Source organism: Carassius carassius, chromosome 48, assembly GCF_963082965.1.
Source record: "Carassius carassius chromosome 48, fCarCar2.1, whole genome shotgun sequence".
Classification (NCBI taxonomy): domain Eukaryota; kingdom Metazoa; phylum Chordata; class Actinopteri; order Cypriniformes; family Cyprinidae; genus Carassius; species Carassius carassius.
The window spans coordinates 11,465,741-11,609,919 of NC_081802.1; the positions used below are offsets into that span (position 1 = coordinate 11,465,741).

The following is a 144,179-nucleotide window of genomic DNA, read 5'->3' on the forward strand; positions in this document are numbered from 1 at the left end:
ATCTTGCATTTTGGGGCAATGCATGTTAATGTAGTTAATTTGCAATGTTTCATTTTCGCAATGGCTGCATTTATTTGACCAAAAATACAGAAAAACAGTAACACTGTAAAATATTATTACCATTTAAAATAATGGTTTTCTATTTGAATATATTTAAAAATATAATTTATTCCTGTGATGCAATGCTGTATTTTCAGCATCATTACTCCAGTCTTCAGTGTCACATGATCCTTCAGAAATCATTATAATATACTGATTTATTATCAGTACCAGAAACTGTTGTGCTGCTTAACATTTTTTTGGAACCTGTGATACTTTTTTGTACAAATTATTACAATATATAATTGACTAAGTAAAAAAAAGCGTTGTCCTCCTAACAGGTTAAATAACTTTATTAAAGATCTATTACTAAAGAAATACTCCAAATAATACATTTTTGTGTATTTTTTAAATAAAGTAAACAAGTGTTTCGAGATTAGAGTGCAAAAGATATCGCTTCATTCCCGTGGCCCCCTGTGTGGTGTGACGGATGAGAGGTTAAGACGCTCTCCTTACTTTTCCGACTCTACTTGTCACTTTCAGGACCCATTATGTGTGACAAACTGGAACATTTTGCTTGGCGCACTCATTGACTTTTATGCAATGCTGGCTATTTGCTTTCTTTATTCCCAGTCCGGATTGAATTTCACCTTCCCGGGGCCAAGACTCATGCGAGCGCAAAGTGTTTTGTATTAAGTGTTTAGTACTGAGTCATGACATTTTAACCATCCACTCCTCCTTGTTATCCACAGGTTCGAAACACAGTCAACAGAATCAAAGAAAGAAGAAAGGCCTTAAATTTCTCTGTAAGTTCTTGCATGTTTGCATGTTGTCTCGAGTACCGGAGGGCTCTACTCTTTAAATAGTGCAAATTTCATAACACAGAGTTTGTTTTGTGCATGTTTCGCCCCCAGACCTATTCCACACACCCACTCAGGCCACCTCAATCCAGCCATTGTCAACCAGCAGCCCTGGGTTACATGTTTCTAATCCTGTGGAAGCTTGTCCCCTTCACATTAAACTGTCAGGCCAGTATTTATACACGAGGCTGCTGTTGAGGGAGATCACTTAGCTTCACCAAAGCTGTTTAAAAGTAGTTAATAGACACCCACCCTTCAGTGAACCACCTCACCTCCAGCGACACTACGAGCAGTTCCTCTATGAATGGCCACATTAACTCTCGTCCAGGCTTGTCACAGTTTATGGCCTACGGCAGTTTGTCCCTATTGGCCCTTACTGCACCACCAGGTCTTTGAGAACAGAATGAGACAATTTCTAAAGGCGGATTGATTTTAGAATATGGCCCCCTCCCTCTTCCCTTTGACCCCCCTGACAGGCACGACACCGTTAAGACTGGGACTTGTAAAAAACGACTGTGGCCCCAAACACGAGTGCCAGGTAGCAGCTGATAAATCGTGCCGGGTCGTATTAGCAGTGGGACCCTTTAGCGCTCTCTGGGCAATTTTCCAATTTTCAAAGTCCACACGATGAGATTCGCTGGCCGCGTGTGGCGGAGGTTTTTTTTAGCTAATGCTGTTTTGCACCATAAATCTAGAGGTGATATACTGTATCTCGGCGAATAGCTTTGGTGCTGGATGAGGTCCAGAATGGGATAGGAAAATGTACACTTCTTTATTAGATTAGAGCACTGGTCAGGGAATGTACTGACTTCCAATATAGTAGTGATAACATACAGGATGTGCTGTAGATGGATGGGGTTTTACCTGAGGGAACCCTTGCGATTTTCCAACTCATCATAGAGTAAACTGATGTTTATTTTTGTACCTGTCTACCCACCATAGCAGCCACTTAGAATGCAACCGCCAAAAGCACCTTATCACTGGCCTAGCAACCTCTCAGAACATCCTAACAACCACCTAGCAACTCTGTGACCAGGCAACCGCCTGTCTATGTTGTTCTGTCTTTCTGCTTGTTTGTTGTTCTGTCTGTCTGTCTGCTTGTCTCTTGTTATGTCTGCTTGTTTGTTGTTCTGTCTGTCTGTCTGCTTGTCTCTTGTTATGTCTGCTTGTCTGTTGTCTGTCTGTCTCTGTCTGCTTGTCTCATTATGTCTGTTGTTATGACTGTTTTTCATTCTGTCTGTCTGCTTGTCTGTTGTTTCCATCAGTTTGTCATTCTGACTGTCTGTCTCTGTCTGTCTGCTTGTCTCTTGTTATGTCTGTTGTTCTGTCAGTTTGTCATTCTGTTTGTCTCTTTATCTTAATTAATCTCAGTGAATCTGTCTTTTGTTCTGTATGTCTTTTTGCTTATGTATCTATCAATGAGTCTGTCACAACAAATTTAATCTTCACTTTTTTCTCTGCTAAGTTCTTTTTTTATGCTAATGGTAAAGATATTACATTTGTGCTTTAAATCAGGGCTATAAATATGATCTATATATTTCCCCTAGACTGTTTAGTTAAATTAAATGATGGTGCAATGAGTCTAGTAATTATACAGATTTCTCAAGTAGTGTTAATTTTGTACGTTTAGTATTTGCAATTTTAGTGTTAGTCCTGTGTTAAAGTGTCCTTTTTAGTTTTTATCATAATTAGTCAACCTTTTCCTATTTAGTTTTAGTCAAGTTTAGTTGCCTAAAGGCTCAACATTTTAGCAATGAGATTATTATTAATTAAACATACCGTATTAATTTTGGCAGCCATTTTTTATTTAGTCTTAGGCTGCATCCGAAATCGCATACTGCGTACTGGGTACTACATTTGAATTTGAACGTAGCCTACTACTCGACCGTTAGAAAAGTACGTTCAATATAGTATGAATGTGGGTAGAATGAATGGAATTCGGACGTACTACATCCGCCATGTTGACATTGTCACGTGACATACGTCGTCACAACAGCGTGTAAATTTAAAGAGCCCAATCTACTGAGCAAACATCTGTGATGTTTTTCGTTATTCTTACCGCTTTCGTCTGTGTTTTTACGTCGTTTGAATTAACAATTCAAAGCAGGCGTCGGTCAGCTGTTCGCAGATCACGCCTTCGTTGACAGCTTGTAAATCCTTTACTAAATATAAATTTAGCTTTTAATTTTCTACCTCAGAATAACAGCAGCTACATCTGTGAACAGAATGACAGCCTGATTTTATGTAAGGATATAAATTAATTTATTGTAATAAATTAATACAAATATAATTACACAAAAGAAACAAAAGGAACATAAATTAATTAATAAACTTGAATGAATGCTTAGACAAATACACACACACACATATATACATAAATACACACAAATACATTATAGAAATATACACAGAAACACACACACATATACACACATCCCAATATATTCATAAATACATTCATAAACACATACATTATAGACAACACACACACACACACACACAGACATATATATATATATATATATATATATATATATATATATATATATATATATAGATATATATATAGATATAGATAAAGATACAATAGATATGATATATCAGCAAAAAATGTGTAACCTATTGAAATTTTATTCTAAAAAACAAAAACTACATATTTACAGACTGTGAACAGCATCATACAGACTGCTGTCACTGGCCTTTGACATCCAAGAGCTGCATAACATTGTGCACAGAATGAGCAGGTCTGTCATGGGGATTTTGAGGAGGCGTATTGCCTTCTCCACCACAGATGACCTGGAGGCAGTGGAAGCAGCTTTTCTTCTGGTAACTGGAACAATAGATGGCTGTCACATACAAACTGCACCAGCAGCAAGTGAAGCCCAGTGTTATTTCAACAGGAAGCAGTTTCATTGTGTTCAGCTGCAGGTCCCCACCAGGAGAAGTACCTTGATATCTTTGTTGAGTATCCTGGGTCTGTGTATGATGCCAGGGTGCTGAAGAACAGCTCTATTTACACTGGAGGCCTGTATCCACCTGCAGGAAAACACATCCTGGGAGATGGTGTGTGTCCTTGTTTGAGTGCACACATCTGCCTCATCACTCCATACAGAGAGTCTGAACAGAATCCTGCACAGGTTTGATTCAACACCAATGATGCTCGTGCACAGAACATTGTTGAGAGAGCCATCAGGATGATGAAGACAAGATGTGCTCCATCTTCTTCTTCTTCAAGGCCCTGGAAGTGAGTCCTGCCTTTGTGCAGATGTTGTTGCATGCTGTGCAGTGCTCCACAACGTCCGTCTTCTGAATGGAGACATTGTTGATGCAGAAGTTGTGGAGGATCATGACGATGATACACTGGAACCCCAAAACACAGAAGTCAGCACAGGAGAGCATGTGTGGGACAATCTGAGCACAGCTGTGTCACACCAGACGACTGTGTGCAGCTCTTCAAGAGCAGGATTACCTGTAGGACAGTTGAACAGGTTAAGACTCTGCAAATCAGTTCATGTTCTCATATTGCTATTGTTTCAGCTTCTGTAAGTTATGAAGGTAATTTTAAGACTGTCAAATCAAGATATACATATATTAGTTATTTAAGAAATATACATATAAATATATATACTATAAATCACATAAATATGTATAAATACACATGTAAATATTTAAATTTAAACGTGTGTATTTATATGTACACATAAATATATTACACTCATAACCGGGAATTCATGTTACAGTTATTTGAAAATCTAGCAACATATCACATAACATATCATACCAACATATTTACAACAAGTTAAATTTTACAATATGTATTACTTTATCCCTGGGGTAAATTTTAGATTTCCACTGTTTTTCACTCATTTTTGATACCCAGATGTAAAGTCCTCATCTTCTACACATACAGAAACTGACCTGAAGCTGCTGAAGTTTATTTTCCTGACATTATTATAAAAACGTCTTAAGAAATTCCCCTTTGCTGTTGCTTTAAACTCTATTACACTACTTTATGAAAATGTTAATGTGGTTTTGTCTGAAGCTTTGTGCTCTTATCCCTGTAGAAATGAAAAATAAATAAACAAATAAATAGAGAGAATAATTTTAAATGTGACCTGGTGTATTGGTATTTCTCTAAAGTGTGGCACCCATTCTCAAGACAACATTCTTCAGATGTTAAGATGTTTCTTGTTTAAAAACAACTGGAAACTGCTACAAAATCAGTGTGCATGCACACAAGTGCTTCAAAAGTTATTTGCTATTAAGCACTTTGCAACTGACAAAATAGCAACTGGAAATACCTGGAAATTAATATTGTAATAAAAAAAACAGCATAAATCAGTGATGATCCTAACATAAATACATGGAAAGAGTGCGTAGTTAAGATTAATTTTCATTTATATAACGTTACTTTCTGAATTATGCTTTACAAGTGTGTTCATCAGTCTCTGTAACATCAGAACAGGATTTACACATTACTGATGATTTATGATCAAACTGAGGCACTTATTAACAATAGTTTGCCATGTAAGTTATACAACAATTTTTTTATCAAAATATCAACACTAGTAAAATGTAAATTAACTTGTTTCAATTACTTAAATTTTGTAACTTTATATCATTAAATTACTTAACGAGCCTCGTCTGTAGAAAGCAGCCTTAACAAGCTGAGGCACAGCCTCTGATCGATAATGATTATTAAACATATTTTTAAACTCAATTTACAAAATAGTCTCATCAGCTTACAATGTGTAAAACTTTAACAAGTCAGTCGTTTTCTTGGATTATGTTAAACAAGTACACTTTAACCACAATGAACAGCGTTTATCCATAAGGTACTTACACTTCAAAACAGCGGCGTCACGATTTTCCGTTATTTTGAGTATGAGTATGAATATGAGTATGACGAGTCCTCTCCCGTGGCCTCATGGGATAGAGTAGTGTCCATCCTATGCATGCTACGGAATTTGGGCGGAAGTAGTAGGCCATCAGGGTACATCTCGCCTACTGTTTTTCGAATACTAAGAATTCGGACATACTACTTGCTACTTGCATTTCAGGTATTGCACTTTCACCAGTAAGCATAACACATAAATGGTGCATTTTACCTCATCTATTGTACTAATTTATTGTAGGTTTTTTATTATGTAAATTAATACCAAAGACTTGTGCAATCTCTCTGTCTACATTATGACAGAGCTAAAACAACAGCTAAAACAAACAAAAAATATTATAACAGTGAAATACCTAGTAATTCTAATTTGCAATAGCCTATTTCTCTATTAAAACAACAGAGGTTGAGTAAGTGCTTTTATTCAGTGATCACAATCACAAACAATATAGTTGAGATCTTTCATTTAGATCACTAAACTCCAGCTTGATTGTCTGTGTTTTCAGATCATTCGTGCCGGCAAAGAGGAGCGAGCGTGTGCACATAGTTGCCAGATTGCTTTAAATAAGCAAAACACAGTCAGAAAATGCATCAATGTATCAGCGAAGTTCTGATTCGGTGATTAGAACTCTTGATATCTGGCAACTGCACTCATGAAAGCTCACCTAGAAGAGGCGTATAGCGCAATCTCCTTTTTTTGACAAAAATTAAAAGATGATATTGGTATTTTTTTATTTTTTTTAGAATACATTTCAGTCTCGTTTTATTTCGTCAATAAAAATGCATGTTGATATAGTCATTGTTATCGTTTATTGACCATATCATTGTCTCCGCTTCGTCTCGTCTTAGTCATGTGGAAAAAAAGCTTGTCAACGAACATTTTTCACCATAGTCTTTGTTAACGACATTAACACTATTCTCAAGGATCTTTTGACTACTCCAGTCTGCATGAATGTAGTTACTGTAAATGGCAGATAATGAAAATACAACATGATATTAAAGCCCCATTTGGTATTAGCCATATTAGCCATCTCTCTCCTTCCGTCTATAGTTTCTGTACTTCCCGTTGCTTGTTTTATTCATGAGCCAGACCAGTGCTGCCAGGGCGCTTCATACCAACTGTCGCCTGACCCATGTGACCTCACACTTGTACATACTGTGGCAGATTGCTTGAGAAAAATAAAGCTGTCAGTTGCGCCGGCCAAATGAAAAACGAATGTACTGCGATACAAGCAGGGTCTGGATCCCTGACAGCCCTGAAATATAGATATAAATTGGAAGCAGATTAGTTTTTTGATCCTAATTCAAGTTTTGACAAGATATAGGGCTGAAGAGAGAGAGATGTATACTACATATATGTGCATTTCCTGTTGTGAAATGTGCACTCTTATGATTTTAAATGTTGATATAGTGCTAGGTCATGCATTTATTTCTTTCTGAGAAGAAATAAACGTTTTCAGAATGTGTGTCAAAGCCCATTATATGTCATTCTGTGATGTGAGGGTAAGGTTGTGGGTTTTTATGTCAGATCTAGTTTACATTCCTGCGAGACTTTTGTGGATATTTATTTTGTAGTACTTCCATACATGTCTGTGTACTTTCTGGTCATGTATCGTGTAATGCATGACTACTTAGCTCTCAACTATGATTTTTTGATATTTAACATTTGTTTTGTTGATTTTCCCTACATATTTTTCATGCAGTCTCTATACTGAGTGCTATTTAATGAATAATTTTGTACTGTTTGTTTTTATTTCAAATTTTCATTTAAATTCTAATGCTGATAATATACATTTTAATGGACAAAAATATATATATATTAGACAGGCAAGCAGACTGCAAAAAAAAAAATATATATATATATATCTTTAACTTTTCACTAATTTTAATGCAAATATTATTTATTCTAATAAACAAAAATATAGTAAATAGGAACCTTCAAATCGCTAGTGATTTCAGACTGTACCTTGCACTGTATAGACAGAAAAATGCATTTGTCTTTTTGTCAGAACTGTGCCAGTTCCAGGCCCTCCAGTTCAGTGGGCAGTTCTCGGCCGGGCAGCTCTCCAGTACCAGGTGGTTTGGACGGTCAAACAGTCACTACCAGCCACTCCAGCAGTTCACTGACCCACAGTGATAGCATCACCCAGAGTTTCGACAAAACAAGTGAGTCATTGGTTTATTTATTGATCAACCCCAAAAAACGAAGCATCTTTGTAAGAGTTGATTGGCCAGCTTAGACGATGTACATGTATATTTGGGTTTGTGCGTATATGTGTGTGTGTATTTTCAAATGCCAGTGTGTTTATATAAAGCAGAGCTTTAAAAATCTGTCCTAAATTATGGCGAGAGCAAAAGTAGTGATTGGCAAAGAGGGTGAACTCTAGGATGACAGGCCTGTTCTGGGATTGTAACATTCTCCAGATCCAGAAAAATGACGGGATCCGATCGCTTTTTTTGACCTCAGCATTTCAAGACCGAATTGTAGTAATCTCAAAGGGAATTCACGCAAGTGAGAGATTTTGCAAAGAGAGAAGGGAGCGAATAAAGTAAAAAGTCATTTTGTGAAAAATATATAAAATCGTATTGTTATTGCACATCTGCTTTGAGTACTTTATTCTAATTTATTCTAATTCCAATAATATATGTATATTGGCTCTGTGTATTTAATTGAATAATTAAAATAAAAGTATTTAAAATGAATTCATTTAAGAATGTATTATTTTTAAGTAAATATTTAATAATTAATATATAAGTATTTAGAATTAAATGAATATGTTAATGAATTTATACTCTAACTATATTGATACTCCTTATTAAATTAAATGAATAAAATTCAATTAATGTATACATTTTCATGCTCCATATTTGATGCTTCCTATTTATGTTAATACACCATATTTACTCCACCGATTGAATAATTAAAAGTAATTAATAAAAAATTAGATTTAATTTTTATTTTTTATTATTTTAATTTAATTTTGACACTCTATGATGTGTCCTTTTTCCCAGGCTTAGGTTTCCTCGCACAAAATCTGGATGAAACATGATTTAGCCAATCAGAAAGCAGAAATAATTCATATTGACTGGCAGCTGCTATTATCCAGCCCATTACTCAAGGGGAATTTGCTGTGAGAGGAATGAAATGGCAGTTTTAGTGGGCGTCACACGCAGACATATGCATATGCAGAAGGGGCCGTCCCGTGCATATGAGCAATGCAACTAATCATCTTGACGAGACTCGCCTGCACTCTCGTCGTAATCGGTTGCGATGTGGGCCATGATTAAATATTTGTTTTTAATGCAGAGCAATTTTTTAAACCAGTCAGCCAGCCACACAACAAAGTGCTAAGAAGATACGCATATGAGCCCAACTGTGAAAGACCTTGTGTCGTAACAAAGAGGGCTGAACTAAATGTCCTGATTGTATATAACCAATTGTGTCTCTTCCAGTCAAGGTTAAGTAGTGAGTGTGAGAAAAAGCATTTACATTCACTTTTAATCATTTCATGTCTTTTCATCCTTTGAGGCAATGGTTTGAATCTATCAATTACAACAACAAGAAAATTTTTTAAACATAATGGAAATGGGAAAGGACAAGTGCTTATCGAAAAGTGTGGAGTTTTGACTACATTTAAACTCTGAAATTGTTTTCCTCTTTCGGTACTCCGTCTCTTTTATTGTTACTTTATGCATCGTTAGTACATTCACCAATAAAGCTGAAGGTCAAGGGGAAAAGTGCTATCTTGTATGCTTGCTTTCTTCATTTTTCTCATCTTTTTCACCTTTTGAATAGGTGACCTCAAAGGAGATACAAGTCAATCAAAAGGCTGCACTTCTCTTGAAAAGGTTGACAAAAGCAGAAAGTTAATTTCCGCGCTCTTCTTTACTTCTAAAACATTCTGTAAGACATGCTGAAGTTGTGAGATATGAAGTGACAAAATTTGAGGTCAGCTAGTGGACAAATAGGGCAAGTGTTTCACTGAAACTTTTGAATGAATCAGATTAATAACTGATTAATCAGAAGATTTTTTTTTTTACTGAAATGAAGCATTAGGAATACACCTTTTTTCTTAAAGTGTGCTGTTCTTATGGTTGTGCCAGTAATTTGTCATTGAATTTCTACATTTTCAGTGTTGCCAACAAATTTGTGGTCTACTTTTTGTAACGATTCGTTTACGTTGGATGTCACAACAAATTATTGCATTTTAACCTCTATTGAAACAATCATTTTTATTGCATACCAACATGCAACGCAATGCATAATTCAAACAGTAACACATACTCATAAAGATTGACAACACCTGACTTTGAAAACTGAGTAGTCTGACATTTTATATAAGATGTTTGTTGTCCCAAACGATGACCGTGTCATTTGATTGAACAAGCTGAATACACAACTAGATATTCTTAGTATAAATACCCACATAAACAGATTACAGAAATCTGGTAGTGGTTAGATATCTGTTTACATTCCTCTCTCTGTGGAAATAAAAAATCGTTCCTTTCTCATTTCCCTCATTTTTAACTCTGTACCTCCGCAGATAAAGCTACTTATGATTGTTTGCAACTGATATGGTTTACTTTAAATCCGTCATATCTATCGAGCAGACATGAGAAAACAAATCTATTGCTAATTCAGCCCGGTGTGTGAGTGTCTTTGTGTATCTGTGTGTGTGTGTTGGGTGAAGGATGTCAACGATAACAAATTGTAAGGAAAAGTTGAATTTGTATTTGCTTAGGATCCTGGCTGCCTTATACATATGGCTCCAGGTTTCGTGATAATAGGATCTTTGATGGATGGCAGCCCTCCTGGGTCTCCCATTTTTAAAAAGATATTTATTTATTAATCTGTCTATTTATTCAGTCAAATCATCCCCAGCGGGGTCACTGTCACATAACCACCTGCATCAGTTTTTTCAGCTTTCCTCATACTTTCCTTTATAGTTCATATAAAAAGTCACTTATGCGCATCTCATTTGGCCGAGTGTCATCCTTCTGCCCGCAGGCTAATGGAGGGTAAGTTCTTCGTCTCATCTCAGAGCTCTTGTGGGCCGAGGCCTTCCTCCATCTCTCCACCCTTTTCTTAATTCTCGACACATGTCAGATGGACACATGCCCTGTAGGTCTTCTCATGTGTATGGAGATCTGACATCAATTCCCCCTTATTCATATCCAAGCAAAATGCTCCTGGACTTCTTAGGAGACATGTGTCTGTCTACTTATTTATGATTTTAAATTCAGATTTGTTCTACTCGTTCATTCAGGCTGTTCCCATACCCAGTTGCTCCAATTGAAAGACTAACAGCAATCAGTGCTGAGTACCACTGTAAGTTTAACCCTTCCTGGTTTAAAGGTTTGACAATTATTAACTGTTGAAAACATTTATTAGAAACGTAGAAAAGTAATCTAATGTAATCAGTTACATTTACATTAAACTTCTTATTACATTTCAAATAGGGTAACTTGTAATCTTTAACCTGTTACATTATCAAAGTAACCTTCCCAACACTTTTTTCAAAAAAGTAATAAGGAAAATAAAGGCAGTATCAGAGTCCAAGTCATATTTCATATGCAAAATAAGAAGTACAAATGTATATTTTTAAATATAACAGATTTTGTATTAATAAAAATTGGACCGTTATGATTGTTTTGCATTGTCACATTTGTGTGAAAATTACGGAACTATGGAAAATCTAATTCACAAGTGTGTATAAGTATCCATCAAACTGTGCTGTATTACAATTTTATATAATTCATATTTTATTATAAATTATACTTTATATTTTCAATATAAATTATATTTTATATTGAAAATACACCAATAAATAATATATGATCATTTTACCCACTATTTTATGTTATTATTAATACTTATTAGTGTCTCTATCAATAAATATAGTCATTTGTTTAGCAGCATGCTAACGACATATGCTTATTTGATTGTTATTCATGAGTATGCTGTGCACAAATAAACAATAAGTCTTGTTTAAAATTTGTTTGCTTATAATGCCAGTTTCTATTTTGGTTAGCATGGTGCCTTTGAAATTAACTGAATATGTAGACAGCTGACAGTGAGGCAGCTCATTGTACTGTCATACACCACCGAAATCTTCCGTCAAGTCCTTAAAGATAGCGATCTCCATTAGACGTCCAATCTGCCATCTCACGTAAACACCCGCCAGGTGTCACTTAATCCCACTTGAGACGCCAACTAGACAATATTCTTTAGGGGTGACCTCCGCAAACCCATTGTGTCATATCCCTGCCCTTCGGAGAGCTCCCCAACAAGAATCATGGAAGGGGGAGGGGGGGGGGGCGTTTTAAAGGTCGGTGAGGGGGTTGTAAAGGTAGTATGAGTTTGAGCATCAGGGTGGGGGAGACAGCGCTGGAAACCAATGGTGCATCAAGACACTTCTACCCCGCCACAGTGGACATAGATCAGGGCAGGGCTGCTGGCGGACCGGGTGAGGGTGACAGGGGAATAACATCCCTTTCTCCTCAATCGACAGGGCCCATAACTCCTGCCTCCCCAGGGATAGATTGAGAAAGGCAATAGCCAGGGGCTGTGAAGCAGAGATGCTTGGGAGAATTGAAAGTTAAAGAAGCAGGAGCGGAATGTGTTTTTTTTTTTTCTGCGCACTTGTGTCTGCTCTTGCAATCTTTTATCTTTTTTTTTTTACCACTCCTTACCACTGAGGGAAATCATTTTTCCCAGTTTTTCCAGAGCTAGTCAGAGGCTTCCACTATGTACTACAACATTATGTTTGTTACTCAATTTAAATGCATGCCCGAGGACACAAAGAAAGCATCTCCGTCGGGAAGTGTACTTTTGCGGCATCTCTTGTGTGTATGCCGGTATGTAGACCATGAAGTCTGGAGGGATAGTGCTGTGTCAGGGCTGAAGTAGAGGCTCTACAAGAGTGCCAGCCTCCCGCCCCGGTAGTGACAGATTTTATAGCCTGATCAATTTCCCAGTGGCTTATTGAATGGCTTTTAAATGGCTGTTTTATTTTCAATTATAACCTACTGTGTCTGTGCCACAATGGGCCAACATTTGTACTGCAGGATAATTTAAATTCCTACTTTAGGAAATTATGCATTTTATATCTTCTAAATTTACAATCCCCCACTAAGCTGTAGCGACAGTAAAAGGCAAAGTAACTGAATGGATTTTGCTTATGTCGTTAATGATTGCTTTGGTAAGTATTTGTTTGTGGCTAACTGGCACATCCATGCATTGACGAATGAGGTACATGAACCATCCACCTGTAAAGAGATTTATTTGCTTATTAAATTGAACTTGCTTTCAGATGCCATTATCAAGTTGATGGAAGTAATAGCAGATTGAAGTACCCCTGGTGAATGACCCAAAGTTAGACAGGTGCATCAAAGTCCCACGTCTTCCCTCCTTATCCCAAGCACGCGAAGCAACCTGAAGGTGAAAGAAGTGCTCACCGAAGCTCATTGGAAAGTAGAAATGACAGTAAATTTTTCAGCCTCCCTCTCCCTCGCTCCTCCATGAGATGGGAGATCGTGTTATAGTAGTCAGGATGAGAGGGGGTCAGGGCAGCAAGTCGGCGTGCGCCTGTTTATGATTGAGGAAAAGAGGAGTAAATTAATTCTGCTCTCGGCACTTTGTCAAGTGCCAGTAGCTTACCGTTGAGAGCCAGTCACCCATCACCATGTTACGACCTCAGAGGTCAGCAGCGGGCTATAAATCAGCGAGGAGAGAGGATGCAGTGATGCTCCAGAGCTGAAGAGAGCTGATGCGACTATTGCCTTCACCATAACCCCCCCCCACCCCACCGTATGAAACCTAGGAACCAAGGCCTGCATAAAAAGTATGCCCAGCCCTTCACTACGTGTTGCTGCTTCACGAAAAAACTCTGCGGTACCGAACATCTGGAATAAAGTCTTCTACACTTTTATCCCACCTTTACTTTTTTTGGATTTTTTATTGCGACGTGGGCTGCTTTACAAGTTCCCCTTATTCTACTCAAGTATTGATTTTTGTTCTATAATGAAGGATTCCGTAAGTGACAATGTTTTTGATTACCCACGACAAACCTCCTTAGAGTATTAATTAAAGCGGCAGCAGATGTGCAGGTGTGGGAAATCATTAGAAAGAGGCCTCAGTCTGTGTACATGTCTCTCTCCCAGCATGCAATGGCTCTGCATGGTAAATAGGATGCCTGTGAGGGAACACGCTCCTTACAAGTTCATCTTAAGAACAAGTACAAAAAAACACAAGCATGTACGCTACAAAAAAGACGTGACTGAATTTATGTGGACGGCTTCTTGGACGGTTTCTATTCATTTTTCGAGCTGAAACTCTAGATCAGTACACGTGAATGGTTCTGCTTTAACAAGGTTGTTAGAATTTCGACAGAGTGGCATTTCCAACGCCGTTTAACTGAACTATTCCAACACAAACAATGAACGAATGTCAATACGAAGGTTTCCTCCAATTCTTCACGTTAATTGATATATCATGAAATGATCAATTTCTTCTGCACCCATGTGCTAGCGTTTTTCGCAGGCGCACTGGGAGAGAGAGCTAGGAAAGGGGATCTGGTTGGTCAGCTCCTGCTTTCAATATTTGCTCCTATTAAACTGTGATTATCCTGCAGTGCCTGGCTTCTCTCAAACCTGGATAAAGAGAGAGCAGGCCAAGACAACACATTTTTTTTCCAGAGAGTAAAAACTTCCTGACAGCTCTGAAGGTTTACCAGGTCTTCTGGAAAGACTGAATACCTCATGTCAGCTCATTTTGGGCTACATATATTGACATTTGTAAAATCTGAAATCAGCTTGAGAAAGGGATAAGATTTTATTTTAACCCTTTAACTGTCACCCCGTTCCTTATACAGGACGCACACATTTACTTCACTATATTACAATTAAATCTAATCTTGACAAACTATATATCGTTGGAAAGGTCTAAGACTCCCAAATATATATTTTACCAATGTTTTTTGTAAAAAAAATTATGTAGGAAAAGTAATAGATTAATTTATGACAAGAGTGCACCCTCAAAAATCTACATTATAACAGGAGTTTTGACCTTTGTTTAAAAAAAGACTTCTTCGTTGCCTTTTTCTCTATCACATTTTAATTCAATTCAATTCAATTTAAGTTTATTTGTATAGCGCTTTTTACAATACAAATCGTTACAAAGCAACTTTACAGAAAATTATGTTTCTACAATATTTAGTAATAGCTTGTAAGTGGTGACTGTCAGTTTGTGCACGTATGACAGGATTTGTAAAAAATTTATAAAAGTCGTAGTCAGCCAGATGATGAACATTATTAATATAATTAATAATTAATAATTATTATATGATGCAGTCACACTTGTAGCAATATTTGTTAGTTCTGTTGTTGATTCAGGGTTAGCATCATCTGGGGTTCTCTGAGGGTCAGCATCATCTCTTCTCAGGCGTTCTGGATCCAGACTGGAGCTTGTGTAAATCCTAGTTACCACGGGATGTAAATCCCGTGGCAAAACATAGAAACAAATAGAGACATCATTAGCATAGCTGCTGATCCAACAAAGTAAAATTAATTAGTTTAACCCAAGCTAAAGAATAAGAATGCACATTTGATCAGATACAACTATACTCACAATTTAAGATATATAATTCAAATGCTTGGCGAAAGAGATGCGTTTTTAATCTAGATTTAAACAGAGAGAGTGTGTCTGAACCTCGAACATTATGGACTACCTGTAGCTTGTTTATTGAAGAAGCAGGACATCCACCTAGAAGTGCATTACAATAGTCCAGTCTAGAGGTCATGAATGCATGAACTAGCTTTTCTGCATCAGAAACAGACAACATGTTTCGTAGCTTGGCAATGTTTCTAAGATGGAAGAATGCAGTTTTTGTAACATGGGAAATATGATTTTCAAAAGACAAGTTGCTGTCTAATATAACACCCAGATTTTTGACTGTAGAAGAAGTAACAGTACATCCGTCTAGTTGCAGATTGTAATCTACAAGATTCTGTGTAGTGTTTTTTGGTCCAATAATTAATATCTTTGTCTTATCCGAATTTAATTGGAGAAAATTATTGGTCATCCAATCTTTTACATTTTTAACACACTCTGTTAGCTTAGATAATATAGAGGTTTCATCTGGTCTCGTTGAGATATATAGCTGAGTATCATCAGCATAACAGTGGAAGCTAATTCCGTATTTTCTAATAATATTACCAAGGGGCAACATGTATATTGAAAATAGAAGGGGACCTAGGACGGATCCTTGTGGCACTCCATATTTTACTGATGATAAATGAGATGACACCCCATTTAAGTAAACAAAATGGTAGCGATCGGACAGATACGATCTAAACCATCTTAGAGCCTGCCCTTGAATACCTGTATAGTTTTGTAATCGATCTATGAGTATGTCAATATCTATGGTGTCGAACGCAGCACTAAGATCAAGTAAAACTAGAAATGAGATGCAGCCTTGAACTGACGCAAGAAGCAAGTCATTTGTAATTTTAACAAGCGCAGTTTCTGCGCTATGGTGGGGCCTGAAACCTGACTGAAATTGTTCATACAGATCATTTTTGTGCAGGTGCTCAATTGAGAAGACACAACTTTTTCTAAAATTTTAGACATAAATGAAGATTTGAAATAGGCCTATAATTTGCCAGTTCACTAGGATCTAGTTTTGGTTTCTTAATAAGAGGCTTAATAACCACCAGCTTGAATGGTTTTGGTACGTGACCTAAAGATAACGATGAGTTAATAATATTGAGAAGTGGTTCTTCGGCTACAGGTAACAACTCTTTCAGTAATCTAATAAACATGTTGTTGGTTTAGATACATTGATAAGTTTATTTAGCTCTTCCTGTCCTATATTTGTAAAGCACTGCAGTTTATCTTTGGGTGCGATGGATGAAACTGAAGTGTTGTAGAATCTACATTCGCTATTGTATTTCTAATGTTATCTATTTTATCAGTGAAGAAATTCATAAAGTCATTACTATTTAACGTTGGTGGAATATTTGAATCAGGTGGCGTCTGGTAATTTGTTAATTTAGCCACTGTGCTAAATAAAAACCTTGGATTGTTTTGGTTATTTTCTATGAGTTTGTGGATATGCTCTGCCCTGGCAGTTTTTAGAGCCTGTCTATAGCTGGACATACTGTATTTCCATGCAATTCTAAAAACTTCCAAGTTAGTTTTTCTCCATTTGCGTTCAAGACTACGAGTTACTTTCTTGAGTATTACTGTTATACCATGGCACAGTACGTTTTACGTTTACGTTTTCTAACCTTTTTCAATTTGATGGGGGCAACAGCTTCTAATGTATTCGAGAAAATAGTGCCCATGTTGTCAGTCATTTCGTCTAATTCATGTGTATTTTTGGGTACAAATAGCAGTTGAGATAGATCAGGCAGGTTATTTGCGAATCTGTCTTTGGTAACTGGAACAATAGTTCTGCCCAGACGGTAACGCTGAGACATATAGTTAATATCAGTGATATGCAGCATGCACGATACAAGGAAATGGTCTGTAATATCATCACATTGAGGTACGATATCTATAGCAGTAAGATCGACATTTTGCTTGACTCCTAAAGAGTTTATTAGGTCAGTAAACGCAAGTCCTAATGCATCATTTGTATTATCAACATGAATATTAAAATCTCCCATGATTAGCGCCTTATCAACTGTAACCAGAAGGTCTGAGAGGAAATCTGCAAATTCTTTTAGGAATTCTGTATACGGCCCTGGTGGTCTATACACAGTAGCCAGAGCAAGAGATACATTAGATTTATTTTGCATGTCTGACAGTGTAACATTAAGCAGAAGTATTTCGAATGAGTTAAACCTGTATCCTGTTTTCTGGGTAACATTGAGAATATCACTATATATTTTAGAAATCTTTAGAAATTATATATCAACTGAAAACTTAAAATCTCAAAATTCATCCTTTAAAACCCATTTGTAAATCAGACATTATATTACCATGTAAATGGTACATCAAAATCATGTAACAAAATGTTTTCATTCATGAATTATAAAAATTTAAGTTTTAATCATGCACTATAAAGTCTATGTTCAAAAATGTGAGTGACATCTAAGGGGTAATTACATATTTCCCAATAGTTCCTTGTACTATAAGACTTCTGTTACATTCTTGATGTTAAAAAAGGATGATAGCGTAAAATTTAGGTGGGACAACTGTTACTGGGTGTGGTTTGGATCAAAGATGATACTGAAATGTTTTTAGACATTACTGAACGTATTGGGAGAAGGACATACACACTAGAAATTTTTAGCCCTGTCCAGTGTCTGTGCTTTTTATGTGGAAGGCCGTTTCCACCACTGAATTAAATGCATAAATAAATAAATGGGCTTTTACTCTAACATTTATGACTTTTTTCTCACAATTTTGAGGTTATAGCTCACAATTCTGACTTTGTTTCTCACATTTTGGTGAGGAATGGCAGAAACTGGCTTCCATAATTTCTGTACAGTTATGAGTGTTTAAATATCTTTGTGCTCTTTTAAACTAGAGCTGTGCTTATTTCTTTCATATTTCAGCTTCCTCACAAGCGCCGTCTGTTCTTGTTGTGTTTCCAGTGTTTTCTTAGGTGTTCGGTTTCTTTTTTTCAACTGTGAAACAATGGGCTGGGCCAGTGTTTTCAACTCGCGGACAAACTAATTAGTATATATTTGTATACTTTGGGCTTGAAATGCTGCATTAACAAATCAGCATCCAATATCCTTTTTAACTTTTTATTAAAAAAAACGTACTCGGTTACTAAACGTAACCTCGGTTCTCTCTAGAAGAGCGAACGAGTACTGCGTCTTAGCTAAGACGCTACGGGAAAAGTCTCTTTTCACGAAATACTGAAGCAAAAAATTATCCTTAATTTTGTATTTTTGTAAAGCGCATTTGCAGCAGTACACAGCCATAGGCGAGACGGCTCGTTCGCTCATTGGCTTGTTCTGCGGCAACTGCACAGCCTATCGAGCGCAGGCTGATGCAACACTGCTTCGCGCCATTCTTGCCACTTCCCGCCGAAACGGGTGTGGCCCAACCTATAAAAGGAGCTCGAAAAGGCTGACTCACCTGATTTATTTCATCGCCGAAGCGAACCAGAGTGAATCGTACGCACGGCAGAGAACGCAGTACTCGTTCGCTCTTCTAGAGAGAACCGAGGTTACGTTTAGTAACCGAGTACGTTCTCTTACGAGAGCTCTCTCGTACTGCATCTTAGCTAAGACGCTACGGGAACCCAATGTAAAACGCCGTGCGCGCAGGGATCACACACCAATAAACCTGAAGCAACGCCCAGGATTTACAGTGCACAGTCACCTGAGGGACTCACAGAGAGTCCAGGACAGTAAGGGGGGAAGCCCTCCGTCCCATATCTAGCAGCATCCGTAGATGCGGCAATATGGCATCACATAGCCGAGGCAAGGCCTGATCAATGTGGCAATGCTGGTCTTACACAATACTGCCCATATAACAGTCGGCAGCGCATAACGCTCACTAACTCAGAGTTCCCTTCAAGGCCCTGATTCGACTATACCGACAGCAGCCTTGCTTGCAAGGCTGGAACCTCCAGGTTATAGAACCTGATAAATGTAGACGGCGAGGCCCAACCTGCCGCCATACATATATCCTGCAAGGAGATCCCAGTAGACCACACCCACGACGAGGCGACGCCCCTTGTGGAGTGTGCTCTGACGCCCAGCGGGCACTGAAGGCCCCTGGAAGCGTAAGCTAACGCTATAGCGTCAACTATCCATCTGGATAGAGTCTGTCTCGAAACAGCCATTCCCTTAGAACGTCCACCGGACGAGACAAACAGCTGCTCAGTCTGTTGAAAGGCAGCAGAGCGAGACACATAAGCTCTTAAAACCCTGACAGGGCAAAGAAGACTCGAGTCTCCATCCTCTCCTGACACCGGCAGGGCAGACAGGGCAATAACCTGAGCCCGACACGGCGTGTTGAGGGATTTCGGCACATAACCGTGCCTAGGTTCGAGTATGACCTTTGAGTCATTAGGCCCAAACTCCAAGCACGACTGGCTCACCGAGAGCGCGTGCAGATCACCCACACGCTTCACTGAAGCGAGAGCCAACACGAATACTGTCTTGAACGACAGATGCTGAAGGCTAATTGATTGGATAGGCTCAAAAGGGGAACCCTTCATGGCCTCCAAAACCGCCGCGAGGTCCCACATAGGGACTGACGGAGGTCTGGGAGGATTCAGCCTCCTAGCTCCTATAAGGAAGCGGATGACCAAATCATTCCTTCCTATTGACTGACCGAGCGCTGTTTCAGAAAACGCTGCGATGACCGCCACATAAACTTTGAGCGTGGATGGGGCTCTGCCCTTATCCAACAGCTCCTGTAGGAAGGAGAGAACCTCCGTCACCTCACAACTAAGAGGTGAACATCCGCGTCGTTTTCGTGGGACGCGAAGAGGTCCACCTCCGCCCTGCCAAATCTCTCCCACAACAGCCGGACTGTTTGCGGGTGTAGAGACCATTCGCCCGTAGGAACATTGCCTCTGGACAGCCTGTCTGGACCCAGGCACATGCACTGCCCTCAGCGAACGCACGTTGCACTGAGCCCAAACCAGGAGGCGTTCCGCCAGCCTGTACAGGTTTCGGCGCCCGAGACCGCCCTGGCGATTTATGTAGGACACCAAGGACATGTTGTCCGAACGGACTAAGACGTGGTGGTCCTTGATTTGGGGACAAAAGCTCATCAGCGCGTTCTCCACTGCCAGCATTTCCAGACAGTTGATATGATGGAGCTTTTCCCGTTCTGACCACAGGCCAAAGGACGGTCTGCCCTCGAGCAGCGCTCCCCACCCGAAGTGGAGGCGTCCGTCGACACCATCTTCACATTCGGGGAAGTCCCCAGGCTTACACCTGATTGGTACCAGCCGTATGCTGTCCAGGGTTTCAGGGCTGTGACACAGCGCTGATTGACCTTGAGACGCAGTCGGTCAGACACCCATGCTCTGCGCGGCACCCGCGCCTTCAGCCAGAGCTGCAGGGGGCGCATGCGGAGCAGGCCCAGCTGCAGAACCGGAGATGCTGAGGCCATGAGGCCCAGCACCTTCTGACAGTGTTTGAGCGAAACGGTAGCGCCGCAGCGAAAAGAACTCGCTGCGCGCTGAATGCCCAACGCGCGCTGTGGTGACAGCCGCGACGTCATGGAACACGAGTTCAGAACTATACCCAAAAACAGAATCGTCTGACTGGGGTTCAGCGAACTCTTCGCCCAATTGACACTGAGACTGAGCTTCTCGAGGTGATCGAGTAAAACAGCCCTGTGCTCCACCAGCTCCACTCGTGATCGAGCCAGAATCAGCCAGTCGTCCAAATAATTCAGCACTCGCATGCCTCTGAGTCTAAGAGGAGCGAGCGCTGCATCCGTGCACCTCGTAAACATACGAGGAGCCCGGGCAAGCCGAACGGCAGGACTGTAAACTGGTATGCCTGGCCCCCGAAGGCGAATCTCAAATATCGCCTGTAACTTGACGCTATTTGTATTTGAAAATACGCGTCCTTCAGATCTATTGACATGAACCAGTCCCCTCTGCGAATCTGCGCGAGGAGCTTCCTGGTCGTAAGCATTCTGAAACTGCGTTTCATCAATGCCTTGTTCAGCTGTCTTAGATCCAGTATGGGCCTGAGACCCCCGTCTCTCTTGGGAACCAGAAAGTATCTGTTGAACAGCCCCCCCTCGCTTTGAGCTCGAGACACAGGCTCTACAGCCCCTTTGCTCAACAGTTTTGATATTTCGGCCCGAAGTATGTGTGCTACTTCTGCTTTGACCGTAGTTTCGACGCGCGCTAAAAAGCGCGGAGGACGTCGAAAAAAACTATAGCGAGTAGCCTCTCTTTATAATGCCTAGCACCCAATCCAAAACCCCTGAAAGCGCTGACCATGCATCTGCATGAATGGCTAAAGGCTGGATGCGAAGCACGCTCTGTTGACTGGGCAACGGCGGCACTTGGGTGCGCTGCACCATGGGCGTTACGCCTGTGGCATTTGAGGCGGGGAGCGCGCTGATCACAGCGGGCAGATCGCTCGTCCTCGACCCCATCCCGGTGCTTAACCGATTGGGGGAGGGCTGAGCGGGTCCCGTGGGACTCGTGATGTCTGCGAGTAACTGTGGGCTGCAAGCGTGCACATTTACCACTTTCGACTCGCTGTCTGCCTGAGCAGAGCGTACGTGCATGGGTTTCGTTTTTACAGAAACCACGCGCCGTGTGTGACATAGTGTATATGGGCACTGAGGAGTGGGCACGTTTACTATGTGGCGCGTGTGACCGATCTGAGCAGATCTTATGTGCGCGAGCCCTGTGTGCAGGGCTGTGCTTACATGTGGAGATGGGCACTGAGGAGTGGGAATCGGCACTACATTTATAGCACCATCAGCCGTGGGCGGACAAACGTGCACGGGTTTCGTTTTTACAGAAACCATATGACGCGTGTGACATAGTGATTGTGGGCACTGAGGAGTGGGCACGTTTACTATGTAGTGCGCGTGATCGACTTGGGTCGCTTTTATGGGCGCGGGCCCTGCGTGCAGGGCTGTGCTTACATGTGGAGATGGGCACTGAGGAGTGGGCATCGTCACTACATTTATAGCACCATCAGCCGTGGCCGGACGAACGTGCACGGGTTTCGTTTTTACAGAAACCACATGACACGTGTGACATAGTGATTGTGGGCACCGAGGAGTGGGCACGTTTACTATGTAGTGCGCGTGATCGACTCGAGTCGACATATCTACATAAGGGCGCGAGCCCTGTGTGAAGGGCTGTGCTTATATGTGGAGATGGGCACGTTTACTATGTAGTGCGCGTGATCGACTCGAGTCGACATAGTCTACATATGGGCGCGAGCCCTGTGTGAAGGGCTGTGCTTATATGTGGAGATGGGCACTGAGCAGTGGGCATCGTCACTACATTTATAGCACCATCGGCCGTGGCCGGGACACCAGAAATTACACCTTTTTCGGGAAATATCTGGGTAGCCGTGATAACAGTTTTTGTGTGCAGGCAAGCGGGCAACCGTACAGGCTTGCGCATTGCAAAAGACGCTGAAACAGTCACAATCCCTGTAACTGAAACAGCGGCTTGCTTAGGTGAGAGCCCGGCCACAGCAGAACTCGTACACCGGCACTTCGATGAAGCAGCCATCGTGTGTAGTGGAGATGCAGCGTCATGCAGCAGGCATAGATGGCTTTCCTAGGATGGCTTCGGGGCTCCCGGCCTCACCGTAATCCTCTGCCGCGGTCCCTGCGGTGCGGGGCGACGGCCGGTAGAGCGAGAACGGGAGTCTCGAGCTGCGTTGCTGAAGCTGTTGTGATAACGGCTTTTGTGTGCAGGCAAGCGGGCAACTGTGCAGGCTTGCGCGTTGCAGAAAACGCTGAGACAGTCACAATTCCTGGAACTGAAACAGCGGAGCGCTTGGGTGAGAGCTCGGCCACAGTGGAACTCGTACACCTGCGCTTCGATGCAGCAGCCACCGCGAGTAGTGCAGCCGCAGCGTCACACAGCAGGCTTTAGATGGCAACACCGCTTTTGCCGCCATCCAGCAGAGGGCGGACAAAGGTGCGTCGCTATCGCCTGTTCCACCGGCGGAAGTAACTGGTAGTTCCTGTTTTTAGCATCATCCAGTGTGGATCCACGAGTTCGCGCTGAATATGGAGCGTTCCAAGCCTTCGCCACCTCTTCGTGAAGCTCAGGAAGAAATGAGGCGGGCTTTGAGAAGTACGCTCATCCAAAAGGAAAATACCATCCAGCCGGGAACGAGAGGGGGGGCGCTGGTGCAGACCACTCGCGGCCGAGACCCGTCGCGGCCAACGTGAGCACTCGCCCCGGCTCCTTTTCGATGTCAGCTCGTCTGCTGGGCATCTGAGCAGAAGGCGCGAGATCCTCGGAGCTCGCCCAGCCCTCACTGCCCGAAGCTAGCAGAGAGCGCGTGTCCTCTTCCCCCAACGCGGCCCTGAGATCGACTTCCTCTGATGACGCGCCGGCAACAGCGGGCGCTGTCCACCGGGAAGCGATGCAGGGGGGGGGGGGGGGCGGTGAAGCAGGGCGAACCGGCGAGCTCGGTTGAGCTGAAGACGGTTCCGGAATCCGCTGGAAGCGACGCTTTTACGGCGCCTCAGCGCAGCGGAGAATGCAGGCTCAGAGAAAAAGGCCAGGCGAGTCCTCAGAGTCACCATGGCAACAGCTCGCAGTGAGGGCATCCGCCGTCAACGAGCGCGAGCGCTGCATGATCTTCACCCAGGCAGGAGACACAGATGACGTACCGGTCTCCTCCGCTGAGTGGGGCTCTGACGAGCCGCAGGAAGGCATCTTAAAAAAGACGCGAGCTCTTTTACGAGTGTGTGTCGCAGGGCGAACACACACACACATAAAGAACAGTTGGTATCAGATATCTGCCATAATGCCTGCCTGATCACAATGAATTGAACAGATGGTCCAGAACTAAATTCACCTCTGGGTTTTACACTCTATTTACCTTTAGCAGTTTACCTTAGCTGGTATTGTTTTATCAAGAATACTTTGAGATCCGGGCCAGTGTTGAAACCTTGGAGTTGCTGATGTAAGACTGACAATAAACCATGTGTCAAGAAAGTAACAGAACAATGGAAGATGGTGGAGTGTTTTAGAAACCTTTTTGGTAACAATCACTATTTTTACCATTGCCTTCATCAGAGCCTCTTTTTTGTAGAATTTTTACAGCCTATGTTGAATCACGTTTTTTTTGCTTTTTGGAGCTTAATGAAATGTATTATCTCACATCTGATTTGTCTCCTCAGAAAGGTACTTCATATCGCAGAACAGACTGAAGAACTGAACTGAAGCTTGTGTCGCTGAACACACACTGACACTTCCACAAACTCAGTTAAGAGACGCTTTGACACGTCAGAATGATGGACTCCTTGAATGCGCTGACCTCTCTCCTCCAGACGCCCCTTACACCCTCCCTCTCGCCTTTCAGCCCTTCATCCCTCCATTTCCACCCATGTAGATGAGACAGAGATATATGAAGATATTTCTGATGGGCAGCCATTTCATAGCAACACACCAAATGAGTTCTGGCTGCCCCGGCCCACCCTCCTTTGCAGAAGATTAATCCTGTCGCAGGACGCTCACCGACCATGACAGTCGTGTGAGTTGAGGAGGATATTATTTGGAGACAAAATTGGGTTTACTTGGCAAAATCTGAAACCTCCCTTTTATATATATATATATATATATATAGGGATGTAAGGATGTAGCCATGTATATATAACCATTTATTTATTTCTATTTTCAGTTTTATTTTTAATTTCAGTTTATAGTTTAGTCATTTTGTAAGGTGCTTTTGTCATTTCTATAAATTGTATTGTAACTTCACTGTGAAATCTTCAAAGGAGTTTGTGTTGTATTATTTTCATTAACTGTTTTTTATGGTTACTTGCAATCTATTGGATATTTTCTCTTCAACTTACTCTTTGAGAACTTCTTTTCAAAACTTCCTGTCAATGTCTTGCATTTTTTCCTCATCACACAGTAGCACAATTGTAAGTTCGCACATACAAAGAGATCTATTACTTCTTGGACTGTAAAGTGAAGTTGAGATCTCACACATCTGCTCCACTTACATAAATGAACTGTTCTTTGTATGTGGAAATCAATGATTTTTCATTGTGAGGGATAACATTCTGTAGTATATCTGACTTGTAACTTCAATGGTAAGTGCCAAGACTCTTGAATGGACTCTTGAATGGAACAGTAGCATTGACGTACAAAGCCCGGTATGCATTCAGGACATGCTGCTCACAGGCCTGATGTCTCGCTTAGACTCATTGCGTATTACGAAGTGTCCCCAGATTTATGGGCACATAGAGACCCCACCAATTGAGGACTGAGCCCTCTGGGATGGGAGGCAAAGATCCCTGCTGTACTATCATAGCATCTAAACACATGTTGTCCATAAATTTGAGGAATTTATGCCATAGTAGTGCTGTGTGTCTTTTTTCTAAGTGTGTTTGATAAAGGTTTTAGAATTATAGCTTGTACTATATATTGATGTGCATTCAAATATTAGCGTGCGCGATCGATTGCTTTTTTGTCTGGACAGTTGAATAAAAGAGTTGCATCCAGTTTGATAAGCATTTTGCAATATGGTGTTTACTTGTATCAGGTTGCAAATTTTAACCACAAATCTTTGTTTTTGCCACAGCCTTTATTTACTGATTAATTGTGACTTTGTCATGTGACTTCACAGGGCATCTGTCCCTCCCCTGTGTCCACGACAATCTAAATGAAGACCTGCGATGTCCTGACACTGGTGTCCACCTCTCTGGACAGGTAAGGCCTCACGCTACTTCTGCGCCCATCTATCAATAAGGATCCAAGGTTATTTGACATCTGAAAAGAAAATCAATTTGCTTCTTCTACAATGACACAAAATTTATGCCAAACCCTTTTCCCGAGCTCAGAAATGTGTATGAGTACCGATAGTTAATATATTGTATATATTGTAAAAAAGTAGTTTGTAGCACTATAGTGGGGTTTTTCGTTTTTTTAACAAATATTTTAAATGAAGTAATCTTTCTACAGTTTCTCCCTTAATAACTAATAGTTCAAAACTAAGTAACAAAAGAAAAACTTTTTAGTGAATTAATGAATCCTGCCACTTTTAATATCAATCAGTGACTCACTCATAACCAAATTATGAACAAATCTTTTAAGTGAATGAATTGTTCTGGAGTTTCTTTCTTTTTAAAATGTTCCAATTAAAAAAAAAAAAAAAAAAAAAAAAAAAAAAAAATATATATATATATATATATATATATATATATATATATATATATATATATTTATTATGTTTATTGAATGATTCAATGACTTACTCATGATGTACATATCAAAGTGCTGCAACTTGCAACAGAAAGAGTCAATGAATCAATGAACAAATCCGAATGAATCAGTAGAGTAGCTGATTTGAATAAAAATCCCCACCTCTACTACAGTTACTAACTTACAGTCCAAAACTACATCTATTTCAGGTTGACAGTTTTTTTTTGGTTATCAGCTTATATGAACTATAACATCACATTACAGTATATAAAACAAACAGTATTTTCTAGTTCAAAAGTAGCATTTTAATTACTTTTCAACATTGTATTCAATTATTGATGTGAAGTGTCTTAAAATCACTGGAATGGTAATAAAAATAAATAATTGATAATGATAAAGTATTGAGAATCATGTTCACTTAAAAACATGGTTCATAGAGAGGAAGCAGAGTGATCATCAAAGACAGCAGCCCTCTGGTGGCCACCAAAAAATGATGTCCCTGTCTGTTGTGTCAGACTGATAGCATTATCATCACACTTTAAACTTCTGATTGCATTTCATAAAATGACTTCCCTCTCATTATGTCATACTTAAGGTTTACAGATTTTGTGCTTGTTTGGGTGGTCTCTGTCTGATCTGAAGGGAAATGTGTTCTGATCATAGCTTTTTACTTTTTTGCTCACTGTAAACTGAAATCTAACACAAGAGTACACATAATTTAATTCACACTTGAGGCTTTACATAGAAATTTCCAGATTCCCCATGGTATGAATCAGTTTGAAGTGTACACAGTGCATGAGGCACCCCTTCACGCTCAAGGTCACAGGCCTTGGCGTGCACACACCGGTTCCTGCTTGAGAAGTGAGGAAAGGAGGGCGCAGCTTATTGATAATTGGCAGTTTGGTGTGAACTAGCATTGTGTCATAGTGTGACACGTCCCATGATGCAAGAGTCATGATCACTCTCAGCTGTGAAAAGGCAGTCTTTTCTTCGATCAGATCCTCTCCAGTGCTGAGATCTCCACATGTTGATTCCATCGGACTGTCAAAACCTCTTTGGTGTTTCAGCTCTCTAAGGCCTTTCTTCTTATTATTATTATTAGTTTTTCCAATCAGCTTTGCCAAACTGCCCACCTAAAGTAGCTTTATTGGGATGTTTTTTGTTGTTGTGCATGTGCATGTGTGTGTGTGTGTTTGCATATTTTTCTTTTCTTATGTATATATACATTAAATAATTTCTATATATATATATATATATATATTTTTTTTTTTTTTTTTTTTTTTAAGGGTTTTATGTGCTAATGTTGGGCTGGGTTACTCAAAAATTAGATAAATTATATTATTGTATTTTTATTAATATTAAATATTAGATAAATGTTTTAATTTATAGATCTATCATTTCTTTATTTATTTCCTTTTTTTTTTACTTATAGCTGCTTTTCTTTTCATGAGAGTATTTATTACTTTTTGAAAGTATTTGTCACAGCATTATTTGACCCAGAGGAGGACTAGCGGACAGGCAAGTATGCTCTTAAATGTAACGAGAGCTCTCTCGTCCTCAGTGCACTGTACCAGGTGGCCCATTCAGCAACCCCTGAACATGGACTACACCCCTTCTAGAACCTTTATGAACTTCCGCCAGTGTGTCAATCACTAAGTGAGTGGCAGGGCTTCCTGTTTTGGCCGGGTGAGGTTACACATCCTGGCAGGAGAACTGCTGTCAGCCACAGGACCTCGCGCTAGTTGTGTCTCCCACACACACACACACACACACACTTGTTCAGCCCCACAGGGATCTCCTGAACTTGCAGACTCTTGACACACCAGCAGAGGTGCTGCACTGATTCCTGTTTGACTTCACACCTGCACAATGCTGTCAGGACTTATTTCTCGGCCACACGAGAGGTCAATCACGCTTCAGTCAAAGTTAATTAAACATTTTTTGTGCCAAAAGGGAAAAGAAATGAAACCAAAAAGGCACGGAGACTGCAGAATGACAAAAATGTATGTCAGTAAACACCTGAATAACTGCTAGTCTCTAATAAATTTTTCAATTACATTTTTGTCCTCATTTATTATTTCTCCTTCACATATATTGTATTTATCTGGCAACTTTTTCCTTGTGGCATTTAAATCAGATGCCATACCTTAGATTTTGAAACCTTACATTTGGACGTTTTCCCAATTTTATTCATTGCATAATGGAGACTGGACAGGATAGGCTGAGGGAATGGGTTTATTAGGCAACTATAGTTTATAATATCATCAGATTGTTATAATATCTGAAGTGATAATGAAGTTTTGAAAGTTTTTTGGGTCAAGGTGCTCATTTTAAGTCTTTGCGATAGGGATGCCACTTTTGTGGGCAGAACAAGATTAAGTGACTAGATGCTCTTTTACAGACCTTATTCTCATTTACTGATCATTTTCACGCTGTGACAGATTGTGTGACTTTGTCTATCATTCAGAAATTTATTTCAAATAACAAAGTGTTCTAGAAAATTCAGTCCTAAATGTCCTGGAAATCCTTTGAAAAGATTTGAAAAACAGGTCAAATGATCAGCGTTGTGGTCATAGCCTAATATATGACTGATTTACTTCACAGCTTTGCTCTTAATCCATATAAATAATTTAAATTGCACTTGATTTCTTTCCTCTAAAGATCCGATTACTGCTGTTGCTGATGAGTGATAGTAGTTAACATCGACCAGCTCTGCTTTCTTGGGTATTTAGCTCTTTTTTTTTTTTTTTTACCAAATTTTCTTAATTTTTTATTTACATTTTTTAACTCTATTTTCCTTGAGCTATATTTTGTCATGTTTATTTCTTTTGTTTTGTTTTGTTAGTATTTGCATTAATTATATTTACATTTAAAGTATGTTGTAATTGTAAAATATGCATATTGATCCAATTTATATATAGATGGATTTATATTCATATTATGTTTATGGATCTGTTATTTTAGTTTTTAATATACATTTACATGTATTTATATACAGTATGTGTATGTGTATATTTATTTATTTTTCCAGTGCTAAATGTTTGTAAAACATACATAAAATGTATAACTATAATAAAATATAAAATAAAAAGGACAAACGCACCTAACAAAATGATTCAATTGTGAATTGAAATTCAAATGAAAACACTGAAAATAAAAATGTATATATAATTATTACATAAATAATTTTATTTAAAAATTATATTTTACAAAAAATATATATATATTTTAAATCACACATATTCAACTTTTCACAAGTTTTAGCACAGGAAAAAAGCTTTGAACTTGTTGGACCTTCAATCCCCCTGACAATACACCAAAATAAAGAGGCGTTTAGCTGAAAAACAATGAGACACATTTCAAACCTCAGAGTGCAGATGGACTCACCTCTCCCACACTCTTTGAGCGACCAGCCGTAAAGACCATTGTTTCACCTGAAACAATTCGTATTGAATCGTCGCCATGTTGTCTTTTTATTCTGGCCGTCCATTTGGGCCTGGGCATTAATATGCCATCACCACAGCTCACATCCTCGTTAGACACCGCAACCGATGAGGTTTCCTGTGGCTTGGGGGCATCGCCAGCAGGACACTTGCTCCTACCAATCTATCAGCGAAGAGAGGAAGAGCGGCGCAGAGCTGTTATGTCACTCTGGAACGGCCACCTGAGCTCCTGTGACTAACTCTACAGGAAGAAAGAAGCCAGACCGCAAAAATCGGCAGCTTTAGATCATGAAGGCCCATTGAGAGAGGCTACCGTACAGAAAGTGATTGTTGTGGAGACTGTTTTGCCTTTACAGCCACATCTGCTGTCTGTACTTAAAGGGACAGTTCTCCCAATAATGATGATCCAGGCATGTGTTTTTATGAATGGACGAGATAAATAGAAAAATGGAAATGGCCATCCTGGTGTCATCGGTATGGAGACATGATGTTAATTAATCATCACTTTGGCGATCTAAAGTCTGCTCATCTCCACATCTTTACCCTGGTGCTGAATGTGTGATGGACATTTCCCCTTGTGATGTGGGTGGATTGGAGAGTGACACCTACTTCCACCCCCTTTGGAGAGGAAGTTTCTATCAGAACACAACAGGAAAAGAAAAAGGAAAACAAGTTGACATCTTTTCACTGATGAAGTCACTTCCTACAGGCCCTGTATTGACCCTAACCAACCCACCTTCTATCCAGACAGAGCTTGAGAGCTGAAGCACATGCTATGAGGAACTTTTTACCAGGTAAACCTTTTAGATCTGAGGCAGATGTACACATTGCTCTGCGTGTATGATATATGCTGACTCTTGAATCAAACCCTCATAACATGCAACCTTACAATCCAAAGGTTTTGCATTCAAATGCTGGAAGGACTGACCAGAAAGCTGCTGACCTGCCTTGTTTTCATTGTGTCCCCTAGCAACATGGTACTTGCCCCATGGTCACTCAAGGAGGACCGTTCATTATGTAACAAAGATAGTTTTTTAATGTATGTTTTTAACAACATTAATCAGTGTATGTGTATTATTAATAATTTTATAGAGAGAAAGGATAAAAAAAAAAACGTCATTAACTGTAATAATATAAAATAATACATATTATTAATACTTTAAAACATAATTAGATTAATTAGTTATAATTATGTATGTGTAATCTCAATCCCTGGCTGTAATGATGCCAATTTTCTGTTTGAAATCAGGTTACTATAAAAAATAAAACCGTAAACCAAAAAACAATATCCACATTTTATCATTTTTGTCACAATTTAATTCATTGCAATTTTTTGCAATGTATTATTATTATTTTTATTAATTTTTTTAATTAACATTAATGATCAATTTCCAGACTGTTTATCTTGACTTTTCTAAGAATGTTTCATCTTTTTTCCTGGAATTCAGGATGCAAAGGTATTTTAATCCTGTCACTGCTAGTCACTCATACCAAATGGAGTTCACTCGAGGTCACAGCAGATGCTTAAAAATAAAAATTCAGCATTTGCAACAAATTTGTGACAAAAAGGACAATGCAGTTTGACTTGAATCTTGGCAAGCACTGTGTCAACAGCTCAGATGTTTCTCAATGATCAGTTCTGTCTGTTTGCGGAATGGATCTGTTAGCGCTGTGTGAAGTTCTTGCCAACACACAGCTGGGACAAAGAGAAGGGGGAAAAAATGCTTCCGTTCATGTTGAGAGTATTTTCCTGTTTACACTGAAATGCAGCAGTTTGAGGTAACGGGACTACGCTCTCATTTAGAACTAAAACATTTAACATCCCTCTCAGAAGTCCTACAGCCGTCTTGCTCAATAGAGGCAGACTAATGCTTAATTAAACAGCCGGCGCTCCCATTGAGTGCTACTGTTGTTAGTGGTGGGCTCGTGGTGGTCTCTGGGTGAAGTCATTAGAGGCGCGTGCCAGACCCTAGATGAGCGCTAGCACTGCTCTCTCCTGGCTTATTGAAGATGCTCCCCCACCACATTCATTCATTATTCATGAACACCAAATTTTAGTCTGACGTGTGTATCAAAGACGCCGTTTGGTTTCTGATCTCCCCATGTGTGTCCAGCGCGGGCCAAAAGAAATTCATAAAAATGTCTCTCATTTAAAAAAATATTACTTATTTGCACTCACTTCAATATATTTTTTAATAAGCAAAAAGAGGTTTAAAAAATGAATATTTAATGGCACAATATGCAGTAAATTGTTGCTTTTGATGTTTTGAATGAATTTTAGGGTTTCTATGCTTTATTAACTTTACTTTTATTGTTGTGGATTAATTTAAAAAAAAAACATTTTTTTTACTTGTTGGACCCCAGGAAGAATAGCCACTACTTTGGTCGTGGCTAATGGGGATCAAATATACTTGAGAAATAGCTTTATCTTTAGATGTGTACACATTTGAGTCATTTAAAAAATGGTTCATCTAGTCAGATTGATATACAGTATACTGTATATAAATAAGCTGAATCAATTTACACCAAATTAAATGTAAATGTGTACATTTAAATAGATATTTCTGTTCCCAAACCTAGCGATCTAACAAAACTGTAATGTTAATGTAACCTTGAGAGTTTGTTCACCCAAAAAAGAAAAAATACCCCCTCATTTACTCTCATGCCAACCTAGATGTACTGTATATTATTTTTTTTCCCTCAAACAAATTAAATCTGTTTTATCAAAAACATTGTCCTGGCTCTTCCCAGCTTTATAAAAAGTGCATCCATCCATCATAAAAAGTGGCAGGACATTTTTTAATGTAACTTCAGTTGTATTCATCTGAAAGAAGAAAGTCATATAGACCTAGGATGGCTTGACGGTGAGCAAATCATGAGTAAATCATGAATAATTTTCATTTTTGGGTGAAAAATCCCTTTAACTGAAACATTCGACATAATGTGCATACAAACAAATATTCTGTAACTTGCTTTTGTTTCTAATAGAGTTTTATATTATTGTGTAGCTAAACTATTCAACTTAATCTAATCTATCTATTCAGTTTTTTTTTTTTTTAGATATTTCTGCTCCGAAGCCTAGCCATTTGCCTATAGTTTGTTCTCTTCAAAGTTGTCATGCTTGAAAAAACGTGTCTTCAGAAATGACAGAAATTAAACATTCTCCATTGGCAGCAACTGTGCATGGCAACAAATAACACTCATCTGTGACTCATATCTGATTCCAATAGAATTTGGCGTTAGCATGTTACAATTACAATAACATGTTACATTACAATAACGCACATTACATAATCAGATTACTTTTTGATGTTATGAGAAAGGAAACACATTACAAGTAACATGCATTATGTAATCAGATTACTTTTTGATGTTATGAGTAAAGAAACGCATTAAAAGTAACATGCATTACGTAATCAGATTACTTTTTGATGTTATTAGTAAAAAAACGCATTACAATAACATGGATTATAAAATCAGATTACTTTTTGATCTAACAAGTAAAGTAATGCATTACAAGTGTCATACATTATGTAATCACATGACTTTTTTCGATGTCAATGAAAATTACATTCTAATAATACAAATACATTTATTTACAGTAGAAAAAGTCAATGCATATTAAGTTTTTAAGTTTTAAATTTCAAAAACAATATTCACATTATAATTATGAATTGTAGCTGAAATATTTCGCATGCATGCATTGCATGCATGACGTCCACTACAGTGGACATGTGATTAATCAGAGTTTTCTCTCAATCTAAAATCAAAACTTGGAAAATTTTACTGTGATATGACTCATTAGATATTGCTTTATGCTGCAATATTTTTTTTTACCTTCAAGAGTCTCCTAGGATAGAAGGAATGGGTGGATATTCTGGAGCAACTTGGCATGTCTGACTGACCCTTGGCCATCTCGGTTTGGAGGGGGAAAAATCGAAACACAAAGGCTTGCCACTTGGTTGCAATTTATAGGATGATGCACCAGGGTCCAATGAAGAGATTGATGTGCAACTTTGCCATAAAAACCCGTGCAAATTCAAGAAAATGCTTTTTTAATAGCTGTCCACTGTAGTGACCACTATGCGTGAAAGGGTTAAAGAAATATTTCTGTTCAAAAATCGAGCAATTTGCTTAGCATAGTCAGCTCTCTTCAACTCTCATGTTCAATGTCATATAACTTCAAAAGTTGAACAGAATAGCGCTAATCTGTCACACGCATTTAATTACAATATAGTTTGGCATTAGCATGTTACTAAGCTAAAGCCTTTCTAATCTGCATAAACTGAAATGTTGAAACAATTACTAGTTATTTAAAAAAAATTTACCTTTATTTTTTTTCTCTTCACCAGTCATCTTGGAGAAATGTTTCTTGCAACGCATTCTGGAATGGCAATATGCAATGTTGTAAATTTGGTTAAAACAAGGTACCTTGTGTATAATGCTTTAAAACTTGTTATAAAACAGGGATGTTCACAAAAAACGTGTTTTTTAACACTAAGTCCATAAGCTAAAATTGGTGAAAGTGTCACTTTTTTGACCGTTATGTTGTTTGTTTTTCATTAATTTGGTCCCTAACCAGTCTGTTTAGATGAATTTTAGTCAAGTCTGTCATGTCTTGTGTCCATCCAGGATCAATGACATCTGCCCCAGCTCTGTTACAGTCTTTCAATGAAAAACATGGATGAAAGAAAGTCGTATTAATTTGGAATGGCATGAAGATGAATAACCATTGATTTTTGGATGAACTACTGCTGTGAAAGCTGGAGCCATTGCCTTGCAATTAGCGTGCTTTCCCTGGTCGAATTAAGCCAATGCTCATGTGGGAAAATTGCTCATGTGGGAAAATTGAGTTCAAATCTGGCCCAAATCTACAAAAACCCCTGAAGAATAAGTAAACAGTTCTCAGGAGAGGTGTTTCACATCTGCACATGGTTTACGTGGTTGGTTTACACATCATACAATGTCAATCAGAATTCCTTCAACTCTCTGATGTTAAGCAGATACAGTGTCTCCTTTTGCGAACGCACACATGCTAACAGTGGCAGCAGGCACCGACAATCTTGCCACAGGACAGTGACAGCTTGACAGGCTTTGCCTGGTTCTCTCTGCAGGTGACACAAAGCAGCCCTCCTCTCTGATGCATACTGAAACAGATGCACAGCAGTGTTCCCCCCGGAGCTCCCTCCACGCTCTCTTTGATGGTCCTGGGCTCCGGCCCTCTGATGTGGCCCTCTTTCAGAGCGTGTCATGTTCTCTTGGCGCACACAGGCTGTCTGATATCAAGTAGCTGCTGCCAGGGAACCAGTGTTGTAGAGGAACTGAACGGTCTCCAAGGATCGACTGGCAGACTAAATAACTGCCGATTTACCATCAACTATCTGCTGTGTACGAACAGCTGTTTATCAGAAGGTGGCGAGGTGGACAGCCAAAGGTTCTTCAATGCTCTTTCTTCACCAAAATCCAGAAAAAAAACCAACAGAGACTAATCTGCTGCATTCGCTTTACTTCTGCTTCTTTTTTTTTACCTCTTGGCGAATGTCCTGAAATGGTCAAGCAGGTGCTGCTGGCTTTTTATAAAGAAGATACAAATGATAGAGATATTATTTGGTGCATTAGTGCATAGGAATGAAGAAAAAACTCTGCTATTGCAATTAATGTCTGGTTCATTACATGCTGATTCTACCCTGAAAATCACTCACAGAAAGTGTTCTTATGTACAAATAACATACAACATGCATTGTGTGTGAGTCAGTGTGTCGAACTTTCTGAAGAACAGCGTTCATTGTTTAACAACATCAGTTGTTGTGAATGCTCAACAGAATCATGTGATTTTAAGCAGAATTAATTATACGAAAAACAAAAATTGTGTTCATTTTCTATTCCCAAACGCTTCCCAATTTGTTTGCCAAGTCTGAGCAGCCTGTGGCCTGTGGAATGGATTCCAAAGCTGTAGTTTTGACGTGTGTATGTGCTTAGCAGTGGTTGCCTTATTGTGTTTGATTTGCTTGTGGCACATGAACCTTCCCAATCTCCTGCTGTTTCCTGAGCGATCCAACAGTGTTGCACAATTCATGGCTGCACAGCCTTGCCGGAGAGCAAGACCCATTCTGTCTGTGTGCAGTTTAACACCTGCAAATGTCCAGCTTTTTCCAGGCTGTTATCAATGATTTTATGCCCTTTGTGTAACAGTAAATGTATGCTATACAGCAGACAGTACATGTGGCATGGTTTTGTAGATGTAGTCGTTTCTACAAAGAGCATGTTTGATTTTGTTATGTTTCATGTTTGTCACATTTATACAACATTGGATGACATTTCCAAGCACATATATTGACAATTCTGACACTTCCCATTGTCAGACCACAAAAAAAACAAAAACACTTGAGCATTGAATCTTGAACCTCATTGGAGGATTCACAATCAGGAAGTGACCTTGGATACACCCTCCCCCATATATTAAAAGGGCTGAATCCAGAAAGTCCTTTGAAAGAATATATTTTTTCCTTTTGTGTTTTTGTGTGTCTTCGCTGACAACAGTATCCACATAAACCACCAATCCTAAATGCAATTCACAAATTACATGGCACATTTTTTGCCTTGATTTATTGTTATTTAATAATGGTATTAGTTTTTTAAAATAAGCAGATATTTGAACTTCTGAGGATTTGGGTTGGTTTGTGATACAGCGGCCAGATATCTGGTTGCAGTATATGCACCCGTTTGTTAGCGTGTCATTTATGAAGTATTATTCTTGGATCCATAGGTACGTCGTTAAGCATTTTAGACAACTCGGATTTCATTAACGATACTTCACTCTTAGTCTGACCTTCATTCCAACCAGTAGCACTTAACTGCACCTCTTATAAAATTATTATAGGTTGCAGATTTTGCAGTATTGCTGCAATAATTCAAAAGACTGGTAGTCATCTTTGTAAAGGTGTTTTGGTGAAACAGTCTGCTCAGAGAAGTATGTACCTATGAGGTTTGCTCTGTTTATACTTACTAGCCTCAAATATTTAACCATATTTACTTATGTCTAAATGACATACAGTATGTTTTATTAGTAATTGGTTTTAATGAAATAATATTTGAAATTTCATTCCAAAGCATTTCAAAGCTTTTTAAACCTGCAAGACTTGAAACACAAAAGCATATATTTAGCAGAATGTTCACAGAGCATTTTTTTTTACGTACAGTAGAATCAGCCAGCAGAATCTGTAAAACAGACAAAAAACAATAAAATATTATAGAAGTAGTTTTGCTAATTTTGGCCTGGGTGCTCTTGTCCCATACAATAAAAGTGACTGTAGGTAAACTCAGAAAAACAACAAAAAAGCATTATAAAATTGGTCCATATTTGTTGTGCATAATATTTAAAATCCATATTTTATAATGTGAATGTAAATAGACCACAATTTAAGTTGTTATTATATACTGTCATTTGCACTTTTAGTTTTATTTATATACAATATAGTTTTTTATAATATTTTGAATTAGCTTTTATTTGTATAATTTCATTAGCTTAATTTTTCCCCCCACAATTTTAGTGCTTTACTGTTGCCGAGGCAACGTTTATAACTGTTCACGCCCCATCTCGGACTCGAAAGTTATGGGTGTGGCCCCTGAGGGCGCACAGCTCATAGCTTCTGGTCTCTCAACTGAGGTTGCTGAGACCATCCTCCAATCCAGAGCTCCCTCCATGAGGAAACTGTATGCCTTGAGGTGGAAACCTTTCACCTCCTGGTGCGGAGACCGCCAGCCTGACCCAGTTAACTGCCCGTGTGGTACAGTTCTGGAGTTCCTACAGGCCCTTCTCTGCAGGGTTGGCCCACTCCACCCTGAAGGTCTATGTGGCGGCCACTGCAGCCTACCGCGCCCCTTTCGGTGGCCAGTCAGTGGGCAGACACCCTCTGGTCATGTTTCCTCCAAGTTGCGTTGAGGCTGAGACCTCTGCCCAGAAGAAGCTTATGCTAAGCGGTGGATCAGGATGCTATCCTAAAGCCTTGAGTCCTCTGATCTCCCCTCTCTTGGGGGTCAAGATTCACTCCTTCTGAAGTTTGGCTATTGGGCGGGATGTCCCTGATTACTTGTCAGGCTCCTGGCTCCTTCTCTCATTTTAGCTGTGCTTTTCTACATTAGGCAGAGATTTGAAAGTCTGGTGGCATCCTCTGACGCAGCTCGAGTTCCTGAAGAGGAATGTCTCAGGTTACGCATGTATTCAATAAAATTTTTCAATTCAAGTTTATTTGTTTAGCGCTTTTTACGATGCAAATCATTGCAAAGCAACTTTACAGAAAATTAAGTTTCTTCAATATTAAGCAGTAGCTTATCAGTGGTGACTGTCAGTTTATGTGCATATGGCAGAAATTTTCGGAAACATTTATAAAAGACGTAGTCAAACAGATGATGAATACTATTAACAGCAATTATTATATGACACAATCACACTTGTAGCAAATATTTAGTAGTTCTGTATGTTGTTACAGAATTATCATCATTTTGAGGTCCTCTGACGGGTTGGCATCCTCTCTTCTCAGGTGTTCTAAATTCAGATTGGAGCTTGTGTGGCCAAATAGAGACATAATTAGGGTAGCTGCTGTTCAAACCAAGTCAAATTAATTAGTTTAAACCAAGCTAAAGAATAATAATGTGCATTTGATCAGATACAACTGCAGTCCAAAATTATGAAATGCATTATTTCAATGCTTGGCGAAAGAGATGTGTTTTTAATCTAGATTTAAACAGAGAGAGTTTGTCTGAACCCCGAACACTATCAGGAAGGCTATTCCAGAGTTTGGGAGCCAAATGCGAAAAGCTCTACCTCCTTTAGTGGACTTTGCTATCCTAGGAACTACCAAAAGTCCAGCATTTTGTGATCTTAGGGAGCGTTATGGATTGTAGCGTGGCAGAAGGCTAGTTAGGTATGCAGGAGCTAAACCATTTAGGGCCTTATAGGTAAGTAATGATAATTTGTAACTGATACGGAACCAGCTTAATAGGTAGCCCGTGCAGAGACTGTAAAATTCGGGTAATATGATCATATTTTCTTGACCTGGTAAGGACTCTAGCCGCTGAATTTTGGACTACCTGTAGATTGTTTATTGAAGATGCAGGACAACCACCTAGAAGTGCATTACAATAGTCCAGTCTAGAGGTCATGAATGCATGAACTAGCTTTTCTGCATCAGAAATAGGTAACATGTTTCGTAGCTTGGCAATGTTTCTAAGATGGAAGAATTCTGTTTTTGTAATATGGGAAATATGGTTTTCAAAAGACAAGTTGCTTTCTAATATAACACCCAGATTTTTGATTGTAGAGGAAGTAAAAGTACATCCGTCTAGTTTCACACTGTATTCTACGAGATTCTGTGTACTGTTTTGGTCCAATAAGTAATATCTCTGTCTTATAAAAATTTTATAGGACAAAATTATTGGTCATTCAATCATTTAAATTTTTAACACTCTGTTAGCTTAGATAATTTAGATGTTTCATTTGGTCTCGTTGAGATATATAGTTGAGTATCATCAGCATCTGATATAGGATTAGTTTCAGCATATGAAACTAATCCTGTATTTTTTAATAATATTACCAAGGTGCAACATGTATATTGAAAATAGCAGAGGACCTAGGACAGATCCTTGTGGCACTCCATGTTTTACTGGTGATAAATGAGATGACTCCCCATTTAAATAAACAATGTGGTAGAGATCAGACAGATAGGATCTAAACCATCTTAGAGCCTGCCCATGAATACCTGTATAGTAATCAATCTATGAGTATGTCATGATCTATGGTGTCGAACGAAGCACTAAGATCAAACTAGCAATGAGATGCAGCCTTGATCTGACGCAAGAAGCAAGTCATTTGTAATTTTAACAAGTGCTGTTTCTGTGCTATGGTGGGGCCTGAAACCTGAACCTGAACCTGAAATTCTTCCTACAGATAATTTTTTCGCAGGAGTAGCACAATTGAGCAGACACAACTTTTTCCAAAATTGTAGATATAAATGAAAGATTTTAAATGGGCCTATAATTTGCCAGTTCACTAGGATCTAGTTGTGGTTTCTTAATAAGAGGCTTAATAACCGCTAGCTTGAATGGTTTTGGGACGTGACCTAAAGATAACAATGAGTTAATAATGTTGATAAGCGGTTCTTCCGCTACAGGTAACAACTCTTTCAGTAATTTAGTGGGTACAGGATCTAATAAACATGTTAGTTTAGATGCAGTGATAAAGTTTATTTAGCTTGTCCGGTCTTATAGTTGTAGAGCACTGCAGTTTATCTTTGGGTGCGATGGATGATTGCTGTAGAATCTACATTTGTTATTGTATTTCTGATGTTATCTATTTTATCAGTGAAGAAATTCATAAAGTCGTTACTATGAAACGTTGATGGAATATTTAAATTGGGTGCTGTCTGGTTATTTGTTAATCTAGTCACTGTGCTAAAAAAAAAAAAAACTTGGATTGTTTTAATTATTTTCAATGAGTTTGTGGATATGCTCGACCCTGGCTGTTTTTAGAGCCTGTCTATAGCTGGACATACTTTTTTTCCCCACAATACTAAAAACGTTAAGGTTAGTTTTTCTCCATTTGCGCTCAAGACTCAGGTTTCAGTCAAACGGGATTAGAATGACATGAAGTTAAGCAAATTGTGATAAAGCTTACTAATTTCTTTTTTAGTATTAACTCTCTGTTTTTAATCATCTGAGCTTCTTAGTCTATATACACTCCACTGAACTCTCATTACTCAGAAAACACTTGTGTATGTGTATATATATATATATATATATATATATATATATATATATATATATATATATATATATATATATATTGTATATATATTGTGTATATATATATATCTGGGCCTTGTTTCATTGGCTGTTTCAACAAACTGCGAGCCGAGGTATTGTTACAAATTACTCTTGGCAGAATGGCCTATCATTTGTGGAAAAAAAGAGGTCATTTTTCATGTCTGACCTTCTGTTTGGGCTGCATTTCCGATCCTGTGTAATTATGTCTTTGTGCTTCAGAATGTGGAAATTTAATCGCTTTTACAAAGGGGCCCGGCAAACGGCAGCGTTGGAGAAAGAGTTTTAGAGGAGCTACGTGACCATTTTAACAGGACAACATGTTTGAATTAGATGTTCTAGCACTGGCTCTAAATGGATTTCTGAAGTGGTTGTTTGTGAGGATTTTCAATCGGACGTAACCTTGAGTCTTTTTTATGGGAGGTCCGTTGGATTTAAGTGCTGGTATAGCATGAAGAGCCTGAATACATGCGTTTCTCTCTCTCCATCTCCCTCCATCTATCTCGTTCTCCCTCTCTTCTCTCCTCTTTCTCTCTCTCTCTGTCTGTCTGCCTCTTTTTCTTTCTGAAATTGAAAAATCTGCCTCTGAAGTTGTTTCCATTGTCTGGGTAATTAATGGAATGCTGAGAGTGAGGTCCAGGTGCTTAAAGAGTTCTTTTTCTGTTCTTTCTCCTCTTGACTAATAAGGATAGAAAATACACATTAGTGATTTTGTGGTTTTTCTTTTTATATATAAACTTATGTATAATACACATTGAAATGAAAGGACGGTGACCTTCGCTGTGTTCCGATTCTAACCCACCACATTTGTTTTGCAGGTTGAGGTGAGGTTTAGCATAACAATCCAAGTGCTCCTATTTAATATGCATCTATTAATTCATTAATTTCAGTAGCTGGGAAGTTTGGGTCAAGGGCTCCGAGCAGTATTTTAAGCTGAGCTTAAAGTTTCTCACTACAAATAACCGTGGCCTGATGTGTGCTGATTCATTATGGATTATTACTGTTTGTTTAGAATATGGAGGGCTGATTTTATTGAATAATATATACATGAAGTTGTTAGTTGGGCTACATAATTAATGATAATATTAATGAATATTACAATTAAGGTTTGTTAAAAGGATAATACACCCAAAAATGAAAAATTCTGTCAGTGGTACAATGCTTTTTTTGGTTCCCATTGACTTTCATTGTGCACTTAAAGAGAGCACACTTTCATGACTGTTTTTAGCACACTTAAGTACATTTTTAAATTGTAACAATGTCAAATTAAATGTTTTAGGTTAATGTATGCTTTAATAACCTCTTATCATGTTTGAGTAAAGTACGCTTATATAGACGTGTTGACTAACATACTAAAGCACATGTAAAGTATACTTGATAATTATTATAACTATAGTTTTTTATAAAAAAAATAATGCCTTTTAAATATGCTAAACTGCAACTTTTTTGTTACAAATGTGTAATCGCAAATATATTTAAATACACAAAATAAAAGTTTCAATAGAAATGGCAACACTAACAGTATAGAAGTAATTATGAAATTACATATAAAGATGTACTGAACTCCTACTTAGGTAAGAGAAAATTACTCTTAGTTAAAAGGTAAATTATATTTAATTTAAATTTGAACTGTAATAAATTTTCATGAAAATAAATGTTCAAAAACATCACATAAATGAATATTCTTTTAAAATTGTATTTCCGTTTTTAGTGCTTCTTCACAAAGGGTTCTTTTAATTCTGAATTCATTCCATTTGTGATTTCCTCATCATTGTATTGAAAAAATCCAATCTCTTGTTGTTTTTTACTGATGGATTCGAGCGGTCTGAATGAATCTGTCACTGCTGCAGTCTGTTCTCAAAATGAAAGGCTTCAGTAAATCGTGCAGTTGTGTTGGTTTAGGGCTCTTGCCCGAGTTTATGCTTCCTATTTAGATTTTAAACAGTTCTGATCTGTTCCTGTGAACAATTTGATATACAACTCAATCAATTATGCTGAATTGTACAGTACAATAACATTTTAAAATACAGTTTTGTGCTTGAGAATAATGACGTTTTGGTTTACAAGCATCTATATAGTAGTGTGTAAATCATATTGTTGATATTCTATGAAATGTTTGGGCACATTTAAGAATCGTTTACAGGTCAAAGATCTGTTCTGATATGCAAAAGAGCACTCTTAAGTTCAAGCAATTGCATTTAATATAAATGGAGATTAAAATACATTTGATTTAATTGCAATTAAGTGTCCAAAAACATTGCTTTCAATTTGCCCTTTGATTAGTATTTTAAAGTATATTATTTTTTGTAAAAGGTGTTACTTTTTTTCTTTTTTGGGGGGTGAAACGAATGCTAGAATGTATTTCTCTGTATTTGTCCTTAATTTTCTTTTCTTATTTCACATTCTATCAGGAGAACTTAAGAAAACCTAAAGACAGATTTCCAAACGAATGCAGTCTGAACGTACCCATGGAGGCCGAACGGATGTCCCACTGTTCACCTCCTCTGCAGAACGGCCACATGTGTCTTCACTGAAACTGTTCTTCACATCTTTGTTTTGGTAAAGTGCAGATAAAGCGTGTAAACTATATCCTTAAAGGGATAGTTCACCCACAAATAAAAATTCTGTCATTATTTACTCAGCCTCAAGTTGTTCCAAACATATATGAGTTTTTTCTTCACAACACAAAAGAAGATCATTTAAAGAATGTTGGTAACCAAACAGTTGAAGGGAGCCATTGATTTCCACATTATGGAAAATAAATACTATGAGTCAATGGCTACCATCAACTGTTTGATTACCAACATTCTTCATTTTTTCTTCACTTTCATTTTCGGTGGAACTTTCCCTTCATTGTTTCTAAACGCTTTGTAATTTATCTTGACGTAAAGGTCAATTCCAATATGTTCATTTGTGATCAACTTTGAATGTTTTACTAGATTTTGTACAGGCTTTGTCTTTAATGAGCTAAAATGAATTATATTAGTTTGTCTTCACACTATATTTGATTGTGAGTGTAACAGGATCAGGTATGTGTTCTTGAAATCTAAAGCCTTTTTATATTATTCTGGAATCTTGACATTCTCTGTATCAAGTGTGAATCTGTTCATGTTTGTGTGATCAGTAGGGTGCAACTTGTTCATTGAGCATGGATTATTGCCAGAGATAGAAATAAAACAACGACTTTTGGCATAATAGTCATTTATTAAAATATGATTGAAAGATTCCAAGAGCTTGTATGGAAACTCTTTATGGCAAGAGGTGACATCAGAGATGCGTGTCTGACTACGGCTTCCAGCGCACAAACAAGAGAATCCCAATCCAAACATTCAGGCAGGTAAGCACACATCCAAAGCAGCTTCAGGACTTCCGGTGGGGGGGAACGAGGGGCACTGGATTTCTTAAGATTGTCGGTCTGATCAATACACAACATTACAGTCACAAAACCAAGCAAATACAAACCAATTTCCTTAGAACTGATAAATAGGGCCTTATGTACAAATGGGGGGCGTAGATGCCATACAGCAAATGTTGATTAAAGCCGTTGTGCTCATACAAAATACTGTACTTTTCTATAATTTACATGGATAAGGTGTGTAACATCTGAAAGATCATGTTTGTTACAAAATTGTTTGATGATTGGGATAAGTCCCCATGGTGGTCATTTTCACTGCTTTTCATTGCTAAACACTTTTTGTGGACGATAAAGTCAACACGAAATGACATTTGCGACCCAATTTACTTCTGTATTGTGATACATTTCCATGTAAAGCACTAATTTCATTAGAAAAATGATGACGATACTTATTTTGGTGGTTAAAAGTGGCCGTTACTTGCAGAAATAGAGCTGAATGTGAGTTCGCAGTGGATTTTGGGAAACTACTCCCTTTATTTAGCAATGCTAATGGTAAGGTTTATTTTCTTTTTCATTTACTGCTTTTATTTTGCTATGTTTTATTTTTCTTGTTTTTGCTTTGTTTTACTTCCGTTTGCTTTTTGTATCGTTACTTTGCTTTTAATTTTCTTTTCCTCCGCTTTTGTTTTGCTTCCATTAACTTTTTTTGCATTCATTTCCGCTGCTGTTTTGTTTAGCTCTTTATTTAAATTGTTTTATTTTCTTTGTAATGAAAATATTGCCCATAACAAAGGTCCTAGGTGACACAAACCTAATAGATATGGAAGTAAATTGGATCAATTTTGATTTCATGTTGACGTTAACACCAATTTTATATAATTACAGTCAAATGAAGCATTCAGGAAAAACAACAGCAGTCCCCAAGTATCACAGCTCTCATCCATTCATTGTAAAGCAAACAGGTACGTACAAGTGAAGGACAGATGCTGTCTTTGGTATAGAACACAGATGCTATCATAAAAACATTCAGTGAAATCCCACGATAGAAAAGATGCACCAGTCAGTCACACCGGATCACTTCAGTACAGCTCTTGATATTTTACAGTGGCAGGACTGATGGTTGTTTAATGTGAATCATTCAATCACCATTTAACTCCATAACTGCATCTCGTATCTACATTTTTAAAAACGTGCTACAGTAAACAAAAACATTTAGTCATGACCCCACCTCACTGTGCAGGAACACATGGATGAAACCAAAACAATAAATTAAGCTTAACCAGTGACGTACATTTCAAACGTAGAACGTAAAAACAGATATCCACAGAAATAAACCAGCACAATTTAGAAAAAAAATAATAATAATTGCATTATGAAACTCAATATTAAGTGAGATTCCTCTCTGATTTAGTGTCTCACGACATAAGTACTGGTTAAGAAAGATGAAAACTGTACACACATAAGAAAGCAAACAAGAGAAATATAATCTTTTCTGAACATTGTTTTGTTTTTATATGAAATCATTGCTTTGCAATTGAATGCATCACAGTTATCTCCCACATGATCACATGAATGTAAACACCTCATTTCTTTTTAATTGTATAACATTAATACTTTATACAGTGTATATATATATATATATATATATATATATATATATATAATATGTACTTTTTATATTACATACCGTAATTCACATCAGCACGGTTAGCTAGCATGGAAATGAAATAAGGCAAGACTCACATGACTGTGACATGGCAAATTATTAATACTGATAGTTAAGGTAATTTTTTTTTTTTTTTTTTTTTTTTCTTTCTTCATTTTTTGTTCACTGCAGGCTTTGGTCTTGTGTTGGCGGTATTTCTTCATACTGGCTCTGAGACTGCACTTTATACGCATTCACATTTGTTGATGAGCAAACTGTTAAATGTTCCAACCAAGCAGAAAAATATACACCAAAATATGAAAAAGATGTGTTTTGTGAGGTAAATGTTTTTAAGCATTTTTTAAAGGTGAATCTTCCACGTCACACTGCATCCCACAAATCAAAAAATAAGAAATGATTTTTATTATATTTTTACAGTTGCATTTAATTGGTAATTGTTAATAATTATTCATTTCTGTTTCCATGTCAATTCAGCATTTTTACTCCCAAAATTTAGTTTATTTTGAATGATCCATTAAATGTATATGTCCTGACAATTTAGCACATTTACCTCAAAAATTATTTTTTATATGAATTATTTCATTAAATTAATAATAAAATTGTTAATAATTATTCATTATTGTTTTCATGATGACTTAGCATTTAGCACATTTACTTACAAAATTAATGCTGTATTGTGAATCACTTTTTATTCAATAATCATTATTTCATTTGACTTTGCATATTAAATAATCAATCCTTTTTCTTTTCTTTTTTTTACTTCTGTACCAAATATTAGATATCAATAATATCTCTTTTTTATATATATGTTCTTGACAGGGTGTGTGATTTTTATCCTTTTCTTTTCCACTTTTGGAGAGAAAATATTGGTAAAAGTAGCCTCAGAGTGAGAAGAAGAAGAAATGGCTGCCCATTTGAAAAGAGAAATGGGATGCGTTGTTTTTTGGTGAGGGGCTGGAATAAAGTCTTAGTTGGCGCTGATGCGGACAATGGCTGGTTTTCCATCTTACCTCTGCCTACTGGCTCCGGCCCAGCTTGTGTGCCTTAAAACAGACAGAGGAAGGCCACATGGCCAGGTCCTAACGGAAACTTTGGGTCAATGCTGGCGATCCAGTCTTGAAACAGCGCCCAGTCCTAACCCCGGTAATCTTACACCCGCCAGCTCAAGTCTTAGTGTAAGGTGGACGTTTCAGTCGTGAACTGACAGTCGTGGTTCGACAACACTATGACAAATCCGCAGCCTAGAGGTCATTATAACTCTTGATTTGTTCAATTCATTTCTTTACCAGAAATGCATCTGCCCTTCGAGCCAAACCCTAGCGTTTGGGTTTTCAGATTCAAAGTGTCCGGCCCACCGCAAACCCATGCAGTCAGTGCGCATGTCGTGCACATTTCATCATTGGAAGGCTGTGTCTGGTGATGACGCTGACTGAGGTGCGATGTGTCGAGACCAAAGGCTCACCACCGGTCCTCAGGCACGTTTGGCGTGCAGCATCTCTATAAGTAGATTGTTACAGGGCACGTCACCGTTCAGGTGTTTGTAGTACAGATACTCCTCAGCCTGCAGGCTGATGGCCCGGATCTCCGGCAGCCACAGCAGCAGCTGACCGAACTTGTCTGTCTGCTGAGGGTAGTTACACATCACGTAGTCCAGCAGCGCTGCGTTGACCTGTTCCTGGACGCTCTCCACCAGGTGGAAGTTCTCCAGGTTCTTGACGTCTGAAGAAAGATGAGATGATACAATTTTGTGGTTACTGAAATGTTTTATGAAATATTTTATATACTACTGGGTTTACTACAATTTTTTTTTTGATAATCAGAAAGAGAAAACCAGACTTGGAAGGATCATATGCTCACAAAGGGTGGACTTATTAAAAATATTTTATTTTGCACTTATTATTTATAAAAAAAAATACAGCAATATTGTGAAATATTATTGCAATTTAAAATAACTGTTTTCTATTTGAATATATTTTAAAATGTATTTTATTCCAGGGATGCAAAGCTGAATTTTCAGCATCATTACTCCAGTCTTCAGTGTCACATGTTTCAGAAATCATTCTGATATGATGATTTGGTGCTCAATTATTATTAGAGATTAGTTACTAATAATGGTTCTTCTTATTATTAATGAAAACAGTTTTTTTTCTGCTTAATATTTTTGTTGAAACCCGGATGTAGAATTGTAATAAAATTTTTTTTTTTTAATTCAATTCAAGGTTTTTTGTATAGCGCTTTTTACGATACAAATCATTACAAAGCAACTTTACAGAAAATTACGTTTCTACAATATTTAGTAGTAGCTTATAAGTGGTGACTGTCAGTTTGTGCACATGACAGGATATTTTAGAAAAATTAATACAAGACAGTGTCAGCCAGACGATGAACATTATTAACAGCAGTTATTATATGATGCAATCACACTTGTAGCAGTATTTGTCAGTTATGTTGATTCAGGGTTAGCATCATCGGGGGTCCTCTGAAGGGTCAGCATCATCTCTTCTCAGGTCACTTTGCATAGTTTACAGTAATAACTGTCACACAGTTTGCACAAAAAGTTGTTGTCAGTGCTGCCCTGGTGATTTTATCAGCCTATATAGTGTAGCAACTTAAAGGCTACACATGACATTTCTCACTAGCGAGGAGACAACGCTGTTTAGAGAGGCAAAGAGGTAGCCTAATTCACACAAACTCTCTCTCTCTCTCTCTGTTTGTATCTCTGTCTGTCTCATTCTCTTTCTAATAACTTAATTAACAACTGCATTAGAATGCAATCAATGGCTCAAGCCTCTTTTACCAGCTTTAAAATTATGTTTTGGTGCTACTGTAGCAAACGAGGCATTGGATGAGATGATTTTCCTTGTAGTGTCTTTCATTCATGGCGTGTTAATGTGTTGCGGTGAGCTGCATGTGTTCTTGTGTTTCAGATGAAGGTGTGGATGGTTCTGTGAGGGCTGGAGCTGCTAATGAATCCCTGGAGTGTGGCTCTATTTAATCAGGTTTTGAGGGGCCACCTCATGTGATCTTTTATTTATCCCTTTGACCCGGGGTTGAACAGGAGCGTGGTCATCCCGCTGTAGTCCCACCTAATGGAGACTGCTGGGGTCCGAACGACTGTGAAAGCACTCGGACCCACCCAGCCATATCTAATGAGCCAGCTGACACTTCCCTGTCAGCTCTCTTTTCACCTAAAAATAATCGAGACTGCCTCGGACGACAAAAAACAGAGGAGGTGTAGGGGGAAGTGACTCCATCAGAAATGTAATGAGGTCAGAAGGGCAAGCCGTGAGTCCTTCATGGCACTGGTGAGGAAGTTTGACCCCTGGGTGACACCAGCAGGCGCAATCAGGACAAAGAAGGGGTTCACCAGAAGATGACCAATTACAAATCTCCAGCTCCAGACGGGTTATTTTAGCCCTCCCGAAAAGCGGTAAACAAACAATGCACTCCACAGACCTTTTTTTGAGGGTGAGATGTTAAGGAAGCCTCTAAAATACAGAGAAAGAGTAGCAGAGAAACTTGAACAGTCTATCTATCTATCTGTCTGTCCGTTTGTCTCTCTATATATTGTCTGTTCTGTATTTCAGTTTTCTGAAAACTCCTGTCATATGCACATAAACTGACAGACTTATAAGCTACTACTAAATATTGTAGAAACTTAATTTTCCGTAAAGTTGCTTTGCAATGATTTGTATCGTAAAAAGCGCTATACAAATAAACTTGAATTGAATTGAATTTCAAGAAACGTAAAATATTAATGAAAAGTTCTGAGTGCCAACTTGCAGAATTTTTTTTTTTTTTTAACTAAATTTTCAAATTTAGTTACTATAGTTCCTTGTTCCAAATTTCTGTGAGTGAGTTGTGGCTCTTTTATTTTTCTACACTGATTAAAGAAACAAATTACAACAAAAAGTATGGTGACCAGGAGGTGATATGGTCGTTCACTAAGTTTTGTCATGGCCACGACATAACTCATGGGGACCTGCATGGTCACGAGATATTAATTTGTGGGAACGTCTTATTAACTTTTTGGAACGTAACATTATGTCGTGGCCTCGAGATGCTATGTTGAGGGAACGTGGCCGAGTTTAATGTGTAAATAAATCTGCGTGACCATAGCAACCTGAGATTTTTAGATATGAATAGAACTTTTTTTATTAACATTAAACATTTAATTTAATATAAGAATATTATTATTATCACTAATTATTATTACATTAGCTTATTAAAGCTATATTTTTATATTTATGGTTGTATATGCTTATTTCCCCTTTCAATTTGTGTATCGCTTTACCTAGATAACGTTTTGTATAATTATGCTAGTATTTGGTAGCCTACCATATATTTGGCAAATAAAGATTTGACTTTATGATTGTATTTATGCCCATGTGTGATGATAAATGAGTGTGTTGTGTTTTCATACAAATAAAACTATATGAATGATTAATTACTCAATGAAACACTATAGTATTTATAATCACAGTCCATTAATTAGCCAAAATAAAATGAAATATATTTTAAATTTAAACTGCATTCCAGCAAAAAATCCAGTCAGCATAATCAAAAGCTTGATTGGCATGTCAAGCATTTACAGTATGTTATTATTTACAAAAGTATTCAAAGCATTAAGCGAAGAGATCGAAATAAAGGGAATAATGAATATAGACATATTAAAATAATAATAGGCTAATAATAATAATAATATTCAAATATTATGGGGAAAAAGACGATAAGTTAATGGACTTACAAGACTGTAGGATGGATAAAAATGTTTTCTTGTAAGCTTATTTTATATTATGCACCTTATGTAACATTTATTCATGATAAACATCATTTGAATGCTGACTATCACATGTCAAACAGTCCGGTAGCCAAGGTATTTGGTTAACATATAATGTAATAATTTCTATAATAAATAATATTATAATTTTTTAAAATTCAAAATAAAATATTAATGAATCATCTCTGATAATCCCGGGTTGCTATGGTCACGCAGGTTTATTTACGGATTAAATTTGTGGCCTCAAAAAAAATACTGTATGTCATTCCCTCAACATAGAATCTCGAAGCCACGACATAATATCACATTCCCATGAGTAAATATGTCGTGGCCATGACAAAACTAAGTGAACCCACCATGTCACCTCCCGGTCACTGTAAAAAAGTCTAATTATTGGGGACCACCTTTGAACATGAAAACCCAAAGCAGAGGGATGGGTTAAAAGAGTTGACTGATCGATGACAATGGCTTGATCTCTTCTGCCCCGAGCAAGAGAGGCAGGTTGTGAGGAGAGAATTAATGTGTTTGTTTAATTTATCCATGAAAAGAGACACTTAATCATGCCCTGCTAACAGATACCAAAAAAAAAAAAAAAAAGCAGGAAAACCGTACAAGCAGCAGTTATCCAGTCAGGTTGAAGCATCGCATGGTAAGCACTCTTATTTTCTATCTCAACATTTAGCCACTGAGGGACTAATTAACAACTTTTTATTTTTTATTTTCATGAAACAGCCTTATTGTGCACTATGGCCGAGATGTAGCCAGCCTCTAAACCCTCAGGTCCTGAGGAATTCATTGTTCATTTGACTAGCACTCAAGCTAGACGACCCCGCATATCCACTCGCAGACACCCCCAGCTCTACCCCTCGCCTTGTGATATGCTGGGATGCTTTTTAATTAGAAAGGATTTTCTAAGCGAAAAAAGATCATTCCACAAGAAATTCATGCCAACAACCCCCAAGGCCCTTGTGAGGTTCATTTGTATACTGACATGGATGCACAAATATAGCATGACCGCATTCGACATACACAATCTTGTTCATCAGCTCGCTACAGTAATGGCATATTGATTACAATTTGTTAGTATGCATACTGCAAATGAAGATATACAAGGATATGGAATTTCACCGCTAATAGTTTAGTCAATGAGCAATTAAATCACAATTCCAAACTTGAAAGGCAAATGATAAATCCATTGACATTTCTAGCAGGCAGATTTCAGTGTATTGAATGATTTCTTGTAGGAAGCTGATCGTTTAAAAGCAGGGTGGTGATTCAGGACAGTATTGTGTATTTGTAAAAGTTTATGACTGTGTATAGACTAAAGAGTGTGTACAAAGAGTTCCAAAGGGCAAAATATCTCCTTCCCTTTGGCTTTAAAGCATGCTGTAATCATATAGTCAGACTCAAGAATGTCAAAATGTCATTTTTATTCATCATTAACTTCTTCCAGATTCGCACCAATCAGGAACTGGGGCGGTACATGAACTCCGCTGACCTCCAAACACCCATTTTTCCTCTAATCCTGCCCCTGAAGCTCTACTCATGGCCAATGTCCACCTGGTCAATGGTGATAATATTTACTCAATGTGTTTTACTTCTGTTTAGGTGGTTTGGAAGTATTTTGAGAGCTTTAGGATGCAAAATCAGTCGCAACAGTGAACCATACAAACTTTATTCTCTTTAACATTGCATATCAGTTAGCGCATCGCTTGTTTCTCTGGGGTTTGTTTTTCCTGACTAAGCCACGTAAGACCAGGGGGGACATGAAGGGCTCAATCTGCTCATTCCTGCTCACCTCTGACCGCTATAAAAAGGGAATTAAACAGGACTGGTACAGTTGGGGATATATTAAGTCAAATGTAAGACTGTCATAGCAGCACTGAGCAGGTAGAAGAGACGTCCCGGTCGCCCAAGGATAGTTTTGATGCCGCACACTTGACGCAGGGAGGAAAGGTATAAAACGCCGTAGGTGTGATGAAATAAACACGAGAAGCCGGGGCAAACATTTCTAGTTACAAATGCTAGCTGAAAGGCACTCTGCCTGCTCTTAAGGTGAGGGAAAATATATTTACATCTGTTTATCTTTTGGTGCAATCACTGTCAGAAGCTTGCAGGTTAAAAGTGTGGTAGCTGTCTGTCTCTGTCTGTCTGTATCTATCTGTCTGTCTGTATCTCTCTCTCTCGGTCTGTCTGTCTGTATCTCTCTGTCTGTCTGTCTGTATCTCTCTGTCTGTCCGTATCTCTCTGTCTGTCTGTATCTCTCTGTCTGTGTCCGTATCTCTCTGTCTGTGTCCGTATCTCTCTGTCTGTATCTCTCTCTGTCTGTCTGTCTGTCTGTATCTCTCTGTCTGTATCTATCTGTCTGTCTGTCTGTATCTCTCTGTCTGTATCTATCTGTCTGTCTGTCTGTATCTCTCTGTCTGTTTGTCTATCTGTCTGTCTGTATCTCTCTGTCTGTATCTCTCTGTCTGTATCTCTCTGTCTGTCTGTATCTCTCTTGTCGGTTGGTCTGTCTCTCTGTCTATCTATCTGTCTGTCTGTCTCTCTGTTTCTGTTTGTCTGTCTGTCTCTCGGTCTGTTTGTCTCTGTCTATCTATCTGTCTGTCTGTCTGTCTCTTGGTCTGTCTGTCTGTCTCTCTGACTGTCTCTCTGTCTGTCTCTCTATATCTATCTGTCGGTCTGTCTGTCTCTCTGACTGTCTCTCTGACTGTCTCTCTATATCTATCTGTCGGTCTGTCTGTCTGTCTGTCTTTCTGTCTGTCTGTCTCTGTCTGTCTGTCACATTTCTGAAAAAAAAAAACATTGTTTTGAGAGGCGGATCATTTCTGAACAGCCAAACGAGCTTCTCTCTTGACCTCTCCCTGTCGATCTTTATCTAATCACGATAGTCTCTGAGCATGTTATTTGCATTCAACATGTTTTCATGCCAGTTTGACTGCATGTGTAGAAAAGGGGAGCATTGAGCTCTTCTTATTTATAATAAAGTGTCAGAAAATCATTCAGGGGTCAACTATCCCCCCAAAACTATACCTGCAGTCCAGATCCTGCCAATAGTGGAAACCACACACCTAATGAGGTCATTAAAGCCAAGCCTCCATCAATATCTCTCTTTTTTCCCCCTCTATCCACTTTTTTTGACAAATTTTAATTAATAATTCAACACAGTGCCTGGGGATGTATATTCTTGAGTGAAGGACAGTTAACCCATAACATGATTTTTCCATTTATTTGGCCACTTTTTCAATTTTATTTAATATATATATATTTTTGATTGACCATCACAGTGGTTGCTTTAATTAAAAATTAGTAATGCTGCATGCATTGACCCAAAAGGTGGTGTTTTTTCTCAGTTTTTGTCTTTCTCTCAAATGCATACTAAAGCTGCTTCTATATTTTGATAGATGTGAGTGTAAATTCTGGTTTAATTCATTCTGCACTCTCCTTTACCTTGAGGATAACGTTACATGACGTGTTTGTAAGCTTCCCGTCAAAGCTAAACTAAGCTTATTTGTGGAGCTTTAGCTTAAAGTAGTAAAATATCATAAGATGTGTAGCACTCACAGATTAAATTAATAAAACAAAACATATTTTTATTCTCAACTACTGGACGATAAATGATGTAGTTCCTATATGAGAAAAAAAAAATTCTGAGACCAAAATTTTTGCAGAATATATATATAGACAACATTGTGAAAGAAAATATATTTTTCAAATTGAAATATTTAATTTAAACCTCCAAATGCCAAAGCAGCTTGAAAATAAATTCCTATGAATATACTTTTATAATATATATACTGTATATATAATGTGTATGTATGTATGTAGGTGTAAAGTAATTTAAGTATTTAGTAAATAAAATATACATTTTATTAACTTATCTCAAATATGTCAATATATTTTAACTTGTATATTAGCAAAATAATTTTGGCTATTTTTATATATATATATATATTTTTTTATTGTTTTTTTGGCAAATATGTAAATCTAGCACTGCTGTTGCATTTAATGTGTTTTGCCTTTTCAGCAATGCTGAATGCAGTCTTTTTTTTCTCTTTCAAACAAACACTTTTAAGTTGAACGTGAAGAACATCACCTCAAGATGAATGGTGCAGACATCACCCCAAACATGCGAATTGTCCATAGTGTCCTAAAAATGGCAACCCTCCAGAAACATAATAGTTCCAAGACAAGACTGTCTCCAAGAATGGAAGACACCAGGAATAGACAACACCCCACTCGGCCACTCTTCCCAGCATTCCCACTGTTGACAGACAACACACGGCCCTTGCCCACGTCTCTTAGTGACCTCACACCTCCCCTGCCATTCTTGTTAAACCTTCTCCCCCAAGTGAGACAATGTTTAGATGAATTCTCATTTCTATATTTGTCCCTGTAGTGTGACACCCATCCAGCCCCACTCCATCCGAGCAGGTTTACGTTACACGAAGACTGACGATGGGGCATTTTTTCCAATCAAGAAGGTGGTGCAGGCATTCCTCAGCTTTGTTGCTTTAAATACAATGATGGGGGGAGGAAGGAGAGGTGGATGAAAAGGAGAACAAGAGACATGGTTGCAGCACCTGTCGGCTCATTTGTGCCATCACGTTTAACAGCAGGCTCCAGTTACAGGGGACGGTTTTAGGGCTTAGCTGCTCTCTGGTGCCCTGGACACATGAATGTCTTTGTGATACTGATTTTGGCAGATGTTTGATATCAACATTATATTCACCAAGACAAAGCCATCCGTTAAGTCACAACTTTAAAAGACATATCTGTGAGAACGATTTTATATTTAGAATATTTTTAGTTTTAATAGCAAGTCAGTTTTACTTGGTGTACTTAGCTTTCATATGCAATGAAGATCTGCATCATCCATTGTTCTTGTGAATTATTGTAATCACAGTTTTTATAAATTATACTTAATGATTCTAATTAGATGGTTATAATTGGTCAGCTGTGGTATTCTGCAGTATATATATATAATATTTGTCAGGCAATTTTACAGTTAGCCAGTAATCATGATTATAAATTATTTATGTTTTTTCTTTTCATTTTGACACAAATCAAATGTATAATACATTTTTTAAAAACTATGTAGTCAGCTAGTCCATTATATTGGAATTATATATTTTGATTTAATGATATATTATTGGTATTTTATTATTGATTGATATGTATGGTGGATAGTGATATACAATAAATTTGAATATTTTATGTAATACAACTACTAGTTCTAATAATAAATGATATATATATATAGAGAGAGAGAGATTTTTGCCTTTTTATAATTTTAGGCTATTGACAATACAGTGAAAACTCAAAATAATATAAATATAAATATATATATATATAATATAGAAATAGAAAATATTTATTTATACACAAACCATTCAGTACTATTTTCAAGGGGCACGTCTGCTCAGCTGTGTGGTGTATGTTTGACCCGAGTGCTCATGGGGGCTGAGTGTTTTCCTTCTGCTGTGACTGGCTCACTTTTATAGAACTCTTTCTATGAAATTGATTGAGAAATGACAGAGGGGAGTTTATGTTGGCGCTTGTGTAACGCCCTTATCTGTGTTTGTGTGCAATGTTTAAATAAGACCTGGCGGCTCCCTGATCAATAGACACCTCCTACCACAGCGGCTCGTGTCTCCCTGGCCAGTTTGAAGGTCCTGGGCTAGTGGGCTCTCTTCGCAGACCCTGAGAAATGGCAGAATTTAATTGGCACAGAATAAGGTAGCATTTAACCCATAGACAAGCTAGTGAGACCTCAAGTCATGTAAGAAAGAAGAAACAGGAAAAAAACCTCAGATATGCACAGGCAACAACAACAAGGCCCCTTTACAATGCACAAAAACGCAAAGCACGGCTGCAGTGAGAGTGAATAATGACCTTCAGCCCATTGATCGGAAAAACAAAGCCTGTATATGTTTGTCCCAGCAGGACCGCAGGTCTCATAAATCTTTAAGGGTGATCTGTTTTTGCCACGCCGTTCCTTTTCAAATGCATCCCTTTCGATTCAAGTGATAGACAGAAATGGCGAGCTATTATTATTTTATAGTGAGCAAGCTCATTATACTTTGAAATTAATATGTGTATTGCTAGTTAAAGCTACGAATGATCACTAAAGGTGTGGCTACAAAATCGAATGCAAAAGTCTGGAACATTACAGATATTGCTAGTTGTTGTCAGCGGTGAATCTTGTAGCATCGCAGGCCAGGTATCATAAAAATGGCACCCAAGCGCTCAGATCTGGGGCAAGTATCTGCACAAACAGGCAGAAAGAAGCCGTAGTTCGTATGATTGATATTTCCAGGGCAGAAATCACTTAGGAAACACCTGACATGAGCGGGGCATGTTTCGGGCCCGGCCTGCCTGCTAAGTACTGGAGCGTGAGCCAGCTAGCGTGTTATGCAGCCGGTAATAAAAGTTGGTCATTGATTTTCTGTAGTTGCTTGTAACAGTTAATGTTGATACATCAATAGCTAAAGGAAAGCACAGGCTTTAATAGGAGGCTGAAAATGTGGAAATATGGGAAGCTTGGGCATTAAATCACAGAATCTATCCCCCAGATCGATAAGACAGTTACAGCAAGTGTCCCTCTGCTTTCCTAATGTTTTACAATAAACTGACAGCTTGTAATAAGGCTCTGGCAGAAGCAGAGAGGAATCAGACGGGACAGAGGCAAGAGTTGTGAGATGGAGAAGGAAAACTAGAACCTATAGCTCAGTGTATTCTCAATCACTTCATCCACAGCTTTTGTCGAAGGAAAAGCCAGCCGGTCCTCAAAACTTTTACAAACAGTTCACAGATACGTGCTTCACCTGAGATAGGTTTTTTAGTGCCAGATGCGATCTTGTTCTGGATTCTGTGAGGTTTTGCTGATAATGTCCAGGCCCATATGGAGTCTTAAACATGGGATTGCAATTGGAAAGTTTATTTATATATAAACTAATTCAAATGACAAAAGCACATAATTACTGAAGCATACTTAAATTTACATGAACATAAAAATAAAAGCTATTAATAAAAACTATATTACATAAATAATACTAAAATAACACTGACCTATATGTACATATGAATAATGATAATAATTATAATAAAAAGTTTCTGTTACAAACTACTTTAATCTCATAATGCTACAACTTTCTCAGGATTTAAATTTTTTTTCCTGGAAATACTGCCATTTTAGTATTAAAAATACTAATTTTAATGTCATAATATTAAAGGCATATCATAAGATTTTTCTCCAAAGATTTAGTCAAATTTCTCAATTTTTTGTTTTTATTTTTGTATGTTTAATATGGGTGCTAAAACACTGTTGTACAATGTAGTACTCCATTCACCACACGTTTTACCATACTTAAATCCATTCAGCAGAATAAAAAGACTGGGCCTTATAATATCTCAATGACAGTGATTTGTAATTCGGGCTGAAATTAGATTCTAGAATTGAGATTCAAGTAATGCTAAAATCACAACACAGAACTTCTATCTGTCAAGAGTAATACTCAGAGTTCATCTTGCCTTTATCAAGAGTAAATCCATAGATGTAGATTCCTGCTTATGTTACTTATCTGAAGCGTTTGTAGACATTTAGATAACGTTGCAAATGGCTAACGATCGCCAATCACACTTAAAGTTGTTTGCAATTTAAGCTAATCATAAAGTAATGTGTAGTTACAGATAAAGAACAAAAAGCGAAGAGATAAAAGCAAATTGCAGCCGTGACACACAAGCAAAGTGTTGAAATCAGAGCGGAATGGCTGGAATTCGGTGAACTGACTGAAGGCATGACAAAAGCTATTGGGGCTAAAGGTAAAGTGCCATCCTTTCAATCCCCTCTAAAAGCACCAACCCGCTGCTGCACTGCACCGTGTCCACAGATATCAGCGGCTTTTAAAGCTTGATAAAGTCTGAAAGCCTCTTAAGGCTCCTAATGAGCCTGCCGTTTCAAAGAGAAGTGCCAGAAGTGAGGGTTTTGATTTCTGTGGCGTGGAATGAAAGGACAGTGGGCAAAAGAAATAACCCTTAAATATTAGGGTCATTGCACGGGCCCACTTCCTCCTCTCCACCACTTTGTAAAATATCAGAGAACTCAGGACTGATTGCAAGGTTTTGCACCTTTGAGTAAAATCTAAATGAACATGCTTGGTGACAACAACAAGTGAACGCGTTACGCATGAAAATAAATGTGTACAGGTACATGTGCATCCCCAGGTCAATGTGTTTTCAAAGTGTGTCCGCACACACATGCGCTTGCCTTATATGTGTATTGATTAGAGCCGGGCCTCATATCTTCCACATGACTTACAACCCGTCAGTGCCAAACTGCTTGGCTCACAAGAAAAACCTGCCCCTATTATCTTGCATTTAATTAAGACATAGCTGCAGTTTTATGCACCATTATTTGGCCCCGGCCAGGGGTCTCCAAGGCGTAAATATTGAACCGTCCCAGCCATCGAATGTTAATCAATCCCAACTGACTTCCATATTATTTGGTCTGTTTCAGGAAATGAATATTTGCACCTGTTATGAGCCTTTGCGCATGCATTACTGATCTCCCCTCTCTTTGCACAAGGGTAGATGTATCGATTTAGATCAAGGAAACAAGACAGGCTGGCTTAATTAGAGCTTACCTATGTGGGAACAGCCTTTTTAGCTTCTTTAAAGCAAGAGTAAAGGGGAATGACTGCGTGCCGTGACTGTATGCTGTACTGTTCAGAGGTGTTTGGAAGAGACCCCACAGCCAAGCCTCGGGGAATTGATATGCATCCTATCTCGTAGTCAAGTGTTGATGCCCTTATACCTGTGTCCTCTACATTTTGTTGATAACGAAGAGTCGAAAATGCGAATAATGCCGATAATTTTAATTTAAAAATAACTGATGAAAATACGACAAGGCCAGTTTGCATATTTTGGTTAAATTTGTTTAATTTATAAAGATTGACTACTTGGTTTAATTTCTCGACAACAAATATTATTTCGTCCACTATTTGCCATTTTTATACTTTGAGGAATGTTTCAACGGCAATGGGGTCCAAAACAACACTGGACCCCACTGAGTAAATAAGACTTTCTTTTTGACCTAAAATTGTTCCTACGACCCTGGTTGACTGCTAGTGTTCATGACTTGTTTTTTTTTTGGTCACTGTATCAGTGTTTCACCATGTTTCAGCAGCTACCACCATTTTAGCATTTCTAGTTATTAAAACCTGTCTCAAGATGTTCTTGAGGTGTTAATTGAGGGTCGAGACAATCACAGCAGCAGCTTCAACTGAAATGTTGGCGTTTGTCTCAGAAGTGGCCTCTACAATCATCTCTACCCCCATTACACTCCACGAAAACACTGTTCACCCTTCAAAGCCTTTCCTGCTGTTGAGAAAATCAATGTCTTGGTCGTAATTATTTAACCGTTGATAAAGCCTTCAGCTCCTGATAGAGCCCAAGCACCTATTCAACACACTGAGGCTGACAGTGGGAAAGACAGAGATGCTTTGGCTGGCAGAAAAGCGTGAGAAGTGATCGGCTGACTGCCATCGGTCCACTGGACAAGCTGGAGGGATAGAGGAGACAAGTGACTGCTCCCGGGTCAACTCATGTCTCTCCTCCTCTTTATTGACACTTAGCTTTACAAAGAGCCTCCCTGTGCTCCCCAGACAGTGACAAATTGCGACGGTTTGGCTGTGTTGAGAGTGAACGGACACTAACTTAAAGCGGTTGGGAGTGGAACAGCGTAGGTAAATGTGATTTTGATTTCCATTAACAGGCTTCATTTATTGTTCATTTGCATAAATGCAATACAGAGAAACTACGTTTAACGAGTGTAAGAGGACTGATACACTGGATTTAATGTTTTGATATCATGGAGGCCAGACGGCCTCGAAATGTGTGTCCTTGTGTGTGTGGCCTTGGGTTTACCAGCACATTTACCTGATAAATGATTCTGTTGTATGATTCATAAAAAAAGCAAAACAAAAAAACATTCATGAAAGATATTTGGTATGAAATTGTATTACGACAACAGCGGTCACAACTGTACTAACACAAAATGTTATACATATTTATAATTATGAATTCCAAATGCATAAACATATTTTTTTTACATGCATGAATATTGTATTTTGCATTTTCTTGATTTTCTTTCCCATTAAATGTTAAGTTAAATTTAACAACAAAATGCAATAATATAAAAAAAAAATTATAACCGACATGGCAAAGCAATCTTGATAAAATTAACATAATTTTTTTGATTTAAATGTTTTAGCAACCTTGTAGAAACGCTTTGGTGACATACGTTTACTTAATGGTTAAAAATCCACATTTTCCTTTGTGGAAACAACTTCTCTGTTCAAAAAGGGTTGAAGAATGAACAGTGTTCTGAGACTGAGAAAGGAGTTCCCATAATTCCAGTAGTTTCCATAAAGCACAATGGGATTCTCATGTTTCATTTAATTAACCTCTGACTGGCTTCTCAATAACAACTGGCAAAGTGTTTTTCTCATCCCTGCACTTGTAGGAACACAGAGCCCCTGCCACCCCTCACCCACAGGATACTATTAATCGGAGCCATCTTTGATCTCTAGGCTTAGTTCTCTTAGTTTCTTAGTCTCTCTGGGTCTGGCACACAGCATGGGTGGAGCGAGCTGCTAGAATGGGGCAGTGCCTTGGGCGATACACTCCCCTCAGGTGAGAGTTTTATTATGGATGATGTTTCCGCCAAATTATTTACACCAACACTCCAGATTCCCCCCAAACTGCAACCAAAAACCTCCACTATGCAAAACCCGATCAACATAAACAAAGCAAGGTTGAGAGGTCTTGAGTTTCATGTGTTTTCAACACTGGTCTTTGGTCTGGGTAAGATTTGAGGATCCTTCTCAACATGCGGTTGGGGAGCTGGACATTAAGGCTAGTAGTTTCGGGTAGCTCAGGGATGCAGCAAACGGAATGGACAGGATCAAAGCGTCTTACGCCCTTTACACATCATATTCTCTTTCTCGGAACCATCGGATGGAACAATTGCGACTGATACGATGATGCAGAGGTGGATGGTCGGCATTAATATTCCATGTTCTTATGGGGCCACACAGACGGCCAGTCCTGTTTTTTGATACTTGTCTTTCATGGTGGAGACCTGCAGCTTTTGTGAATTGGTTGTAAGAGCTGCCTTGATCTGTAAGCCTTGGAACCTCTAAACATTTCAATGTAAAGCTAGCAGGCTAACAGAAGAGAAGCACCGAAGGTTACTGAGAGCTAAAAGCAAAACTGGATGCACTTGGCACGCAGATCTCCAGGAGCAAATGACCTCCTGATTTTCTTAGCTCCAACAGGGGGAAAATGCAATCTTGGTTTTGTTAGTTTCCAAGTAGGAAGTATAGCTAGAATTTGTGTATCTTAAATAGCACTTCACTGCAGTATACTAATGATTATTTTCTTTTTAATATTGCATTCATTTTTACTTTGACTTTTATTATTATTTATTTGATAAAAAAAAATGTATGCACCCAAAAATGTTTATTTTGTCATAATTCAAACATGGCAATTCAAGATTGATTAGTGTGCATATTTTATGCAAATTTTAGCATACTGCTAGTACTGCAAGATTCACATAAAATATCCAAACTGCAAATAAAAAAAATGGTGAGTATGTTTTTGACTATTAATTTGGCTGGAAACATATTTTTCTTTGACTAATTCACTCAGGGAATAAGAAATAGCAGGTTGAAAAGGATGTCATAAACTTGAATTTTGTACATTTTAATTGAATTTTGGAAATGTGCAAATTCCCAAAAACTGGAACTGTTTTTTACTGCACTCTATAAAACACAGTTATTTCATATTACTTAAAGAAAGCAACAGTGGATTGGACTTCCGTTTACATTTTGCTGGATTGATTTGGTCTTTTGATCACACTGAAATGTGGCTTTGTTTACAGATTGATTCTGCAATATGCAGATTTATGATGAATACATAACTAGTGACGTACGTTTGAAGAGTGACGAAATGCATTCTAGATGAATGAGATCTACACCGGTTTTCTGAGAATAACAGTTTGGGGCCGATTCTGGCATCACTGGTAAAGGAGAGTTGGTGGCATTCATAATGATGGTCTTATCGTACAGGGGGAAGTGAATGCAGTCTTGTGGCTTATCTCAAGGTCCCTCAAGAACCTTGGGAGCAAGCAAGTGAGATTTGGATAATGCACAGAGGCTGTAGCCCGCTTCTCTCCACCCCTCCACCCCTCTCTTTGTACTCACCCAAGCTGAACAGCACTAGGAACTTGAGGCAGACAAACTCCCTCTGGTCCAGCTGGAGGGATCGTAGTTTGCTCACCAGCTCCTGCGCGTGACTCAGGAGGTTGTTGAGTGTGGCACCGGCTTGGGAGGCAATTAGGGCGTAATCCACCTGAAGAGAAAGGGCCAGAGTGTTCACACACAAACAATAACGGTATTACCACAAGCAACATGCCAAATCTCTGAAGGTTTGAAACGTCTCAGGTATAGAGAGGTACTACTATAAGTGGAATTTCAAAAATAATTTGAAGATCGAAAGAAAGTCTGTTTTCTTTACACTCTTTATGTCTTCCATTAGTTGAGCCAATCTGAACTAATTATTGCAGTATTGGGAACTTTTCAATTCATTTTTTGCAAACAGAAATGATATCAATGTTAAAAAGTTTATTCCAAGAAGATGTGCTCATATTTTTTTAGAGCCGGGACTCACAGTGCATTTTTTATAACAAAAAGAGTTGTAGGGAATGCTCTAGGAAAAGTTTAGGTCTTGTTCATCGAAAATTCTAGATCTTGAATCAGAGTGCTTTTAGTTTAAATGTTCAATCAGCCAGACGGCACTAGGCACCACCTTTCGAGTTTTTCAGTGTCGTATGAAGTAAGCATGTAACCAGTTCTGGCAGCTCTGCATTTCTTACGCCTCTATCCCTTTCTCTCCTTCCCAGGCTTCTCTCTGCACAGCAGGGACAGTGCGCTGGGCCGAGGTCTGAATGATAATCAGCATCAAAACGAACGGGGAAGAACTGCATGTTTCTTCTTCCCTGGTGACCAGACCCTCGGACCCCTGCGCCCCACGCCAGATGAGGGCAGTGGGGGTTGGAGAGGCACGAGTGAGAGGGGGCCCCTGGAGGTCCCCCAGGCTACCGGGCCGAACCCTGCGCGGGATCCCTGTGGCCCTCTCCTCCCCTTTCAGGTGCACTTAATATCTGCAGCAGCAGCAAATTTGTCTTGGAGGCAAGTCCTTAGCTGCCACTCACTGTAAGCAAGCCATATTAAATTTTTATATTTATTGACAATTCATTACCATAACTGACTGCGCCAGGGTTTCTGGAAGAAGGTAGACTACGGGCCTCCTAAGCGTAAGGAGAGCTCCCTCTGAGCTGGATTTGCAATTAAAAACACGGGCGGATTGGAATTTATTTATTGTGTAAATATGATGAGTGGAATTTTTTTTAAGTCCTGGCTGGAGAATTGCTCATTTTTCACCAGCTGTATTCGTGGATCTCTTCGAGGCCCGTATGAAGCTGCTGAAGTTTAGTCAATTAACAGGGATTGGACCAACTGACCCTGTGCCCCAAGCATTAGTAACCAGTCAAAGCATATGATGCATATTTATATGAATACAAGTATTTGAAAAATACACAGTACACTACTGAAAATTCAGGTGACAAAAAATTGTGAGTAAAATATATGATTTGTAACATTTTTGTTCCATAATGTGGGTTGACACAACTGAACAAAACCTGGCAAACCGTTTATAGCAATATTCCCTAATTTATTCTAACACTATAAATATCAGTAAATGCTTGATCTTGACAAAATTCTATGCCCTCTATGAATATGATTATGATGATTTGGATTCTTCTGAAGGCCCTGGACCTTCAATGTGAGTAGACCTGTCACGATTATTAAATAATCGTTTGATCGCAATTAATTGGTCTAATCGTGGTCATTACAGATGATCGTTATTATTGCCCACTATTAGAAGACACAAGGGGGCGCTGTAGTACCTGCAGCACTCTACTTCTACCGGTCTCCCTCTGAACTCATTACGCTGAGCAATTACGAGCATTACATTCAAATGATATTGCCCTGTTGATTTCTCCATCATTTTGAGTTAGAGCAGCCCAGTTATTTAACAAAGATGGATTTAGTTTCAAAGCCGAAAACGACAGCGCCGATCTGGGCACATTTTGGTTTTACACCCGATGATAAAGGACAGCCAAAAGACGTTGACACGGCAGTGTGTCGAATTTGTAGGAGAGAAATACCAGCGAAAGCTGCCAACACCACAAATCTTAGGAATCACCTGAAAGCACATCACCCAAAAGAGTTTGCCGAAGTTTTGAAGTCATCCACAGCCGCTCATACTTCCAGTCAGGTGACAATAGCGCAGGCCTTCGAACGGGTAACAAAATATAAACGCGACAGTATGAAATGGCGCACACTGACCGACAGTGTCACGAGATACATCGCTAAGGAAATGCAGCCTTTTAATACTGTGGAGAAACCAGCATTTAAAGAAATGCTCTACAACTTTGACAAGCAATATGAATTGCCAGGGAAAACGTACATTTCCAAAACAGCAATTCCAAATTTATACAGAGAAGTGAAGGATGAAATCCTTAAGGATTTGAAAGAAATTGATTTTTATTCAGCCACAACAGACATGTGGTCCAGTGTAAATATGACCCCGTACATGAGCCTAACAGTACATTACCTCACAACTGACTGGACACTAGTATCAAAATGTCTAGAGACAAGATACACCCCGGAGAACCATACTGCTGATACACTTTCAGAAACTCTTAAGTGCATTTTATCAGATTGGGAATTAGATGAGAAAAAAATTTCCTGCATAACCACTGATAATGGGGCTAATATTGTGGCTGCAGTGGGCAAACTTGGCTGGCCATGGCTAAATTGTTTTGGACATAATCTCCACTTGGCTGTTACAAATGCCATAGCAAGTGAGAAGGATCGCACAGCACGTGCCCTGGGACTTTGCAGGAATCTGGTGGACACGTTCAGCATGAGCTGGTTAAAAGATGAGACCTGAAAAAGGCACAGATGGAGGCCGACATTCCTTAGCATAATTTAGTTCTGGTAAGTTAAATATTTTATTAAAAGTATTTTTATTTTGTATATTAAATTAAGTAAAACAAGTATAAAGTAAATTTATCTTTTAAAAAATATATTATAATCCTCAAACCAATTTTCTACTTTAAATTATATTATATAATCTCTAAAACTAATGTTTTTATTTTATATATATGTATATATATATATATGTATATATATATAGTTAATAATTATATAAACTATAACAAACATGTCATATTTCCTCCAGGATGTCTCTACACGCTGGGGAACAAAACAAAAAATGATCCAGAGTTCTGGAGCAAATACCTGCAATCAGACGTGTCCTGATTGATGACAGAAAACATGGACACCTAAACCCGACCTGTCAAGATGTATCTGCAGAGATGTATAAAGTACTAGAGACCCAGACTTGAGTAAAAGTACAAGTGCTCTATCAAAACAATGACTTGAGTAGAAGTTGAAGTGCTCTTTAAGCACCACACTTAAGTAGAAGTACTAAAGTATTCAACATTTTTTGTACTTAAGTATTGCAAGTAGTCTATTTGAAAATTTACTACTCAAGTACTGAAAGTAAAAGTACAAGTATTGTGTTATGTAGTTATTAAAGAAAGTAGTCAAAAGTTTGAACATATTGTTTTTACTATTTCAAATGATTAACCTAAAGGACAATCACAATTCCTTTGACTGTAACTTTTTGTAAACAAAAAACAGATTAAAGGGTTAGTTCGCCCAATTTGCTAAATTATGTCATTAATAACTTACCCTCATGTTGTTTCAAACCCGTAAGACCTCCGTTTATTTTTGGAACACAGTTTAAGATATTTTAGATTTAGTCCGAGAGCTCTTAGTCCCTCTATTGTCCAGAAAGGTACGAAAAACATTATCAAAGTAGTCCATGTGACATCAGAGGGTCAGTTAGAATTTTTTGAAGCATCGAAAATACATTTTGGTCCAAAAATAGCAAAAACTACGACTTTATTCAGCATTGTCTTCTCTTCCGTGTCTGTTGTAAGACAGTTCAAAACAAAGCAGTTTGTGATATCCGGTTCGCGAACGAATCATTCGATGTAACCATATCTTTTTGAAACAGTTCACCAAATCGAACTGAATCGTTTTAAACGGTTCGCGTTTCCAATACGCATTAATCCACAAATGACTTAAGCTGTTAACTTTTTTTAATGTGGCTGACACTCCCTCTGAGTTAAAACAAACCAATATCCCGGAGTAATTCATTTACTCAAACAGTACACTGACTGAACTGATGTGAAGAGAGAACTGAAAAGTGAAAAGTGAAGTGACATTCAGCCAAGTATGGTGACCCATACTCAGAATTCGTGCTCTGCATTTAACCCATCCAAAATGCACACACACAGAGCAATGAACACACACACACACTGTGAGCACACACCCGGAGCAGTGGGCAGTCATTTATGCTGCGGCGCCCGGGGAGCAGTTGGGGGTTTGATGCCTTGCTCAAGGGCACCTAAGTCGTGGTATTGAGGGTGGAGAGAGAACTGTACATGCACTCCCCCCACCCACAATTCCTGCCGGCCCGGGACTCAAACTCACAACCTTTCGATTGGGAGTCCGACTCTCTAACCATTAGGCCACGACTTCCCTAGATGAACACCGAGCCGAGCCAGATAACGAACAACAGACTGACTCGTTCACGAGTCAAGAACACTGATCTATATATATAACTTATTTTATAGATCAGTGGTCAAGAACCGTTTCTGTCAGACGTGTCCGATTCGAGAACAGAGGAGCTGATGATACTGCGCATGTGTGATTCAGCGTGAAAGCAAACCGACACACAGAGCTTCTGAACCAAACTGATTCTTTTGGTGATTGATTCTGAACTGATTCTGTGCTAATGTTATGAGCGCTGGTAAACCGAAGGCTTGCAGTCAACGCCAATGATGCCATTACGTCAAGCGCAAAAGAACCGGTGAACTGTTTTCTTCAACTGGTTTATTGAATCGAACTGTCAGAAAGAACTACTGGTGATTCGAAAACCGATGCAACCGGTTCTTGACTCGTGAACGAGTCATTATCTGGCTCGGCTCGGTGTTCATCTCTCTCTTCAGAGCAGTTCAGTCAGCACGCGCAGTCTTCTTAATCGCTTGATTCGCTCAATGATGTGCCAGCTTCATCAAACCTGCCATCTACAGTTCTGTTTGTAATGGAATGATTCGTAACATTTTTATAATTGTAACGAGTAACGATGCAGCACATAAAAAAAATATCGGAGTAAAAGTATTAAACTCATCGAAAATATGTACTGAAGTAAAAGTGGAAGTAGGAGAAAAAAATAATACTCTAGTAAAGTATAGATACCGCCTTTTAGTACTTAAGTACAGTAGTGAAGTAGTTCTACTTCGTTACTATACATCTCTGTGTATCTGTCCTTGAGTCCATTAATGCGGCACTGAAACCTGTGGCTGATTTCACAGATGTTCTATCAGGGGAAAAGTATGTTACTGTGTCTTCGATGAAGCCTGTTCTAGACCTTTTAAAAGATGAACTCTTATCCCCTGACTCCAATGACACAACTCTTACTTCAAATATCAAGAAAAAAATGTGCGCTGTACTTGATGAAAAGTATAGCCCAGCTCCACTTCAAGAGCTCCTGAGAAAGGCCACCCTTCTTGATCCAAGATACAGGGCCCACTTTGAAGCTGCAATTATAGATGAAACCAAAGGCCAGCTTTTAAAAGAGATAATGGAGATGACAGAGGAAGGACACAATGTTGAACAAGGTAGGAAGTACACTGTAAAATATTTACCTAAAATATGACCTAAAAATGTTCATGCTGCAATCTAAATTAACTGGTTTTATTCAGTGTATATATACACCAACACAAGATTACACTAACAAAAGTAATTTTTAAGGGTTATATTAGGTAGACATCCTGCTTAAGGTAAAAGCTACCCCTTTACTTTTTACAGTGTCTGACAGAGCTGCAGCAGATGATGATGTGCCTACAACATCTTCTGCACCTCCTCCAAAAAAGAAGAGACTGTGTGATCTGCTGCAGAAAAGAAAAGCTCAACCTTCTACACATGGCTTAACAAAAAGAGAGCAAGCTGATGCTGAACTGTCAAGGTACCTACAGGAAGAAGCACTAGATAACTCGGCAGACCCTCTGATGTGGTGGAAAGACAATGAATCCAGGTTTCCTTTGATTTCCAAGTTGGCAAGAAAGTACATGTGCATTTGTGCAACAAGTACTGCTTCTGAAAGAATGTTCAGTACAGCTGGCAATATTGTCACCCCAGTTAGATGCTGTCTTAAGCCAGAAAAGGTCAACATGCTAGTGTTCCTTTCCCGTAATCTATCAGCATGATTGTTTTTGTTTCAGAATTTGACTTTTATGGCCTGTTCTGTTATGGTCATAGTTTATATTTGTGATTCATTGTTTCTGTTATTTACAGAATTTTCAAATTTGTAAAATATATTTATATTTTACTTTAGTTTGAGATATTGACACGACAGTCCTTTTTGTGTTATGGTAACTTTATGGTGATTGTTTTTATTATTTATACTTTCATATACATTTACATTTTTTCTTTAAATGTACACATTTCTGAAAGATACATATTTTTCATTTAATAAATGACTTTAATATTTAAAGGCTTTAAGTGTATTAATGTGTTATTGCAAGTGACAACTTACAAGGGATTCAATTAAATAATCACAACAATTTGTATGACAATTAATTGACAAAGCCCTAAAACAGGCAATTAATCGTCAAAGCCCTAAAACAGGCAATTAATCGTCAAAGCCCTAAAACAGGCAATTAATCGTCAAAGCCCTAAAACAGGCAATTAATCGCCAAAGCCCTAAAACAGACAATTAATCGCCATGATCGCAATTATTTATTGGACAATTAATCATCAGCCAAATTTCATAATCGTGACAGCCCTAAATGTGAGATACAGTAGATACAGCAAAAGAAGGGGTGGAGGGAGAGATGTAGGTTTGTGACATATTGGAAAGCCGCCCATGTAGTGTCATGTGTCACAGCACTTCAGGACTGATCCCCCACAGTGCTTTGCTGCAATACCAACACTAAGGAGAACAGTGACAGGTCCTCAAACAAGATAAGAGACAGTGGACAGTTCAGTTGACAGTCACTGACAGTGTTGTGAAGTAACTAAATGTATACGAACTAGAATTAAAACTATATATGCACTACACACCAGTTCGAAGTTGTATTACACTGAATTACTGAATCCCAAGATTGCTTTAACAACTAGCAGAGCATTTGTTTGTAATGCATAAGCCCGTGTTCATGCGCGAGTGTGTTGTGTGGCTGTGCTGTCAGTAGTCTGCTCTGGAATAATAGGACGTAATGAACTGTTTGAGTCTTTGTCTTCTCTTTCCCCAAAGGCTTTTTTCAGCACCAGCTGTTCATTAGGCAAAATATGCAAACAAGGTCTGGCCCTCCTCCACCCCGCCCCCAACCCTCCTCCAGACCGCGCTAATCAAACACAGGCATGCTACGCAGGGCTCTCGCAATCCAGACAAATCAAAGAGAGTGAGCGTTGTGAGCTCTCACAGATCTCCCGATGTGATATCTAACAAACGTTCATGATTTTAGTGCTCATAGATTGCTCTTCCACGGCCAAGAAAAGTCACCATTATATATTTCTTGAACTATGCTCTTATCCTTAGATGACCTCTCCGTATCGCTGTCATATTTATCATATAATTTATCGCCTGTAATTCACTTCTGTTTCAATACACATCCTTCTGATAAGCTGTGAACTCTTTGGAAAAAGTTCTGCCATTCACGAGTGGCTGTGTTTGAGCTTTCACTACAGTTGGAGATCACTTTGTTGAGCAGGAGCGGGAGGAGAGAAAACAGAGAATTCAAAATTAAACTCAAGCCTCACTGACAGGCAGACAGAAGCATATTTATTCATAAGCAGTTTAAACATCTTCTGGAAGTGTGTGTGCATGTGCTGCAGCCGAAGACAGAATTAAAGGTCCTCGTGTGCAGAAAACTTCAGCTGAGCTGATGTTCCTCAGAGACGACTGAGGTAAATCATACATATCTTCTGCTTTCCCTCCCTGTCCATCTCTCTGTCTCTCTCATCCCTTCTTCACCGCGATGACTCGTGCATGCTTAACCAACCATTTTATTTATTCGTTCACCACACACTTGATAAGAAGTGTACAATTTATTATTCTGGCCACATTAGTTTATACCTAAGCGTAATCTATTTTTAATGGAGTGGCCGTTGCAGTCGATAGCACTTTAAAGGATGTTGATCCACTCTGGCAAAAAGGCCTGATGAGATCTACGGGGAGAAATGGAGGAGACTGAAGCAGACGCTCACCTGTTGCCCCGTGACCAGGAGGATGGAGCCCTCTTTGGCGTGCATCACCTGCCGGAAAACGTGGTCCAGGATGAGGAGTTCACTCCAACAGTTCTGGAGAAGCTTCATTTGGTCGTCAACCTGACAAGAGACCAACAAATGTGGGTAAATTACAACTTTATCCAAGTAGGCGGTCATGTTTAAAATCCTTTAAAGTTTTGAATTTAACCTTGATTAACTGTATAATCTTTGAGTGATTTCCTTTTTTGGGTATATTATCTGAGGGGGGAAAAATCCTGAAAGAATGGCCCTTTTCAGCATATTTCATTAAGCTCTACTATTTTTTCTAACTCTACCCCAATAATCATGTTATATACAGTACACCAGCAGTCAAAAGTGTTTGAAACACATTAACACTAAAATATTACGCAGCACAACCGTTTTCAATCTTGATTTGGTTTCTTGAGCTACAAATCAACATTTTAGAATGATTTCTGAAGGATCATGTGACACCGAAGACTGGTGCTGAAAATTCAGCTTTGATCACAAGAATAAATCAAATTTGAAAATATATTAAAATAGAAAAAGAGTTCACAAGACTACTGTTTTTACTGCATTTTAATCAAATAAATACAGCCTTAAGCCCCATTCACACCAAGAACGATAACTGTAAAGATAACGATATTAGCGTAAACAGCAGCGAACGATATCGTCGGTTCATTCACGTGCGTCTGCCGCTTTAAATCCTCGAGCTCGTTATAGCAGGATGGATTTCGATTGGCTGTCAATGTTTGTATCCTTCATCAGCTGGAAAAAAATCAATGATTGAAAATGATTCCAACAATATCGTTTCTCTGTGCCTTTATCGTTATAGTTGTAGTGTGGACTCTGCTATTCTTTAATATTGAGAATGATTTTTAGAACTATATCTTTATCGTTATCTTTATAGTTATCTTGCTTGTTGTGAACGGGCCTTTAGTGAGCAAGAGACTTCCTTCAAAAATATTACAAAATGTTAATTATTTCCAAATTTTTACCAGTACTGTAGAGACAACCTATCATGATCAATCAATCTCAGATGGATAATATCAAGATCTGTTGTACATACATTTTTTGTTTCTCATTTAATATGCCAAATATGCAACATTCTGGAGTTTACAAATGTTTATCTTTTTGGGTTTTCACTCACAAAAGATGTTGTTCAGTCATTTGAGTGTTATTTCAACCTTCGACACTCGTGTCTCTGTGTTAGTATGTAGTTCGGACAGCCGGTAGGAAATCAATATTGGTCTTTAGGTCGTGAGAGGTCGTTCTCGTGTGAACTTCACCAAATGTTACAGTTTTTCAGCCGCTGTTAATTAATTTGTTTGTCAAGAGATACAGCTTCATTTATCCTTTGTGATTAAGTAGCGTGTTTAGCGTGGCGCAGTTGGGAGCACGTACATTGAAGCGCTCTGGCACAGGAGTTGAACGGCTCCAACAACACATTCATTGTCACCCTCCTGGGTTCTCATGGCTCCCTTGGTCAATTATTAAACTCAAGAGGTGAAACGAGATCTTTCAATCTGATGTCGGCAAGAATGAGGAAAAATAGTGAAAATGAGTCCCCGTCCGACTATTCTTCAAACTGCTACATGTTTCTTTGTGGACAGCTGAAGAGCTACACATGAAACGGTTTTGATTTCTTAATTCACCCGTGAGAAAAGTGTCATGACAATACAGAAATGTACTGAAAATGAATGATTATGAAGACTTGTGAAAACAGCGAGTTGTGAAAATAATACTTGTGGTTTCTCAAGGCAAAGATAACGTGGATGAAATGCCTCTTACTGCCTTGGGAGGCTCCATCGATATCTGGTTCGGATTGTTTTGACTGCTTGTGATTCTTGTTTGTGCTGCTCTCATAGTGATAACAAATGCTACAAAACCAATTGAAGGAATGGATTTCCAAATCCGGCGAAGCAAAAGCCTCAGAAAACCAATTAAATCTCTTCTTGTTTGATATCATTGGATCACTTATATCAACTATTTTACTGTACAATCAATACTGTATGACCTGATTTCTAACATAATATCTTCAGGTTTGAAATACTAGGACCGGGTTTTAAGCCCAAGAAGCAAATATATGCGTTTGGCATTGTTAACACATCTCATGTTTCAATTCATGCAAGCCAGACATGCCAATACTACAAAGAAACCTGTAATTTGGTCATTTTTTGACAGGCATTCTCATCAAAGGCCTTGTCCCAACATGAGCCTCTGATGCTTGGCGCTTTTGGGTCATCAAACAGGGACAAGGGTGCCATGAGTCAAAACAGGGGAAGACACATCAGACCTGCACTGCTGCCAGAAACACGTCAGATGGGCAGTGAGGCATCTCTGACCTTTTAAAGTGTGTCTGACACTGCTGTTTCCATCTCAGCTCCCTTCACTTTGCACTGTCACGGCTATGTGTTCACTTACAGTACGACGTCCTTTAACACTGGAGGTAGTTACTTTATAGTGTGATACACAGTCGTTATCAAATGTGATCAGCATTTGCATTGCATTGTTTTACTTTTTTTATTTAAATAAGTAATTTTCTTAAATGTAATGTTGAATTGCATGCAAACATTTTGGAATGTTTTTTACTCCTATACCTACAAAAGTTGGTTTTTATTGGGCAATTTAAGAAAATATATAATTTACACAATTGACACTCAAATATGTACAAAGGTGATCATTTATTGGACCTCATTAGTCAAACATGAGCAGAATGAATTGTGTAAAACTACTTTTGCAATTTTAAAATCCTATTAACACTATTTGCTTCCAAAATTTGGCAATTTACAGGGGAAAAAAAGTTATTATGAACTATGTTTTATAAAAATGGCTATCAAATATGTAAAAAAAAATTATGTTTATGGGACCTTGTTCGTGAAATCAGCAGAATTCATTTAAATTGTTCGTAAAACTACTTTTACTATTTTTAAGAAATATTGAAACTATTCTTTAATTGAATTTTGTCCGTTTATGAAATAATTATTTTGCAAACAATTTGCAAAGAAAATAACAATTGTTTAAAAATATAATATCTGTCAATTACATTACAAGAAAAATTTGACAATCTTGGTTTATCATTTGACAACTGGATTTATAATTAAAAAATGTTGGACTTATTTTGATAATTCTGGGTTTAGGCAGTTTTGAGCTGATCATTAATGATCACCCAGCAACACTGACAAAACATGCAGTATTTTAATGTTAAAGCCCGTCATACAGTTGATGTGATTAGTATTTTTCTTCCAGCATGGATCACAGGAATAAACTCAGGCAGACTCACAGATTGTAAATTCTGCTATATAATCATGACAAGCTAAAAATAAGATGGCAATCATGTGTCAATGTTTATCTAAATGAGCTGGTGGTGTAAGATGCTGGAAAAATACCTGGAGATCAGCCAAATAAAAACATGCTTATTGATTTCGTCCTACAGACATTGAATTAGGAATCTGAGCTTTTGTTTGACTGAATAAGAAGCAATTAAACATCAAATCTCTTGACCTACACTGAAATCTCACAATACACCAACTCTTCTTGCATCCCTCAGATATATAAGGTGTGCAACAGCTAAAACTCAGATTTTTGCATTTATTCACGTGCTGTGCTTCCAAATTGTCAAAATCAGAGCTTTTACTTCTCTCCTATGATAAAAAATGCATATCCTCCAAGAAACCAATTTAATTCCTTTACAGGCATTGCTAGATCAATGTAGAGATCAATTGCTGAGCCCCATCCTGCTCCTAAAGAACACCCTAAGACCCTGTCTGCCTCAACAGCACATTGAACAGCACTGAGGAAGCTGCCATGTACCATGTACAATATACACTGATTACTTTCAAAGAATTCCTGCAATATTTTTTTCTTCATTCTTAATTAAAATGCTGTGCAAATATGTCTCGTTGCATATCCAAAAGTAATATTTATTCATCACTGCCTGAAAGGGTTGACCCGTGATAATAGAAAAGACTCCAAATGGCCAAATCTGTGTGCCACAAGCATTGTTAAGGTGCGATTAACGAGCGAACGCAGCTGGAACTGCTTTTAATAAGTTTTTTTTTGTTGTTTTTGAAGTGCCCTAATGAACAGATTAATAGAATCTCCTTGAGTGCCCATTAATGAACAGAATGAGATGAATGATTTATTTTCAACTAAAGGCAGGCTGTGAGTGTGCGGTCCACAGTCACATTTGCATAAATACAAGGAAGAGAGGAAAAAAAATGATACAAGGGGGTAAAAAAAAAAAAAAAAAATCCCATCTGAAATGTTTTGACCTCTTGGATGTAGATCAGCGTTGCTGGTCGGCAAAACTACAGGTGAGGTTTGAAGTGCACTTCAATGGCATGAGCTTTGAGTTGTCTTCTGTGGACATCTGTTCATACGCTGCTATGCGCACTTCCTTTCTGCCGGGCTGAAAAATAGTATTTGATGTTAGATGTTTCCCTACTGTTTTTACAGCAGTTTATATAAGAAGAAATTGATCATTACATGAAGAGGGAGGGTGCTTACTGGTCCAAGCCAAAAGAGTCATGAGTGTATATGGCTTAGGTCCCTGCTTTTTTCTTCTGTTTATTTTCCGTTTAACTTTAGAGAGTCAAATCGCTAGAGCTGGTAACATTTACCATTGCTCAGAAAAATGTCATGTCCGAAATCCAGTCATTCAAATAAGAATGAGTTTCATACCAGGGGAATAAGAAATCATATTTAGCTTGTTCGAAAGCTGCTTCGTATGCTTCGTTGATCTCTTTATCAACACTAATAGTTTTTGGAAACCTATAAATGTACAGTTACACTTATGGGAGATAATCTAGGTGTCCCTGAATCCCTAAAGGAAGTGCTGAGGTGTCACATTCTGGTTTCCTCTTTAGCCGTCCCGTGGGAGCTGGTTTGACGTGCTTTGGATGCTCGAGACTGAAGGGCCTGGTTTATTTGGCCTCGCTTTTCACTGATCTTGTGGAAATCTCCCAGCTTGTTTGTCATGGCAGCGCCTCTGTTTGTTCACTTGCTCTCTTGCTGCCAGGGGGTCTGATAAGCATGCCGGGACTTTGAGCAGGTGGCCACCAGCCGCTTGTGGCCGCATTGCTTCATACATGTGCTCCTCTGGCACTCTCTCTCTGGCCTTATTTTAGAGTCCGATATTGCTACAAATTGGATAAAGCCTAGTGAAAGAGTGTTTTAATGCGTACTAATGTACACTAATGTGTACTAATGATCTATAATTCCACATAATCAAAGGATATCGACACTGAGGGATATGAAGTTCCAAAAATGTCCTAATAAAAATCATGATTTTTGTGTTTCTAGTAAGTTGAGGTGGAGGGAATGATTTTTACTGGATCACAATTTGTTTTCAATGTGTTTCCCTCAAGCAAATCTACTGTATGACTTTAAAAAAATTTGTAATATAGAGCAGTAGCCGTATGGACCACATTTATGGCGAATGCTTTCATTATGGAAAATCGCCGCAGCTAAGATTCTTCAAAATATCTAATTTCGTGTTCAACAGAAGCAAAAATCACAAGGGCTTGGAAGGACATAAGGGAGAGTAAATGAAATATTTAAATCTGAAATAGGTTTTCGAAACCGTGTCGGTTCACAGCGACATTATTAATATGTGTTCGAAATGTTTAGCTACTGTGTGTTGCGTGTGGTGTTTTTACAGCGGTCTAAGAAAGGCTGGACGCAGAAACCGACTCTCAGCAATGCAAACTATTCATTCTGTAATCTTGTCCCAGTGATGTCGTGTGCATGGGACACATAGATTATGTAGGCTTTCACTGTGAGCCTGACAGCTATGTAAATTGAGATGTCATAAAATATCTTTGGGAAAACATTTGCATTCCTTGTAGTAGCTAAATCTGTAAAGAGCTCTTGGTATTCTTTCTCCGAGTGTCTCTGTGAGGGGGGATAAACAGATGCCCATAATTCATGTGTTAGTGCGCAGGTGAGCAGGTTTGGGACTTGTCCAAGGCCAGCAAGTGGACACCGAGCTACTCGGTGGAGCGGCTGGCCGATGCTGGGGCTGCAGGAGGGGTGTTTTTTTAATCGATCGAGACGGGGAATAGAGATTGATCACTTCCCACGGTGACTGCATTAACACACTCAAGAGTGTGACTCTTGACCTGTGAAACACCCAGAGTTTGATCGGAGTCATCCCACAATAAAAACAACACACATCGAGTTCAGTGGGACATGTCAAACCTCACGGAGATGAATGAGACTATAAATGCTGCTTCTAATTAGTGCTCAACACATATGGCTTTTTTAATCGCTGATCACATGCTTTTATATATATATATATATATATATATATATATATATATATATATATATATATATATATATTAGTTAATATGTACAACATTTTTTAATTATATTGAACATATTTACAAATCTTTAAATTACAAATTTATATATAAATATTAATTCATTTTGTAAGGTGTAATAATATTTTAAAATCATTTTACAAATATTTTTTACTTTATTATTTATTTACTAATCCTAGCAGCCATCATATATCAGTCTATCACTACTTCTAATTATAATAGAAGATGGCAGAAGTTGACAATTTTATATTCCAAATTCCAATTCAGACAGACGCACTGAAAGAGATCAGGTGTATAGCTTTCAGTGGCTCTATTATTGCTGGGATTTGAAAAAATAAAGGGGAAAAAAAGAAAAAATCTGCACCTGCTGTGCCATGTTATGGTGCCAGAAGTCTTATTCTACTTCAAGGACACTTACTGTGTATCTTTTCAGAATGAAACTGAAACAGGTTCTTCTATCATCAATATAAAGCTATATTGCCACATACCACTAGAAAATTATAGTAATTAACAAAGCACTGCAACGTACATATACTGTATATGTCCTTATGTATTTTCCTGAAGGGTTTTCTGTTACTTTTAGATGCTATGATTAAAGACTAATTCATTTAATTCATTCATGAAGAGTAAAGTGGCAGCCTTTCATTAATGAAGTGATATATAATAAAACCACAACCTTTTTTTCGCTCAGCATGCTTTGCAAAACTATAATAAGTCTCTTGAGCAACAGCACAATCCAGAGAGTATGGAAGGATGAAATTAGGTTATGAGAACATAACAAAACAAAACTTATCCAAACCTTAGGCCTTTTATCAAGTCCATCTGAGCAGCGGTTTCAAACAATTCACATTAAAAAGTCTACTTCTTTATTTTCATTGGATCGGAAGGCTTAAAGCTAAGAAGCTATCAACTAATTATCAAAAACACAGCAGCCCTGATCAATTATTCAGCTGAACATTAGACTCCTAATATACATGCAGTCATGGGAAGGAAGGCTCTCTGAAGCTACTTTACCCCATCCCCCCTTTCAACGACTTTCAACGAAAATAATGCTCTCCAAATTCACGATGAGTTGTGCACGCCACGTCGAGCCCAAATCGATCGAGTTTCTCCATCTGCACGCCGCACACACACATTCACACGCGGTGTCTCGTGTTTAGAATGATCGCTGTAGTTTTATTTGATTTTATTTCTCCCCGTGCCATATTTTCCCCTCAATTCCTCGATTTATGGGGGTCTTTATTGGCGACGGCTGTCAATATTTATGGCTTTTGTGTGACACGCTGACAGACAACAGGAAATGACTCTTGATTGGCTCTGTTGGGAAATGGCTCCAGGTAGGCCAGTGCTCCTGTATTATTTAGCTGGGAGATGCAGTCGCCTACCAGAGTGGCTTTATGCATCTGTCTGTCTGACACAACGCATTAGTAACGGCATCATCTGTTTTATTGAGAACAAAAAGAACAGCTGATCTCTCAATGTATATTTACATTCAGGCATTTCATTCATTTTAAACCCTATTTAGAGGAGCTTTTCTAAATATTTATGTATCAGTGATGCATTTAATTGCCATCAAGGAGTAACCTTTGCATGCATTTGGATTAAGTGATAATACAGTAAAATATATATTTAATAGTTAGATAGAGGGGGGAAGGGGAGGGATTTTTAAGTAAGTATTGTTCAAATGTTATTAATATATATATATATATATATATATATATTTAACTTTTGAATGCATTTACATACATTCACCAGACTAATAGGATGAATTTGGTAATATTAGCGTATAATATATCAAAATAGCAAATAATAGTTCTAGAGGACATTTTATTGTTCCAAAATTATTTTTTCAGTTATCTGCAAGTATAATATGGATTACTAACAAATAAAACTGAACTGAATTTTTACTATATGAATATAATAAATAAATGCACATTTTTTGTTTTTGTATTTTTTAAATGTAATTATATTTGTCATTTATGTTGATAGCATTATAGATACACACACATAATATTCATAATATAATTTTTGAATCTAAATGCAGTATATATTGCCATATATTGCCATAATATAATAATGTAAGAAAAAGTATGTATTTGTACATTATGTGTGTGTTTGTATTTTATATATTCAAACAACATTTTATTACTTTTATAATTTTACTATAATACAAAATTTATTTATTAATAAATATTTGTAATATTTGTATAAATAATATTTGTAAATTTATTAATTTACTATAATTATACTAAAATACTAAAATATTTATTTTTATATATATATACACAGTACAGACCGAAAGTTTGGAAACATTACTATTTTATTGTTTTTGAAAGAAGTTTCTTCTGCTCATCAAGCCTGCATTTATTTGATCAAAAATACAGAAAAAAATGTAATATTGTGAAATATTATTACAACTTTACTTTTAAAAAATAATATATTCCTGTGATGCAAAGCTGAATTTTCAGCATCATTACTCCAGCCTTCAGTCTCATGTAACATCCAGTCTATCACATGATCATTTAGAAATCATTCTAATATTCTGATTTATTATGAGTGTTGGAAACAGTTCTGCTGTCTAATATATTTGATGAATAAAAGGTTCAAAAGAACTGCATTTATAAAAAAAAAAAAAAAAATTATAATAATATATATTCTAATAATATAATTTCTTTACTATCACTTTTTATCAATTTAACAAATCCTTGCTGAATAAAAGTATTGATTTTATTTAAAAAAAGAAAAAAAAATTACTGACCCCAAATTACTGACCAGTAGTGTATATTGTTATTACAAAATATTTATATTTTAAAAACATAGCTTCTTTCTTTTTTTTCTAACTTTTCATTCAAAATATCCTAAAAAAGTATCACATGTTCTGAAAAACTATTAAGCAGCAGAACGGTTTCCAACTTTGATAGTGAATCATCATATTAAAATGATTTCTAAAGGATCGTGTGATAATGATCCTAAAAATTCAGCTTTGCATCACAGAAATAAATGATAATTTAAAGTATAATAAATTTTAAAACAATTATTTTAAATTGTAATAATATATCACAATATTACTTTTTTTCTGTATTTTTGATCAAATAAATGCAGGCTTGATGAGCAGAAGAAACTTCTTTCAAAAACATTAAAAATAGTAATGTTTCCAAACTTTTGGTCTGTACTGTATATATATTACATTTCATCAATACCATAGTATATAAATAATTTTTTTCTAGTCAAATAATTATTATGACTTGATTTGAGCCAAAACCTTTGTAATGAGTGACACACTTTGGTTAAGCCTAACAAAGAGTGAACTGGATAACACTAGATGGGTATTGTGCCAAAGTTCTATTTTAAATACATTTTATATTTTAAAATAAAGTGTCAGACGCGTGCCGCTGTAGACCACCCTCCTTCACTGAGCCTTACAAACAGGAACAGACAGAACTCAAAGGCCTGCATACACGGTCTGAGATAAACATTACTGCCTTAACTATTACGTCCATATAGTGCCATTTTTGGCCTTGCACCATTGTAACGTAATGCGCTCTAGTTTTAAAACCGCTGTCAACATGTCAGTTACTGGAGTGTTGGCCTGGTGCGAATTAGAAATATTTCCCTCTCCCGTAGTTCAGAAATGGTGAAAGCTTCCTTTCATCTTCGTCAGGGGGTCAGGATAAAGAAAGAATGTAATTACGAAAAATATTCTGAAAGTTACGCGCATTGATGTAATGTGTTTGGAAACGTTTAAAAGTGCCAGGACGATGCCAGTCGAACCTACGCTGTGAGGCAGAAATAAAAAATATAAGCCGGTTTAATGAACAGGTGGCTTTGTCTTTTTCTGACGCCTTCGTGAACGTTTCTACGCAACAGCATCTAACGTTCTCCAGCTGAATCACACATGCCGTTCATCAGTCCATTTAAATATAAGTGTAAGCCTAGCCTGCACGCTCCCGTATTTCTGACCACGGTCCTTATCTATTGTTTTTGGGACCTTTCAGGGCGTCCGGAATAGACCGCAGTAAATAAGATGTGAAAATAGAGGTCATAGACAACTGCTGACAGAGCGAGGCTGAGATCAGATACTAGAAACCTCATGCCTGTACTAATTACTACAAGTTAATTAAACACTGAAGGACGGGACAACAGTAGATCTGGGCCAATTAAACAAATGCTCTTTTGTAATGTGCACATAAAAAGTTTTAGAGTTTCAGTTGGCGCTTGCATTTTATGGATATGTTTCAAACCCATTACGGAAAACAGGTGCAAAACTACAGCTGCTGTGCAAATTTAATTTACAAGTGTTAGGTACACGAAAAAACCTCAACATAAAAAAGCAAAAACAACTGTGTCCGTTTCATACAGTAAAAGTAATAGAAAATATTTAGTGTGTGTGTATATGCATGTACAAACATTTAATATATACTAAAATATTCTAAATATTTAAGCATCAATGCATTTGTATGTATGTTTTGCATGCATATGGATTCAGTAACTACTAATATATATATATATATATATATATATACACACACAGAAAAAAATAATATATAATATTTACACACTTTTTAGATTTTAAATATGTGAGTATATATCTAATTTACACCTAGGATTGTTAAGATTAAGTAATATAATAATATAATATATTAAAATAAGCAATATTATAATTTCTATAACAATATTAATATAATTAAATATTAAAAATATTTCAGATATTGAAGTATAATTACATATATTTTGTAAAATATACACACACACACTCACACACACACACACACACACACACATATATATATATATATATATATATATATATATATTTTTTTTTTAATATATATATATATATATTTTTTTTTTTTTTTTTTTTGCAAGATGCTATTTTGGTATAAAGCAACTATTTGCGGGTTATGAGGGCAAATGCGCAGCCGTTTTTACTTTTGGACTTGTACATAAGGGGTGAAAATGCTGATTGAGTTGATTTGTTAGCTTAAATCAGCCGTCGGCTCAGTCTGATCGGGGTGTTTTGGGGCTTCACTCTAAATCCTAGTTTTAACAAGCATCCAGTGCCGCCAATAAAAAAGGCTTTTACCTTAATCGCCACAAGATTATATCAAACATTTGTCACTTTCCGGAGTACAAAGTGCTTACAAATGGCGAAGCCATGTTAAACATATTTCTGTCTTTTTACCCCATTGCCGAGTGCAACTAAAGGACTGGAAGCAGCGGTACGAGTCCATCAGCTTCTGGGCAGGACCTAGAAGTTCATGACAGGCTTTTATCCCTCATCAAAGCAACAAGTGGATGAACAGACTCTTCTCCGTCCGCTCCAAACCCCTCCCTGGAGTCTCCCACAGGCCCTGAGGGGAGTTCAGACCCTAAATCTCTCCTTTTAACAAGTGTACACACTTCCTTCCTTCGCCCGGTTAGGCCTTGAGGGTGCAGGACGCATTTTTCAGGGAGAAAGAGAGTGGAGCTGACCTCAGCTGCCATATAGGAAGCTCTGTATGCAATGCCCCGTGACAGAGAGCTGTGGATGCCGTGTTTTAAGAGCTGTGATCTGGTTGGCTGACTTATATGCAGCTTTAGGGAGTCAGGATGCACATTTATCAGTCCTCCAGGAAACAGAGTCCTGTTTACAAGGTACCAGGCTGCTATAATGAGCACTTCTGAAGAAAAACTAGGAAAAATTGGCGAGAAATCTTGACACAACATAAATATTTTTGTTTTACACAATTTTTAAGTCATAAAAAGTTTAAAATTTTGGAGTCTCTTGATTACAAATACAGTTAAAATAGTAATATTCTGAAATATTATTGCCATTTAAAATAACTGTTCTATTTTAGTACGTTTAAATGTAAATAATTAATGGATTTCCTTAAATCCTGAAAAACTGAAAGAACGGTATTTTATTGATCAAGTGGAAAAAAAAAAATTTTCTCAGTTTTTCTGAGATTCTGAGAAATAATCAGTATTTCTGAATGCTTCTTTTATATTTTTCAGGTCAGTTTTTGTTAAAAAAATAATAAATAAAAAGCCTCTTTTTTTTATACTTACTGACACCAAACTGACCCCCCAAAAATGATTGTGTTTATTTATTTAGTTGTTTGTTTGAAATGATCACTAACTCCAGATTCTATTTTCTTTACATTTAGGTCTGTTTTTTTTGCTTCAAATTAATAAATAAAAGAGTAATACATTTTTTTTAAGTTTTAAATAATAAATGAAGTTACAATTGTGAAATTTGTGGGATATAAACCCACAATTAGCTTTTTACATTTACATTTATTCATTTAGCAGACGCTTTTATCCAAAGCGACTAACAGATGAGGACAGTGGAAGCAATCAAAAACAACAAAAAGAGCAATGAAATATAAGTGCTATAACAAGTCTCAGTTAGGTTAACACAGTACACCTAGCATGGGATTTTAAATAATATAATAAATAAAAAGAAAACAGATAGAAAAGAGCAAGCTAGTGTTAGAGGTCTTTACACACACACACACACACACACACACACACACACACAGACACATACAATTGCATGATAAATGAAAAGAAAATAGAATACAAAAAGATTAGAAAAGTAGTTAGATGCCCGGATTGAGTTGGGGAGGTCATTCCACCAGGAGGGAATATTTAATTTAAAAGTCTGTAAAAGTGACTGTGCTTCTTTGGGATGGCACAATCAAGCGACGTTCACTTCCAGAATGTAAGCTTCTAGAGGCACATAAGTCTGAAGTAACACATTTAGGTAAATGGGTGCAGAGCCAGTGGTAGTTTTGTAGGCAAACATCAATGCCTTGAATTTTATGCAAGCAGCTACTGGAAGCCAGTGCAAATTGATAAACAATTTTTAAATTGAAAATAAATGAAATTAAAATGAATTAAAATTTTTAATTTTTAATTTAAAGCTTTTTATACTTCGAGGCAGAAATGGGCTTCATTAGTGATTGGCCACTTCAAATGTCAGTCAGACTGTCTCTTCCTGTCCACGTAGGCGGTTCTTGTCCAGAATCTGCTGCTAAAGTGAATCAGACAAATGTGAGACTATTGACTGATGGACTCAAATAATAAGCTTGTAATCGTTTTAATGATTTAATATCAGTCATGACTGTGTATAAATTAATGTTTACATTCAACTTTCCTCGTCCACCTTCCCGTGATCCACCTTGAATGTCGGTGTTATTATAAATTTTCCTGGTATCTTCAGGGGGCAAAAAGTTGAACTTCATTGCTGCAATATTTATGAAGTGCCAAAACACCGCATTCTTCCAGAATTCATGACAAGACATCTAGTTTTTGTCCAATTGTGCATTATTTATGAATGAAAAAAGGGCCTTTGTGGACGTCTCCTGCTGCCCATCTCTTCTGATCAAACAGATATTGTTACCACTGAAATAGCGGAAAAAAACAGCCTGCCAAAAAGGCAGAGTGGAGAGATGGGAGATTAGTAAGAGAGAAAATATGTACAGGAGCAGGCCTTATGAAAACTCACAAGCTATCTCCAGTTGTGGCTGTTGCCCAGCCAGTGGATATCATCTATCAGTGGACAAATGCAGGGATGAGAATGCTGCGTCTCAAATGAAATAATATATCTTTGAAAGCCTATGCCTGCACCAGGCCCAAAGCCCATATATCAAGTCTGAGCTGCTGGTGGATCCGGTCCAGGGGCCATTAACCTCCCACCTGTTTCCCCCCCTGTCCTTCACCATGCACCCCTGCCCTTGGTGTTGCTTCTGGGGCTCGTTCGGCCCCCCTCTCCCCTCGTGACAATAACCCCCCATGCCACACGCCAACGTGAAGCGACGGCAGGCTCGGGCGGAATAATTCAAATTCGGCGGATCAGGGACACGCTTACAAATCTCTGCTCACAAGCGAGGCTGTTTGTCAGGATGCACGCTGGCTTGACCTCAGGCCGTCTGTGAGTCACGGGGAGGGCAGGAGGCGCTGCGACCCGTCTGGGTTGTATATGTGGAGTTGAAGCTGGGGTCGAGGTGATATAAATCATGCACAAGTTCACGACCGCAACGCCTTATTAATTTCTGCAGATACGACGGCCACGGAAATTACAGTCTCTGACATGAACCTCTGAAATTGGACTGGCGGATTAACAGAAACGGAACAGAATGAGGAAAAGCGATGTGTAGCATAAAAATATTAATGGAGGGTGAAAGTATTCCTCTCAAAGTCGATCTGAAATGAACACAGCATAATATATTAATATGCAATAGTCTCAAAAGGTATTACACTTACACTACATGTTTTAAAAGTCTCTTATTTTCACCAAGGTGTTTTTTATTTGAACAAAAGTACAGTAAAAACTGTTATATTGTTAAATATTATTACAATTTAAAATAACTGTTTTCTATTTGATCGTGTTTCGAAATGTAATTTATTTCTGTGATGTCAAAGCTGAATTTTCAGCATCATTACTCAAGTCTTTAGTGTCACATGATCAGTATAATGTGCTGATTTGGTGCTCAAAAAACATTTCTTATTATTATCAATGCTGTAAACAGTTTTGCTGCTCATTTTTATGGAAACTTATGAGTTTTTTTGTTTTTTTTTACATGATTCTCTGATGAGTAGAAAGTTTACAAGAATGGCATTTATTTGAAATATTTACTGTACCTTTTTTTTTTTTTTTAAGAATAATTTAACACATTTTTACTGAATAAAGGTATTAATTAAAAAATTACTAACCCCAAACTTTTCAACATTAGTGTACAAAAAAAAATGCAGGAACGTTATTGGAAAACATCAAACCAATATGCATATTTTAAAGAAAAAGAGTGCAAACACTTCTCATGCAAAACATACTTTACATAAGGAAACTTATGTGAAAAATAAATAAATAAATATAAAACATTCTGTTTGCAGATGCCACTTGTTTTGTTTTGTTATATTTTATTTCATTTAATGCAGTGAAATTCATTCAGCCTTTTTAATTGACTTAATTGCCTGAAGTAACTACTCTTATTATTTCTGCAGAATATAGTATTTAACATAGTATGGGAATTTCTGAAAGCATTAAATACCTGTAAAAATAATTATATGTAAATAGGTTTTACTATGAGGTTTAGAAGCTCAGAGTTTAAATAAAAAAATTATACATTGCATAATTAAATACTTTTTTAAAAATTCCCAGCCAGACACTAGCTTGAATGAATGGTGACCATCTAGACACTGTAACACTGAACGTGCCATAGGAAGTGATGGGCAGCCACAGACCCTGTCCTCTCTTTCCTCGCAGCTGCTTTTTCAATAAGCACGAGTCTCACGGCTGGGTGCAGGTTGGAGAACAAGGCCCTAATACACTGCTGCTTTACTTAATGGCAGACCTGGTATTGTCATTCATTTCACTGTCGAGAAAGAGAGAGAGAGAAACGAGGGAGAGAGCGAAAAAAATGGCTAACAGTCCCCGAGCAGCCGTGAAAGAATAAAAATAAATATTGGCGCCACAAGTCAGGGTATTGTAAGTTTTGCACGGATGACTTTTATCAGCTCGGAGGACTACATTTAAGACAGTACATTTGTGGCACAATATCTGCGGTGATTAAGTTTACCCAAGTACATTGTGCCGCGGACAGAAAAGACGCAGGAATCCTCACTAGAACGATTAAGCCTGTGGTGAATCTGTGTGTTTTAATGCCATTGTGTGCCGAGGAAAAAAAGAAGTGCACGCATCCCATCCGTTAAACAATAGCCCGCCATCCACAATGAAAGGGTGATCTCTCTATGGATGCGAATCACTCTCCACGTTATGGGCCGGGCAGCTAACGACAGAGCCAGGGGAGGACAAGCACGCACACAGGCCTCATACCAGCTCATATTGTCAATGCAAACACTGGGAAGGTTGCATCTGTTTCCCCCCCCCACCCGCTAAACATGACTCCCACCCTTAGCATGACAAACCAGCCAGACGACAGGGATGCTGCTGGCACGCACCTTCAAACACGCGATGATGCATACGCCAAGCATTTGTATAACATGCAATTAATAACAAAATTAGCAATTAATCAAAATTTCATCTTATATTTTGGGCATATAAATATCAGCAACTGTACTACATTGCATATTATTTGCTCAGTTTGTGCCTCTGAAGAGTACTATTATTTACACTATCGTACTAATATTTTATATATCATTCTTTATAAAAGTAAAAGTCTCCTAAAACAGTTTTTTGCTGCCAAATATATCTCATGTCTGTAGTCGGTTGGTAGCTAAGCGAATTTTTCACCTCTCCCTCTTTTCTTAAATTTTACAGCTTTACTGTGGCCCTTACTAAGTGTAAGAAATGGCCATTGGAAAGTTCCTCTTGGTTTTTTTCGTGTCTGAACACAATAGTGAGCTCTCTTCAGAGATCCCATCATGACCAGATATTTATGAGAGCTGTAACCGAAGTCCAACTTATGGAAACTAAATCTTTAAACACTTGGCAGACGTTTCGCACCCAGCTCTATTACGAGAGAAATTCTTTTGTTCTTACGAGGCTAATAATAGCGCTGTAAATGTAGTTATATTTATAGCCGACTCACCACCCTCCCAGACAAGCCTTATATTCACTTGTATTTCCTGTGTTTATTATATGCTACCCACCGTTTTGTTATTAGCTTGCTCGCAGAATATTAGCAAATCACCTTTTTTTGTGTTCATCTAGTAGATAAAGCTTTTTTATTGATGTCTGAGGTCGTTTCGGTTACATACTTTACATTTTTGAGCTCTCTTCGAGCAGTTGTGTTAGCTAGCATATGCTAGCAGTGGTTGTTTACACAGGTGCCGATATATAAACATACTAAACTGTTAGCGTAGCATCGCTAATGAAACTGTTGATTTCAATTATTAGCATGTTGATCCAGAGCACCTTCTAAGAAATGGATGACTCACTAAATTCTAGGAAATATATATAAAAAAAAAAAAAGTAAATATGAATAAATGTGAGGGGAGGCTTTTCACAGCATCCATTTACTGCATTTCTATGCCATTAAACCTGAATATATAGCTCTTGTTTTGATGTTCCTGCATTATTTGAGCTCTTGATATATGAAGCTTGTTAAAAACGCAACATTATGTGGGAAAAACCTCCATCAGCATCACAAAGCTCCGTGGGTAACAAAGCCATACAAGTGTTCACTAATTAGAGTCAGGAGTGGGGTCAGATTTTCTAGTGCTACCTTTTTTTGTGTGTGTGTCTTTTTCATTAACACTCCAGCGTATGATTTAGTGAGGGCACATGAGAGCTGCGCTAGTTACAACTTCACTGCCACACTATGACTACTAATGTTTAATTTGACAGCTACGCCCTTGTCTCTTTTAACAGCTATTGTGTACAACAATTAGCCGGGGCGAAAAAGTAGTCATAACATCGAGGGGAAGCTACTCCACCGCAGCAAAAGGTGAAGTGCAAACACAATGAAAGGTAAATGATACAGACAGCAATTAGCCATACACAAATGCTAATCCATGCTAAAGTGGGAATACAATGCTTGAGCTAAAGAGTCCGAGAAGGGATAATAAAGCTCTATAGCTAAGAGCACAGGGTAACATTCAGAGCTTAACATTCAGCTTTATAACAAAGGCATGAAAACAGAATTTTAGTTCCTTTTTGACCAACAAAATATGTTTTAAAAAAAAAAAAAAACATTTGCATATAAATTTGTTATAGAGAAACATGTAACATTAAAAAATGGTGGATAAAGAATTAAGAAAACTAATTTGACTGTGTGAAAACAGCAAAAACCTATTGTTCTATAACAAAAAAAAAAATGATTTGCTACTTATATTTTTTCTTTTAGTCATCAACAATTACTGTAAAATCCCGAGAGGTGCTAATGGAGTCACAGACGTCAGTGACACTTTACTTTGGCTGAATGTCCAGATATCAAAACATTTAAAGCGGATGTTCACTCCAATAATCCGAAAGTGAGATTTCCAGAATAAATAATTATGACAATATCACAACAGCGTCAGAATCCACTATATATTTCAGATATACTGTAGGTCGATCCTCAGTATAAATGAATTCTAGTACATTTCATGAGCTATTGAAAATGATGAGAGGAAAACAATAAGGCGCCTGCAGCTCTCAGAGCACAAAATGAATGATTTGAATTGTGTGCTGTCAGATTTCTCAGTGGCATATCAAAACATGTCACGGGCAGGTAAAATACAGCATGCTCATGACCAAAATCTTTCACGAAGGCAGACATGCACGAGTTACTAAAACCCTCACAGTCTTCTCAATCCCATCAATATTTCAGTCAGACAGATGTGTGTGGAAAAAAAACTGTTAAAACAACTGAAAATAAAAAATAAACGACATCTGACTGGCCTCTGCGGCTGGTGTAATAAACTGTCAATTATAGATCACTGTGTCAATACATCATTTGAAATACTCAACAAATACATAAAGTATTTTTCAGGCCACCCCAAAAAGTCGTGACTAACAGGCCTGAGACTCTGTCATTATTTATGTAAAACTATGAACTAATTAGCTGTCCAGTCAAATGACAACATTTGTCTCATTCATACTGATAGTTCAACTAGTGTACTGTAGTGTTAAGTATGCTGGAAAACTTTAAGGCTTTGTTTTATTTGATACTGATGAATAATAAAAGCATTAACAGCCAATCAGGAACCACCCATTGTTAAAAGATTTAAAAATGTACTCACTCTCAGGCCATCCAAGATATATTTGTTTCTTCATCAGGACAGATTTGGAGAAATTTAGCTTTACATCACTTGCTCATCATTGTATTCTCCGTTTCTTACAAACATGCAGCTTTTTGCTTCACAAGACGTTAACTGATGGGCTGGATTTGTGTGGATTACTTTTGATGCTTTTATCAGCTGTTTGGACACTCATTCTGACAGCACCCATTCACCACAGAGGACCCATTGATGAGCAAGTGATGTAATGCTGAATTTCTCCAGTACTCTGTTCTGATGAAGAAACAAACTCATCTACATACTGTATTGGATGGCCTGAGAGTGAGTAAATTTTCAGCAACTTCAGTTGTTCTTCTATTTGTGGAACACCACCGTTCTGGTATTTTCAGAGAAGTATACTGTATTGTAGGCAAACAGACATCCATGCTGATTCCCAATGCAATGTAAAATGCTTTCAGATCACTTGACATTTTCGCAAGTAAATGTCAAGTATCACGTACCTTCAGTTCCCTGAAGAAGACGCTGCTCCTGGCCCATTCTACAATGGAGAACAGTGTCTGGTCAGCCATCTTGCACATGAGGCCAAAAGTGTTGAGCTTCTCGTGCTTGCCTCGGCTGGCCTGCTCCTGCTGGAGGTAAGCTAGAATCTTCGCTTGCACCTGGGGCTCGTCCGGCTCGCACTTGAGCAGCTCCACCACCAGGTGAGGGAAGGTGGGTGGTGATCCACCTGCGTAGGCTTCTACGTATGGGTAGCCCATGAGGGACTCCGGTGAGCTTGTGTAGGGGTCGGGATACTCTGACTTGATGGTGCGGCTCTGAAAGTGGCCGTACGCCTGGTAACCCTGCAGTCCTCCGGCGTGCGGCGGCATGGCCATGCTGACTGGCGAGGTGACGAAGGGACTGCGGTCAAAGTCTGCAGGTGGAAGGCCTGCACTGGAGGAGCTGTGGTGGTGGTGATGATGGTGGTGATGATGGTGGTGACTCAGTGGAAGCCCCTTGGAGGCCGAATGGATGTTCTGAATGGCAGAGGTAATGGTGAGGTCTGCTGGGACAATTTGCATGGCTTGTGTCATGGCCTCCATTTTGAGTCCATTGGCCCGGATCAAGGCTTTTTTCTGTTGCTTGAGTGCCCGGTCTCGTTTGTACATGGGGCCAAACTTGTTGCGACCTCCTCTCATTCGATCGGCCCTCACAGCTTATAGAAGCACAAAACACAAAATGAGTCAGGTATCAGTTCATTAGGAAATCACAGAACTGCCTTTTTAGAAAAAAAACTGAAATAAAAGATGAAATGTGTCATTTCTGTGCCACTAGTGTCATGAAACGGAATTGCAGAAGTGATGACTGGTTCCATTGCAGGTTGTGCGATATTCAGAATTGTATTGGGAATGCCATTTAAAACCACATTCTATTCCTGTATTTCAGTTCAGTTTGAATTTAGGTAGTAAACAGGACGCAGAATTGGAATTCTGCAAATTTAAAGAAGTAGAATTCAAATGAATTTAAATTCAAAGAAATGTAAATAACTATTAACTGCATTTCTATCTTAAAATTCAATTGTATCAAGAGAAACTTCATGTTGACTTAACAGGCATTTTGAGAGAGAGAGAGAGAGAGAGAGAGAGAGAGAGAGAGAATTCTTCAATTCTGCCATTGTTTTACAACAGTTCTGTCATTGGCCTTATCAAACAGATAGCCCCGCCCCCAACTCAAACAATTGGTTGAGTCATTACTATGTCGGTCTGTTCATATTTCTTAAACAGATTGTTTTGAAAGCACCAGAGTGTTTACACATTTCAAGGGAGTAACTGGCAAACTACTTCTAGTAACTTTGTTAAGTATACAAAACCACAACTATTTTTACATCAATAGACTTACATTCAATAGTTTTTGTAGTTTGGTACACAGATTTAATTGATTTGTACCACAACAGAGAAGCCTTTAAACTGATCACACACTTTCATAGCCTAGTTACTTATTTGCTACAAGCAATCAGTGTAATTTTCATGTGTGAATTTCACTTAGTTTGTGTTGCGACCCATGTGACACGTTTTTCAAAGCCAGACCAAGAGCGAACTCAACGTAATCGAGCCACAGGACACAATTGAGAGAGAAATGGTGCTAATGATTCAATATTAAACTGAATCGAGATGAAGTCAAGCAGGCGAGATCATCATTATGGCAAATAAATGAAGAGAGCGCCATTGCCTGGAAGCAACTCTGATCCCTGCCACAGGGCAGTAGACTCCACTTTCGTCTGCTGGGTCCCATGTTAATTATTTATGCTTAATTATTTCTCTTTTATGCTTCACGTTGTCGGCAGGTGGATGGCTGGAGGTTTCAGCAGCGCGTTAAACACACAGCAGCATATGCAGAGAGCATGCGTTCATAGACGTGTTTTCGACTTGACCGCCACTCGTTAGGCCAGGGGTTTTCAAACTGTGGGTCGCGACCCACTCGTGGGTCACGGAATGGAACAAGGTGGGTCGCACAAAGTCACTTGGCTGCAGCTAATTTTGCGTTTCAATGACACACAGACACTAACACAGTTCAGTCTAGGGCTGCACGAATGTGACGAGTGGGGCGGGGCCTAGTGCCATGGGAACAGAGCTAGGCCGGTGGAGTGATTGGGAAATGAGCAACACTCACCGGTCTCAAGAACCACGGAGGAGATCGGAAAGATACAAAAGAGGAGCGATGACAGTGAAGGACGAGAGAGGACCAGGCCTGGGTTTTATTTTGTGTTTGTTTTTTATTTGTGCACGGCAGTCATCCGAGAGGGGCTGTCGCGCTGTTTTGTGTTTATTTGGTTATTAAAACTTTGTTTGATTGTCCGCCGGTTCCCACCTCTTTCCACGAAGGAGTCATCGAGGCGGTGGGCTGGAGTGAGTTCGCCCCCCCCCCCCCCCCGGCAACTCACTCCAGCCCACCACATCGAGCACCCTCGGCGGCAGACTCCTTCGCCCTGCTCGATGGCACTGCGGATTCACCCCAGCGGCGAAGGATCTTCGGCAGCGCGCCCCTCCTTCCTCCCTGGCTTCGGCACCAGTGTAAAACATTAAAATCTTCACAATCACAGGAAGAAGGAGGCGGGAACTGGGAACCCACTCATCACAACGATATAGCCCACCAACATTAATAATGAACTGCAATATCCTTAGTGTGATTTTCAAATTGCAATTAAGTCCGTGTGCGTTGCGTGTTTTGAAGGTCTCAGAGCAATGTCATTAAAAGGTTCAATCGGTCTTTTTTTACCTATTTCACAATTATTTTAATCTCCAAACTGTTTTAGATAGTTCTGCTTTGCTTCTTATGCTTTTCTAAAAAAGTGTTGGATTGTGCTCCGTTCTCGCCGACACACACGGAAGGATCATGAATGCAACAAAACACAGCAGCGCAGATCACACTTCACTGGAGTGAGCCTGCTTCACGTTTTTATGGACACTACATATTTTAACGCCAGTAAACAAAAATTAAAACTTGTAAATTTGTAGTGAAATTTTCAGTTGTACTCTAAAATAAAATGGTTATTTTTCTTAAATACTTAATTTCTGTCATAAAAATTTTAAGTAAGATTAGGTTTAAAGTAATTTCACTCGTTGTTTTTTTTTTTTTTTAATATTTTGGTGGGTCGTGAAATATATTACACTTGTCTAGGTGGGTCGTGGAATGGAAAAGTTTGGGAACCACTGCGTTAGGCCCTAATATCTTACGAACGGTAGATCTTAAAAAATAAAACAATTAAAAGAAAACCCTTGGTCCCACAGCTGCCTTGGGAGTGATTTTAATGGTCCTCGTCACAGCGGTGAGTGTTTGTGTGTGTGGTTGTCACTACATGTGTGATCTGATTGATCCTGCAAGAGATAGGCAAAGTATTACCACTGCGATCCCGCTGATAGCTCTCATAACATCCGAATAACGATTCCTGGGAAACTTAGTGGGAGATTTATTCATTAAATTATTATATTTTGTGTGTGTGTTTTTGGTCTTAATGTGGTTGATAAAAAAGTATCCAATCAGAAAAACTGCGGTAAGTTTAACTATTAATGATTCCTGAGCAACAGGGTAATTAATGAGCTGGAAACTAATAGTCGGCCCTTATGGGAAATCACAATTAGACCTGCGACTCAGATCATGAATGCATGCCCCCATCCGTGCGCATACACACTTACACACTCTGTCTGACACCATCCCCCTCTTTATTTTTGTCTTCTGATAAGATTTTTTTTTCCTCACAGAGTCTAATTAAACAAGGTTATTTACATGCATATCAGACTGATTTTTTGGCATAAGACAAGGAGTTTTGAGTGTGCACTTCTGGCAAATTTCCGGTATGCATAGCATGACTTTTCATGTGTTTCTGGGTCTGCATGAAATGGAATACTACCATACTAGTACATTTGTTGCAATAAATAGAATACTATGCACACAGTATGCAAATTTTCATAATGCATAGATTGACCTGTGCATTTCTGGATATGTTTGCAATGTTGTTTTACCATACTAATTGTAATACTGTTGTATTGTAATACAGTAATTACATTTTCTGTTTGCATAAAATCACCTGCTACATTTGGTTTGTTTGTGCATTTTCTCTAATATATAGAATAGCATACTACTAAACTACACCTAATTTTTCAGTATATAGTATGCATACTATGCATATTCTGCTACATTTCTGTTTGCATAGAATGGCTTTCTTTGTGTTTCTGGCAATGTTTGAAATAGCAGAATATTACACTATGTCTTGTTGCAGTACGTAGAATACACAGCATATTAAAATATTAAAATAGCATACTACCAATCCTACACATATTACTTTGCAGTATATACTGTAGTATGCATATTATTAAGAGCATGCACATTTTCTGTATTCATAGAATTACTTTCAGTGCATTTCTGGCTATGTTAGAAATAGCATGCTACTACTTCTACTATTTTTGCACTTAAGTAAAGTAAGCATACTTTATGCACAGTTCACAACTTTTTTTACTTACTGCATTTTTTTACTTACTGCTTAAAGCACACTACACAGAATAGCATACTGTATATCCCACAATGCAATGTGCTCAACGTCACCTTCGATTCATAGTGTGCCGAAGGATCCTTAAATATCAGCAGCAGTTTTTCAAATATTTAATTGACTCATAATTTGATTGGGTTGCCAAAAGTGCATACTAAAAATTTTATACAAATGCAAAACAAATATTTATTTCCATTATTAAACGTGGTAGCAACTTTACTGAAATGTTTATTGTTGAATAATTAAATTAAATTAAATTAAATTAAATTAAATTAAATTAAATTAAATTAAATTAAATTAAATTAAATTAAATTAAATTAAATTAAATTAAATTAAATTAAATTTAAATTTATGCATTTAGCAGACGCTTTTATCCAAAGCGACTTACAGTGCATTCAGGCTATCAATTTATACATATCATGTGTTCCCGGGGGAATCGAACCCCCAACCTTGCGCTTGATAACGCAGTGCTCTACCAATTGAGCTACAGGAACACTAATTATTAAAAACTAAGAATAATGCATACTGTTTCACTTTTCTTTTTTTTTATAGTAGCTAGCATGCAATATTTATTGTTTAGCATTCAGTATGTAGTAGGCTAGTATTCTATTCCAAACACAGCCCTTTTTTCAAGTAAACTCTGTGTCTATTCTGTATGCTTGTAGCTTGTGTGTGTACATGACTTATAAAACCAATTTGTGAGTTACTCAAATGGCTTGCGGAAAGCAATTGCCTTGGTAATAAAAGCAGTTGACTGATCTAACTTACTTGAATTTCCATCCATAGATGTTGTTTGTTTGTGTGTGTTCTGCGTCTGTGTAGACGGGGCCCGTCTGGGCAGATTCGAGCGCTGCTTATTGTCTGATTTATGTGTGTTTAATATACAGGAATATTAAGCGTTGCTTGGGCGAGAATCCCTGTCCTATCACAGGCATATGAATGCCTCCCCTGGCCGGCTCCAGACACACAGTTTATCATGTCTGCCGAAGCTCTACTCTGAAAGTATGCCGTTCCATGCGCACACATGAATAGCTATGATATCTATGCATAAGTAATAGGACAGCTTTCTGCCGCCACAGCCAGCGGCTGGGAGACAGCAAATGCATATCAGCCCCAAAAAATTACAAAGTGTGCAATGCAATGCGTGGAGCTTGTTTTGAATATCCACAGTAGAGCCATTCCAGATTGTCAGATTCATCAAGGTCCCTAATATGGATAACAGACGTTTGATGAAATCTAAACTATTTTACGCTCCGCTGTGCATAACGGTTGACTCAAATGGAATGAATAAACGGACAGGCTGGACTATGTAGCTTCCTTTTCACTTCTTCAACTTGATACTTAGTATATAGAGGTAAAAAAAAAAAGATTGGATTCTCTTAATCTGTAACTGAGCCACAATTATATAAAAGATGATAATTACAGGCTTCCTCGGTAAGACATAACATGCTCTCCTGTGCTTTTTCCAGAACTTTAAAACAGCAGACTTTCCTTATCTATATTGATAATATATAGCTTCCATGGAGACATGGAAGGCCACTTGTCTGTGTCACACTGATTTGGATGTTTTGTTTTGCTACTTGTTCAATTATGGTTAGTGTTGCGCTCAAATCTGTTTGCTGAAAGCCTCTGATAATACACAAAAAAAGATTTAAACTGAAGCATTTATTTCCGACAGGTCCATCACTACAATTCATGGGACCACCAACAAACAGGTAAACTATATACTATTATTATTATTATTATTAAAAACGTTAAAAAAAAAACAACATTCATAAATTCTTAATATTGGCATAATTGTTATGATCAAATTAACTCATTAGAAATGAATTGCAGATCCATCACTAATGCAGGTCCCTCATTATATATATATATATATATATATATATATATATATATATATATATATATTTTTTTTTTTTTTTTAAATATTAAAAACAACTTTACAATTCTTAAAATGGTTCAAATGGTTCATCATACAAATTAATGGGGCCCGGGACCTTTGACTAATAGATAAGCTATATTATTATTATTATTCTTTATTTTTAATTTCCATCAATGTTATGTCAAAATAATGTCATAAGTTACGGAATGCAGGTCCATCACTAAAATTCTAGGGACCTAGGACCCTGTAATAATAAGCCAGCTTTACATTATTATTATTATGTTGATTATTAAGATTATGATTATTGTTGTTGTTGTTATTATTTTTAAATTACAAAACTATTAAAACAACATCAGACTCTTACAATTGCAATCAGTTTATGACAAAATTACACACTTTTGCACTAATAATTATATTTTTTTAGCAGTAATTCTGTTTTAAATATGTATGAAACTTGCTGCTGCGTTTGTATTCAAAACACTCTTTTGGTTAAAATTTTCCATCTCTGCAGCTTTCCTTAGGAGTGCGAACTATCAGAACAAGCCTGTGGGGAGTATTAGCGAGCGCTTATCTCTTCGGACGGGTCTGACAGGGCGCTGGAGGGCCTCGTATCCTGTTGGTAGCATGCGGCAGCAAATCAAAGCCAGCTAGCTATAAAACAACACCGCTTGAAATTCTGCCCTCCAGCAGTTAAACAATTAACAGTCGTACATCTACAGACTGAGAGGAAAGAATTATGTGGGAAGCGTGTAGAATTCTTAGATGGTAGTTAAAGGGATAGCTGCTTTTGTGTTGTTTCAAACCTGTTTGAATTACTTTCTTTTGTGGAAAATAAAAGATGTCTTGAAAAATGTTCACGCTGCTCTTTTCCATGCAATGAGTGCGAATGGAGACAAAAGCTGTCAAGCTCTAAAAAGTAAAACATTAGTTATATTTTAATCTGTTTCTGTATTTAATGTACAAATCATATTTTCTTTTCTTTTCAAAAGCTGTGGTCCCAATTAATTTTCACTGTATGGAAAAGAGCAGCGTGAACATTTTTCAAAACATCATCTTTCGTATTCTACAGAAAAAAAAGCCCTACGGGTTTGTAACGATATTCATTGACATATATATTTACATTTAGTCATTTTGCAGATGCTTTTATCCAAAGAGACTTACAATTGGGGAATAAAAGTGATTCTTCTTAAAGAGGCACACAGACACAGGAAGTGCTCATAATACCAAGTGAGTAAATGATGACAGAATTGCTATTTATAGAGCTAAAGCTGTGTTTAGTTACAGGAAGAAATGCACAGATGAACTAAAAAGACTTCTTACCCTCCAGTTTCATGCCGACAGTGAGGCACTTCTGGAAGCGACAGTAGGGGCAGCGTTTCCGCTGGGTCTTGTCTATTTGACAGCTCTGGTTCTCTATACATGTGTAGCGCTTGTTGTTCTGCACCGTGCGCTTGAAGAAGCCCTGCAGAGTGAGGTGAATGAAGATGTCAAACTTTTGACCTCTGGTGTTTGTTAATGTGCTATTCAGCCACAGACATCCCACACACACGTCCAAAAAAAAAAAAAACACTTGTATCCATTCACACAGAAAAAAAGAGGTGTTACACACACTGCCACACAAGTAGACACGTAAAAGTAGACATATAAAAGTAGAGCCACGGGCAGAGAAACGCTCCCTCAGCAGTCGACGCTCACTTGGATAGACACAAACACACACACCCACACAAAAACTGACATGTGCACCCACACGCAAACAGAAACACAGGCTGGAAAGAAACAGATTGAGAAATGTGAGAAGTCGACTAGAGAGTCGATCACTTTAGGTGACCCGCTTGATGTCCTCACTAATATAAAGATCCGCTTTTAGCGTTGTGACATACTAATGCTACATGTTTTGCGTTTCTCTGTGAGCTCCTCTTAAAGTGATTATGACCAGTGGCTGTGCAAGCCATCAAAGCTGGAAAAAAACTACAAAGTTTGGATTTGAAGTAATTTTGACTGAAAGCTGAAGTTTACTTTTAGCTAATTTTGCTCTATAATTTAATTTGAACATCCAAACAGGGTCGTACAAATATCAAAATTTCTTCCAAATAAATCCCTGCTGAACTTCTCTGATCCTATTATTCATACGGCAGAAGCAAAAAAAGCAACTGAAAAAAATCCAATAAATTATATCCATAATTTACAGCCGTAGGATTACAAGATTCCACCTGCAAATGTTCAGAATTCATTTTCAGGGCAGGAGAGAATCAAATGAGGAACGGTATTAACTTATTCTTGATCAACACCAAAGGGAGACCGGCCCATTTAAAACTAAAAGGATCAATACTGGCCAAAACTCAAATAACACACACACACAAACTGACACACACATGGCCGCAACATGGAGTTCATAAAGTGCTTAACCTTGAATGTAGACTATATCATTAAAACAAGTCAAATTTGAAATGGGAAATATATAAGAAACAGCAAATACTGGTTTCCTATAGCACATTAAAATCCTAAAACAGAATTCTAAATAACATTTCAATTGAAAGTTTACATTAAAATATGAATATTTAAATACTGTCAAAACTGTCAAAACTCAACAAGGCGGTTTTAAGCGGTGAATCATTTTCTCATGTTGTACTACAGAGATCTGTTAGCAATTAAAGAAGAAAATCCACCACCATATACACCCTTTGGGGGAAAAACAATGTAAGTCAGAGTGTGTGTGTGTGTGTGTGTGTGTGTGTGTGTGTGTGTGTGTGTGTGTGTGTGTGTGTGTGTGTGTGTGTGTGTGTGTGTGAGAGAGAGAGAGAGAGAGAGAGAGAGAGAGAGAGAGAGAGAGAGAGAGAGAGACAAAGACACTGGATTTTCTAAATTGTCCATTTGGTTTACGAACTATCATGTGTGACTGAACTCCAAAACCTCTGACGGTGTCCGGAAATAAACAACACTAGACTTCAATTGGACATTTACAAAAACAGTCATTTCTTCATTTACTAAACACACAGCCAGTCACTAAACAAAATCCACATCCCATTATACACTAATAAATAACTCCACAAATAAATAAATTAAAAGTAACAAGTGCATAAGAATTTGATTTGATAAAAAAAGATCAGTTGTTCTCAACTGAAATAACTATATGGTTTTCAGGGATGACATCACATAATGCCAATTGACAGATTAATTTTCTCCAAAATACCACTTGGATGCAACGCCTTGGAGGTCAACAATAAAAGGTGTGGAAAACATTTTCTTCTTTCTCTTAAAAACAGATATGGCTATTTATTTTCTATTCTAACAGTCCATAATTATATAGTTAGATGCATCGTTGTTGTTTTTTTTTCGCCTTATCAGACAGACCTGAGATTCATTTTTTGGTCACGACCCTTGAGTTGAGAAGTTAAAAACAGCGGATGTTACGCACCTTACAGCTCTCACAGGTCAGTAACCCGTAGTGATATCCGGACACCTTGTCTCCACACACTGGACACATTTCGTCTAATTCTTCGTTGTAGGAGTAGTCCATCATTTTAAACTGGGGTGCTGAAAATCACCATCAAAATATGACATACAATTTACATCACAGAAGTTACACATATTAGATGTTTTTGTAATTAATCATTGTGGTAAAAAAAAATGGTTTTGCAGTCTGATTTAATAGAATATATATATATATATATATTTTTACTGTTCATTTAGAAAAAAAAAAATCACACTCAACTGAAAAACCTAAAACATCAAGAACTGTATGAATGTCTGAACAACCAAACGAAAAGGTTCCTGATTGGACCTATTCTTTCCTTGACAATTGGACAATCTTTATTTTTAAGCGTGTTAAACACATTTTATGTTTCTCTGACACCTTCTACGTGTAGCCTGCAGTTTTGCAAACAAGTCTATAAAAAAGTGAAGAATCAGCAGTTGTGAGCTTTACACAATCCTTGCCTTAAAAGTGAATTTTTCTGGAAGTACATGCAGTTTTGGGTCTCTGGGAAATAGCCGAAGCTCCGAGTCGGGTGTGGAGGATGGACACACACGGGGCAAAACTTCAGTTTCGATGTGGTTAATATTCATGATGGCTCGTAAATTGGTGTGGGAGCACGAGAGAGGCTGCTGTCTCGCGCTGGAGTGGACCGTTTAGCCACGAGGCGAAGAAAAGCAAAACCATGTTAATACACGAGTATTGTGTGCCAGCAAAATAAAATATACACCGTGGCATGCGTCTTTCGTATTTTTGAGATTATTATTTTCTCTGTAAATGATATATATTTCATCCTCATCTTTTAACATTAATGTCGATGAAGTGATGCAGTTTGAGAGTTCTAAATAGAACCATCGAGCTTCTACATATTCAGAAAGTGAAGAAGAAAAGGCATTCGAACTGGATTTTTGTTCCACAGGAAAAATAAGCACTTCGTTTAAAAGCTATTGCGAAAAGAAAAAGAAAAAACTTAAACTATAAAATAGAACATGAACGGATTTTTGTTTGTTATTGGCCTACTCATTATTCTAATGTTCCCATAAGTTCATTAGCCTATTTGTGCAAAATGTAGCCTGTTTTATATTTGAACGCAACAAGTGTGTGTGTGTGTGTGTGTGTGCGTTTTAATGCTCACGTTTAGGTAATAATTCCACGAGCATTAAGTCTGAAGGTTTTTCAGTTCGTCGATAATTTTCTATATTTACATTTTTAATGTGACTAAAAAATACCGAGCTGACGCGTTCTTTGATTTGTTAAAAAAAAAAAAAAAAAAGGTTATTCATAACGGCCGGTAATTGTTTATGACTTGTGCTTGAGACCAACAAAAAGGCTATTTGAATGTAAAAATACATTTTTTAAATTTATTTTTTTATCTACCAACCTAAAGAACATTCCACGAACATAGGATCTCATAGCTGGAATTTTACTCGTGCATGGCTTTCTCTACAGGCTACTTCAGTTTAAATTATATTCCTCGATTATAATAATGCAGCAATCGTTCTGGTCACTTATTTGCCCGCAACGCCTGAAAATAAAATTAGATTTCTAAGACTGTAAAGGTATACTCTTACAAAAAATTCATAAAAGAACCCATTCTTATCAGTAACCATTTGTCGCAGAGTTGTTTTTGTTTTTTTGGATAGGCTACTAAAGAGTTTCATTACTATTGGCTCTTCAGACTGGTTCCAGTAGGCTACAAAGATGGTTTTCTAAATCAATTTGATCTGACTGGAACCTTTATTTTAAAAAGTGCAGTTTATGCAGTTTTGGAGCATGCAGCAGATTCCTGTTTGGAATAAAGCTGCGCTCTGTCACAGTCATTATTGTGGTTTCGTTTTCCCCCTCTGTTGTATATACTAAGACCAAATTCATTGGCAGGTGATGCAGATCATGTTGAGTTTATAAGAGTTCACTCCGCTCAAAATAATTCACGCTCTGCTATTGCACTTTGTTTCCTAATTTATCTTTACGCGGCCACCTAGTGTACATTTAAGTGCGGGGCAATAATAGTCAAATTAAACGCTAATATTTTTATTGCAATCCTAAACGTTTTGTGTGGTTTGGCCATTTTGTAGCCTAGTGTGTTTACATCTAAAACGATAGGCCTTCTTCAAATGTCAGTGACAGAAGTTATATTTGTGGCATGCGATGTTCATAAAAGGGCACTGAGTGTGAAATATCTGACAATGAGAGGTTTAATACGACGTGCATGAATGAAAGCGCGTGGCGCACATTCACTCTGACGCTTACCTTGCATGTTTCCTGGCATATGCCTCTGTTCCCCATGCGATCGAGCGAGTCCCAGAGATTCTGACTCGACTTTAGGCAGCATGACAGCTCTGCTGAGCCGATGATGAACACGCGCCGCTCCGCCTGCGCGTGAGAGGAACGCCAGAGATCCTCAAAAACACCGTCCAAACGTCCGAAACAAATCCTGTGTGTGTGTGCGCGGAGCTCCAAGACGGCTTGAGTTCGCCTGCCCTTCTCTCAAGAGTTGTTCATACGCTGCGCAAGTTCATTCGGGTGGTCTTTGCAGCGATTGTGATGCTGGTCTTTAAACCGGAGTCCGCGAACTGTCAGGAACTTCGCGTGAGCCCCTCCTCCGCGCGCGCTCTGTCGCTCTATTTGTGAAGTTCAAACTGCTCCTCGCTGCTTTGTTTACGCCACACCGACACCGCGTCAGCCAATCAGCGCTGCGTTCGCTGCGCTGGCGTCACGCGTTTGTCCAATCAGAATCGAGTCCGAGAATCAGCGCCTCCACTCACTGTTCCCTCGCGCCACCGGCAAACGCAGAAAACTGAACTAATTGAACATTGCGAGACACGCAGCGCCGTTAACGGGAGCACCGGGAGGTATGTGGTGATATCCTGGAGGGCAAAGTGTTTGTGTGTATTGGAAAAAATATAACTGAATAGGGAGGGTTATAGAAAGTTACACAAGATGTACTCTAAAATCGACTTTTAAAATTCGTTTCTGATCTAATTTGTGGCATCAACGTGCACTTTAAATGCATTATTAATGAAAAAAGAAAGCATTTTTTTTATTCAAGAAATTAGGATAGGCTTTTTCTTGTGTAGGTTAAAATGCACATCTAGATTACAGTGTTTTTCATATTTGTTTTATTATGTTATAAACAAAAATATTTCGTCATTTTATATTTTAAACGTTAACTTTATTTAGGCTAAATGTATAATATTTTGTACAAATACCGTGGGGACAAACGATGTAAGAAATCAGTCGATAAAATACGTTTTAATGCTCACTGCCTAAATGAGAGTTGTGTGCATGATGATGTCAATAATATACCATAATAAAATCATAAAAACCCGTTAGATATAACATGTTATATGATAACAAACGTCAGCAACATATTACGAAAATAGCTGGCACATATAGACACAATATTTATATTCATACGCATGAATATAACCACAAATCCACACGGTTAAAATCACCAGTTTTAGTCTTATTCCCATTACGTCGATTGCGCACACATTATCGCCTTTATATTTCAAGAATTTCATTAAAATGTATATATTTTCCAATTTATATCATGTAAAAGCCTATATATTTTTTTATGTAATAAAAGGCTAAACTACTAATGGGCTAATAATAATTTTCTAATTGTTACAAAATGACCATTAAATCATTCCGCTACTTCTCCGCTTGTCAGCCGGCTTATCTGTAACAAAACAGCGCAATAAATACCCAAAGTGCTGTTTATGTCATTGCACGCGATATAGAAACCACTGCATCCCCGTTTAAAAAATAAAATAAAGTCTTAATAGCCCAAGACGGCGATAAAGCCATTAATAAACACATTCGGAAAAGGAAAAAACATGGTCAACAGGCCAGCGCTCCTCAAATCTTTCATATAAGCTCTATTATATAAGCAACTACTCAGATTGCTCATATTCTATTCAAGTCTGTTGAATATTTCAAATAAGGACTAATGATGCATTTTTTATCAGAGCAAACAGATGGCAAGTAAAGCACTTACCAAAGTCTTTACTGGAGCCACTTTGTCCCAATTCACTCTCAAAACCAGTGGACATCGTAGGACCAAAATACCAGGTGATCCACCTGAGCAACTATATCCCATACAATATTTCCATTCTTTCGAACTTTTGAAGCTTCCTCACTAAGCATCCGTGAAGGAAAGTGAGATATTTTTGAGCAAAGCAGCCGCCACCTGGCATCTCTCCCTTAACTTTGACAGACACCACTCACCCCCCCCCCCCATGACCTGCACTAAACCTGCAGTCATATCTCACCTACTCAACAATATTCAAAACTTCTGAGGTTGATAGGTTTGCCTAGATCACGTGGAGTTAGACAGATTGATAACAGGCAGTTATAACGTGACACACAGAAAGATAAGCCAAAGCGGACAGATAGTACTGAAGGAATGATTAACCGGTGGACAAGAGAGTTCGAACCGCCGTCCACGGCAATCACCGAATGGAAATAAAGACAGGTGGTAAAATGCCAGATCAAAAGAGCATAGCAGGTAGATACCGGGCCGCAAACTTTGAACTGCTTCAACCAAACCCTGGCACACAGAGTGAGCTTCTTTTATGGGATCTATCTATGTGTGTATTCAAAATTCAATGCTCTGTACAAACAATGTTAATGCTTATATTGTTATATTAAGAATGTTCATAACAAATTATATATCTATACACCAAATTTTACATAGATTTTAGTGTTTACTAATAATATAATATAACTGATTATTACTATCATTAATAAATAATAATTTTGATAGAGATATATATTTATATATTTTTCTTTATTGTGTTTATTTATATAGATTAAAATTTGTACAAACAGCCATCTTTTTAGACAGATTGAAATGTTCAGAGTTATTTAATGATTTTGTCTTTCTTTCCCTCTCTCTTTCACTTGATCTACAGCGCTTCACACAAAAGAGCAATTTCATGCAAGGCGAGGGGCAACAATGCCATCTAAATTTGGCGACAAAAGATAAAGAGTCTCGGGACAAGCGGCCTGGCAAACACAGGCCTGTTGACTGAAGGGCGAGGACCTAATGACCCTCATGTCACTGGCCCACAGCAGCTACAAGGCAGAAGACAACAGAGTGAGGCCATCTTGACTACCATAAGTGGACGTGCACTGATAACACAAGGGGTACCTGAGAGCTCTTTGCTTACCAGAGAGATTACCGGCTCGCCCAGGCTCAAAGCTGGGGGATTTGTCAACTTAACCCCTGTCCCTGCTCTCTTTTTTCCCCCTTCAGCTGTGTTTTACGATGCTGGATGGACCCCTACACTAAACACAGAGGTCTTTACGGCAGAATAAAACATGGTTAAGTGTAGCACGGTTGAGGTCAAGGTTTCAATCGTGGAGAAGAGGGCTTCAGGAGCCAATGAAACTGGGATCTTGCACTCTGACTCCCAGCCACGCTCAGTAATCTATTCAACTCGTCTACATCCCGTGAGACATGTTTATATCTACTAAAATAATTGTGGTGTCTGTTTGTTTGTTATTTTGCTACCAAGTTTGACTCTTTTTTTTCTTGGTTTAATAGATACGTAGTCAGTCATGTGAAATAATTTCGACGAATAAAATGTAGATATTACTACATGTTATGTAGAGAGAGAGAGAAAGAGATGCATTATAAGTGTTATATTTAAAGTATATAATGTTTAATTAATTAATTTACTTAGTTAAATCATGTATACTATATACCTATTTAAACATTATAAAATTATGTATGTATATATATATATATATATATATATATATATATATATATATATATATATATGCATTTAGCGACTTACATTGCATTCTGGCTAACAATTTTCTACTATCATGTGTTCCCTGGGATTTGAACCCTCAACCTTGCGAACACTATATATATATATATATATATATATATATATACTATATATAAACTAAACACACACACACACACATATATATATATATATTAGAGTTGCACCGATACTGAATTTCCCTGCCGATATCGTGGGTGATTCACAGGGTCAAATAGAGTTTGCATGCAGTCTGACATGTTTCTGACAGGATATAATCTGCCCCGATCTTCAATTTATTTTGAACAATCTGCCGATAGTGAAATTAATTAATTGCTTTTATCGGCCGATACGATTATTGGCCAATAAAAGTGGTGCATCTCTAGTATATATATATATATATATATATACACACACACATTCATACATACACTCAGACTAACCTCTAAATCAGAGACATAATCATAATAATAAATTAAAATTAAAGAAATTATAAAAAAAACAATCTTTCGTATACTGAATAATAAACAACTTGACACATGATTTAATATTTACATATATTATTTACTGTTTTAAGTATAAAAACATTAGTGACTTTTAGCACTGGCTTATGTTTTTATGACTGCAGTTTCAATTTTATTGTACAATCAAAATCATTGTCCACAATGATGTAGTTATATAATTCAGTATATAATTCAGTATACAAGGTAGGGCGCATCTCTTTTTCTGTGGCAGTATCACTGGAAATGTGCTGAGGTCACGATCAGGCCCAAACACAGTCTACACAAAAATACATACATTTCCACCAAATCGTTCAGCAAATCCCTTTCATATTCTGTCTTGGCTTATTGTATCTTTTTTTTTAGCATCCAAGAGTTCTGTTTAACACAGTTCACCCAGTTTAAATCAAAATCTGACAGATCGCCTCCTGAAATGAGAGCGGAAATGTGCAAATCCACCATGATAATGGTTTAATTCATCTATTGTACTTCAAGGTTAGAATTTAACATGCTAGTGAAAACTATTTCCTTTTGCTCTCCCACTTGTATTCCTCAGTCTTCTATTGTAAGTGACAACAAAGCTTGGCAAATGATGGATCATTGCTTGATGCACTGCTCTATCAAAACCCATCAATACATAATTATCAAAATAATCTGTGCGAGATTCTCTGAAAACCTTATGTGTGATATAATGTTGACATCTGAAGCTGTTCTCAGGCTTCCGCTTCAAAGCAGTCAAAATGCACCTACGTGGGGATGATGGAAAAAAAGCTAAAGGGCGTGGGACGCTCCGATTCAGTGGAGATTTCCTGGCTGTTACAATGCTAAGTCTTTGTTTTGTGTAGTATTAGATGAGTGAGATGAGTGCGGGGAATCTGGGTTGTGCGAAAAACCATGTTTTGTTGACCTTCTGTGGCTGTCATCAATGAAGAGTAAGAAAAAGGGGACGGCCGAGATGAGAGCGAGTGTTGTCGGTCATTGTTGGGAGAGTAAACAGCGCCTGGAGCCTGGGAAAGGGCTGGGATTTGTGCCACGGCATTTCTGAGTCATACACTTATCGTGTTTGTTTCGTGGTTCTACCTGACGTGTTTGCATTAGCATTCCTGCACTGTAGCCCTGCAGCATGACAGCTCCCATCCGATCGGATCCGACCTGTCCGCATTTAATTGAACCCCATATGTTTTCTTCGGTTTCTCCCCTTCTCTCTCTTTTCTGGCAGAGGACAAGAAAAAAAGAGAAAACAAGCTGCTAGATCCATTAGCGGGTCAAGCAACAGTCATTGTTCATTGCTTCCTATATGCTTCTATTTTCAAGAGCTTCGTGGAACAATAGCGTTCGCGTTCTGTCAGGTGTTTGCGGTCGCCACGAAAACCAAAACAAAGCACATGTGGGGCTGGAAACAAAACACAGTCGGACACTTTCTAAACCACTACATTGGGTTTGATCCTGATCCTGAGTTGAATCAGAACTGACAGATGTCTTAAACGTGCAACACTGTGGTTATGAAAATGAAAACCTGTTTGGAAAGTCGAAAGCAGATGATGAGGATTGTATGACGCTGAACAGATGAGTAAATGGATGAGGTTAAGTGTGGAAGTGGAAATTAGCACAAATATTTTGATTCGTTACACATTTGAGGCACATTGAGATTTGGTGATCATGTGGGAAATCTGGGTTCGAATCAGGGTTCACCAATTGTGTTCCCATTTAATATTGTCCTATCTCTTTAGATTTTATGTACTATAATTAATTAATGCTCTTGTTAAGGTTTTTTTTTGTTTTGTTTTTTTGTGGTGAATGTTTGACATGGCAAATACTATTATTATTTTTATATTTGAATTCTTTTTGAGTTGACACATTGTCCTTTGATGTGCATATGGGAAATTGGGCTCACAATTTTGTTAATATATACTTTGCACAATTTGTAATATGTTTACTTTTTGCTTGCGGCTAAAAAAATAAATAAAATAAAAACTTTTGTGTTATGTCACTGACCCAGTCAGGTTATTTTTCATATTTACTTAGGTACAATTAATGTTCTGTATCTTACATTTGACATTTCTCATTTGAAGGCATTTGAACCGACACATTGAGCTTTGGTGCTCATGCGAAAAATCCAGGTTCCAATCGTGCCCCAAAAATGTCTGTCCTCTTTCTATTTTCCTTTTTTTTTAAATGGCAAAAATAAAATAAATATGTAGGCAAAAAAAGCATTAATATAGCATATAAAAATATAATAAATTAAAACAACATAAAACTTTTAAATGTTATTTATTCATAAGCCCTCAAACTCAACAGGCCAAAGCCTTTTCAATTTGCTGAACACCACCATGTTTGTATTAAATCATAGCTGAATAAGTTCCAGTGACGGGCCGCCCAGTCGCCTTTACCTGACCCCTGTGCGGGGCAATAGGCCTCCGTTAACCCACCCCTCGCTGAGCAGAGGAGAACGGAAAACCCGAGCCGATGGTGCACGAAAGCCTCATCTCACACCCTCACAAGAGTCCGATCCAGCACTCCGCTAATGACTGATAGGAAGCTACTAGAAGCCTCTTAAGTCTCCTCCATTCACATCAATGAAACATTAAGATATTCTTTTTTTGTTGCCTCCCAAGGACTTGCGCAGGCCAAGAAGGGCAATTATCACCCTGCCAATATTGCAAATCCATTCTGTCATTTTCAATGATATCAGCTTGTGTCAACTGTGAGGTCTATTAAAAGCTAATTGCACACAACAGCCCTGGATCAATACATCAGGCAGGGAAGGTGGCAAGACGTGCCCTCATATGAGGCTTCAGGAGTTTGACGCAACGCGCAATTGTGCATTGTTTTGTTCCTCATTAGCAATTCATGCTGATTGTAATGAGAATCTGTTAAGGCATATACAAACTACTTTTAAAAAGAGTTTATAAAACACATAGTTCCAGTCATGGATGCAAGCTAAATGTTCTAATGGAAGGAAGCAATTGGCACTTAAAGAATTTGATTAATAAAATAACATTTTGGTGTAAGTTTATATAATATATATATATTTGTTTTACATTTTTTATATATTTTTTTTTCTGCTAGCAGCTCTTATTGTACAAAATATTTACACTTTTTTCATTTTTTAAATATAATTTTTTATTACATTTTTATTAATGAGCTTTTTAAATTTAAATTATCAGAATTCTAGGATTTTTTCCTATTTATTTAGACTCTATTCATGTTTTTTTTGTGGTTAACCTGTTTTAAAAATGTATTTTGACTTTAATAAGCAAAACTGTTTCAGCAAGGCACTTATAATGGAAGTGAATTGTGCTCATTTGTAAATGGAACTTACCAGTTAAATAGTAAAGCAGCAAGATGTATACAATATTGAGTAAATATAGAGTGTTAGCATAATATTCATGTGAAAAAATAACTAAGTACATTTTTCTGTATAAATTTATATCAAACGTTATCGCAATGACAGTGTAAATTATATTAATAACAATTATACAAACATTTTAACAAAAATGATTGCATGTTCTATAATAAAAAATATATGTTTCATATTTCTGCTTTTAGTATTTGCAGTATTTGTTGTATCATAATTTGGTCATCGCATCTTCGATTAAAAAAGAATTCATTCCATTCCAAAATTCCATTTTCTTGTATGCTCCAGTTAAGATTCCGTTTAGTCAAATATCCTTAAAAGTTCCCTAGTTAGTGACAGACCATAGTGAAGGCATCATATTTGTCTAGAGTGAAATAAACTGCCATTTATTCCATAAATATATATATTTATTTATTAATTAAAGCAAAAGTAAGTAGTAATCTCAATCTTGCCATCAAGGAATGATTGGTGTCTAACCTGCTGAAATGTTTGCTGACCTTTTCCTGAGGGACAATGGTGGTAAGATTTTCTGTAGCACTCAGACCCATTTAGTCATCCTCTTTTTGTCTGCTTCCTCTATCATCAAGGGTCACTATTGTGCCGGCTCAGGTACGGACTAATGCAGAGCAAATACTTCTACCTAACCATTAACACAGGGCCACTGTTTGAACAGCGCGACACACTGGAATGGCATTTATGCCAGTGGGCCGTTTTGATAGCAAAGAATCTTCAGGGAATTCTCCCAGGGAAAATTGAGAGTCTGTGTGTGTGCGTGTGTGTGTGTGTGTTAGACAGAAAGAGATACAGTTTGCCCTGCATTTAATGGCACTCTAACTTAAGAGCCGATCATTAACCCATTTGAATAACATGTCTCTGGCTGGGAGGTTTTTTGGAATGGGAGAGCCCTGGGAGATTTGCATCACAGCGCTTACTGTAAACCTCTGAGACGCAGGGGAGATGTTGAGAGACATCATAATGTCTGGTGTTTTGCTCGGGGCAGAGCCTTTCGCTCATTATGAGAGGTGTTAACAGCTGTAAGTTATGAATGGAAGTGTTTGTGCACTGCAGGGACGTACAAAATATAGTTTTCGCTTTCCGAATGGTTTCAAAATTTGTTTTAGAACTATTCTTGGTTTAAGTTGAGCTCAGCTGACTACATTTGTGGCATAATGTTAATTATGACAAAAAAGTTAACATCCTAAATAAAAAATCTAGGTTACGCTCGGGCACTCACAGTGCAAGTGAATGAGACCAATTTTTGGAGGACCTACAAGCATAAAGTTTATGAAAACATAAAACATTGATCAAACTTTTTTTTAGCTGTAAAGCTGTTTAACTCAATATTTTACAGTCTTTTTAGGGTTTACACCACTGTCATGGCAGCAAAGTTGTAATATTGGTTGTCATGTCACACAGAAAATATTAGAAAGCAATTTTCACGCTAAAATCATATTAGAATGCAATTGTTTACATCTTATGGCTGAACTACTAAAACAAAAAAAAATGCAATGTTTACATATTGCCCATTTTTTTACTCATTGTAAAGGCCTCAAATTTTTAATGCAGATATATTGAAAAAAAATTGCATGGTGTGTTATTGCTTGACTGAAATATCTTCATTCTGTATCAGGATAAAATGTTTATTGTATAGCTAACAAGCTATTACAAAGCTATTAAGCATATTTTAAATTGTGATAATTTCTTTTATTTGTGATTCTATTTTACAAATGAGTTTGTATTTCATAATTGCCCCTATTTTTCATGTAATTGTAAGTTTATATCTATATCTGACAAGTCAAAATAATTTTTTGGCATAATCAGCGTTGTGCCAAAAATGTTGTCGATTGAGCTCAACTTGTACAGAACCTGGTATATATATATATATACACACGTTTAATAGACCGTTTGAACTAATATACAATCTAATCACATATACATTACAAGCAGATTAAAGGATCTGAATCTTTTTTTAAATATAACGTGCCATGGAATATGTACTTGTAAACAAAAAATAGTCATCGTGCAATTAGCTCTGACAGAAACCTCAAATGCTTATTTAAAGTAAAGTGTATCATGTTCTCATGTCTTCTTTCTGAAGAGCCGCACCATTGACATCATGTCATTAAGGTCCGTTAGATTGTACAGTATTTATTTTGGCTCAAGCGGGCAAAGCATTGCATCGAAGATTACTCTTATTTCTTCCTTCTCTCTACAACCTCTTCTTCCTGTTTGGCAGCCGACCCATTCGTCTAGATCTGGAAGTTTTCCCAAATCAAACATGCGTCTTCAATTTGGGCCTGCGAAGAAAACAATCACATTTTCCCCTCCCTCGGATTCAGTTCCTGACAGCAGATTGAGATGTGGTCACCACAAAGAAGTCTGGCTTTGACGGAAGTTTGGACTGAGTATTTCAGGGGTCCTGGATGTAAATTGGGTTTAAAGGGAGATGCTTGGCAGACTCAAGTAACCTGGTCCAAAACGTTGTATATTTTCGGAGCAACACGGGTGGAGGAAACAGATTGAGGTAACGTGAAGTGGACCACCCATGTCCTTTCTCTCCAAGAGAGCTGCACCACTATTAATTAGAGCCATTCTCTGAGGTGGATTCTGTGGCTAGGACACCTGTGAACTGAGAAGTGGGCTGTCCCCCACACAAAAATGGCCCCTGATTCATGTTTTGTGCACCAGTGCCCAATAAAAATCACTTCCAGCTCCTGCAGACACCCAAAAATCCTCCACATATGGTTCTCCACATCAGGAAAAACCGTGCTGTTGACATATGAAGGAGGGAATATTTTAAAGGGAAAGTTCTCACAAAAATGAAAATTTGCTGAAAACTGACTCACCCTCAGGCCATCCAAGTCATAGATGCATTTGTTTCTTCATCCGAACAGAAACTTAGCATTATGTTACTTGATAAAAACATCACAATAGTCCACACAACTTCTGTCCATTAATAATGTATAGTGAAGTGGAAATCTGCGTGCTTCTAATAACAAATCCATCAAGACATTTTTAACTTTAAACAGATCAAGCACCGTTTACAAGTGAAAACAAGCCAAAACTGTTTTGATGTGAGAGGACAACAGGAGATGGACTTCACAGGAGGAAGCATTATGGATTATGAACTCACATTTTGGATTAAAGTTAAGTTAAAACACCCCAATAATGGTTTTGTTTCTTACAAACACTAACTTCACAAGTTGTTAATTGAATGTCTGGAGTGGTGTGGATAACCTCTGTTGGTTTTATCAGACTCCCATTCTGACGGCAGCCATTCACTGCAGAGGATCCATTGGTGAGCAAGTGATGCACTGCTAAATTTCTCCAAATCTGTTCAGATAAAGAAACAGACTAATCTACATCTTAGATGACCTTCATTTATTTTTTTTTCTTTTAAGGGTTCCTTTAAATGTTAGTTGCCATAATGTACAAAAATTAATTTCGTTTCACAAAATCCAGGTTTCCAGGTCTTCGGGACAACTGTAATAAAACATTAAATATTTGACTGCAATCCAACTGGATATAAATGGGGGTTCAATCTCTCTCCGCAGTGGTCTGGGGCCTTTACAGGGACTTTGAGGTGTTTTGTCTCATGTGGATACCAATAAATCTGTCACCTGCAGAGATTCGTGTCCCGCCCTCTGTAGGGAACAAATTGTGGCGCTCGGGGATTGTTGAGGGGGGAAGAAGTGACCTGTCAGAGCGCTCCATTTATCACAGGGACAAAATGCTCCCGGTTCTTTCTGCTGACCGCCAGGAACCTTCTGCTAAGCACATTTAGGAGATGCATGCTTCGGAATAATTTCATTGAATCAATTGAAACCTATTTGCAAGTGACGTCAAGGCCCCAGGGTAGAAAGAAGTGGCGAATGAGACTATTATATTTGAGATGTAATTTTCAGGAAAAATTATCATAATGAGAAGATGTAGGGAGTACTTTTAAAAACCCAACAAATTCACTGTAAAGTTGATTACACAACCAGATGAATTAAATAAATATTCTTAAAAGTGTACAGATATGTATGCACCTCATGATGTCTTCTTTAGCTACAGAAAAGACTGCAAATCAATATATTATTGTACAATTCTGTGAAATACCTTGTGCAAGTTCAAGGTCAGTGAGATGTAGTGTAGTGTCGAATGTATGTATTTTATGATTAAAAAGCATTTAATGCATCAATGCAAAGTAGTTTTATCAGACCTATATTTATACAAAATGATTCATTGAAATATATTGAAACTTGCCAATTGTAAAGACAGCCTACTGCTACAGTATATAGAGTTTAGAAGGTCCCAGAAGCCACACGGCATATTTGTGTGCCATTGACTCACATTCAGATCAGCAGTTGTGGCACATAAGTATTGACCTGTTAATTTGGGTCAGCAAATTATACCTTATGAAATATTCAATCACATTATTCCCTGTCCTGTCAGACTACCTCATTACGCATTCAGCTGAATTATAAAGTAGCTGAACTTGTAAAATGTGCACCAATGACAAATAAAGACACTAAAACCGGACTAATCCGAAACTCGCTCTCATTGGTTGCCGAGGGCAGGGCATGTGTGCATCGGTGAATTGCATGCCTTGCCAGGTTTGATTGATTGGACGCATAATAAAGGGCGTATAAAGGAAATAAGCAAAACTCGTTCTCAATGGCAGAAATCTGGGAAGATAGATCATGGTAACAGCCAATAATAAATGGATCATGCTTCTATGTTTTTAAAACCCCTGGCAGATCTATTGAATGGGAAACCTTGTGTGGGAGAAAATAGACCTTTATTGATCAGAAACAAGCAGAGCGGGGGAAAAAAGACATGAAAGGAAAGGAATCGGATGATAGCTGCCAAGGCTTCCTCATGCAAGATGCATGTGGCATCTATAATCTTTTTATCTGATGTTACCAACGCATTGATTTGAATTTTATATGAAAAGACAATCTTACACTCTCCACTTCATGTCGAGACTAATATCAATGTCAGAATAATGCAGCATGTTGAGTATCAACATTTTTCTCGGTCGCCGCCACAAATTTCCAAATAATCCCATTTGCGTTCCCTCCTCCTGAGAACGGCTGCACGCAACCCTGTACGATCTCGACCAAACTTTCTGGTTCTGGCCCAAACCAAACATCCAGGTCTCGAATGAAAAACTGGCTCGTGATGGTGTGGTCTCAAAATACTTTGTCTGTGGCCAGACAATTAAGGACTTAGGTGTGGCAGAAGGGAAGAATGTGGAAATCGGATCTTTGCAGAGAGCACAGCCCCACACCCTGTAGTCTTGGCTTCCTGCGAATGCCACATGCACCCGTATGGACTGTAGCGTAGAGACTAGGGTTGTTCTCCATTGTGTTCAGCTCTCTGCTGAGAGATCTAGGGAGACCGGGGCCGGCTCTTCCCCCTCCGTAACCCGCGGGACACCAATGGGAACCTATCCATCAAATCCGGTGACATTTGAAACCTGTTTTGGGAAGAGCTGCTTCTTTCGGTTGCTCTGCTTACAGGCGTAGTTTGGCATACTGTATGTGGTGGAATGCTGTAATTTGGTTTGTGTGTCAAATTTGTAAGAATGTAGTAAAAAGACGCAGACGTGGCCGATGCCCTGATAACACTGGACAAGATAAATGACTCCAAACAGGAAGAGGTACAGCCTGTTCAGCTGTACATGGCCCCCAAGGGTCACACTGATATCCTCCCCTTAAAATCTTTGACTGCGTCCGCGAACCTCCTGTGATCCCACGATTTGGCACAGTAACAGATGCTTAGTCGCAAGTTTTAGGGATTTAAAAACTGTACAACAAAGAAGAAAGCCACAAATCAAATCTGATATTTCAGTTCTCGTTCGGATATTCATGAACATATATAATAGTAGATTTTACAATGAAACTTTTCACTCCAATTTTTATGCTGTCAAGAAAATCTGTAATTTTATATTTCACTGGTAGACAATTGGACATCACTGCATATTTTATTTCTGAGAGTATTATAATAAAATTAAATATGTTAATAATGCATTTCATTATATTAGTATTAAATTTGATTAAATATTAATATAGTAAGATATATTATTTATTTACAATTTAAGTTTAGATATACATGTAGCGCATTGAAAAATATTAAAAAATTCAAATTCAAGCATTTTCAAGTATATTAATTATATATAAATATATATATATATATATATATATATATATATATATATATATATATATATATATATAATATGAATACAGTAAAATATATAATTAACATACAAGTTTTGATTGAAAATGTATGTTTTTTAAGATAAATATATACACGGAATAAAATAAATAGAAATTAACAGTATAATCAATATAACATTAAATAACACACACACAGACACACACGTTTATTAGCTAATTAGGGACATTATATAGACATCTATTGTTTTTATATACAGATAGTTATACGCTTTTTAACGTAAACCCACCCCTACCCCTCACAGATTTCTTTTGTGCATTTTTACAATTTAAAAAAACTTTGTTTATTTTATTTTTATACCAGTTTTACAAATATGGACGTCCCCAAATGGAGGTTTTTGGCGACTTTGTAAGGTTTTGCTCAGTTTGGGGTAAAAAGTTTTCCCCAAAATATAGTTAAGTAGGTACACACACAAAGAAAGAGAGAATCAAATTAATGAAATACATTTAATAAATATATTTAGTTTAATTAAATCTAAATATTATATAAAAAATGAGATGATCCTTTTCTCTGTGTTTATTTCTGTGAATATCACAGATGAAATGATGTGCTGGATTCAAGTAACTTTTTTTGTGCAGCCAAATCTCACTAGAAATCACGGCAGAATTGGGAAAGCAGATCTAGTGGGCAGGAAAAGGGAGAAATTGAACCATCCTTCAAAGGGTATGATATCTACTGACGTCCAAGAAATAGGCACTGCAGTAATGGGCCCTTTACCTTGACTCTAGCAGACTCCTGAAGCACAGGTACACCGCTTAAAGTGCTTTCTCTCAGGTTCTCTTCTTCTCATCAAGGCTCTATAGTCTCCAGTCAGACCTCTTTTGATTGATGGGGACTATATAGCAGCATCCTGCTCTGAATGAGACTTTGCCCCCTTTGATCTAATATTCAGAGCTATATTAAAATATTGCCTTGTTTATTCTATTACAAAAAGTTAATTTATTAGATATCGATTCAATGAGAATTTGTTTGTAAAGAATTAAATATTTTCCTCTTTTGATTTTAATGAGGGTTTTTGTTTCTGAACTCACCTGGCTGCAACACGCTGATTTTCCAAGCGAGGCAAACCCAGACAGACTATAATGGCCTACGTTAATGGAAACTGGAGCGGAAACTAAGGAGGTGGTGGGTCATGGGATTTCCTGACATGACTGTATCAATATGTTTAACATGCTCCTCTTCCATGTTTTACAATCAGACCGCAGGCCCCCTCCGGTCTGCCAAGCCCTTCCCACATAAAACAAGTCAACATGTCCGTTCTATGGAGCTTGGAAAGACACCGATGCATCTTCTGAGAGCTCAAGATCACATCACAGTCTGGTCTCATCCCCTTCAAAACCTCCTCTTATCCCCCTTACTTCTGACGTCCTGGGACAGATGTCAGTGCTCTGTCCACAGAGAACATTTGACTCGACTACTCAAGCTGTTTGCATGATGTGTACATTTTCAGTTAATGTATTTGACAGACTGTTTTTAATATTTAAATATAGATTAATTTGAATGAACATTAAAAGTTTTCATTTCTTACAATAAAATAATAATTATTATACTTTGTTATACTTTCTTATTTTTAATAATAATAATGATAATCTGTAACGGCACAATAATATTAAATATTAAATACTATATATATATATATATATATATATATACAAATAAATCTTATAAAAAAATTATAAATAATAAATAAAATAAATGAATAAGAAATATTACTTGTAATTTTGATTGTATTATTTTTAGTATTATTATTACATTTCCACTGTTTAGATTTTTACATTATATGTAAATTAATGAAAAATCTAAACTGTGTAATAATAATAATAATGATAATAATTGCATCAACTTTAAAAGTAATATTCGGTTTTATTTATTTATTCAGTTTTAAAATAAATGATTTATTTATTTTTATATTATACTAAATAATATACATAATATTATGTTATTACATATTAGTAGTAGTAGCAGTACTATATTTCCACGTTTTAGATTTTTAAAACTAATATATTTTTCGTTTTATTTAATTGTATATAAATTAAGTAAAAATCTAAATAGTAGAATTATTATTATTATTTTCTACATAAGTTATATAATAATAATAGTAATAATAATAATAATAATATTAGTAATAATATGCAACAATTGTTTAACAATTAATGAATAAAAAAAGTAATAAGGGATCATTTACAGTCAGCTGTTCATTTTACTTAAATATATTTTAAAGGGGTCATATAATGTGTTCCTTTCTCTTTGGAGTGTTACAAGCTCTTGGTGCATGAAGAAGATCTGTAAAGTTGCAAAGACTAAAGTCTCAGATCCAAAGAGTTATTCTTGATCAAAGTTAAGAATCTTGCCACGCCCCCTAAAACGGCTCATTCAAACACACCCCAACATGTCTACATCACTATGTGGGAAGATTTGAAAAAGGGAACGCCGTGACATTTGCCAAGTATGGTAACCCATACTCGGAATTGGTGCTCTGCATTTAACCCATCCAAGTGCATGCACACAGCAGTGAGAAGTGAGCACATACCCGGAGCAGTGGGCAGCTATAGATCCAGCGCCCGGGGAGCAATTCAGTGCCTTCCTCAAGGGCACTTCAGCCATGGGTATTGAGGGTGGAAGAGAGCACTGTACATTCACTCCCTCCCACCTACAACTCCTGCCAGCACCGAGACTCGAACCGGCCACCTTTGGGTAACCAGTCCAAGTCTCTAACCATTAGGCCACAGCTGCCCACAGTTGCGTAATGCCGCCCAAATGTTCACGCAAAACAAGTTTCAGTAACCGCAGTTAGGGTTGAAGTCATGTCAGGGAGATGCTGTGTTTATCTATGCGAGAGCAAAAGCACTTTATTTATCCTTCCGAAAGTAGATGCATTTAGGAATCTTTAAGATTACTTACAACAGAACAGCTACACATTTTATGGACTGTTTCGTGAACCCGGAGAGGAGGTCATTCTGACTTTGCTACGACAATCTGCCACTTCTGAATCAGCTAATGGAAGTATGTTAAGTCATTAGTTTAAGTATTTGCTATTGAATGTTCAAATGCAGAGTTTTGAGCATCTCGTTAGTGTGTGTGTGTGTGTGTGTGTGTGTGTGTGTGTGTGTTTGTGTGTGTGTGTGTGTGTGTGTGTGTTTGTGTGTGTGAGAGAGAGAGAGAGAGAGAGAGAGGGTCACACAGTGGAGTCAGCTGTCTTAACCGTGCGTGAATTGTGTACTGCAAACACATACGAGCTTCATCCCTGTGTCTGTCACGTCACTCTGTTCACCTTTCAGGCTTTAATTGATGATAAAACTAAGGACATTATTAACTTCTTCACATTTATTTTGAAAGATAAAGCTCATGATTATGAAAAGGGGCGTTACATTTCCGACGAGTGGTTGCGGTGTTCGGCCAATCACAATGCACTGGGTCATTTGGCCAATCAGAGCAGACTGTGCTTGTCAGAAGGAGGGACTTTGTAGAAAATGACCCGTTTGAGAGAGGCGGGGCATAGAAGAACAAAACTAATGTACAGTATTTGAAAAATAATCTGTTTTTTGAACATTAAAGCATGTCAACATTCTGTTACACCAAATACACAAAATAATGATCTTTTAAAAAGCATCATATGACCCCTTTAAATCAAACGTTGAATCAAGTACACCAATCTGAATCCAGACTGCACATTTATAAACCGGCCCCAATTCCAGAGAGACTTGAAAAATATGGTAATTCCATTATATTTGGAACTGAAGTAAATTAATGTTGTAGATGAATACATCCTCTTTTAAGTTCCAAAATATTTTCATATCACACGCCTCTGCATTTCTAAATGCTTCTCTAGTGATACTGAAATTCAGCGTGAGATTCTTTATTGTCAGCTCAAGTTGAGTTTCATGGGAAAAGGAGTTTGGATCTCTCGTGCAAAGCATGGTCTGCTTTCCTCAGGAAATATCTGTGGAGCAAACCAACAGAACAAACGACTGTGTTCACCGGAGATGTTTGAGATGAGGACTAAAGCAAAGCTTCGAGGAGATGTGCATAAAAATAATACCCCTTGTGCAACGCTGTGTAATGTTTGAAAGTATATTTCTCCTTCATTCATTATTCAAAGATGTTTAAAGGCAATTTCTACATTTACATAATATTAATGAATCAGATGGATGATCAAGAACCTTCACGGACAATTTGCTTAGCAAATCACTGCCACTTACAATAACAAAGACATGTATATTTTGCATGGTTCTGTCCATACAGTATGTGCTGAAACCAGTCGTGGTAGTTTATTAACTTCTCCTTCTGCAAAAATATAGAAGTGGAAATTAATCTGCACCGGTCGAGCTGTGGCTTGGGAAAAAGTGCATATGCCACAGAACCTGGCATGGCTCTGCTCCATGCCTCTCTTCATTTCCAAGGGGGTTCGTGAAATAAATGGGAAAAAAAGGCAGATGAGAAAGTCCAGATTCGGTCGTGTTGACCACACAGGGATTTGGGGATTACATCTTGATTACCATGTTTCAAACATCATCTTGCGGCGGGGAACGACATTAATCAGAACCGAGGAATAACACATTTAGAGACAACAAGACAGACTTGGCAAGAGTCGGTTTCAAAATAAAGGTTTGAAAACGCAAAGGAGGCCCACATGGACTTATTTAATGTGGAGTGCTGAGGCAGATATTCTTATACAGTATATTTAGAGTGTCGTGTTTCCCTCAAGCGAAAGTGGAGGAACACGTCTACCATATAGAAGAGAAACATTTCTATGAAACTTTGAAGAAATCATCGCCTCAACAGGTGAATGTGCAAGATTTCCTCTCGGGTAAAAATCAAACGAGGTCAAAAACCTGGTTCTTCACTTCTGTCGGCCGCAGGAAGAGATAGGAAGCCCAGGAACAGGCTTGATCGATGTCGTGGAGTGTAGAGAGGAAGAAACAACATGGACGGGTGCAGAGGGCTCGGCTATTTTTGCACCGTCGTACGGAAATGAGCCATAGTCCAGAGAGGAAGCAGATAGCCAGAAAGTGTAGCGTACTGTAGCAAGCATAAGCAGGAAAGAAGCTTGTGTTTGTAGACATCTGCGTGCAGAACTTGATCACAACATGATCCAAATCAGTCTGGTCTCCACCCCTTAATTAACCTATACCCGAATAATGTTTGTAAAATGTTTATTAATTTAAATTGACAACACTTTTTCAGTTTTGTAATATTTATAATTAATATTTATCGCTAAAAATAGTTTTCCCTAACTGTATTATTTCAGTATATTTGAATTTAATTTAATATTTATATCATTTTTTAAATCAATATAAATTATTTCATGAAATTAATTAAAGTAATTAAGAATCAAAATACTTAACATTTTATAGTTTATATTTAATATATATGTTAAAGGATAATGTACATTATTTATCATTATATTTGAATAATACCTAAATATTATTTAAATGCATATTAACATAAACTGTGAATATAATTCGTTTCTTTTTTTGTAATTTTTTTTATTGATAACTAGTATTCCCTTAAGCGTCTCACTACGTTCTGAGATTACTGTAATATTAGAAAATTAATTAAAGTTATTTTTTTTACAATTAAAATATATATTTTATAAACATATAAATATAAAATGCTTATTTTATATTTGATATTAAAATATGTGTGTAAAGGCATAATGTACATAATTTTATTTATCAATACATTTAAATAATATCCATATATATATATATATATATATATATATAAAGAGAGAGAGAGAGAGAGAGATCTTCAAGAAGGCTGTAGAGAACATTTGACCTTTTGACCTTACTGGAGAACATTTGACCTGTCTAAATATTAATATAAAATGAACGTGAGAATGTATATTAAATTTGTATTTATAATTCATTTAAATTATAATATTAGTGGATCATGTATTTTTACACTTGCATGAAAACGCGACAAGGAACTTTAAGAATTGCTATAGTGTAGGTAAAAACTAAAATCAAAGTCAAGCCACCGATCTCTCATATAATTTTTGAGGATAAGAGAAACATTATGAGCTCTTTTCAGTGCGCACGGGAGTCATGATTAATATGGCATCGCCAAAAACTCTCCCTTTCCATAATTGGATACAAATGATATATATCAAAATCATTTTCTACATAGGTGGCACTTAAATGTACTTAACAGCGATGAAGTAAATCTTTCGCCCGACATCCTCCTAAAAATACTAAGCTTTTTCATCTCTGCATCGCAAAGTCTGGTCCGAGGGCTGCCCGTGTGGTCCCACCTTAATGGTTTTCAGTTAATATCACAGCTGGACGGCGTGGTGGACTGTAACGCTTGACGACAGGAGAGAAAACCCCTAAACCCCCGTCAATAAAAGACAAAGTGATTGCTTCTGACTGGCCAAGTTTTAGGGTCAGACTTGGGATGGTTTCAACAACAACACCGCCACGTTAGTCATTCGGCACTTTCGCCGATTTATCGAAAGGCTTTATTTAAACACAGAGCCACCTCGAGCGTTCCCCGTGGCCTCTTTTATTTTCTGCCTGCAGCATAAGTGGTGGCTGACCACAGTGTTTTGATGGGGCGGTCGGCTGCCCATCCTGTTCCCACATTTCCTAGACCACGGCGAGGAAGGCGCTTGTTCAACATGTTTCCCGCCTCAATACCTCCCACATTTTAAGCACTTTCAACGCGAGATGACATCACATGATTTAAGTGACTTGTGCTACTGATTGCAAACAGACGCTGAAATGTCTCTTCTAAGGAAATCCTATCCTCACGGTGGCTTGTAAAGCTATTTTAAATGTATAATAAACAGTTGACTCTGTTATAAGTTCTAAAAGTCAATATGGAACGGACCCCATATATTTGCTTAAAGCTCGTTTCTGTTCTAATTGTGCATGACTGATCAGTTTATGTTATTCCAATTTATACAAATAAAGCTGACTTATTAATTTCTAATCAAATGCAGTAACTTGTAGGCTATATAATGTTCTATTACACAGTTATAATTATATTATTTATATTATTATATCATGTTATTCCAGATTATAATAATTAACTGCATCTATCTATCTATCTATCTATCTATCTATCTATCTATCTATCTATCTATCTATCCCTAGAAATGTAGGTAAATGATAATTTATATTCAATCACAAACCCTCTAAAGGCCACAGTTATCGTGTTGATTGTTCTGTTGCTGGGAGCCTGGCACGAGCTGCAGCGCTGTCTGTCAGTGCGGTTATTACAAGAGCGTCCCACGATGAGGCCTGACCTTCAGCCCATCACAATACATCTGTCTCGCCGCATCACAGTACAGCTGTGCACGCTCCAGCTGGAGCGCGTCCACAGCGCGCATGCGCGCCCCGCCGGACCGCTACACGGGAACACGCTCGCGTGATAATGCAGTGGAATCGATCCGCTCGTCCATTTCTACTTTTCTTCCGCGGCAAGCATTATATCAGTTGATTTCAATAAAGCTATTCATCACGCTGACCTCTACGACGCGCTTCAGACGAATTTGTTTTATTTGGAGCGGGAAATCAAATAATTCATAAATACTTCAACACGTTTACTGTAAGACAAATATGGTTATCGATTAGACGCCGTTATTACAGTCCAAACCCCAGATGAGCCTGTAACAACCCGAAGCTGTTCAGCAGGGGATCATCTCAACTGAAAACGTCGAATTACACGAATAAAATACAGAAAAGACGCCAGAAAGATCATTATATTATATTATATTATAGGCTATTATATTAGTATATTATATGATATTATATAAATATGGAGTAGGATCCCTTAGAAAAATTAACCACAGTTTTATTATAGCTAGTTAAAGTTTAGTTTTGATTGGCGTAGGCTATTGATTACCATTTAGCTACAAAGTATGGTTAGTTTAGCAAAACCATGGATAATTTGTGGTTATACATTAGATCTAAAGATATAATTTATTTATAGTCAATTTATTTATTTATTTTATATAAAAACATGATTAATTTTACTTAGTAATTAGTTACAATAAAACATAAGGGTATACATCTAAATGATCTGAACAGACATTGTCATGCAGAACTTGGGTACGAATGACTAAAACGTGTCCTAACTAATGATTTTAATTTAAAAAAGAAATTTTTTTTCTTGCGTCTTTGTCTTTTCTGCACATTATTGTCCCTGAAACAAAAGCAGGTTTGGATCCCCATGTCTCTGACTCGACCCGGGAAGGATTTTGGAGAAACAGCAGAAAAGAGTGACCTCATTCTTTTAGCTGCTTAGATGGGCAGTCCTACACTGACCTATTCAACCCTCTCCGGTCCTCTCTGGAGAAGTCAGCACTTCAGACAAAAAAACATAATTGTGAATTAACCGTCAAAAAAAAAAATGGATATAGCTGAGAAACTTGATATGGTTGAGTGACCAAGTCACACAAGAACACCAACTTCCAAGCTGAAAAATGAATGCAAAATGTATTGAATCCATGACTCAGAGTAGTCACCATTAACTAGAAGCATTTTCCAACCAGGGTTTATAAGTAATAGTGGCACAAACCCAGGGAAAGTCAAGCTTTCTTGTGGCAAGACAGACAAGCCAAACCTTCTCTCTTTGATTCCTGATGGCAATGACACTTACCCTTGTAAAGAAGAAGTACACTTATAGCTAGCATACTTTTAAAAAGAGTACTTATTACAGAAGTAATATGCTTCACGGAAGAATATAAGTAAGTGTGTACTGAATGTAATGTTTTTGGACACAATTGCATGTTATTTACAATTAAATGAACAATTAATCAGTTATGAACAATTATTTAGTTTAAATTTATATAAAATGCAATTCATGTTTAAGAATGCTTTTTTTGCCCCTTTTAAGTAGGACTTAAGTATATCATTATCGTAATTACTTCTATTCTGTTTTTTTCATGTTTTTGGAGACTAACTCATCTCATAATATATAATAACACAATGATATTTAACAGATATAAATATAGAAAAATGGCTAGGCAAATCCAATTTTTGTCTATATTTTATATTAAAATTGTAAGAATTTTGTTAACCACACACACACACACACACATATTAATAATATAATGCAAAAGTTATTCACCAGCCATTGCCACTTGTAAATTTTACATTTAAAAATTCAAAAGTACATTTTGTACCCAGGTTGGATGGCTGATAACAAAAAAAATGTTGATATTAAATAAAATAAAATGTAAAAATATTAATATATAATTTACATTTAAAGTCACAACATTATGAAATATAAAATAATGCAAAATAATACAATATACAAATCCCATTAAGTTGGAGAAAATTATTTAAATATTAAATTTAAAAAATGAAATTGAATTAAACATGAAAAACTAAAAATGTTCTTGTTAAACACAATCCAAGAATCTGCATTTAAAACATATCTATTCTTGATATTGTAATATATATAATAATATATCTAATATACAGAGACTGTAACAATGAATAAGACACTACAGATAAAATAATAATCAAGTACTTTACATGCTTTAGTATTTTAGTCAACAAATCACAATAAGTACACTTTATTAAAACACAACAGATTAAAACACTATTAGGAAGTTAATTTTTTAAAAAGCAGTCACAAAAGTACACCTATATTTAATTAATATTCTATTTATCCACAAAAACATAATTTTAAGATTTGAATCATTTGAAGTGCACACTATAAGTGCACTTCTTTTTCACTAGGGTGTGTCTACAGGCGACCAAAAACACAGGGATATTTTCACTTGCTCATCTTTAGTCTGTTTGCTTCCTCATCCTGCAGGCAGAAGGTTGAGGTTTATGTGTTTTTGGGTGAACGCATTTGTCCTATTCAGGGCCCCCAGAGCAATCAGTCCGTCAACAGGGGAAGGCACAGGCTAATTTCCCTCCTCCTCCTGCCTCTCCCCGGCCCGTTCATCTCCCGGGATGAATGTTTTGGTTAATAAGGATAATCAATACACTTTCTTGCTCTCTGTAGTCTCCTGCCATTATTAGCAATTTGTCATTAGGCATCAGCTTTTCTTATCGGACATTAGCATCTTGTTTACAAGGCTTGCTAGACGTCCCCTCTGTCCACGCCGCCGTCAAGATTACCCACGGGTCCCGCTTCAGACACACACGCTCCCCGGGGTGATGAATAGATACATCTTCACCCTGACAGCTTCCACATGCACACTCTTGACATGATTTACTCCGAGAAAATTAATGAAGCACTGACAAGAAGAACAACATGAAAGTTTTCTTGCCCTTGATTTCTCAAGAGTCTCGTACAAATGATACCTTGCACTAATTAATTAATTGATGGTACTATAGGTGGAAAAGACTGTTCAGATGGTCTGAAGTCTGAAAGTACAGCAAAACTTTGTATTTCTTTCTAGCTTCCTCATTAGATAGCACAAGGCCGGAGAAATGCTGACCTTTGACCTGCACAGTTGTGAAAGATACCAACTGGACGAAGACTCCCATTCATCCTTTCTAACTGTTCTTCACACTTTATACAGTATTAGTTGCATCTAGGTCCAAAATTAACGTTCTCCAAGTGGCAGATGTGAGAGAAAATTGGCTTCTGTGAGTAAATAAAGCCAGTTGGCTGGTCATTTTTTTAGAAACGGCAATATAATACATGACTCAAGTTGCTTGAGCTTTGCTGATGTATACAATGTGAGCGAATCAGATCACTGACATACTGAAGAAAATGTCTGTTGCAACAACTTTTGGCTCGGTGGAAAAGTAAATAAATAAAAATAAATAAAAATATTAAAGAAAAACTATCTGGCTAGTAATTGTGACAAAAAGTACAGTTTGTACCCTGCTTGCATCCCTAATGAAGAGAAGTCACCAGACTTCCTCATATTACTCATTTCCTATGACCTCATTTCCTGTTTTGACATGTGCTACATGATTCAATTACACACTGCTGCTCATCAGTCTTGGCAGGACAACAATGGATGGCAGGAGTGATCTGAAGCACAGTAACTCATCAGGGCTTTCATTCTGCACTTTATTTAACTGACAGGTAGGAACAGGTGAACGCCTCTCGCTTTGGTTTTCTTCCCCCGTTGGCCGGTTTAGTCCAGAGGGACTGTGATTCCCTCAGAGGGGGCAACGGTCACTTGACACTGTTGTTTGTCAGCAATGAAACAGTCCTAAATGATGTGGCTGCTTGAATGACAGCTAATTCATCATTTAGTCATCTTAGGCTTATAATGGCTAATGACGGATGGGCTGTGACTAGAGCTAATCAGTGTTTACTGTTCGCAGGTGTGTACGTGAGAGAACCGATGCGTGTGAAATATGAAGAACTGAATTCTGCTGCATATTTGTTTCCTGCCGGACAGTTGTGTAGAAATACAGGCCGCTTCTCTGGAAGCAAACATACGATTGGTGATAAAACACAAACGCAGGGAACTGAAAAAAAAAAGCTGTTTCCCTTTAAAAGAGCCCTTCGATGAAAAAGTGTAATATAAATAAAGCCAGAGCCTTTGAAAAGAACCCCTTTCTTCCTGGAGCTGTCATCCAAAGGGAAAAGCCCACTCCATGCTACTCTTAAATTCCCAAAGACTGCTCTGTCATCAAACTCCCAACTGCTCCCTCCAAACACGCGATGGCCAGCCTCCGTCTCCGCCGATGCACCCCGGCGCCCCCACGGGCCTTTCATCTGTGGACCAAGAGCCCCCATCCCCCCAAAACACCGCAGATCATCTGCTGGAATAGGCATAACACACTAATAAGAGCGGAAAGAAATGAATGAATGAAGATTTAATATGTTGACTGATGACAGGTGATTGAAGTTGGGAGGCTGGATCTAAAGAATGAATATTTTGCATTTAACAAACATGTTTTTGTTAAAAAAAAATGTTTTTGTTAAAAAAGCATTTGTTAAATGCAAAACATTCATTCTTTAGATCCAGCCTCCCAACTTCAATCACCTGTCATCAGTTAATTAACACATATTCATATATGAATTTATTAATTTATATATATATATATATATATATATATATACATATATGTATATATATATACACACACACACACAGTTGAAAATGTACTTAAAATAGTATTGTGTAGATGTACAGGGCTGTGAAATAATAATAATTCATATTTTCTTAATGTAATCAATTACACTATCAAATCTAGTTTCTGAAATTAAATTAGATTTAATTAAATTCAATTTCAGAAACTAAATTTGATTGTGAAATTGACCACAATTATCTTAAATAATAATATTAATAATAATAATAATAATAATAAAAAAATATTTCATCTTACATTTACGTTCTTAACCAGAGATGTTCAGTGCATTCATGGTATATATGTACCAGTATGTATATTTTATATATATATATATATATATATATATATATATATATATATATATATATATATATATATATATATATATATATAACACACACACACACACATACACAAGTAAAAGCATGCTCTTAAAAGCTTTTGGAGACTAAAGGAAAGTTAAAGTTAAATGACATCCTTTTGCTTTGCTCCAGCAACACAGGCCACAATGATTCCTGTTTATCTTCAAAATGGCCATTTTACCACCTGCCTTTTCAGCAGATCTCTGCAATGCGCGGGTCAAGGGAATGGGCCTGTGGTCATGTCGGTCAGGCTACGGGTGCAAGTGGAGGCCTCAGATTAATGGCCCCTCTCTTGAGGTCCTGCTACCGATTGCCCTGCCCCTTTATCATTCTCTTCATACTCCACGATGGGTTTTCAGCAAAGTTCAGCAAAAAACACTTGAGGATGAAGGTTAGAATGCATTTTTGAATAAACAATGCATCTTGGATGCTAATGCAAGGATGTGTCTGACTGAATTTTATGTTGACATGATAGTTAGGATGTTGGAAAACTTATGAAAGGCAAAACGCTTTTACAGATTTTATGATTTTATTAGCCATTTAATTTTAGCATGTTAAAGGGGTCATATGATCATTATTTTGTGTATTTGTTGTAACAGAATATGTTGACACGCATCAATGTTCAAAAAACACATTATTTTTCAAATGTAATGTTACATTAATTTTGTTCCTGTATGCCCCGCCTCTCTCAAACGCGTTGTTTTCTACAAAGTCCCTCTTTCCTTCAAGCAAAGTCTGCTCTGATTGGCCAACTAACCCAGTGCATTGTGATTGGCCGAACACCTCAAGCACTCGTCAGAAATGTAAGGACCCTTTCCATAATCGCGAGCGTCATCAACATTTTTAAAAACAGTTAATAATTTTACCATCAGTTCAAGCCAAAAGAGGGACAGAGTGGCCTGACAGACACAGTGATGACCCTCGTATGTGTTTGTAGTACACCAGCCATGGACGGTTAAGACTGACTCTGTAATGTGACCCTGTCTCTCTCTCTCTCTCTCTCTCTCTCTCACACACACACACACGCGATGCGCAAAACTCTACATTTGAACATTCAATAGCAAATACTTAAACTAATAACAAAACATACTTACAGTAGCTGATTCAGAAGCGGCAGATTGTCGTAGCAAAGTCAGAATGACCTCCTCTCCGGGTTCACGAAACAGTCCATAAAATGTGTAGCTGTTCTGTTGTAAGTAATCTTAAAGATTCCTAAATGCATCTACTGTCGGAAGGACAAATAAAGTGCTTTTGCTCTCGCATAGATAAACACAGCATCTCCCTGACATGACTTCAACCCTAACTGCGGTTACTGAAACCACGCCTTCTTTCTTTGAGTAAAGATTTGGGCGGCATTATGCAAATCTTCCCACATAGTGATGTAGACATGGGGGAGTGTTTGAATGAGCGCGGCAGATTCTTAACTTTGATCAAGAATAACTCTTTGGATTTGAGACTTTAGTCTTTGCAACTTTACAGATCTTCTTCATGCACCAAGAGCTTGTAACACTCCAAAGAGAAAGGAAAACTTGAAATCACATTATTTGACCCCTTTAAGTAACATTTTTAGTTTAAATAGCAAAGTGAATTGTGACAATATTCAGAGTGAAGCAGGATATTTATTGAGAAAAAAAGTGCATATTGTATGTTATATAATATTAAAATTAATATTTTCCAATAGCCCACACATCGTAAAATTAAGGAGATAACTTTTTAAAATGATTTTTTTTATTACTTGATTACTAATTCTCGTTGTTTACTTCATTTACATTTTAAAATAAAATGTCAAATAAACAAAAACAAATAAATATCAAAATTAATTATTATTTATATTTTATTGCTTTTATTGATTATAATAAACAATATTTTACATTATTTTTATTTAGTATTATTATTATTTCATTCTTTTTATTATTTATATATGCCACATATTCATTATAATATTTATTTAATCTAAATAGTTTATTTTAATACTCATTTAATTTGTATTATGTATTTATTATTACTTTTATTTTTTAAATACCTTTGTATATCTTGTTGTATTTAATTGTCATTGTTTTTTATTATTATTTAATTATAATAATAATAACTATTTTAAATTATTTTTATTTTTAATAGTTTATTAATTGTCATTACTTATTTTAATTTCATATTGACTCATATGCTGTTAATATAAGAAATAACCATAAAAATGTTTAGATATTAATGTATCATATGTATTTAAAGTAGGTTATCAAACAATATTTTGCTACGAACTACTTTTTATTCCAAACAAACAACAGCAGCAGCTGAAGTTTTTTATAGCTTCCTGTCAGAATCTTTAAAAGAGAAATCATATTGTTTTCGAGGGTGAAAAGTGAGGGAAGCGAGCCGCAATCGAGCGCAAGAGAATGAAAAAAAGATTCGTGAGAAACAGACATAAATAATTGGCAGGAAACGAAGATCAAAGGGTCGGAGCAGGTCCGTTTGTTTTCAGTCTCACCCCTCCCCATCATCCCGCTCTCTAAAAACATGCAAATATGACTTCTGTGGCCCAAAGCTGGAGGAAGTGTTGAAAATGGTTACGTCCTATCCTGAGGGTCCAGTGCTGCCATCCCTGAATTGTGAGCAAATGTTACGATGGAAAGGAAAGCTGCTGCATAGTGCGCTGTTTGCCAGGAAGAGGCTTCAGACGACTGTTGTGAGATCAGAGAAAAGGACTGTGCCATCTTGTCTGGCAGATAAAACTCTTGTTTATGAGACGATTCTTCTAGTGTTGTTGTTACAGAACTCCAAAGGGATCTAAAGGACATCTGTTAGTGTACATAACTGAAGGACGGCCTATGGGATAAAAAACATTAGCTTTTAAAAGCACTTTAAACTAAAATATTATCCATTCCTATTTTATTTATATAGAATTCTCACACCATGAATTTCTCTTACATAAACCTTTCCAGTCATTCATGATTTCTGTATAAGGATTTTTACTAATTGACTGAATATTTTAGAGCTGGGACCTCATTAAAAACATTTTCTTTAAATAAAATGACTTTTTAGAAAATTCCAAGGTTTGCATGCAAACATATAATATATATAGGCTACAAAGAATGTTAACTGTGTTTATGATGATTCCTATTTATGTTTTGTACCCACTCTTGACATTCTGTCCACAGATTGTCCTTTCAAGCCCACTGGCAAAGTATTTCCTTTGAATTGCATTGTAACAGTCATAATCTCATTTGAGCCCCTTAAAGCAGATGTAATGGCTAATAGATGTAACCATTACGGACACTTCAGAAAGGCAAAAATCTGCTACTTCCACCTCTTCATTTAGATGAGCGCACCTGGAGTCCTGCTCCATTAGCTTTGCTTCATCACTGCAGTAATGGCCAGCATTGAATTTCTAATGCTTGAGCAGGCATTCCCACTCAAATATATGTCTCTTTCTTAATAGGGAAGTCAAAGCTCAGTGCTCTGTTCCTCTTTACCTTCACAGGAATAACACACATTTCTGGATGTTTCCTGTCATGCTTACTTGTAAATGATTCAATATAATTGATTTTAATCATAATTGGAGATGGCAGCAGTGGCTCAAGTATCACCATAGATACTGTTTAAAAAAAGTTATTTAAATTAATGAATAAATAAATAAATAAATACTATATGTTTCATATATTAATACAATTAAATGTATCTTTTATAAATATTATATATTTAATTGTAATTATTTAATATGAAAAATATTTTTACAAATCGTTAAATGTGTATTTATCCGATTAAAATTAAAATATATAAATATATTTAAAAATAATTAAATAATTATTTAATATTTAATAAATTATGAAAGTATATATACACACAAATAATTTTCATATATTAAGCACTATTAAATTATATATTAATAATAATATTATTGTCATATATTTGTGTATTTTATATATTAATTTAGATAAATTAAATAATGAATAATATATTATTTAATTTATATTAATTACCTAAAAATAATATGATTAATTATTTTATATTATATTTAAAATAGATTTTTTTTTGTAACAATTTCAGTTTACAGGCCAGTCTGATGTTTGCATTACCTAAACATTCAACAATATTCAAGAAAAAAAATCATTATCAACTCCTATTGATTGCCAAAGAATGAATTGTGATTGTTTCCTCACTATTGTATCATATTACTTTTGTTTATCAGTCTATGTAGACTTAGACCACATTCTTTCATCTCTGTATGCGAGTATAAAGCAGACCACTGGCACTTTACATTATTCTAGAAGAAGAATTTGACCTCTGATCAATAAACGTGGCCCCATTTTAAACCAAAGCCCACTGCATTAGTAGTGTTTTTCTATTCAACAGATTAATTTTCCTCAAAAGACATCGGGTTAGTGGACCTTGATCCCATTGAAAGGATGAAGAGGAACAACCTATTTCCCCATAAGGCTGTTCAGAACTTGTTTTCTGATGGCGGCGGATGCCAATCAACTCTCCATCGTCCTCTGGGGGTCAATCAATACGAGCTAATCATTCTACTACATGTCTTTTGGAGTGAAGCACAATCTCAGATTAATTATTTTGCCATTGAGATGGGACTGAAATATATAAATGTGTAACTGTCCATCTCACTGAGCTGAGTTCATCTTGGTCTTCTCGCACATTACTCTTGAGAACAGTCTCTGGGATAAAGATGGCTGGAAAAGATGCTTGCAGGTGCACGTGTCTTTTTTTGGTTCAAAATAGTTATTAATGCTGTTTTTGTTATTAATCTGAATCTTAGTATTAGTATCGAGTATTTTAACACCTACAGCACATATTTCCCACTGGCTCATTTAAGTCTCATTAATTCTCTCAAAAGAAACTCTATTAAAATGTCCTGATATTTTATATGAATTTTTATTACAGGACATTTTGGATTTTGTGAAGGAGTTGCGTAGTACAAATATATATAGAACAATTTATGAACTCTTTAATAAAATAAAGTATTAATATTAATTTAAATGTTACTTTTATAGAACAAAATGTTTAATGTAGTGTCTTCTGGCTGGCAATTAAAAAAAATACATTATATATATATATATATATATATATATATATATATATATATATATATATATATATATATATATATATATATATATTATAACATATTTACTAATAAAAAAATCTAATAATATGTATATAATAACTATATATAACTTTACAATAATCATCTCTTCAACATTTTCATCATCTACAATAACTCATGCTTTTTGTTATTTTTTATTTAGTTTGTAGTCTAAGGATAATCAGACAACACAAACTAAAATAATAATAACAAAATGCATGACATTTCTTAATAATATTTGCTTTTTTAATGCAAACTTTGTCACGTTCAGGGCCAGGCTTTTATCTGTGGTATTTCAGAAACAAGGGCATTCCTCACCAGGAGAGCAGCCCATCCTTTGAAATTAATATTTATTTTTTTCAAACAATTGATTAGCTGAAACTCATTTTCTTTCATATCTCATTCATTCTGCGATCTGAACAATTTGTTATCTTTTTTAAGGCAAAGCTCTCTCTCTCTCTCTCTCTCTCTCTCTCTCTTTTTGAACAAGGAATATGTTCTCATTTATTGGAGTAATAACTCACAACGCACTTTAAAATGAAGCTTTGTGGGTTAATTGGATCTTCCGGAATAGTTGTGCTCACTGTTGATGACTGAAACAGGAAACACTTTCACTAGCAGTGTAACTTCAGAGAATTCGGTCAGCAGTTAGTAGAAAGTTGTGCCCTTTACTAAGACTCATCAAAGAATTTTGGCCTCTACTGGAAAAAGAGAGCGAACAAGAGAAAGACGGAGAGAAATAGAGAGGACCAGCCGGCCGAGTCGACTTCCTCTGATGAAAGGGTCAGTGGCACCTGTAAATCTGTGGTCTCACGGTGCAGCTGTGAGGACTTCAGCAGCTTAGCACTAAGGGACCCTAAAGTACCTTCCCCCACATCCCCCAAAAACAGACACACACACTGAAGAATGATGGGGGTGGATGAACAGGAAAATCTCCGGGAATGGCTTTGGAAACGCCCACACTGTCTAGCTGAAGTGCTCATGTGTTACTGTGATGTGTCAGATGAGCTCAACTGGCACTGGGCCCACACATTTACATCAGTCTTGTAATTGACTGGCAAAAAGTTCCCTGGCCAAGACAATTCAACAAATTTTGGACTCAAAAACAGGAACTCATAAATGCTGTGTCATGTGCCAGTGAATGAGTAACACTGTCCTAAATTGACTTTGCTTTTAACTGCTGATAAGGTACCGAGATGGTTTCTATAAATATATATATAAGCATTATGTGTGAGTATGAATAAAAGTATTAATTTATTAAAATGAATTAAAAATTATTAGAAAATTACTGCAATTTTATACTTAAACCAAACTTTTTTAGACATATTAATTTATTATGATGTATCAAAAGTTTAAAAAAATATATTAATTGTATCCATCCGTAATGCATTAAATTTATTAAAAGTGAAAGAAAATACTTTTATAATGTAACAAAAGATTTATATTTCAAATAAATGCTGTTCTTTTTAACTTTATATTCATCAAAAAATATAAATATATTAAGAATATAAACATTAAGCATATTAAACTTGTTTAGCCTATGTGACAAAAACATTTAACAAATATATTATATATATATATATTATTATATTAAAAAAATATAAAATAATATAAAATAATAATATACAAAATTATTTATAAAAACTTTATAATATTTATTTATATATTTAATAAAAACATACATAATTCAAAGTTTAAGGTCTGTAGATTTTAAGTCTCTTATGTTATCCAAAGAAATATACGTATTTGGTCGTATACAGTAAAAACTAGGGCCGTGCAATATGGACAAAAAAAAACCTATCACGATTTTTTGATAAATTTAGCGATTTCGATTTTAATCACAATTTTGACACACACAGGCATGCTTTACAGTCATAAATGCATTCAGTATACGTTTGAAACATATTTCCAAAAGAAAACCAATGATAGCTTTATCAAAAAGTTGTAACATGTTTCTAGAACAGACTTAAGTCAAAATAATCACTAAGCAAAGATGTCAAACAAAATCTAGACATATGGCAAAAAATTATAATAAAAAAATTAAATAAAACCCGTGTTCAGGGATGTTTTTTTTATAAATTTTTTGCCATGCATTTGGTCATAAAGCTCACTGTAGCGGTGCCTCAGGTGTTATATGTTTTGCCCAATATATTTATTGCCCAAGGTTCAAACGTACTCCGTCTGCAGTGCGTATACAGTAAGTTATGTGTACGCGGTTCAGAAGCAGCAACGAAAGCGCATTATTGTAACGTAAAAGCACATTAAAATAATGCACGAGCGCGAATCTATCCGCTCGCACGCAGATTTTCTTTGCTCTGTTAACAAAACCAGATGCGCGTGCTCAGATCATACACTAAAAACCCTAATAAGTTGACTGAAATAAATTGATTGAGTAAACTTGTTGCCTCAATTTAATTGAGTAATGGAGTCTCCCAAAACTTACATATTTAAGTTTATTTAACTTGACGGTTTTGTAGACTGTACCTAAATCACTCAGAGGTTTAAATGTTGATACTTGATTCATTTGAAGTCACCATTGTGGTGGAAAGTGTTTGGTTTAGTTGGGATCTTGGTCCAGTTGCTGCTGGGTTGGTGTATTTTAAAACGCTGTTATTTTGGTGAAAAAAGACAAATTTAAATGAGCTCAGGTGTTATCAGATGTTTTTTGTTGATGGGAAAGTTTATCACATAATACGTATTTGAGATCATAAAATAAGTTTTGTTTGATATTTATAACAGGCACCAAGAGCAAAATACTTATTTTGAAGATGGACAAAATGAATGCATTTGAAATATTTTGAGTAAAAGAATCAAGTACTCACACACACAGACTTCTAGATTTAGCATATGCATCACAATAATGGTGACAAACAAAAGAGCTTCATAGCACAAACTCATCCTTATTTTACAGCCTTTTTTGTTCTGATTGTCACCATTGATGTGATGCATATCCAAAATCTTGATGTCTGTTTGTGACGACGTGATCTGTTTTCAAAAAGTACATTATTTTATCTACTAGGTTTCTATCCATAAAAGTGAATCCACAGTTGCAGCAATACATTTTATTTTAACTTGTCACCATTACAAGCAAGTTGTGCATGTTTGATTTCAACTCTCATTGCCACAATAACAGTGTTCTACAACACACAAGTTACAGCAGCAAAAGACAAGCCAACAACAGCAAAGAGCTGATAACACCTGAGCTCATTTAAGTTTGTCTTTCTTCACCACAAAAACAGTGTTTTAAAATACACTGTTACAGCAGCAAAAGCCAAGCTTACACAAGAAGTAACTGGACCAAGATCCCAACGAAACCAAACACTTTCCACCACAATGGTGACTTCAAGTATCAACATTTAAACCTCTGTTAATTCTCAATAAGAGCTTCTCTAGATGTCTGACAGAAATAAAGTCACAGAACCTTGTAAGGAGGATCTGTGAACATCTATATCGGACGTACAGAAGACATAAAAAACATTTAAAAAAAGACATCATAAAACATTCTGTCTCCTCAGTGGACATCTTTTCAACTTCTGCAAAGACATAAAAAGATGTCCACTGGACGTAACTTTGCCCAATGGATTAGGTTGATGTTAAAATACGCAATATAGTATTTTTTTTGTTAAGTTTACTCAAAAAAGTGCTTGCGATAAGTTGCCTTATTTTTTTAAGTTGACACAACTTTTTTTTTTACAGTGCAGTATAGGGTTTACTGTATTTTCATAAATATTGTGACATTTTGTCAAAAGGTCAAAGTTTAAATATGCTGTTAAATATGCTTTTTGACCGCACAAAAAGTGTGCGGTCAAAAATAAGAACATAATTTTCAGTTAAATTTACATGTTGAGTTAACTTAAATATATAAGTACACTTGAAATTAATACCAAGTTAAGTGAACATAATCGTTGAAGTACATTAAATAAGCACCAAGTTTGGTGAACTGAGTGATTTAAGTACAATCTACAAAACCATCAAGTTAAATAAACTTAAATATGTAAGTTTTGGGAAACTCCATTACTCAATTAAATTGAGGCAACGAGTTTACTCAATCAATTTAGTTCAGTCAACTTATTAGGGTTTTCTACAAAAGCATCAAGTTAAATACACTTAAATATGTAAGTTTTGGGAGACTCCATTACTCAATTAAATTGAGGCAACGAGTTTACTCAATCAATTTAGTTCAGTCAACTTATTAGGGTTTCCAGTGTATGGGTCTAACGAGTTAAGCAGTAACGTTAGCTGCCATGTTCTTTCTCTCAAAGGAAAACGATTGGGCCACTTCATCAAATACTATAAGTTGTCGTTTCAATAATCATACCATATCAAAATCACGTACCACAAGGATAACATATTTCACTAGTAGAAATCATGCAATACAACTTTCTATCTACATAACTTTACTCACCTAACATAATACACTAAAACGTCCTCTTGAAATGTAGTTCAGCAAACCAAACAGACCATAATACACTAAAACGTCCTCTTGAAATGTAGTTCAGCAAACCAAAAAGACCAAAAGGACGAATTTTGTAATCCACCAATCAGTGCTTTTGTTCTCTTGTTGCTAGGCAGAATTCCTCCCATGGCCAATCACATTAAAGGAAGAACAGAGTGACGTTGAGTTTTTCCAAAGGATTACTCATGATTTTGAGCTCACAACACTTGAAATCTTAAGTTTATGCATTTTGAAGGTAAATTAGTTAAATTAACTCATATTTTTAAGTGACAGGGCCAAAACGCAAAATTTTAAGTAATGTTTAGTCAACATTACTTGATTTTTTAAGTCAAGACAACATATTGTTGTCATATATATATGTATACATTTAACATATATGTATAAGGCTCAGATATATGCTGCCTTACAACGTGTCTCCTCTCACTCAACCCGTCTCCAGTGCACTCACAACTCTCGCTGTGCTCATGCGCAAGATATTAAATCTTTTCGCACCTTTCTATTTATAACCTTTTCTGTTCTCATCTTTTACCGCGTGCAGTGTGAACGTTCTGTTCCGTTAACATGGGCTCGAAAAAAAAGGCTATGCATCACAGAGTCAGACAGAGTGTGTGAACCTGGAGTTAGGCATATGCCCAGTCTGCTCTGTTCTCGCGCTCCACTTAGGTGCGCTGCGTCCTGATTGGTTCAGATAACATACTGCTGGAGGTCGGGGTTAAAAAGTGCTATAAAGCAATTTAGAAATCGCGGACACTCAAATCACGATTTTATTTCGATTTCGATTAATCGCACAGCCCTAGTAAAAACAGTAATATGGTGAAATATTATTAGAATTTAAAATAGCTGTCCTCTATTTTAAAATATTTAACATTGAATTCATTCCTTTGATTTAAAAGTGTATTTTTAATTCAGTGTCACATGATCTTCAGAAATCCTTCTAATATGCTGATTTGCTGCTCAAGAAACATTTCTGATTATTATCAATGTTGACAACAGTTGGGCTGCTTGATATTTTTGTGCTTGAACTCTTTTTATTTTTTCTTTGATGAATAAACTGAAATAATAATAATAATTTTGCCACAATTTTAACTCGGAAAGTTGCTAGTTAATTTAAATGATACATAGGCTACATAGAAACACCAACATAAAGTTTTCTTGTAAAATATACCCCAATAATCTTTTACTTTCATTATTCACAAATTTGAAAAATCAGTTTTTACAGTGTAGAAAGTTCAAAAGAACAGGATCTATTTGAAGCAGAAATGTACTTTTAATAAATAACTTTTATAACATTATTAACGTCTTTATATTTAGTGTCTCGTCGCTCTCAACGTCCTTATTTGTTACTCTTCTAAGTTTCCGTATCACAAGCTCTAAAAAGCCCACAGTATTGTCTCCTGAAATTGTCGCTTGTGATTATCTTTGGCATTCGTTCATTCGGACAAGCAGGCCGTGGGTCTGGTAACACTACATGCTCAATATAACAATGTCAGATGTCGTGAGCCTGCGGTGAAGCTCTGACAGCAGGCAGCGTGTGTCACTGGAGCCCATTGTTATTTTGGAGGGAACATGTGTTTGTCTTGTAGTGGCTCAGGTTTCTTGGCCTGTGCCGAGCTTGTCCACCGCACCAGGTCCAAGTCGTGGGTGATGGATTGTGACCCCGGCTGCCGGTGTTCACCCCCCGCTGCAGTCCTCCCAGTACATTCCCCAGGATCTTATTTACATTCTATCCAAAGAGCAGAGGGTCTTGAGATGTCTTTTTATGGGACACAATGGCTCCTCCATGTCAACTCACACCACGGCAGATTTCAGAATAGAGAAGACAAAAACTGAGTCTCACCTGTCCTGGCTTGTCTCTTTGTTTCCTCAGATTTCTGTCATCGCTCCGTAGTGATGTGACGAGGATATTAATATGAACCTGCAACTATTATATCAATACTGTATTTTTAGGTAAAACTGAAATTAGGACAGCTACTTCATGTAATGGTCAGTTATATATTTTCCCTTAAGCATTGTTTTAAATCTTAATGATTAGAATACACTTTCTTTTTCTTATGAAGCTTGGATACATTCACTTGAAAAGCCTAAATATCATATTTTAATCATATTTTGTCTCGAATAAATGTTTAATGACCATTAATTTATAGTAGCTGTAGGGATGATACCGTTTTGATATAACTTGTATTTTAATATAGCTAATATTTTGATAATGTATACTATTTTCCCTCAGGTGCTCTTGTTTCTATTCATTTAGCGTAAAACATAAAATCAAAGTGCCTAACAGAAGGAAATCTCAGTACCTACGCCTCATTTCATTTAATGATTGTTTTGATGAATGAATATGTATTAACCATCAGTCCGAAGAATGTCGAATGAGTTGAGACGGTTCCCTTGACAGAAATCTTACCTTTAAATGAATGTTTTCTGATGTGCGTTTAATATTTTATTCAGTGACTTAATTCGAACCACAATGGGGAAAACAACCGAGAGAGAAAAAAAAAAAATCAAAAACAAAGGCGGAGAAGGAGAGAAAACTCACCGCCTCAGCCGAATCTCGCCTGAGGTCCCGCCACAATTTCCCTGAGGAGAACTTCACCTGCGAGTTTCCCGCGCTTTTCCATTCTCCGCCACGCGCTGCGCTCTTCTGCTCATGAGGGAGAATCTCAGCGCGCTTCTCCCGGACCTCATTGTGAAGGTGTTAATTGGCCTCCCGAGTTTGCAGAATTGTCAGGGTAAAAGGTGGTATCCTTGATGTATCAGCACACTTGCCACCGGTGACTGATCCTGTCAAGTCCAACATGCTTTGTGCATATCGTATGTCTCATTAAAATGCAGGCTATCATCGATTAAAAAGGAAAACAGAAGAAAGAAAAATGCTTCAGACAAAAGCCTTGCCTCCCGCTGATTATAAGTAATATTTAATACAAGAACATTCACTTTTTCTAATAGAAACACCATTATATTCTACATACTTTGTGCTGAATACTTTGCCTGTGTTTTCGTATGCACCGAATCCGCCATCTTGGCAATGTCATTGACACGTAGGTCCAAATGATTTACTTAGTTGCTTTTAAAGTACAGTTTACCAAAATAAATACATTTCTTGGCACTTAATTTAGGCTATTTATTCATGAAAAAACACCCTGTGTTCACAGTGACAGTACGCTGGCATTTTAAATAAACTTTTTAAATCTGATGGCTATCTTCAAGTTATTTCTTTCCTACGTTTCATGAATATTGTGTGTTGACAACTGATGTATTGCTTTTTATACTTTGTAGGTAAGAGTTGAGCTACTTTAAAGGAAGGCAAATCCATAGTTTATCGGTGGTAATCACATTATTTCACAAATATAGTGAACTTTTTGAATATGAAATATTTTATAGAGTTAATTAAAGCATTTTTTTAAGTGAAAGAAAATAAACAAAGAAAAAAAAACATGCCTCCCCCCCCTCTCTCTGAAAACTTACTATATATTTCCTAAGTTTTATTTTGTGACACGTTTGTGTTATTGATTGTGCCGGCTGACTGAAACGGGCTTCCTGTAAACCTTAATGTGAAAGGATTACAACTCACAACCTTGTGTTAAATGTGTTTTATAAAAGGCCTGGACCCAAGTAAAATTTAGGGAGCCCGCTTCTTTCAGAACTTGCAGAAAGTTAACACTCAAACATATATCTGCTTTATTTTTTATAGGGTTTCAAAAAGGGTTTCAACACTGACAAGCTACAGTACGTCTTTGAAAACGATCATGACTACTGCTTGCAAAACATAACAAATGTTTGCTTAATTTGTTTCCCAGGACGAAAGTCAAATATTAACCACCTCTTCACGTGCACTGTTGTCAGTTTCCTGTACTGTAAGATATTTATCATCTGAATTTTGCATTTTTTGAGGCAGGGGAATTAATTTGGAGCTGCTGCGTTTAATTTTTAACTTCATGCATGCATTTTAGATGCTTCCTCCGCGTTGTGTCCATCAAAAGACTACTGGTAAACAAGCAGAAGATGATTATTTAATTAAGAATATACCTGTCAGATAGAGAGAGAATCTATAAGACGAGTAATTTAGCAACACAAAATTCTGCTCAGGCTGTGTTGAGCCACTGTGCGTTTATACCTAAATAAAAAATTGTAATTCATTGTAAAATCATCATAGCACAAAATTAAATCAAACCCACACAATCCTAGTTGACCCATTAGAAGTTGTTATGGTTATATTATTTTGCAATTAAAGAATTAATAGACAAATGAAAAATGCATCAGAGGATTGATAAATGATCCATTTTCATCTAATGGAGTCAATCAGCTTTAATTAGCACTTGGACCATTTGCTGTAACAGATCTCGAGCTGGAGACTCCGACAGTGCCAGGTGGATGAGTATTGCTCTTATGTTAATCCCTTCGTCATTTAGACCTCCTAAATAAGGCTGTGGGTCAAAGGGCAGCTTTAGACATTCAGAGAGTTGCCACCACTGGAGGTCCATCTTTCTCACTAAACACACCATGGCAAGGGTTAAAACTGGCAGTGAGATGCACAAAAGCATCCAGTGACCTTCCAAGTGAGTCTCAGTGTTCAGAAATTTTTATGGATGTTATCACATAAAAACATCTTTCTTGCTCTCTCTTATTAGCTTCATCACTGCATAATTTAAGTTGTAACTAAATATAAGAAATTATAGTGAGCTGTGTCAGCTATAAAGACTGTAAATGCTTTGGTAAAACAAAACTTACATGCAAGCAATTAAGCGGTTTACTAACTGCAAAATAATCATAGTAATTTTATAATTAATAAAAAAAATGTTTCCTTAAATATTTATTGGGCATTCTGGAATAGTTCAAGTTGTAATGACAGTTTACAAATTTTGTGCATTACATTTTTAGTAAAATATGAATAAGTCAGTAACGTTTAATATTCAGTACCACTTTAAATGTGACGTAATTATTATGTGCTTATAATATTCTAATTAAGGTTTTAACTAATTTTGATAGATAACACTGGATACAGTGTGTTATAAAAGATATGGACGTTGGATTGGATAAGCAATGCTTTTTTTGGATATATATTGCCGCCTTGTGGTGGTATATATTGCCACCAATAATATTTTTTTAAAGGGAAATGTATGTATTTATTTATTTATTTACGATCATGATTTTGTTTTTGTCCTTGCATCTTCCAGATCTTTTCTGAAGTTCCTTTTTTATTTTATTTTTATTTTCTCCCTACTTCTTTATCAGATATCTTCTGACAAAATTATATATATATAGAGAGAGATATATATATAGAGAGAGAGATTTTTCAGGTAAATACATTGTTTTCTAACTGGAAAGAAAGAAAGAATATGGTTCTTTCTTGCTTTTTGATGAAATAAAAATTCTATCACAAAAGTTATGAGTATTAGCAAAGCAAACAATCTTAACTCTAATCCTTATTATATGAGCTTCCCACCATCCAAAACATGAAAGACAGACCAAGGAGGACAGGGAGCAGAATATGAGTGAAAAGCCTCCATCCTTCAGCCCTGAGTGGTGCTGCAAGGTCCTGTAAATCAGCTCTGCTGCAGGTAGACTCAGTGTTTGGGAGATTGTCCCCTCTGCATAGGTGCTAACACACACACACACACACACATTCCTCAGTGCTGCCACAGTCTACACATGAGGAACCTGACACAACTGACCCCGGGTTGGAGGTCATCATCAGGTCATCACCCCTCCAACAATCACATCCCACTCCATCTCAACTGCTATGCTGATAAAATCATCAAGACAAACTACTTCTATACCAACTCATGCCATCATAATGTAAATGACCTTTAATAATTTCTCACAGAATTTTTTGTTT

At 37.2% G+C, this 144,179-nt stretch overlaps 2 protein-coding genes across 4 annotated transcripts in view; one reads left to right on the top strand and one right to left on the bottom strand.

The window, feature by feature from the left end:
• The window catches only part of LOC132131382 (adhesion G-protein coupled receptor D2), a 78,863-nt gene extending 51,173 nt beyond the window's left edge, over window positions 1-27,690 (top strand). The window contains exons 22-25 of the mRNA XM_059543397.1: window positions 792-845; window positions 7,800-7,956; window positions 26,074-26,156; window positions 27,404-27,690. Coding sequence (XP_059399380.1) covers window positions 792-845; window positions 7,800-7,956; window positions 26,074-26,156; window positions 27,404-27,562 — 453 coding nt within the window. The 3' untranslated portion in view covers window positions 27,563-27,690. The remainder of the gene's footprint in view (window positions 1-791; window positions 846-7,799; window positions 7,957-26,073; window positions 26,157-27,403) is intronic.
• Window positions 27,691-46,731: 19,041 nt separating this feature from the next.
• On the bottom strand, window positions 46,732-104,786 carry nr5a2 (nuclear receptor subfamily 5, group A, member 2). Of its 3 annotated transcripts, none has more exons than XM_059544105.1 (8): window positions 104,566-104,786; window positions 100,509-100,627; window positions 98,414-98,555; window positions 90,686-91,380; window positions 71,179-71,298; window positions 62,977-63,124; window positions 47,161-47,649; window positions 46,732-47,130 (listed from the first exon to the last, which is right to left on the bottom strand). In XM_059544105.1, the coding sequence occupies exons 1-7, from the start codon at window positions 104,618-104,620 to the stop codon at window positions 47,402-47,404; spliced, it is 1,527 nt and encodes a 508-aa protein (XP_059400088.1). In that variant the 5' UTR covers window positions 104,621-104,786; the 3' UTR covers window positions 46,732-47,130; window positions 47,161-47,401. The 3 variants fall into 3 exon arrangements, with proteins under 3 accessions (XP_059400088.1, XP_059400087.1, XP_059400089.1); XM_059544104.1 differs by lacking the exon at window positions 104,566-104,786 and adding an exon at window positions 102,816-103,205; XM_059544106.1 differs by lacking the exons at window positions 46,732-47,130; window positions 47,161-47,649; window positions 104,566-104,786 and adding exons at window positions 62,231-62,889; window positions 102,816-103,204.
• Between the last annotated feature and the right edge of the window lie 39,393 nt (window positions 104,787-144,179).

Coding starts and splice junctions, on each gene's coding strand:
- nr5a2 (XM_059544104.1), bottom strand. CDS start 102,897: ATGCTGCCTAAAGTCGAGTCAGAATCTCTGGGACTCGCTCGATCGCAT. Junction 100,628..102,815: donor TATGCCAGGAAACATGCAAG/GTAAGCGTCAGA, acceptor GGTGATTTTCAG/CACCCCAGTTTAAAATGATG. Junction 71,299..90,685: donor TCTTCTTCAGGGAACTGAAG/GTACGTGATACT, acceptor GTCTCTTGTCAG/GTTGACGACCAAATGAAGCT.